The 144,179-nt window shown below is 43.3% G+C and overlaps 2 protein-coding genes and 1 long non-coding RNA gene across 3 annotated transcripts; 1 reads left to right on the top strand and 2 right to left on the bottom strand.

Moving 5' to 3' along the window:
- The first annotated feature begins 44,421 nt into the window (after window positions 1–44,421).
- LOC148525251 (4-galactosyl-N-acetylglucosaminide 3-alpha-L-fucosyltransferase FUT6-like) lies at window positions 44,422–142,527 on the top strand. The gene is made up of 3 exons (XM_088471056.1): window positions 44,422–44,447; window positions 105,102–105,167; window positions 141,184–142,527. Exon 3 carries the CDS (start codon window positions 141,248–141,250, stop codon window positions 142,292–142,294), a length of 1,047 nt encoding a protein of 348 aa, XP_088327182.1. The 5' UTR covers window positions 44,422–44,447; window positions 105,102–105,167; window positions 141,184–141,247; the 3' UTR covers window positions 142,295–142,527.
- LOC148525253 (uncharacterized) lies at window positions 64,770–69,736 on the bottom strand. The gene is made up of 2 exons (XM_088471057.1): window positions 67,580–69,736; window positions 64,770–67,195 (listed from the first exon to the last, which is right to left on the bottom strand). The coding sequence occupies exons 1-2, from the start codon at window positions 69,674–69,676 to the stop codon at window positions 67,121–67,123; spliced, it is 2,172 nt and encodes a 723-aa protein (XP_088327183.1). The 5' UTR covers window positions 69,677–69,736; the 3' UTR covers window positions 64,770–67,120.
- LOC148525252 (uncharacterized) lies at window positions 64,770–73,575 on the bottom strand. Its single transcript, XR_015878296.1, has 2 exons — window positions 73,195–73,575; window positions 64,770–65,453 (listed from the first exon to the last, which is right to left on the bottom strand). It is a non-coding gene; the product is annotated as an uncharacterized LOC148525252 (long non-coding RNA).
- Window positions 142,528–144,179: the final 1,652 nt, after the last annotated feature.

Raw genomic sequence — 144,179 nt, 5'->3', positions numbered from 1 at the left:
AAAAGGGCAGAGGGTTGGATCGCCGGGTCGAGTGACCCGGCAATCCAACCAAGGTAACTAGCAGGGTTTAACACGGGTGTAGCCCGTGAAACCCTGCTATGGGAACAGTGCACTCCGGGTCACGAAGACCTGGAGTGCGCTGCTAGCCGGCCGATTGGTCCGGCTTCAGTGGCGCTTGGAGATGACGTCATCTCCAAGCGTCCACTTTCACTCCGCAAAAGCCGGGTCTATGCAGACCCGACTGCGGTGTGAGTGGCGCTGACTCGGGAATATCCCGAGTCAGCGCCGGCAAAATTCCGGGTCTGATCCGGATAGGAACTTTGTTCCAACTCCGGGTCAGACCCAGAATTTAGGTGGAAAAGGGGTATAAGACAGCCGGGTCTGAGTCAGGCCCTCTGTCCCTTTCCACCAGTCACTTACTCCAGCTACTACTTATAAAACTATTTGTACTCCTGTCTACGTCTCTTATCTACCTCCAAAATTCATCTCAGCGCCTCCTACATCATAAGGAATTGGAAAAAAATAATAGTGCACGTAACTATCCTGCTGTACATGGAACATGAAAAAACATTACAGAAAAAAACATGTCATCACAATACAATAAACTCCCACACGCAACCATTAGTGCATAACAATGTAAATATGTTTCAGCTTGATTCATTCAAAAGAACTTCCTTTAACCCAAACTGTCAATACATTCAAAAGGAAAGTCTTAAATAACAGCTATACAAACAAACCTGTTATTCAACCAAACCTGTTATTCCTCTCTTGGGATGTGACATTCTTATGCTACTAGTGGCTTAAACATTTACCATTTCTAGAACATAATGATGTTAATATCTTGTTTAGGGATGACGATCGACTATCAACAATTACAAACCATCGATGGTCCTCTGCCCTCGATGGCACAGAGCCCCGCAATATTTTATTTTCCTGTCTGGCACTGGGAAATGGAGCATAACTCTGCCTCCCAATGCCACTCATGAAGCCCTGCCTCCAAATCTGATTGGCCCTTTGCCCAATAGAGCAGAGCTGACTAATACCCCTTTTACACCAGAGCAAAAACCTGGGTTTTTGCTGGGTCTACCTGGGTCGCAGCTCAGTGTAAAAGGGTCCCTGATAAATAACCCGGGTCAAGTGACCTGGCAATCCAACCCAGGGAGCTACCAGGGCCGGACCCAGGATGGACCCGGGTAATAGTGCAGTGTAAACGGTGCAACCCGGGTTATCCGACCGGGGTCATGACTAAAATTAGCTGATTGGCGGATGTGGAGCAGTCACCTCCCACTTTTTATGACCTCACAAGTTTAGCAGGGCAGATACAGGTTCAGTGTGAACAGGGCTGACCTGACAATAACCCAGATCGATGGTGCAGTGTAAACGGGGTCTGACCAGGGTTGGAACCATCTATGAAAACCCAGGTTGGACCTGGGTTTTTGGTGTAAAAGAGGTATAATAGAGTAGGGCCCGGCTGACCATCAGTGGTTGAAACCATCGATGGTTTCATGCCGATGGTTACACACTATCAATGTTAATCACTGATTGTACCATCAATGGTAACCATTGATGGTTAACCTACCAATGGCCATCACTAGTCCTGATAAACAAGTTTTATGTCTAGACATTAATAAGGAACTGGCTGTATAATAGTGTGTTGTGCTGCTGATTGTCACAGGTACAAAGACTTTTGATTGATGCTCTTTGCTTCCTACAGTCCCCTGCTAAATCAGATAATTGGCCATCAAAGTAAATTTATCCTCTGTGAAAATAAAAAATGTTGAACTCCATTTGAGACTGTAACATAATGAGTTAATTGCCAGAAAGTTTATCAGTTTATTTTTTCTAAATTATGTAGGTTATTAGAGATTCTTACTAGTGATGATTGGTTTTGCTGAAAACCAAACACACATGGGGGTAAATTTATCAAAGGTCGATTTGAATGTCGATTTGAAGTTCGATTTAGCTCACCTCAAACCGACTCAAATAGAATTTTGAAAGCCCTGTGAATTTGCCAGATTTACTATTGTTCTTTTTTGTGTTCGATTTGCAAATCAAATTCGATTTTGGTCAATTTGTTAAAGTGATTTGTTGTTCAGTTTTGCCTTGGAAAATGCAGATCAAATCCCAAAGCATTCATAAAATCGTTATTCAAATCGAAAATGTTAAACTAGGACTAATTTCAAATACTCTCAATAGGCTACTAGCCCTAGAATTACTAATTAGCAATTATTAAGGACCATGACACACATCCTTTAAAAGAGGTTCATGTTTAGAGTTTAGTTCCCCAATCTCCAGATATATAGCACAGAGAGGTCTTTGTGAGTAATACAGGATTTCAATAACCTTTCTGTAACTACATTATGGATCCAGGGTGAAAAAGGCAAAGAGAGAGGGTAGAAGAGGAGGAGAGCTGGGATTTAGACAGAAGTACTTCTGGATACGATACTGCAGCTGCATTTTCAGAATCAGTTATACCCCTTTTCCACCAAAAATCCGGGTCCGACCTGGGTTTTCAGACATGGTTCCAACCCAGGTCAGACCCAGGTCAGACACAGTTTACACAGCACCATCAATCTGGGTTATTCTCAGGTCAGCCCCATTCACACTGAACCCGGGTCTGCCCTACTAGACTTTTGAGGTCATAAAAAGTGGGAGTTGACTGCTCCACAGCCACCAATCTGCTCATTTTAGGCATGACCCAGGTCGGATAACCCGGTTGTGCTGTTTACACTGCACCATTACCCAGGTCCATCCTGGCTCCAACCCTGGTAGCTACCTGGGTTGGACTGCAGGGTCACTTGACCCGGGTTATTTTTCAGGGTCCCTTTTACACTGAGCTGCGAACTGGGTAGACCCAACAAAAACCCAGGTTTTTCCCTCTGGTGTAAAAGGGGTATTACAGACAATGGCCCTCATTCAGACCCGGACGCAAGTGGTCGTTCGTACGTTCGGCGTACGTACACACATATGTTAATTCAAGCACTCGCTCGTATTTTCGAACGCATCTAAACATCCTCCCCAAACTCTACCGACCCCTCCTCTAACTAACGAGAGTGCCAAATAGCGAGCGTACATCCCCAATGTGGCTTGAAGGGAACGCACGCACAAGTACAAACCGGAAGTAGGTCTGTCAGATTCCGATTACCTGCTCCTTTATTCTGCCTACCTCCCTCAATCGTATCATGCCAATCAATATATCAATTATCTTAATTTTTTTTTTTTTTTTTTTTTGGACAATGCAATAAACTTTACTCTTGTCCGTGTTTGTGTTTACCCGCAGAATACGTATGGCTTAAACATTCGCTTTTATTTGTCAAAATACATGTTTGAGCCAATTAAACATTTGTTTTATTTGTTTTTAACCACGCAAATTTTCCTGGGTTCATTTCTTTATTTAAATTTGCTTACGCATGTCACTGCATCAAGCCTATCATAACTCTCAAGAGATTTGTGGCCCTGTCGAACACATGACTCATACACTAACCAATATAATTGGTCCTGTTAATTACCCAAATACATTAGCCAATCAAATTTATTTTCGGGTCTTTATTAAAAATGATTTTTAGAAAATACACCATTGCCATCATGAGAGCCTCGGCATTCACCAGGCGCGAGCTGCTGGTGTTAACCGAGGTGATGGACAGGCGGATCACCAGCCAGCCTCCCCCCATCACCAATAGAGAAAAGCGTTCCGCATATGCGGAGGTACGTGGCCGCCAGCGTTCCTTCGGCTCATGCCGCCAGATCGGCCAGCTGGAGCGCAGGTGGTCCGACCTTTCGCATGCAGATCGCGGAAAGTAAGTTTTTGTGACTGTGGTTTTCATGTTTATCTTAGTACTCACATGTGCATGGCCATGTTTTCATGTATGTCCTCTTTATTCTTTGTATTCATATCTGCATGGCCATGTTTTCATGTATGTCCTATTTATTCTTTGTATTCATATCTGCATGGCCATGTTTTCATGTATGTCCTATTTATTCATTGTACTCATATCTGCATGGCCATGTTTACATATTTGTGTTATCAAAAATTAGTGTTTAACTAGGTCTAGGTTGAAAATAACCACAATTTGTTTCCCATCTTTTAGGGGCAGAGCGAAGACTACGGCGTCATCGGCGTCAAAGACGGCGCTCTCGGCCCCTCTCCCCAACCCCAAGCCAAACATCCACACCCCAAAATTCCCGTATTTCCTCCTCATCCCCAGCCCGCACAGACCCTGTTGAGGATGTTTCGGGGCTCCTTCCCCTCCATCCCAATTCCCCCTCTCCTCCAACCACCCCTCTCGTAACTACCCCCTCCCCTGAATCCCAAATCACCCCGCCAACCTCATTGGGGAATGTTGGCACCTCCGAGGAGGACGAGGGAGTGGCTTCTGTAGCGGGCGTTATTTTGAACAGTATGTTTTTTTGTTTTTTTTTAGTTTTTAGAAAAAACTGTATGTAATCCTGTGTCTGTGCCTTTTTTTGTGTGGTTTGTGAGAATTTGGTGTAGATTTCTGTTTGTCTTTACCTTTTACTGCTGATTTCCCCATACACATATCACACCTGTCAGAATCTGATTTTTTTTCTTGCAATTTTTGGGGGGTCCATTTTTGGGGCCTTGGTATTTTTGGGGTAATTCTGCTTTTGGTCACAATATTGTCATTTTTGGTTAGCTTTGTTTGGCTTGTTTTTGTGGCTTGTGGTTTCATTATTTATGTATTAAGCCTCACACTTTTCTAACCCACAGAGGAACAGAGGCGTATGGTGGACTTAGCCGGATGTGTCGAACGGATGCGTGCCTACGTCATCGGGCTGCTGGTGGTCCTTGACCATATGTCTGTCATGCTGTGTCCCTAATTTTTTGTTATCCTTTACAAATAGTTTTCTACAATAAAAAATTAATCTTAACGTTCTGTCTCATTCCTTGTCTCCAAATCTGAGATTGTTTACACTGACATAAGTAGACTCTTCCAGCAAGTATTTGCAATTATTGTCACTAAGAATGTGTGTTGTATTTTGTAGGAAAACAGGCACAAGAAACACCTAACAGTAACAATCTGATTGGGCTTTTTTTGTGTTTGACAATTTATATATTACTACATTTTAGTGGTTCCAATTTGGGGGGCAACCTGCTTAGGCCGAGATTAGAAAGCCAACTGATTGTACAGGATTCATTTTGGTGTTGGTTTTGACCCAGAAAACATCTTTAAATTTAGCTCAACTTGCGTCATTACAGGATTACCCCTTATTAAATTTTAACGTGGGTGAACCTGGTTACACTAGCTTGTAATGGGCAATAAAATGTCCAAAATTACACTCTCAAAACATTTATTCACAACATAACTAAAATAACAAAGTGTTCACTCACAAACAATACACACAGTGATAAACAAAAATACAACCCATAAAACAACATTTGATTTAAAAAATGAAAAATCAAGAACTGGTTGACGAAGGACCATGCCAACATGATTCCACAAATGTTGCGTTGCAATATGGGTTCCAGAATATATATCCAATGTGTTCCCATGAAGGATTTTTTAGGGTAGCAGGAAGTAGTCATCGTTGGAGTCCCAAAGATTATGAAATCAAACAGAAGATATGGAAAAAAAAGAAAATAATTAGATGTTCTCCAAAAATCCTTACCACATTGTGTCTAAACACTGTTGTGTTGCCAATAATTACCTAAAACTATCTGGCCACCACATCATCGCGTATGGCCCCCCCACATACTGACCTCCGACCAACCTCGGGGGGGGCCATCCTCAGGTAAGGCATCCTCTGGCTGCATTTGGACACCACTCCTTATGGCGATGTTGTGAAATATCCCACACAGGACCACAATTTTCGAAACCATATCCGGCAAATACATCAGCTCGCCACCAGAGCGGTGGAGGCATCTGAATCGGCCTTTTAAAAGGCCGATACAGCGCTCCACCACTTGCCTGGTGGCTGTAAGTGCGGCATTAAAATTACTTTGTGGCCCTGGTGTGGGAGCCAAATAAGGAGTGAGCAGCCAGGGCGTGCAAGGGTAGTCACTGTCTCCTGTGAAAAAGAAGTGACAACATCAGGATCACTGTGTATTAAGCTTAACATTGTTATGTACTAAAGGTCTCCACTTACCCAGAAGCCACGCATCACCAGCTTGTAGGTTGTTTAATTTGTGCCATATCCCTGATTGCCAGATGACGAATGAGTCATGTGCACTTCCGGGTAATTTTGCATTCAGGGACAGGATCTGGAGGGAAGCATCACATACCACCATTACATTCAGGGAGTGACAGTGTTTACAGTTGCAAAATATGGCCTCCAGCTGTGCTGGAGGCTGAAGTGGTATGTGAGTACCATCCACAACCCCTATGATGTGTGGGAAGCGAGCTATTTGGTAAAAATTGGCCTTGGCCACACTAAGGGCACCCATATCCAAAGGCATTTTAATAAAATGATGGATGTGCTTGAAAAGTGCCTCCATCACTGCCCTCAGGATCCGGGAAAAGGAGGATTGTGAGATTCCCGCCACTATTCCCACCGTTGTTTGAAACGATCCTGAGGCACAGAAATGTAACACCGCCATAAATTGCGTAAGTGGTGGTATTGCTGTAGGACTGTCAATTTGCCGCTCAAGATCACTCTCTATTAATGAGAGAGTGTCTATGATGATTTTGGGCGAAAGTCGGTAGCGTCTTAACACCTCATCATCGGGCATTCCAAAAAGGGTTACACGTGTTCGATATATCTGGGGCCTTGCACGCCTACGATGCCTACGCCTGGGACGAAATTGAGGTTAGTCGGCTTCCGGGAGCATGGCCAGAACAATCCGACCAAGATCAACCTGAAATGGCAAGAATTGAATGTAAGGCTTTTTTCCCCCCCAAAAATAGAAATTTTACTTAGCTTGATGATACAATCCAATGATGCTTACATGCCGGGGTATTGTCATGATTGGCCAAACCTATAAATAATCACAATTTAAAAATGCAACAATTTAGGGTGGGCATTTAGGAATCTAAATTGGGTGCAAGACAAAACATAAAAGGGGAGAAACACACATTTGGGCAAAGAGCAAAACGACAGTGCGCAGACTACCTCAATTTGGGCCCAAATGTATTAAACAAATGCTAAAGGGAAAACACAACCAATTTCACGGGTCTAAATAAGCATTTAAAAATGCGCTAATTAGTTCGCAAATACAAGTCACAATAGAAACAGATAAAAATGTGCTAATTAGTTCGCAAATACAAGTCACAATAGAAACAGATAAAAATGCGCTAATTAGTTCGCAAATACAAGTCACAATAGAAACAGATAAAAATGCGCTAATTAGTTCGCAAATACAAGTCACAATAGAAACATAAAAATGCGCTAATTAGTTCGCAAATACAAGTCACAATAGAAACAGATAAAAATGCGCTAATTAGTTCGCAAATACAAGTCACAATAGAAACAGATAAAAATGCGCTAATTAGTTCGCAAATACAAGTCCAAAAATACGCAGATATAAAAACACGAATTATTTCATACATTTCTGACTAACAAAACCAAAGGTTAAAAGTGTATGGTCAAATAAAGTTGCGTAAATAAAAACATGAACATTTAATAACCAAGTGAAAAAAAAAACTTACCAATAGAAAATATATAAGTCTCCGGATCAAAAGGTCATTGGGGCAGAGCCAAAAGAAACCTAACAAAGGCGAAAATTGGAAACATTAACGAGCCAAAATTCACGAAAAGAAGGAGACACAAATTGAACAAAAGTTAGACGGCCAAAAACTTACCAAGTAAATACACGCCAAAAAAAAAACCCACCAGATAAAAAGCGAACGGAAAAAAATTAAAGAAAAAGACAAACCAAAAACAACTCCCAACAACGCCAAATCCAAAACCCGCCAACAATCCACTCCGACCAACGTAACCTCCAACAACCAACAACCGCCACCTCGACTCGAGACGCCCCAAGCCATAAATAGTGTTTAGTTTCTCGCACAAATTAAGGAGGGATCATAGGAACGCACAATCAATGATGCGGCCGAAAAATAAGGACGCATGTATAAATACGTCACGAGCCAAAAAAAACGTTCTGGTGTATTTCTTGTTTGGAGATAAGACATGGCTACAGACCAGGAAAACAATGGCCAACAGTCTGCCGGTAAGTATTTCAGGCATTTCAAAACAATGATTAATTTGAAACATAATATAGTGCAAGTTGTGAAGCTTAAAATTCTCAACATTTAAACAAATAGGTGAGGAGGATGACATGGAAGAGGCTGTTGGGTCCAGTATTCCGGCCAAAGCTGGCAAAAAGAAAAAGGCAGCCACAATTCACAAGAAAGGAGATGGAGGTTTTGGTTCAGAAGTGTGTGGACATCCTGCCACAGGCAGACAGGAATATGAGTGCAAGCCAGAAGTGGAGAATGTGGGAGGAGGTAGCCAGTGCTGTCAATAGGGTGGGTGATTATGTCCGTCTAGCCCGGGATGTCAAACGGCGGTGAGTTAAAACTTGACCCCCCTAAAACCAAAACCCATTTAAAACAAAAGGATAATGGTTCCAAATTCACCCACAGATGGGCTGACTTCAAATATCGCCTAAAGCAAAAACTGGCGGACAGGGCTAGGCATGCAAGGGGTACAGGTGGGGGACCCACCCCTGTGTCATTGGAGTTGAATGATTTAGAAAAGCTGGCACAGGGGTGTGTGCAGGCTGTGGAGGTGTTTGGCGTGTCAAACATGGACACGGACATGCCAGACTTTGCGGCTCCTCATGTTGTCCAAGGTAAATATTGTGATGTCACCAACTCTGAAATGTTATTGTGCCAATATGTAGATTCTAACGTGACTCTTTTCTCATTTTTCCAACAGAGACACAGGCGGATGAGTCTGCTCCAGAGGGGAGCCTTGGCCGCAGAATTTATGCTGGCTCTGCAGGGGAGGAACCAGTACATCCAGCTGAGGACCCTGCAGAAGCCAGTCCAGGGCAATCCCCCTCGCAGGCTGTGTCCCTCCTCACAGAACTCAATTTTAAATCGGATTTCCATACGGAGATTCTGCAGAGGATGGACGCCAGTCTGGTACGGGTGGCTGAGGCCCTGGAGCAAAATGCTGCGGCCAACGTGACCATTGGTCAGGCCCTGGCGGAAAATACCAGGGCCAACATCCGCATCGCAAATGCCCTGGAGCAGCTCGTTCGCCAGCACATGGTGGAGCCAACCTCCCTTCCTGCCGGAACATCAGGATCCTCCACCTCTGGCACAACATCAGCCAATCCTCCAAATGTGCCTAGCCCTGTGCCTAGTCCAGAGGCCACAACATCTGCCTCTGGACGGGCCAGCCCGATGACATCCCGGACCCGGTCTGGCGCCCTCCCTCCCCCAGTCAAACGGGGGAAAAAACATTGACAGCACTGGCTACTTTTCCCACACTCCTTCTGTGCTTGCCCCATATTCCTTTCTGGCCAAAACTTCCCTCTCCTTTCTTGTGAATTGTTTTTAATTTTTAGCTTTAAGTTTCCATACCTTTTATGTTTGCACAATTAAAAAAATTTTTGGGAATAACACTGCCAAAAATGTGCATGAAAATGTTTTTATTTGCCAATACATTTTTAAAAAATGTTTGACATTGTATTCTGACATTATTGTAGAAATGGTTTACATTTAATCCGGGCCCACAAGACAAAAACGAGCTCCCCCAAAATGTAACCGAAAAAAAAAAAAAGGGCTCTTTAAGGAACATTTTAAAATTTACATAAGGATGCAAATTCTCCAGACAAAAGCAAAATGGATAAAAACACACAAACATGATGACATTATTGTTACAATAGCCCAAAAACCAAATATCAACCCAAAAAAAAAAAACAACAAATGTACGCTAATTGATTGTGTAATCCTGACATTAGCAGCTATGATTTCCACCTGCGTACGGTTTTGTGCTAACCAAAAAAACTGATTTCAACACACATTCCAAGCCGGATTTCAATACAACACTAATTGTTTTTCTGACAAGCCGTGATTAATCGATGCAAATCGTGGAGGGCCGGGACGGAGGAGAAGGCCATCGCCAATGTGGTCGAGTAATCCAGACCCTAAGCTGTGCAAGCATTTTGAACGGAAAAAGGATCATCCAGTGACGTATCAGTTGGTACGAACACATTTGACGTTCGCATCTGATAATGTATGTACGCCCCAAAAACGCCTCGCCACGCCTGCGTTTTTCCATCTCCACCCCCGTCAACGCCCAAAAACGCCCTGTTCTGTCAATCACATTTGACATGTCACTTCCTGTACGCTATTTGACGAACGAGACCAAAAAAGCTCGGAATATGCCGTACGCACATGCGCAGTGTTACACCGACGCATGCGCGCTTTCTCAACATCGGAACGCAACGAGCGGCTCTGAATCAGGCCCAATGCTGGTGGCCAGGAGTCAGATGCTATGCTTGTTCTGTAACCTGGCACAACGTGATCTGGCAGAAATGTTAGGTTTAGTTTCGCAGAAAATTGCGCATTTGTGGATGCTTTGCTTCCAAATTATAATTTTTTATTAGCGAGGAGTGCTAGAAAACCTTCTGCTGCACGGAAGTGTGCCATGTGGCAAGTGGTTGTTGATGCTATAAATGCAGTTGGCATTTTAAATCGAACAAAAATGAATTTTCTTAAAAGATATTTAGACAATAAACACTTAGTTAAGCAGAAAATGGCAGAAGAAAGGAATAATGCCAGTGCCGCTGGTGCTGGGTCACCACAAGATGTCACATTTAATGAGTATGAGGAGAAAGTGAAATCATTAATCCCTGTAGAACTTGTTGCAGGGGTGAATGTACATGACTCTGATGCACCACCATGTCGGCATGTGCCTGGTAAGTACCTTTAATTTTTACAGCATACACCGACATTTAGATTTTTTGCACATCCTTTTGTTTGGTCTAAAATGGTTTTGTTGATTTGTAACAGTTAAGCTTAAAAAATGTCACAACCATTTGTAATTGTATGTTATGTGTCAGTAATTAGTATATTGTTACTGTTTGATTGCAGCACAAAGGAAAAATGCACGTGTCCCTTCACCTGACCCACAACTTGATGATGAATTGCCTGGTAACTGTGGTTGTAATTATTGGTTTACGATTAACAAATCAACTAAAGGCCCCCATACATCAGAGATGGATTGCAGCAATCGTGCAATTTGCAATCGATTGTGTATAAAAATCTTTCCCTTTTTCAATCGATTGTGGCATCTCTGCAATTTACAATCAATTAAAAAAGGGAAAGATTTTTATACACAATCGATTGCAAATTGCACGATTGCTGCAATCCATCTCTGATGTATGGGGGCCTTAACACTCCTTTGTTAGCCACTTACAAAACTACAAATCTGAATTTAATTACCTATTATTATGTAATGATACACTCTCTGACATTGTTTCTGTTCAAGTATGTTTATTTGCCATGAACTTCAAATATTTAAGTTTGGAAAATGATGTACTAATTTGTTTAATTTGGTAATGCTACAAACATGTTGTTTTACATTTGTTGCGGTTATTTTAAATTGTTAAAAAGTGTTTTTCTAAAATAGTAAATCAGTTTTTCACAACTGATTAAAGGTCCATTTTCTGCATGGAGTCAGCTCTGCTCTGCTGAGGATTTGGGGCCTGATTCAGAGCTGGACGCAATTAGCGCTCGCTCGTCCAGAAAATAGGGGTGGCTATTCAAATGAACCGTTCGCTCTTTGCGGTCTGTTCACGCCTCTAGGTCTGAACGAGCGAACAAAACTTGCGGTCGTTTTTTGGAAAACTACGCCCCCTGGCCACTCGCATCCTACGTCATGTCCGCTATTTATTAGATTAATTGAGTACATCGACCAGCGTATGAACTGCTCACTATTCTTGTGGCTGGTTTTTGCTACCACAATTTTGCGAGCAGTTCTGGCTATAAAATAATCCAGTGACGTGGTCAATGACGCTGCTGTATTAATTATGCACACCCATAAAACGCCCGTTTTGACCTTTAAGCACGCCTGCGTTCGGATCTCCACTCCCCGTTTTTAAGCACCTTCCTCTGTTACCACCCACATACGCCTCCTCCTGTCACTCAAAATAGCAGGCATTCGCTATTTAGTGAACAAACGATTTTCGTCCGCACTGACTGGTTCGCGCATGCGTATTAAAATCCGTACGCATGCGCAGTTGGGCAAACATCGCTCGGAACGAACGAGCAGCTGCTTACGAGCGGCTCTGAATCAGGCCCCATGTTTCAAAGATCCAGTTGATATAGATCATTGCCCAACATCTCATTTGGAAGCATCTGAAGTTCCTGGACTTGATTGTGGTATGGCTCATTAAACCTACAATGAGATAAATGTTATTATTTGTGTGTTTTTTTGGGTAATATTTCATGCTTATTTAGTTTTTGTTTGCACTTGGCTAAATTTGTGCTTACTTTTACCTTTTTCAATTGTTTCTAGATTTGACATTTCACTGTTGGACAAATGCCCCACGGCACAGCCAAGTGCTGAAAATAATAATTTGGAAACGTTTACGCTGGATTTGCAGGCAATTTCACCAACAACACCACAAGATGAATCACAATTAACACAACCTGTGCAAACAACACCACCACCTGAAACATAAATTGGAAGAGAATTTCTAGAAGTCATTTCAGCATTTGAGCAAACACAAGTGGAATTTATGAGTACTCAAATGAGACAAAATGCAGTTACTAATAAACTCCTTCGCAAGGTATCTAATGCGTTAAACAATATTAATGGTACCTTAGCAAAAATAAACTCAAATATGCACAATATGGCCTCAGCCATATTCAAAGTCAAACTGCAGAAAACATCACACAACACCAGGAACTAGTGAGTGGGTTCCTCTCAACAAACCAATCATTAATTAGTAATATTAGTCACATTCAGAAGGCACACAATAATGATATTGTAGATTTAACCCAAAATATCAGTACACTAGCTGATCAAATTTTAAGTAAATTACCAGAATCATTACCTTCAACATCCATTAGCAGTACCCCAACAACAAGTCAAGAAACAAATTCCAAACATAGGTCTGGCCTCAGAACCTGAGGAGGGATAACAGGCAGGAATGTTGATATTCCACTCCCTGCTAAATATCCTAAAAGATAAAGATAATTTTTGAGTTTATTGTTGTTGTATTTATGTGTGAGAATAATTGCACACCAAGGAAGACTGCAATGTTTCGAACAGAACACTCTAGACTTGCGTATCCCATCGGGCCTATAAAAACGCCTTTTCTTTTTTAAGGCAATCAAAGGTGCCAATATAACATGCCTGCCCATTAGTGACTGGACTAGATATTACAGCCAGCCTACCCTATCACTGGCCAACTCTAGTAGACTAATTGCAGGTCCTTCCTAGTAGCAAGTATAAGTGCAATGCAATTGCAAGTACCCAGATAATTGCCCCTCAAATTTAGCACCAATCCAGGTCCCAAATCCGGCTTCTGCTGTCCATAAACCTGTAATAAAGGCCACCCCATGGCATGCCCCTAACCGAACCACTGAATCTTATTATTAAGGGGTTCACATACAAGGCGCAGGGTACCCCAAAAGAATCCAGCCAAGGATCATCCCCAGGACACACACGAAAAAGGGATAAATGGTGATAGTGAAATGAAAAGTATAGATGTGTACAGATAATCAATAAGTGTTAATATAATGAGAAAGAATTCCATAAATAATAAACAAACAAAGAGAAAGGTGATGAAAAAGTATCTATGTCAATTAAGTGGTGATGCCCTGAAAAGGCCAAGCCAGAGCCTTGACGCTGGCCAGGCGCTTATTCATATATTTGCAAATGTATGTAACCAATACCTCTGAATTTCTATTATCATGTAGGATTCAAGTTTTTTTGTTGGTATTGCTGCAGTGTGCTGGAGGGAATATCGACTTTATTTCTGTGGTTCAGTGTAATCCCCACCCTTTACAAGCACCTGTGCAATGTCATTAAGCTGATGTGAGCGACCACCATACTTTTTGTTTGTAGTTCTGATAGGCATGAAGGGAGCCAGCATTGGGAGGATATGCTGGTCCATATAGTTCCATTTGGAGGTTTCTGGGGTACCTCCTTGGTGAGTCAGCTCTCGGCTTATACATGTGCTGTTATTATGAAGTACATTAATTTGTAATTATATGACTCAGAGTGGGTGCTACTATTAGGTAGCAATAATTATTTTGGGGTGAGAGTTTGGGTGTGGTGCCCCAGGAGTTGCTCTGGCTGGGCCTTTTTCAGGGCATCACCACTTAATTCACATAGATACTTTTTCAACACCTTTCTATTTGTTTGTTTATTATTTATGTAATTTTAATTCTTTCTCATTATATTAACACTTATTGATTATCTGTACACATTTATACTTTACACTTCACTATCACCTTTTTTACCTTTTTAGTGTGATGCCCTGGGGATGGTCCTTGGCTGGATTCTTTTGGGGTACCCTGCGCCTCGGACGTGAACCCCTTAATGTTAGGGATGCTGGTAGAGAGGAGCCTTGATGCTGGCCTGGCGCTTATTCATATATTTGCAAATGTATGTAACCAATACCTCTGATTTCTATTATTATGTAGGATTCAAGTATTTTTGTTGGTATTGCTGCAGTGTGCTGGAGGGAATATCCCCTTTTTTTCTCTGGTCTTCCTGAAAACTGCATGTACTGCAGTATATCCATGTGTTCCCCACTGGGTGCTCCAATGAAACTCACCGCGAATACGAACAAGTCAATTAACCAAATCAGGTATGATCAATGGTAACTGACCCCAAAAAGCCAATGAGGCTGTCGCCTGGTTTAAGCCTTTTAGCATCCACCATACTGGCAACCATGCATACAAACTTGCCTTTCCTAATCCGCTCCCTGAAACCAGCATACATGGGAGCATAAACAAACTCCACACAGTTGGGGCCAATGATGGAATTGAACCCTCAAAGTCTGCGCTGAGAGGCAGTAACGTTAAGCACTACCCTCTGTGCTGCCATAACTTTAGAACTCCAAACTCCTAAGTAGAGCTGCATTTGCACAATGTAGCCCATCCCCTGTTGCAACCAGGACCCTAGCTGTTAATATAGTACTAGGTCTCTTTGGGCTTTTATGCTTACCCCTAATCTTTGCACCAAACCTCTAATGAACTTACTGGGCCTATCGTTGCATGTGGAAGAATCGCTATAACATGCAAAGGAAAGGGGGAAATGCTGTTCAAAAGGGGAACAATATGCTCACCAGATCCAGCAGAGGAAGGCCCAACCATGACTGATTGCCTGCGAACGCTTGTCCCTTGATGCACGGTACACCCACCATGACTTGATTCCCTTCTGATCAACCTGGACAGCCAAAGTTGCTTCCTGCAGAACCCTGGATGACTCCGAGATGGCAACTTGAGGACTTAAAATAATAACACGTGAGGTGGAAGCATGGGTTGTGACCTCCTTCAGCTGATCAGGATGGTGAAAATGGGGGTGGTGGGCCCAGGGGCAGGTGGGGTGATTTGTGTACCAGTGTTGCCATGCAGTGTTGGCTCTAAATGCTGGTAAAACCAGGGCTATTTGTGGAATGGGGACAGGCAGTGAAAAAACCTGCGGATGTGATGTATTGCAGGGGGGGTGGCAAAGTTAGAAGGGGGGGTAGATGCTGCGTGGCTGCTGTGAAATGGGGAGCGACCGGCCTGATGATGGGTGAGGGCTTGGAGCAGTCTGCGGGCATGAGTTCAGCACCGAGTTGTAATACATTGCCTGAGAAGGAAGAGGGAGGGGTGGGACTGCTTAAAGGTGAGGGGGGTACTGGGTATTGAAGCCCTGGAGCCAATTCTATGTTGTAGAGAAGGTACTTGGGGGTGGCAGTGCTTAATGCAGTGGGGGATGGTGGGTTAACAGCAGAGGCCAACATGGCACTATCTGCTGCTGGCCAGGGCTAAAATGGCTGCTGGAATTTTGTGGGTGGGGCCAGGCTGTAGGGTAGATGGCACCCCCCCGCTAGAACAGGGGGAGATGGTGACTTGTGAAGCCCCCCGTGAGCCGATGCAGTGAAGGGGTTGACAGCTCTGGTGCTGGGATCCCGGGCGTGCGTGCATGGGGAGGAGGCAAGTGCGGCATAGCGTCCTGCTGCTAGCCACTCACCACACCAGCAGGAAGCCGCAGCTGCAATGTTAAGGGGTCTGACCTTTCATTGAGCATTGCACTGGTTGGGGGTGCATGGTGAAGTGGGGGCTGTGGGGGTTGGAAGCAGGGGATAAAAGCCTGCTTGCTAAATGCATGGGGTGTAAGGACACAGGGGAGATGAGATGGATGCATAAAAGGGAGAAGTAGAGGGACAACTACTGAATTACAGTGGGAGCAGAGCACAGCAACATGTATTGTAAAAGGTGATACTCAGCCCAGCCTGGTTCCAGAACTGGACAAAAGGAAGATGTCTCCTCTTCCAGGCTATTTATAGTGAACAGTAGGAGCCCTGCCCTCTATTGCTGCCATAGGCTATTATTTTGATGGAGACATTCCTGGCTACGCCCCCTCCTCTCATTTAACCCCTGGTGAACTAGCGATATTCCATCACTAAACAGGGTGCTTGTCTTTCTTCAAACTTATTCAAGTGTTCAGATCTATTTAAATTGCTCTAAAGTGATACATGTGCCTCATTATGCTTATGCTCAGCAGGAGTATGCGGATACGACAGTGGAGTCAGAAGCCATAAAGTACAGGGATAGCCTAAATCACCTGTAATAAAAAACATAATATAAAAAAAGTTTAGCAGAGTGTATACTTTTAAAATAAAATAAAAATCTAAGCTTACCCAGCAACCAACCCTTGGCCATTTCCCCATACTCAAATTTGGCATAGATGGATGACATTCTGAGGATATAGGCATCATGACAGGAACCAGGATAGCCAGTTGCAACTAGAGATGAGTGGGTTCGGAGCTCAGAGATCCAAACAAACCCAAATTTTGAGATCCGAGGTGAGAACCGAACGTGCGTTCGGTTCTCACACCAGCCCCGGATCTCAAACCAAGGCAAAACCATAGAGTCGAAATCTCACGGCTCGTGAGCTTTCATCACTATATATAAGGGACCATGCGGCAGCCACCATTTCACTCCAGCTGTGGAGACTTAACGGGGAGGGTGGGTTGTATAGGGCTGGGAGGTACTTACCTGTGCTGGTGCTGTGCTGTAGCTGTGCTGTCTGCTGTGTCCTTGGCTGGTGCACTGCTGATCCATCTGGTGCTGTCACTGCTGTGCTGTCTGCTGTGTCTATCTGGGCTGGTGCTGTTGCTGATCCATCAGGGCTGGTGCTGTGCTGTCTGCTGTGTCCATCTGGGCTGGTGCTGATCTGCTGTCTGCTGTGCCCATCTGGGCTGGTGCTGTTGCTAATCCATCAGGGCTGGTGCTGTGCTGTCTGCTGCATCCATCTGGGATGGTGCTGATCCATCTGGGCTGGTGCTGTGCTGTCTGCTGTGTCAATCTGGGCTGGTGCTGTTGCTGATCCATCTGGGCTGGTGCTGTGGTGTCTGCTGCGTCCATCTGGGCCCAAGTTCTGGACCCCCCCCCCAAAAAAAAAAAAAAAATATATATATATATATATATGTATATATATATACAGTATATTGCCTTTTTATTTTTTTTCTGTATGTGCGTGTTAGGCTTAGCCGCACAAGATACAGCTATGCAACCTAGTGCTGCCCGATTCCAGTCATCATCAATCTGTGCCCTGGGCCAAAGTTTTGGATGCTAAATTTTTTTTTTTCAAAAAGTGTCTTTTTTTGGCTAATATTTTTCTGTGTGTGTGCGTGTTAGGCTTAGCTGCACAAGATACAGCAAGTCAGCAACGCAACCTAGTGTTGCCCGACTCCAGTCATCATCAATCTGTGCTCTGGGCCCAAGTTCTGGCCGTGAAAAAAAAATAAAAAAGTGTCTTTTTTTGTTTACTATTTGTCTGTCTGTGTGTGCATGTTAGGCTTAGCCACACAAGATACAGCAAGTCAGCAATGCAACATAGTGCTGCCCGACTCCAGTTGTCATCAATCTGTGCTCTGGGCCCAAGTTCTGGACCTTAAAAAAAAAGTGTCTTTTTTTGTCTAATATTTGTCTGTGTGTGTGTGTGCGTGTTAGGTTTAGCCGCATAAGATACAGCCAGCAAGTTGCAACCAAGTGCTGCCCGACTCCAGTTGTCATCAATCGGTGCTCCAGGCTCTAGTTGTGGACCGGCAAAAGAAATAAAATATAGTGTATTTTTTTGTCAATTGTTTTTCTGTGTGCGCAAGACTGCACATGTGTGAATTTTATAACCGCACCTTGGCTACACTATTGGTGCTTGTGACACTGCTTCAAGACCGCAGAAAATATGGAGGGCTGTCACATGACAGAAGAGCAAGGCGAACAACCACATGTTGTAGCTGCCACAGCAGTGCAAGGCCATCAACTTCCTCGTCCTCTATGAAGGCCCATGCCCCAGGGCTTAAGTCACACCATCGATATGGTAAAGCTACTTTTACTGAAGTTAAGAAAAAAAAAATTAAAGGAAATTTGCCTTTAGATAAACCAAAAATTGGCAATATGCCATTCACTACACAAAGTGGCAAGGAAAGGATAAGGCCTTGGCCTTTATTTGTGATGACTGCTGGTTCTGATTCTGATAGCCCTTCTGCTTGTAGTAGTAGTGGAGGTTGTACCATAAAAAAATTGAAAGTTGTTAAGATGAGTAAGACCGCTTCAGAAAACCAACTGTGTGCCCTGAGAAATCGAAATCACAAATCCCTGAGGAGAGTACAAGTGTGTCCGTGGTTGCCATGTGTGAAACAGACCAAAAAACTAGTGTACCAGAGGATCCTCCAAGTTCCAACATTTGTGTACCCTCTGTAAATGTGGGGAAGGGCAGTCAACATCTTGCAGACGTATTCAGTAAGGATGCTTCTATGGAATTGCACATGGAGGAGGAGGAGGAGGATTTTTTGGTAGTTTAAGGCACTAAGGATGATGAGGATGTTAATGATAAAGATGTTGGTGATAAGGATGTTGATGATGAAGATGTTGGTGATGAGGATGTTGATGCCGAGGATGTCCTGTGTGTAAGTAAGGCAACAGCTGTTGCCATTGTTGTCATGCCGGGGCAAAAGGCAAAAAAATCCACTTCACACATGTGGAATTATTTCCACCCCCAAAACAACAGTTGTCAAGCCATATGTAACCGTTGCAAAGCAAGAGTGAGTAGAGGGAGGAACCTAAACCACCTAAGAACCTCCTCCTTGTTACATCACTTGGAGTGCATTCATCAAATATCAAAGTGTATGTTGCCAAGTTCCAAAACTCAAAATGTAACAAGTCCAGTGTCACCTACCTGCTCCCTCTCTGTGGGATCCAAGCGCCTTTGATCTCTGCATCCAATATTGTTATTCAAAGCATGACTGACTCCTCTCCTATTCGTGATTCCTTAGAAGGATCCTTGAGGGCTACGCCTGTTGCTGCTGCTGTTGCTGTGAGTGGATCTTCATCCCAGAAAGGGACCAGGAGGAAGACTACTTGTAGTGTAACCTCCAAAAACAATTGACTGTTAAACAATCATTTGCAAGGGCAAACAAGTATGACAGCAATCACCCAGTTGCACAGCAGATTACTGACGCCATAGCAGCTATGCTGGTATTAGATGTGCATCCAGTATCTGCCATTACTGCAGTGGGTTTTCAACAGTTGATTAAGGTCCTGTGTCCTCGCTACCAGATCCCTTCTAGATTCCACTTCGCTAGAACAGCAATTCCAAGTCTGTACAAGGAAATTAAAAAAAACCTTATTAATGTCCTCAGAAATGCCATTGTCCACTTGACCACTGCTATGTGGACAAGTGGGACAGGGCAAACTAAGAATTATATGACTGTGACAGCCAAATGGGTAGATGTATTGCCTACAACAGCAACAGAAGCAGTAACATCTACCAAAAAACAGCTGATACAGAGGCAGGCTACTTTTTGTATAACTAGTTTCACTAAGAGGCATACCGCTGATAGCTTACCCCACTTGGACTCTCCTCAGGATTTGTGATTTCGGACAATGCCACCAATATTGTGAGTACATTACATGTGGGTGAATGCCAACATGTTCCATGTTTTGCTCACACAATTAATTTGGTGGTACAACATTTTATTAGAAAATGACAAGGGCATGCAGGAGATGCTCTCGGTGGCCCGCAAATTATCCAGATATTTTAGACATTCAGCAAACGCTTGTTGAAGATTGCATGACCAGCAGGTACAGTTAAATTTGCCCTGCCATCAGCTGAAGCAAGAGGTAGTAACACAATGGAATTCTACCCTCTATATGCTTTAGCGGATGGAGGAACAGCAAAAGGCTATACAATGGCCTATGACATAGGCCGTGGAGGGGGAATGCACCTTATTCAAGTGCAGTGGAGAATAATTTCCATGTTGTGCAAGGTTCTCAAACACTTTGAACTTATCACACGTGAAGTTAGTTCAGACACTGCCAGCTTGAGTCAAGTCATTCCCCTCATCAAACTTTTGCAAAAACAGCTGTAGAAACTGAGGGAGGAGCTGAAACAGAGAGATTGCACAAATTATGTTTGACTGGTGGATCAAAACCTTAATTCACTTCACCAGGATCCAAGAGTCATCAATCAATTGAAATCTGTAAAATATATTTTGGCGACCATTCTGGATCCTAGGTTTAAGTCCCACCTTTTGAGTTTTTTTCCAATAGACCAAAATCTAAAACAATGCAAAGAGCTGTTGGTAAAAAAATTGTCAGCTGCAGCCGCATGTGAAACGCTATCATCTCCTCCTTCAGTTTCTGCAGCTGCCAGGAAAAAACTAAATTTTCCTTAAAATTACATCTGGTCAGGCCAGAGAGAACTGTATACTAGTGAAATGTCTTCTACCATGACTAGGGAGCTGATTCAGGGCTGCTCACAAGCACTGTGCACTCGCAAGTGGGCCAATATTTGCACACTGCTTTATGAGTGGCCGGAGACCAAAAAAAAAAACCACGCCCACATTCAGAGCGAGCGGCCACCAGCAGCGAGCGACTCTGAATGAGCTCCTATGTGTGATACAGTTTCCAGTCACAGAATGGTGGAGGACTATTTCAGAGATAACAGCCTAATAGGCATGTCAGACAGTCCCTTTCAGTACTGGCAGGAAAAAGAGGCAATTTGGAGTACCATACACAAACTGGCTTTGCATTACTAAAGTTGCCCACCTTCCAGTGTGTACACTGAAACAGTTTTCAGTGCAGCAGACAACCTTGTCAGTGATCGGCGTAGAAGGTTACTTCCTCAAAATGTGAAAAAGATGATGTTCATTAAAATGAATTACAAATTCCACGAGGAAGACCTCTACCAACAATTATATAAAAAAATTACAGAGGTACCTATGGTGGATTCCAGCGGGGACAAATTAATATTGTGTGAAGAAGAGGATGTACACACTGATGGGGAGGATGAGGATGATGACAACTTATAATGTAAAGCCAGTTTGCATACGGGATCATTTTCATTTCCATGTCCAATGCACATTGGCAGCTTGTTTTATGGGGGTCCAAGTAAACCAATAATTTCAGCCACAAATGGCAGTCCTTATCACTGAAATTATTTGTTTGTTAAACTGTGAATGTCCTGTTTTGTATACAACATTATGTGCTGGTTGGGGCATTGCTGCCTGACATTTTACATTAATTTTATGGTTGGTTTAGGAACCAATGATTTGTTTTTAAATAAATTTATTATCAATTATACAGCCAGAGGCTGCACCAATGAATTTATTTTTATTAATTATTCAGCCAGGGGCTGCACCCAATGAATTGTTTTTTAATTAATTTATTATCAATTTTACAGTAAGGAGATGCACCAATTAATTTCTTTTTATTATTAATTATTCAGCCTGGGGCTGCACCAATGAATTGTTTTTTAATTAATTTATTATCAATTTTACAGCCAGGGGCTGCACCAAATAATTGTTTTTTAATTAATTTTATATAAATTTTACAGCCAGGGGCTGCACCTACTATCAAATATCAATTCTTCAATCCTCAAGGGTATCCCAGCTATCATCTTTGCACAGTCCTCAACTCTATTAATAATTATATCAATCAGTTTTGAGCCAACAAGCTGGATGCAAACTTTTGGCCCTTTAACTAGATGAAAAAATCAATATTGTGATCTGTGAGGTGATAAAAATTGACTGGAAACAAGTGGAAATAAATGTTATTGAGGTTATTAATACTGTAGGAAGAAAAAAATGCCAATTTTATATGATTTCGGCTGTTTTTTTATTTTTTAAGAAAAAATCCAGATCCAAAACTAAAACATGAAAACAAAACATGGAGGTGAGGTTTTGGTAAAACCAATCCAGATACAAAACCAGGGGAGATCCAGATCCAAAACCAATACCACAACATGAGGGTCGGCGCACATCTCTAGTTAGAACACTCATGATTTTAAGTTTTGCATGACAGACCACCTGCACATTCATAGATTAGGTATGATGCCGATTGATGTAGAGGTGTACAGTATTCCTGGGTGGTCTCAGCCCAATGTGTGTGCAATCTATAGCTCCAAGGACATTAGTCATGCCTGCAAAAGTATAGAAGGCTACCCTAAGTTCATGCCACTGTGATTCATGGCTAGGAAAACAGATGTAGGTTGAACAGAGGGGGATCATTGCTGCCATGACTTGTCCAAGTTGCCCTCTAAATGTAGGCTGTGAAATACCTAGCACTCGCTCAGACACTGACTGCTAGTAGCAAAAAATGCAGAGCACATAGCTTGTGCAGGCCTGATACGGCATGAGACCGTGCAGTGTCTGGCTCAAGCTGAGACTTGACGAGGTCATAAAGCATCATAATGTTTGAACATGTCAGGTGAAACATCTGCATAACCTCACCAGCAGACAATGCATTGAGATTTAACCGCTCATGGAAGTACCTAGGCCTGCGTAGGCTCTGTGGTACCTCAATAAGCTGCTGTGGTTCCTCTGTTTCAGGCTCCTGTGTCTTCTGAATCAGGTGGTGATTGGCATACCGCAGGTAAGCTCCCAAAACTGCATAGCCAGGATTCACCATTATAAGAACTGCCAAAGTTTAGCAGATGCTTGTGTACACTTTTATAAAGAGGCCAATTAAAAAACAACCAATACAATGAGGTTTTCAAACTCTAATCAACACTATGGAGTGAGTCTATTATTTTGGTGGTTTGTACTTCGATTTCTTATTCGATTTGGTGTGCGAATTGAAATTGAATAATAGTAAATAAGGTTGTTCTGTGTTGTTCAATGAAAAAGTACCAATGTTTTGCAGATGTTCGATATAGAGTCGGTTTGTTGAGAAATTTGGTTTAGTGCTCAAATTACGATTCAAATTAGGCTTTAGTAAATACTCAAAAGCAAAATCGCATGCAAATCGCATGCAAATCAAATGCCAAATCACTCAAAATGCCAAATCGACCCTTAGTAAATTTACCCAAAGGTCTTTTGGGTTTCAAGTCAAGCGAAGTCCTGGCTAGGATCACTTTTGGAGTTCTGGGTAGGAAGGGAGTCTACCTGTAAGTTCAGATCTTGGATCTAAAAACAGGTTTTGGATTTCATGGAAAAAGGTCAAAATTACATGATTTAAGCTGTTTTTTTATAAATTTGAAAGAAAGCCAAGACTGAACCAAAACTAAAGATGAGTGGGTCTGGTTCCCAGAGAACCGGACCCACCCGTCGGATCTCTCCTCCTGCCCCGGACCCCTAATTGAGGCAAGACCTTGCGATCCTCTGTCGGATCTTGAGGTTTTGCCTCGAGCGGCCATTTTTAAAAATCCCTTTGCCTTCAATGGGCAAAGCACTGATTGGGTGACAGACCCGTCTGTCATGGCTCTCAGCCAATCAGCATTAAGCCCATTGAATGCAGGGAAAAAGAAGTTGGAGCTGGTTCCTGCGGCAAACACAAACCAGCTGTCGGCACCCCCACTGCTGACACTGCCGGCAGCCCCACTGCTGACACCACTGGCTCCCCCAATCAGCGTTAAGCCCATTGAATGCAGGGAAAAAGAAGTTGGAGCTGGTTCCCACAGCAAACACAAACCAGCTGTCGGCACCCCCACTGCTGACACTGCTGGCAGCCCCACTACTGACACCACTGGCTCCCCCATGCTGCCAACACTGCCGACTCCCTGCATTGAGAACAGCCCTGCACTGCCGACAAAGTCAGCAAACCTGCACTGAGGACACCGCTGGCATCACCGCTCTGCTGACACCACCGGTTCCCTGCACTGAGGACACTGCCAGTACTCCCACACTGCTATTCCATGCACTGAGGACACCGTAATCAACCCCTGCATTGTCAACACAGCCAGAAAACCTGCACTAAAGACACCACTGGCCCCTCTGCACTGCCGACACCACCGGTACCCTTCACTGAGGACACTGCCAGCACCGCAGCACTGCCATTCCATGTACTGAGGACACCATCAGCTACCCCACACTGACGACACTGCCAGCATTCCCAAACTGAGGACACCACTGGCACCCCTGCACTGCGACCACTGTCAGCACACATGCACTGAGGATACCACTGGTACCCCTGCTTTGCTTTCATCACCAGCCCCCTGCACTAAGGACAGTGCTAGCATCCCTGCACTACTGCCAAAACATATTGAGGACTCCATCAGTGACCCTGCACTTCCACTACTCCCACACTGAAGGGATTCCTGCACAGCCCACACTGTTAACACTACTGCACTAAAGACACTGCTGGCACCCCCGCTCTGCTGACATTGCCAATACTATGCTCTCAGGACACTGCCAGGGCCCCAACTCTGCCAACACCACCACACTACCAACACTGGTGACACTTCCGCATTGAGGACACCACTGGCACTCTTGCATTGGGGACACCACCAGCACCCCACAATGCCGACACTGCTGTCACAGTAAGTGCACTATTGGATCCAAACCACACTGTATAACAAACTGTATCTGTGTTGGAACTTGGAAGCTGAACTGTCACATGTTAGAACCACTCACTGTGTCACTTAGCTTAGTCAGCCAGCTAGCTGGATGCAACCTTTTGGCTTTAACTAGAAGAAAAAAATAATATTGTGAGCTGGTCAAAATTGATTGGAAATGACTGGAAATAAATGTTATTGAGGTTAATAATACTGTAGGAACAGAAATAGGCCCATTTTATGTGATTTTATTTGTTTTTATGATATTTTAAGAAAAAATCCAGATCCAAAACCGCAAAAACAAAACACCAAGCTAACATATCCAAAACCAGATCCAGATCCAAAACCAGGGAAGATCCAGATCCAAAAACAAAAACAAAACAAGGGGGTCGGCGCACATCTCTAGCCATAGCACTTGAGAGAGGTTTTGTCGAAGCCAAAACATGGGGGGTGCACGCAAATCTTCTTAGTAAGGGAACAGCAAAGTAGGCACAAACATATTAAGGTAGATGTACTAAGCTCTGGAAAGTGATACATTGGAGAGTGATAAACTACCAACCAATCAGCTCCTGTCATGTGACATGGCAGTTAATAGCTGATTGGCTGGTACTTTGGCCCTGATTCAGAGCCGGACGCTCTGACCAGAGCGCTCGCTCTGAATCAGGGCCCACCTCCATTAATATGGAGCATCCTCCTGGACGCTCGTATAGCTGTGGGTCACCACCCACAGCATATACGAGCGTGCAGGATGATGGTCGCGATGGTCTTGACCATCGCGACCATCACCACTGCGAGCAACAGCCTGCAGTTTAGTTTTTCAACCGCAAGGCCAGGAGTGATTTTGGCTCTATCAGAGCCAAAATCACTCCCACTGACATCACTAGTGATGTCAGTGGGGCCGGCTTCAGACGATAGGCATTCCCTTGGGAATGCCTCCGTCTGGCATGCATGCCCACGGCACGCCCACCAAAGGGGGCGTGCTGTCAGTCAACATCGACAGCACGCCCCCTTTGATGAGACACTACGAGCGAAGGAAAGTCCTTCGCTCGTCGCGTCTCGCGCATGCGCATGACGGAGCTCCCTCCGTCGTGCGCATGCGCAGTGCAGACCATCGACCCACTTGCGAGCGGACAGCCGCTCGCGAGTGGGTCTAAATGAGGGCCTTTATCTCTTTTCACTTTATCTCCATCCAAGGCTTAGTAAATAGACCCCACAGTCTGTAACATGACATTTATGAGCTGAGTGGCTGATCCAAAACACAAAACCCAGAACCCAAAACACGGAATGGTGGTTTTGGCAAAACTAGGGGTGTGCACCGGCCACTTTTCGTGTTTTGTGTTTTGGTTTTGGATCTGGATCTTTCTTCGTGTTTTGGATCTGGATTGGTTTTGCCAAAACCACCCTTCCGTGTTTTGGGTTCTGGGTTTTGTGTTTTGGATCTGTATTTTTTTTTTAAAAAGCATAAAAACAGCTAAAATCACAGAATTTGTTGGTTTCTCTGCTCCTATGCTATTATTAACCTCAATAACCTTAATTTCCACTCATTTCCAGTCTATTCTGAACACCTCACACCTCACAATAGTGTTTTCATGTCCAAAAGGTTGCACCGAGGTAGCTGGATGACTATGCTAAGCGACACGAGTGGGCGGCACAAACACGTGACCTATCTAGGAGTGACACTGCAGTGGCAGACAGGATGGCAGTTAGAAAAACTAGGCCCCAAACTGTACATAATGCAAAGAAAAAAAAGAAGTGCAAGATGGAATTGTCCTTGGGCCCTCCCACCCACCCTTATGTTGTATAAACAGGACATGCACACTTTAACAAATCAATCATTTCAGCGCCAGGGTCTGCCACACAACTGTGGCTGAAATGATTGGTTCGTTTGGGCCCCCACAAAACAAGCTGGCAATTAATGTGTCCCTGCACAAACTGGCTCTACGGAGGCAAGATGTCATCCTCATCCTCCTCATCCACCGATTCCTCACCCTCTTCAGTGTGTACATCCTCATCCTCACAAAGTATTAACTCGTCCCCACTTGAATCCACCACCACAGGTCCCTCTGTACCTTCTGGAGGCTGGTCTCCCTGGAAGAGCTGATAATTCATTTTGATGAACATCATCTTCTCCACATTCTGTGGAAGCAACCTCCTACGCCTTTCGCTGACAAGGTTCCCGGCTGCACTAAACACTCTTTCGGAGTACACACTGGAGGGGGGGCAACTCAGGTAAAATAGAGCCAGCTTGTACAGGGGCCTCCAAATTGCCTCTTTTTCCTGCCAGTACAGGTATGGACTGTCTGACATGCCTACTTGGATGCTGTCACCGATGTAATCCTCCACCATTCTGTCAATGGTGACAGTATCATATGCAGTGACAGTAGACATGTCAGAAATTGTTGCCAGGTCCTTCAGTCCGGACCAGATGTCCAAACTTGGTCCTGCCTGCCCTGCATCACCGCCAGCAGGTTGCTTAGGATACCTAAGTTTTTTCCTGGCAGCCCCAGTTGCGGGAGAAAATGAAGAAGGAGCCGTTGACGTGTCACGTTCCGCTTCAGCTGACAGTGTGTTCACCAGCAGGTCTTTGCACCTCTGCAGGCTTGTGTCGGCCGGAAAGAGAGACACCACATAGGCTTTAAACCTAGGATCAAGCACGGTGGCCAAAATGTAGTGGTCTGATTTCAACAGATTGACCACCCTGGAATCCTGGCAAAGCGAATGAAGGGCTTCATCCACAAGTCCCACATGCCGAGCGGAATCGCTCCGTCTTAGCTCCTCCTTCACTTTCTCCAGCTGCTTCTGCAAAAGCCTGATGAGGGGAATGACCTGACTCAAGCTGGCTGTGTCTGAACTGACTTCACGTGTGGCAAGTTCGAAGGGCTGGAGAACCTTGCACAACACGGAAATCATTCTCCACTGCGCTTGAGTCAGGTGCATACCCCCTCCTTTGCCTATGTCATAGGTGGATGTATAGGCTTGTATGGCCTTTTGCTGCTCCTCCATCCTCTGAAGCATATAGAGGGTTGAGTTCCACCGCGTCACAACCTCTTGCTTCAGGTGATGGCGTGGCAGGTTCAAGAGTGTTTGCTGGTGCTCCAGTCTTCGGCACGCAGTCGCTGAATGGCGAAAGTGGCCAGAAATTTTTCGGGCCACCCAAAGCGTCTCCTGCACGCCCCTGTCGCTTTTCAGAAAATTCTGCACCACCAAGTTTATTGTGTGAGCAAAACATGGGACGTGCTGGAATTTGCCCAGATGTAATGCCCGCACAATATTGGTGGCGTTGTCAGATATCACAAATCTCCAGGAGAGTCTAAGTGGGGTAAGCCACTGGGCGATGATTTCCCTCAGTTTCTCTAAGAGGTTGTCGGCGGTGTGCCTCTTACTGAAACCGGTGATACACAGCGTAGCCTGCCTTGTAACGAGCTGGCGTTTCTGAGATGCTGCTACTGGTGAAGCTGCTGCTGTTGCTGCATAAGGTGATACATCTACCCAGTGGGCTGTCACAGTCATATAGTCCTTAGTCTGCCCTGTTCCACTTGTCCACATGTCCGTGGTTAAGTGGACATTGTGTACAACGGCATTTTTCAGGACACTGAGGACACTTTTTCTGACGTTTCTGTACAGTCTCGGTATCGCCTGCCTAGTGAAGTGGAATCTAGACGGGATTTGGAACCGGGGACACACTACCTCCATCAATTGTCAAAATCCCACTGCACTAATGGCGGATACCGGACGCACGTCTAACACCAACATAGCAGTCAAGGCCTCAGTTATAAGTTTTGCTTCAGGATGACTGCTGTCGTACTTCATCCTCCTCGCTAAGGACTGTTGGAGGGTCAATTGTTTAGTAAAAGTAGTGGTGTTCCTACTTCCTCTCTGGGATGATGAACGACTCCCAGCAGCAGCAACAGCAGCAGCGGCAGCAGTAGGCGTAGCAATGCAGGATCCTCCAGAGGAATCCCGGATAGGAGAGTCAGTCATGCCAGTGACATGGCCTGCAGGACTACTTCCGATCCTGACTAAGGAGGAAATTGACGAGGAGGGAGTTGACGGTGTGGTTTGCAGGCACTTGGATACCACAGGACAACGGGATTTAGGTGTCCCTGGACTGCTTACGGTCTTAGCCAAAGTTTCTGAACTTGACAGTAACTTTTTATGAACGCGCTGCAGGTGCCGTATAAGGGAGGATGTTCCTAGGTGGTTGACGTCCCTACCCCTACTTATTTCACCTTTACAAATGGTACATATGGCAAGACAGTTGTTGTCCGGATTTGGATAGAAATATTGCCAGACCAAAGAGGTGGAATGTTTGGTCTTCTGCCCAGGCATGACCGTGATGGGCTTTTTCATCCCACGGACAACAACTGTCTCCCCCGGAGCCTGATTTAAACAAACCACATCACCATCAGAATCCTCCTCGCCAACTTCCTCCTCAGCGCCAGCTACACCAGTATCCTCATCCTGTTGTACTTCAACAGTGACATCTTCAATTTGCATATCAGCAAGTGGACTGTGGGTGCTCCTTTCAGCACTTGCAGGGGGCGTGCAAATGGTGGAAAGAGCCACCTCTTCCCGTCCAGTGCTGGGAAGGTCAGGCATCGCAACCACCACCACACTTGGACTCTCCTTGGGGATTTGTGATATCTTCTTAGAAAGCACAGTTCTTCGCTGTGCTTTTGCCAGCTTAACTCTTTTGATTTTTTTAGTGGGAGGAGGGCTTCCATCGTCATGTGAAGCTGAACCACTAGTCATGAACATACTAGGGATCGACCTTAGCCGTTCCTTGCCACTCCGTGTCGTAAATGGCATATTGGCAAGTTTACGTTTCTCTTCAGCTGATTTAAATGTCTTTTTCAAGGTCATTTTCCTGAACTTTGCCATTTGGGATTGTATGTGCCCTCTACTATGACATTGGGCATCGGCCTTGGCAGACGACGTTGATGGCATGTTATCGTCTATGTCATGACTAGTGGCAGCAGCTTCAGCACTAGGAGGAAGTGGTTCTTGATCTTTCTCTATTTTATTTTTATCGGAGAAAGTTTGGTCCTCCATTTATGTTATATCGATTTGATATATACGTGCGGCTAAACACAGAAAATAATTTTTTATTTGGTTTGGACTGGAGTGTACTCTCGGGGGTTACAGCACCCTTAAGGGTCAAGCCAGCCGGCCCTTTACTGATGACACAGGCGCACGCTTGGCACTACTTTGTTGATGCACGTGCGGCTACTGCGCACACAATTCACAAACACAGAAAATAATTTTTTTTTTGGTTTGGACTGGAGTGTACTCTCGGGGGTTACAGCACCCTTAACGGTCAAGCCAGCCGGCCCTTTACTTATGACACAGGCGCACGCTTGGCACTACTTTGTTGATGCACATGTGGCTACTGCGCACACAATTCACAAACACAGAAAATAATTTTTTTTTGGTTTGGACTGGAGTGTACTTTCGGGGGTTACAGCACCCTTTAACGGTCAAGCCAGCCGGCCCTTTACTTATGACACAGGCGCACGCTTGGCACTACTTTGTTGATGCACGTGCGGCTACTGCGCACACAATTCACAAACACAGAAAATAATTTTTTTTTTGGTTTGGACTGGAGTGTACTTTGGGGGTTACAGCACCCTTTAACGGTCAAGCCAGCCGGCCCTTTACTTATGACACAGGCGCACGCTTGGCACTACTTTGTTGATGCACGTGCGGCTACTGCGCACACAATTCACAAACACAGAAAATAATTTTTTTTTTGGTTTGGACTGGAGTGTACTCTCGGGGGTTTCAGCACCCTTAACGGTCAAGCCAGCCGGCCCTTTACTTATGACACAGGCGCACGCTTGGCACTACTTTGTTGATGCACGTGCGGCTACTGCGCACACAATTCACAAACACAGAAAATAATTTTTTTTTGGTTTGGACTGGAGTGTACTTTCGGGGGTTACAGCACCCTTTAACGGTCAAGCCAGCCGGCCCTTTACTTATGACACAGGCGCACGCTTGGCACTACTTTGTTGATGCACGTGCGGCTACTGCGCACACAATTCACAAACACAGAAAATAATTTTTTTTTTGGTTTGGACTGGAGTGTACTTTGGGGGTTACAGCACCCTTTAACGGTCAAGCCAGCCGGCCCTTTACTTATGACACAGGCGCACGCTTGGCACTACTTTGTTGATGCACGTGCGGCTACTGCGCACACAATTCACAAACACAGAAAATAATTTTTTTTTGGTTTGGACTGGAGTGTACTTTCGGGGGTTACAGCACCCTTTAACGGTCAAGCCAGCCGGCCCTTTACTTATGACACAGGCGCACGCTTGGCACTACTTTGTTGATGCACGTGCGGCTACTGCGCACACAATTCACAAACACAGAAAATAATTTTTTTTTTGGTTTGGACTGGAGTGTACTTTGGGGGTTACAGCACCCTTTAACGGTCAAGCCAGCCGGCCCTTTACTTATGACACAGGCGCACGCTTGGCACTACTTTGTTGATGCACGTGCGGCTACTGCGCACACAATTCACAAACACAGAAAATAATTTTTTTTTGGTTTGGACTGGAGTGTACTTTCGGGGGTTACAGCACCCTTTAACGGTCAAGCCAGCCGGCCCTTTACTTATGACACAGGCGCACGCTTGGCACTACTTTGTTGATGCACGTGCGGCTACTGCGCACACAATTCACAAACACAGAAAATAATTTTTTTTTTGGTTTGGACTGGAGTGTACTTTGGGGGTTACAGCACCCTTTAACGGTCAAGCCAGCCGGCCCTTTACTTATGACACAGGCGCACGCTTGGCACTACTTTGTTGATGCACGTGCGGCTACTGCGCACACAATTCACAAACACAGAAAATAATTTTTTTTTTGGTTTGGACTGGAGTGTACTTTCGGGGGTTACAGCACCCTTAACGGTCAAGCCAGCCGGCCCTTTACTTATGACACAGGTGCACGCTTGCCACTACTTTGTTGATGCACGTGCGGCTACTGCGCACACAATTCACAAACACAGAAAATAATTTTTTTTTGGGTTTGGACTGGAGTGTACTTTCGGGGGTTACAGCACCCTTAACGGTCAAGCCAGCCGGCCCTTTACTTATGACACAGGCGCACGTTTGGCACTACTTTGTTGATGCACGTGCGGCTACTGCGCACACAATTCACAAACACAGAAAATAATTTTTTTTTTGGTTTGGACTGGAGTGTACTTTGGGGGTTACAGCACCCTTTAACGGTCAAGCCAGCCGGCCCTTTACTTATGACACAGGCGCACGCTTGGCACTACTTTGTTGATGCACGTGCGGCTACTGCGCACACAATTCACAAACACAGAAAATAATTTTTTTTTTGGTTTGGACTGGAGTGTACTCTCGGGGGTTACAGCACCCTTAACGGTCAAGCCAGCCGGCCCTTTACTTATGACACAGGCGCACGCTTGGCACTACTTTGTTGATGCACGTGCGGCTACTGCGCACACAATTCACAAACAGAAAATAATTTTTTTTGGGTTTGGACTGGAGTGTACTTTCGGGGGTTACAGCACCCTTTAACGGTCAAGCCAGCCGGCCCTTTACTTATGACACAGGCGCACGCTTGGCACTACTTTGTTGATGCACGTGCGGCTACTGCGCACACAATTCACAAACACAGAAAATATATTATTTTTTTAGCACTTGGGGGGAGCACCCCTGATGGACAGAGCACCCCCTGGACAACACTACAGCACTCCTTTAGGACTGGGACACTGCACAGGACTTTGGAGTGGACACAGCCCCTATGGAGAACTGACTGCACAACACAGTCCAGCCAGCCCCTATGGACTTTGAAGTAGTGGACACAGCCCCTATTAACAACAGCAGCACAGCACAACACAGCCAGCCCCTATGGACTTTGAAGTAGTGGACAACAGCAGCACTACACTACACTACACTACACAGCCCTAACTCCCACCCTCCCTCTTCACTGTCCACAGCCGAGTGAGAAAATGGCGCCGACGCGGGTACCTTATATAGGATCCAAAACCCGCGAGACTCGGAAGGCGGGATGATGACGTTTTGCCTCGATTTCAGATCCGAGTCAGGCGGGAAAAGTCGAGCCTGACTCGGATCAGACTCGGATCGGGGGGGCTCGGGGGGGTTCGGATTTCAGAAATCCGAACCCGCTCACCCCTAGGCAAAACCAATCCAGATCCAAAACACGTAGAAATATCCAGATCCAAAACCAAAACACAAAACACGAAAAGTGGCTGGTGCACACCCCTACTTTATACTAATCATGTTCTTGCAGCATATCACCACATTTGCTGCAGTACGGAACAATATGTTCGGGGCAAATAAACTTGTTACAGTTTGTGTATGTGTAGGTGGTCTTGCAATCTTTTAAAGCAGGACAAACTTGATATATTATATTTTCCAGCCGAGTACTTACATTCTGCCGAAAAGGTTGCATTTGCCACTTAGGCCCTCATTCAGAGCCGCTCACTAGCGGCAGTACGCTTGTTCCGAACGATGTTCGCACATCTGCGCATGCGTACAGTTTTTAGTACGCATGCGTGAACCAGTCAGTGCGGCCGAAAATTGTTTGTACGCTATATAGCGAGTGCCTGCTATTTTGAGTGACAGAATGAGGCGTATGTGTGTGGTAACAGGGGAAGGTGCTGGAAAACGGGGGAGTGGAATTCGCACGCAGGCGTGCTTAAAGGTCAAAACGGGCGTTTTAAGGGAGTGCATAATTAATACAGCAGCGTCATTGACCACGTCACTGGGTTTTTTTTAACTGAGAACTGCTCGCAAAATAGCGGTTGAAAAAACCAACCACAAGAATAGCGAGCAGTTCATACGCTGTACGATGTACTCGATTAATCTAATAAATAGCGGACATGACGTATGGTGCGAGCGGCCAGGGGGCATTTTTATTAAATAAACGAGCGTATGTTTTGCTCGCTCGTTCAGACTTAGAGGTGTGAACAAACTGCAATTTGCAAACGGATCATTTGAATAGCCACCCCTTGTTTTTGAACGAACGACCGCAAATAGCGAACGGCTCTGAATGAGGGCCTTAGTCCGGTCTTTGCCAACATATTGTGATGTTCATACCTGGATTTCTGAAGTCTGGCGGGTGTTTGTGCTTGAAGAATCTTGCTGAGGATGACTAGATACTGAGGAACGTATTTGATGCTATAGTGCGCTCAGAGGTATATTATCATCATCACTGTCAGAAACCTCCTGCTCTGTGTAACTCTGCTGGCTGCATATACTAACGTGATCTTCATTTACTGTACCTGACTTTCTGTCGAATGGTCACTTTATTCTGAATCGGATTCCTCTAAATAAGATAAAATACGTTGCCTTTCAGAAGAAAAACCTATAAATAACAAAAAACATAAACAATAAACACTACACTTATTTGACACAAAATTGTAACATCGACTGTAAGGTTGGGTCATAATTACCTTTTTGACGTTTGCACGCGTCTATCTCCCTGTGCAGTCACACGTCAACTAAGCTGTGGCGAAAAACAAGTGAGGGATCTTAACTCCAGCTACTGAGAAGTTTGGCAACATCGCATTACATCAAAAACAGGTTTGTCCTTAATCTGCGCAAGTGAAACTGCAGCCAGTGATAGACTAAGGGAACTCCTTACTTATTCCTAAATGTAAATAGAATAGAAATAAAGTCTCACTACGGCGCTGTCCACAATCAAAAAGGAGTAGCTTAGGAAAATTGCTTTGCACCCAATTTGGTGGAGATTAATATTTTTTGATACCACTGGATCTGTGGTGGTGGTGAGTGGTTTGGTGTCCGGAAGCCTCTACTTTTTATCCCAGTGAAAGATTTGGTGTCACTACTTTATGTTTGCATCAATATGGCGATGCGATATGCTGATGTTTAACATTTCTAATTTTACTGGAAGATTTTATTGTGAAGGAGACTGAATATTTAACAGGAGTTCATTGCTGTATATCAGTGAGGTGATGTGAGAGGCCTGATTAGTTTTATGAAATGTGAGTGTCCCATTGTAAGTCAGATTTATTTCTGTGTCACCACAGTATTACACTATCACCTTTTTCCCCTGTTCTTTTTCTTTTTGGGGGTGATAAAGAAACCTAGTGAAAGGAGAGGTGACATTAACAAAGGAAGAATAGACCGTGACCTTGGGTGCAACGCAACATTGCATTACATTACAAAAAAATACACACAAGTGAAAACTGCCCGGGTCATAATGACCCAACCTGACTGACGCCAGGTTAATCAATTTTCAGACAAAACAAATGCATTATTTTTTTACATAATGTGACACCCACCTTTGTTATCCAGTATTTTGGGTAACTTCCTACAAATGCAACAGATTCTTTCTTCCTTGACATAGAGGTGAAGGTAACCTGACCCCAGACCCAAGAATCACACAGGTTAATAAAAAACATACAGTTGTGTTTGACTGGATCGCTTCCTCCTTAGTAATAAAAGCTTTAGCTTTAAACACAGTTAGGTAAGTATCAATGTAATATATTTGTTAAACATTAAAACACATTCTAGGTGATACCAAAATATGCACAACAAATGGCAGGAAATTTAATTTAATGTCACAAAGTTAAGCAGTAAAATACTTCTACACATATTCTCAATATTACTACCATCGAAAGCTTCCCATAATGGCTCACACTACACGGCCCTGAGTAGAGGTTTAGGACACTGCAATATGCATGAAGCAACTATTTACTTTAAAGCTTTACCGTTTTAATTTATCTACCCACACATTCTAATTACCCATTATGAGTGTCTCTATGTGCATGGCCCTGCTGCGATGGTGCATTTATTAATTACTATGGCGTTTATTGAATAGTAGCATCCAGTTAGCTCATTAGGTAGTAATTCAGTATAAGATAACTGTATTTGTCAGGTGAAGGTATTCCTGGAGTTACTGGTTAGAGCTGTATATGCTGCCTGTCAGAGTTCATAGCCTGTCAGCCATTATTGTCTGTCCTCAGTGTTGTCACAGATCTCCAGTACTTAGTTTATTAAGATTAATAAGTTAAGTTCCATCAAATTTGGGGTACATGAAAATGGGTGCAAGCGTATTTTAAAGTTGCTAAAGTAAAACATTAAAAAGCGCCAAAAACGCACCTTCAGCAAACACCTGCAATTTAAAAAACACCTCCCCCATACTTGCAGACCCCCCCAAAGGCTATTTCGCTAGTTTTTTATTTTGTACCCCCACTTTTTTTGCCCAGTTTTCAAAGTGTTTTTTTGGGGTGTCTTTTGTGGGTTTTTTTAGCGTTTTTTGATGCAATTAGCATCAAGGGGGTGTAAAAAGGGTATAGGAAAGTTGCCACAATTTTGCACTCCAAAACCCCGATTCTGCACTTTTTCTGCCAGGTATTCATAGGCGAAACGTTTCCGCTGGTTACAAGGTGCAAATTTTTCACACCAGCGAAAAGTCAGGCACATTGAATACGGGATAAATGGAATCAGTGAAAATTACGTCATCGGAAAAAATATTGCGGAAACTAACTTTTCGCTTCTAATTGAATTCGGCCCTGAATCTCTATTACTATCTGTGAGGGGAGCAGGGCATTATTATCATCACAGACCTGATCCTCCAAGATCTGTCAGATCCTGCTCCCAATCCTGGGACCCTTCATCCTCTGACTTCTCTGACAGCTCAGAGCTCTCTGGCTGTCCCCTCTCAGGGCTTAGGTAGTTCCCTCCACTTCCTCTCTCAGCCTTCAATCTACAACCATGGGCGGCTCTTGAGTGGATCTCTGAGCCCTTTCCAGATACTGTACACAATGGGAGACTCTCAGATACCTGTCCAGCATCAATGAGCTGACAGTCTGCCAGGGCCCGGAAGTAAAAATGCACATGGACACTCCAATAAACAGCCCAGTCACCGCAGTGGCAGAACGAATGAGAGTGGTGAGCCCAGGTGCAACAATATGCTTTGGGGCTCCCATCCCGCTGCAAGCAAGTGGCTATCTGCACGCCGAAGGTGCACAACCGAAAAAGGGGTGTAGTCTTGTGGGAAAGTCTCATATAATGCAGAGAGCATCACAATGAGCGCCATATAATGCAGAGAGCATCGCAGTAAATACCATATAATGCAGAGAGCGTCGCAGTAAGCACCATATAATGCAGAGAGCATTGCCGTGAGCGCCATATAATGCAGAGAGCATTGCAGTAAGTACCATATAAGGCAGAGAGCGACGCAGTGAGCACCATATAATGCAGAGTGTCACAGTGAGCGCCATATAATGCAGAGAGCGTTGCAGTAAGTACCATATAATGCAGAGAGCGTCACTGTAAGCACCATATAATGCAGAGATCATCACAGTAAGTACCATATAATGCAGAGAGCATGGCAGTGAGCGCCATATAATGCAGAGAGCTTTGCAGTGAGCACCATATAACGCAGAGAGCATCGCAGTAAGCGCCATATAATGCAGATAGCATCTCAGTGAGCGACATATAAAGCAGAGAGTGTTGCAGTGAGCACCATATAATGCAGATAGTGTCGCAGTGTGCGCCATATAATGCAGATAGCGTCGCAGTGAGCACCATATAATGTAGTTTGCGTCGCAGTGAGCACCATATAATGCAGATAGCATCTCAGTGAGCGCCATATAAAGCAGAGAGTGTCGCAGTGAGCACCATATAATACAAATAGCGTTGCAGTGAGCGCCAAATAATGCAGAGTGTCACAGTGAGCACCATATAAAGCAGAAAGTGTCGCAGTGAGTGCCATACAGGGGTTAAAGTGGTTCAGAATGTGACGGAACTGCATTCAGTCACTTCTATTTGAAGACGGAACCAGTTCCACCTTCTCCAACCCACCTCAGCCCGGCGCCATGGGGAGGCTCCATTTGCCTGCTGAGATTTTGTTACCAGCAGGTGTCCGGTTCCCTCCCCGCAGTGCCAGCCAGAGGCTGGAGCTCACTCTTGAGCTCTGGCTTCCGGCTCCCCTCATGGGCACGATGGGAGAGACGTCATGACGTCTCTCCCATAGATCTGCGGAGCAGCCAGGAGGACCTGAGGCAGCAGAAGCAGGAGCGGGGCTTAAGGTATTGTTTTTTTTTGTGTAAGTGGCTTCATATTGGGAGCATAACTTCTGGGTGCATTAACTTGGGGGCATTACTATTGGGGCACTACTACTGGGGGCATTTACTTAGGGCATTACTATTGGGGGCACTACTACTAGCGGCATTTGCTCGGGGGCATTACTATTGGGGACATTTACTAGGGGGCACTACTACTAGGGGCATTTACTTGGGGGCATTACTGTTGGGGGCACTACTACTAGGGGCATTTACTCAGGGGCATTACTATTGGGGGCATTTACTTGGGGGCAGTACTATTGGGGGCACTACTACTGGGGGTATTACTATTGGCACTACTACAGGGGGCATTCATACTGCGGGCATTACTTCTACAGGGGGAACCACTCCTGGAAAAACTGCATAAGGGGCACCACTACTGGGGCACTGAATAAAGGGCACCACTACTGGGGTCACTGAATAAGGGACACTAGCACTATGGGCACTGCATAAGGGGCACTAAAACTACTGGGGGCACTGCATAACGGGCATTACCACTATGGACACTGTATAAGGGGCACTACCATTACTGGGGGAACTGCATAAGGGGCACCACTCCTGGGGTCACTGCATAAGGGGCACTACCATTACTGTGGGCACTGCATAAGGGGCACTACCACTACTGGAGGCACTGCATAAGGGGCATTACCACTGTGGGCACTGTTTTAGGGGCACTACCACTACTGGGGGAACTGCATAAGGGGCACCACGACTGGGGGCACTGCATAAGTGGCACCACTACTGGGATCACTACATAAGGGGCACTACCACTACTGGGGGCCCTGCATAAGGGGCATTACCACTGTGGGCACTGCATAAGGGGCACTACCACTACTGGGAAAACTGCATAAGGGGCACCACTACTGGGGATACTGCATAAGGGGCACCACTACTGGGGTCACTGCATAAGGGGCCCTACCACTACTGTTGGCACTGATTAAGTGGCACTACCACTACTGTGGGACTCATTATTAGTACTGCCTAGCTGCCAGCTCCTTCATTGACACGGGTCCTGATGTAAGCACCACCGATGCTGCGGGTCCCCAGGGACCCGCCGGGCCCTAAGCGCCCACTTTGTTAGCCTAGCAGGGGTATAACACAACTGGCGTATCTACAATTGGTGCAGTGTGTGCTATGCACAAGGGTCCATGAGGAGGATCTGGATGCCCACCCTGCACCAATAGCAAGGTCTGACCAGAAATATGTTGCCAGAAATATATTTTCTAAGAAACTGGCAAAAATATGGCACATGCACAGAAAATAGCAAAGGCTCTGACACAGTGCCAGCGTCGGTGCTGGATTGTATGCAGATGTCAACACCATATGTGAGGGAGCTCATGCTAAATATTTGCACACTATCCCCTCACTTGTTAAAACAGAATCGGTATGAAATACCGATGGACGGGATGCCGGCTGTCAGTACACTGACAGCGGCATCCCGATGGTTCAAATCTGACAGTGGAATGGTAAGTAATGTTCCCCTGTCCTATCTACCCCCTAACCCTTTTTTCCTGCAGCCTTATACTAACCCTCCCTTCCCTGCACCCTAACCCTCCCTGTAAGTGCCTAATCCTAACCCTACCCCCTTAGTGCCTAACCCTATCCCCCCAGGTGGTGCCTAAACCTAACCCCCCTGCCTGGAGCCTAACCCTAACTTCCCCCTCCAGCAGCATAACCTTAAGTCCCCCGGGCTGCCTAAACCTAACTCGCCTCCCCCGCGCAGCTGATACCTACATTTCCCCGGTGTCCTTATGAACAGGATGCCGTCTGCCGGCGTCGGCATCCCGAGTATTTCAGGATTTCGGCACTGGTGTTGTCTCGGCGATCGGGATTCCGATGCCGAGGTTCCGGCAGATGGCATCCCAGTTGTCAGGATCTTAAACGCATCCCGTTAAAACACCCCTATATAAAACTGTTTTTTTATACATTAGTATTTTATTGAAAAAAATCATGCACAAGTTAAAAAAGGGCATACAGAAAAGAAAAAAGGAAACAGAGGTAAACATTGCAGAACACAAGTTGGGCCGGAGCCCATAAAGGGAATACGCAGCATATACAGTAACATAAATAAAACAGTATTATTATTATAATTTGTTTATATGTTGCCACAAGAGTTCCATAGCACCTCACGTAGGGGTAAAATATACAACGCATTGCATAAGTGCAAAATAGCATAGACATCATCATAATAATTCACATCATAATTGCCCATTCTCACAGAAGTTGCTGGAGACTCCCAAATTTGGGGGAGTGTGTCCCAGCTCCCGGTAAAGTGGGCAAATCCCCCAAATCCCCCTGCCCAGCTGTGAAGTTGGCGGGGTGCGGGTGATGATGACGTGAATTGCATTATTGCGGCCCCGTCCTCATCTTTGAAAATATATTAATGATGGCTAACCATCACAGGGGCGGGGCGCCGATGACGTGATTCACATTGCTCCTCCCCATTCTGTCTATAATGGGTGCAAGCTGTGCCGTGCACATGTAGCCACACACACTGCACCCATATAGAAATACTTACCGCTCCATCTGCCCAGTGCTGGCTGCAAAAATCACCGGGAAAATAGCCACCGCGGCCATTTTCTTGTAAATTGCACATACACAGTAGACATGTCCTGGGAACGCGGTGTGGGCACCATGTTTCCGGAGACCTGCACTTGCACAGTAGACTCTGCAACAATGCCTGAGTCTACTGCACCGCAGGAGAGGAGGGGCCCAGATCGGAGCCTGCACACGGGCCCACTCCTCTCTTGAACTGCCTCTGCATGGGAGGGTGTTCAAGAGGTTGGGAGCAGAGTAGGAGAAATCCTGAAGGCAGGAGCAGGAACAGATGTTCAGGAGGAGGAGAGGCGCAGTCACTGGCAGAGTGAAATTGGCAGTAGAAAGTATGCACGAAAATAAGTCTGGAGATCTAGGGAGGAGAAGGGTGTTGAAGTGTTTGTAGGGGAGTGTTTAGAAGTTTAGATTTTAGTCTATGGGGGACAATTTAGTAACTGTAACAAGTTGGTAGCAGAGTTAGAGCGACGCAAGAGGAAAATGGGGTGGGCAGCAGCATTATGGAAAGAAGGGTGAAAAAGGACAAGATTTGACTTTTGCCATGCTCCGTTGACAGTACAAATAAGCAAACAAACATAACAAGTCACAAACATGTTACACATAAAGTGAGTGTCTGAAAGGTTACACTTCAAGTTAGAAGTCCGAATTTGCGATTTACGAAGAAGTCAGAACATTCCTCCTACAGGGCAAGATGCATACACTGGTGTGATGCTATTACAGTACACCTATTTCAACAAATAAAATGATAATCATTATAAATGTAAATAACCGAACTAATATTCTTTATTCAAGTTATTCATACATCATTGTGATGTTTTAATATTTCAGCCTATTTTGAGTGTAACTTATTTTAATGCATATTAATAAAATAATGAATTTTTTTTAACACACACAATTCATTCAACTCCATGAGTGCCTCCACTTAGAATATTTTTTTTGTGGAGTTCTTACTTGCCGATCTTGTCCTTTTCCGAGACGTGTCATCCTAATTAAAAGGAAATGACCAATGCAGATCGTTGTAAGGAATTACTGTAGCTACAAATAAAGTGATATTCATGAAGTCATTGCTCAGCAGAATCTTACTATTGAACCAAAACCAGCTGATGAAGTCTCAGGTACATGTTTTATTAATTGCCCTTTTGGAAAGGACAGTGAACTATTGTGATGTATAGAGGGATGCAGTGCCCATTACTGGACATGGAGTAGTTTGAACCAATGAGCATCCATCTTGCAGATAACTAATTCCATGGTTTAGCTTTATTTATCCTTGTACATCACGAGGTTTGGTCTCATTAAATGAAATGAAGATACCACCCTAAGGACTAATTCCCACTGGGCCAGTCGCCAGTCGCCCTCCCTGCACCCTTCAATGACTATCCCCCCTCCGGCTCTCCCCCATCATGCTAAAGCAATCAGCTCTGGTCGGGCAGCTGCACGGCGGCCGTCCGGCCTTTCATCAGTCTGACCCCTACCCCTCCTCACCTCACCTCACATCACACACGGCCTTCTCTACCCCTCACCCCGGCTGTCCCACTGCCGTGGGCTGCACTGTGCAGTTTCAGTTCTGCGTAAGTGCAGAAGCCAGTGATTAGGTTAAAAAGAAAAGAAAACTAAAAAATATGGCCGACGGGGGAGCTGCTGCGCATGCCCAGCCACAGCAGCTCCTCCCACAAGCCTTTGTAGAGCCTGTCAGCCACTGCTGACTACTCCTACATGGCGACGCCAAGACAAGCAACCAGCGTCTGGGTAGCCAAACAGAGGAGCTGCATGTAAGTGGCTGTGGCAGAGACGGCACAGGGGGATGAAGGGCAAGGCTGAGACACATGCTAGGGCTGGAGGAGAGGGAGGCTGACACACGCTGAGACTGGGAGGAGAGTGAGGCTGACACACAGGGGCTGGGGGAAAATGAGGATGACACAAGCTGGGACTGGGGGGAGAATAAGGCTGACATGAACTGGGGCTGGGGGGATGAGGCTGACACATGCTGGGGGGAATGAGGCTGACATGAACTGGGGCTGAGAAATGCTGGGGGGAAAATGAGGCTGACACACGCTGGGCCTGGGGGGGATGAGGCTGACACATGCTGGGGGGAATGAGGCTGACTCGTTGGGGCTGAGACACATGCTGGGGCTGGGGGGGAGAATGAGGCTGACATGCTGGGGCTGGGGGGAATGAGGCTGGGACACACAATGGGGCTGGGGGGGATGAGGCTGACACACACTGGGGCAGGGGGAATGAGGCTGACATGCACTGGGGATGGGGCGATGAGACTGACACACACTGGGGCTGAGACACACACTGGGGGTGAGGAATGGAGTTAAGACATACACTTGGGCTGGGGGGAATAAGGGGGTATATGAGGCTTACACACACTGTGGCTGGGGAATGAGGTTGAGACACACACACTGTGGCTGGGGGGATTGAGGCTGACAAACACTGGGGCTGAGACACACACCTGGGCTGGGGCTGTGAAATGGGGTTGAGACACACACTGGGGCTATGGGGAATGAGGCTGACACACACTGGGTCTGGGGGAATGGGTCTGAGACACACTGGAGCTGAGGGAATGAGGCTGAGAGCTACAGGTGGGTCTGGGGAAGGAGAGACATATGAGGACCTGGAGACAGACAAGGGGGCCTGGAGATGGAGAAACATGGAACCCATGAGATGAAGAGACATAGGGAGCCTGGAGAACCACAGGGGTGCTTTAGGATGGCGAGATGTAAGAGGGTCTGGAGTAAGCCGGAGGCCTATAGAGACACCTAAATAGTTTGATCAGGGAAATTCACATTTTGCCCTGCACAAAAACTTCTGTTACTATACATTATCTGGTTATGATGATGACATTGGTTATATTTCTACGTAAACAGGCATCTTCCAGACAGTATGATCTACATGAATAGTGAATACCAGCTGAAGACTCTGCTCAGTGAGGCTCAATTCTTCAGAGGTTCCCCATGGCAGAGAAACCACCATATAGATAAGAAAAGACTTCCAAACTGACTGGCCTGTACCTAGTGCAGAGGGATGGATGGTGTGTCATTCACCAAGATTTCTGTTGCTGACCCTGCTCCGCTCAGCGGCTTGCAAAAGCATGTCCAGGCCCTAAAAGGAGGGAATATACTGCCCTCATCTACACACTCACCCCCTCAACAGACCGGCCCCCATTTGTTTAAGGCTATAACAAGTGTGTGCACACTGTATTGTTTATTTTGCAGTGCTGAGCTAAAGAAAGGGGGGCTATTGTAGTATTTTGTACGTTTGCCCCTGAAATTTCTGTATTTATGCTTTGCTTGGTAATTGAAAGCTCTATAACTGTGGGCCTGATTCAGAGCCGGACGCTCTGACGAGAGCGCTCGCTCTGAATCAGGGCCGTCCTAGCTGAAATTGGAGCGGCCTCCTGGTCGCTCGCATAGCTGTGGGTGACGACCCACAGCTTATGCGAGCGTCCTAAAAGATGGTCGCGATGTGGTAGGGTTTCGTCTGCCGCAAGCCTGGAGTGCTTTTGGCTCTATCAGAGCCAAAAACACTCCCACTGACATCACTAGTGATGTCAGTGTGGTCGGCCCCAGACGGTAGGCGTTCCCATGGGAACGCCTCCGTCTGACCAGCCACGCCCCGGCACGCCCACCAAATGGGGCGTGCTGTCACTCACCATTGACAGCACGCCCCCTTTGGTGCGAGACCTGGAGCGACGGCTTCCCCGTCGCTATACGAGTCTCGCGCATGCGCACGATGGAGCAGCCTCTGAATGAGGCCCTGTATTCCTAATTTAGTCATTAGATACAAAAGAAGTACTGTCTTTAGACTTTCCAGTTTGATTAGGTAAATGCTGGTGAACCTGTTCTTGCCCAGTCTTCACAGCAGCTTCAGGAACACACACGCTGGTAGGTGCTCCTAAATGTTTCCGAAAACAATTTGCACAATAATTTGTTTAATCTGACTTTAAAGGGGAAAAATCACTTAGTTCATCTAAAAATGTTTGCTACTATTATATTATATATCTATTCTATAACTACTGTTCAGAAATGATTGTGAAAGTATTCTGTGTGTTGAATATGTGTCACTGCTATGGTAATTGTAATTTCAGTTGCAGTTCTGATACAGCTCTATGAGATTTATGTTTCCTAATCTTTGTTCTCTGCGTGTCTCTTTGTGTGGACTTTTTCTTTATTTTACTAAATTGTGAATTAATACAAGAGATAGCTCAACAATTATTCTTGAGACTGTAATGATATAGTATTGTTATATATAATATAGTAGTGATATGCATATGTGTGTGTATATATATATATATATATATAATATATATATATATAATATATACTGTATATATATATATAATATATATATATATATATATATATATACTGTATTAACAAATAGTAACAGTATATATAATATATATAAGATAGATAGATAGACAGACAGACAGTCAGACAGACAGACAGACAGACAGACAGACAGACAGACAGACAGACAGATAGATAGATAGATAGATAGATAGATAGATAGATAGATAGATAGATAGATAGATAGATAGATAGATAGATAGATAGATAGATAGATAGATAGATAGATAGATGCAATAGGTCCGGCACTCACTTGAATAGAAATACAACTGCCTGCGTGCCCTTGGTAAAAGTAATACAAAATGACCATGAAATGCCATAGGCAAAACTCAACACGGCACTGCAGGATTTTCAATCAGATGAAAAAAGTTTTATTTAACATATCTGGGCTAACAAGCCCCGTCGTCATCAATATAGATAATGTATATAGTCGCAAATAGTAATGCTATATATGTATAATTTAGGGGTGAGCGGGTTCGGATTTCTGAAATCCGAACCCCCCCGAGCCCCCCCGATCCGAGTCCGATCCGAGTCAGGCTCGACTTTTCCCGCCTGACTCGGATCTGAAATCGAGGCAAAACGTCATCATCCCGCCTTCCGAGTCTCGCGGGTTTTGGATCCTATATAAGGTACCCGCGTCGGCGCCATTTTCTCACTCGGCTGTGGACAGTGAAGAGGGAGGGTGGGAGTTAGGGCTGTGTAGTGTAGTGTAGTGTAGTGCTGCTGTTGTCCACTACTTCAAAGTCCATAGGGGCTGGCTGTGTTGTGCTGCTGTTGTTAATAGGGGCTGTGTCCACTACTTCAAAGTCCATAGGGGCTGGCTGGACTGTGTTGTGCAGTCAGTTCTCCATAGGGGCTGTGTCCACTCCAAAGTCCTGTGCAGTGTCCCAGTCCTAAAGGAGTGCTGTAGTGTTGTCCAGGGGGTGCTCTGTCCATCAGGGGTGCTCCCCCCAAGTGCTAAAAAAATAATATATTTTCTGTGTTTGTGAATTGTGTGCGCAGTAGCCGCACGTGCATCAACAAAGTAGTGCCAAGCGTGCGCCTGTGTCATAAGTAAAGGGCCGGCTGGCTTGACCGTTAAAGGGTGCTGTAACCCCCGAAAGTACACTCCAGTCCAAACCAAAAAAAAATTATTTTCTGTGTTTGTGAATTGTGTGCGCAGTAGCCGCACGTGCATCAACAAAGTAGTGCCAAGCGTGCGCCTGTGTCATAAGTAAAGGGCCGGCTGGCTTGACTGTTAAGGGTGCTGTAACCCCCGAAAGTACACTCCAGTCCAAACCAAAAAAAAAATTATTTTCTGTGTTTGTGAATTGTGTGCGCAGTAGCCGCACGTGCATCAACAAAGTAGTGCCAAGCGTGCGCCTGTGTCATAAGTAAAGGGCCGGCTGGCTTGACCGTTAAGGGTGCTGTAACCCCCGAAAGTACACTCCAGTCCAAACCAAAAAAAAAATTATTTTCTGTGTTTGTGAATTGTGTGCGCAGTAGCCGCACGTGCATCAACAAAGTAGTGCCAAGCGTGCACCTGTGTCATAAGTAAAGGGCCGGCTGGCTTGACCGTTAAGGGTGCTGTAACCCCCGAAAGTACACTCCAGTCCAAACCAAAAAAAAAATTATTTTCTGTGTTTGTGAATTGTGTGCGCAGTAGCCGCACGTGCATCAACAAAGTAGTGCCAAGCGTGCGCCTGTGTCATAAATAAAGGGCCGGCTGGCTGGACCGTTAAAGGGTGCTGTAACCCCCGAAAGTACACTCCAGTCCAAACCAAAAAAAAATTATTTTCTGTGTTTGTGAATTGTGTGCGCAGTAGCCGCACGTGCATCAACAAAGTAGTGCCAAGCGTGCGCCTGTGTCATAAGTAAAGGGCCGGCTGGCTTGACCGTTAAGGGTGCTGTAACCCCCGAAAGTACACTCCAGTCCAAACCAAAAAAAAAATTATTTTCTGTGTTTGTGAATTGTGTGCGCAGTAGCCGCACGTGCATCAACAAAGTAGTGCCAAGCGTGCGCCTGTGTCATAAGTAAAGGGCCGGCTGGCTTGACCATTAAAGGGTGCTGTAACCCCCAAAGTACACTCCAGTCCAAACCAAAAAAAAAATTATTTTCTGTGTTTGTGAATTGTGTGCGCAGTAGCCGCACGTGCATCAACAAAGTAGTGCCAAGCGTGCGCCTGTGTCATAAGTAAAGGGCCGGCTGGCTTGACCGTTAAAGGGTGCTGTAACCCCCGAAAGTACACTCCAGTCCAAACCAAAAAAAAATTATTTTCTGTGTTTGTGAATTGTGTGCGCAGTAGCCGCACGTGCATCAACAAAGTAGTGCCAAGCGTGCGCCTGTGTCATAAGTAAAGGGCCGGCTGGCTTGACCGTTAAAGGGTGCTGTAACCCCCGAAAGTACACTCCAGTCCAAACCAAAAAAAAATTATTTTCTGTGTTTGTGAATTGTGTGCGCAGTAGCCGCACGTGCATCAACAAAGTAGTGCCAAACGTGCGCCCGTGTCATAAGTAAAGGGCCGGCTGGCTTGACCGTTAAAGGGTGCTGTAACCCCCGAAAGTACACTCCAGTCCAAACCCAAAAAAAATTATTTTCTGTGTTTGTGAATTGTGTGCGCAGTAGCCGCACGTGCATCAACAAAGTAGTGCCAAGCGTGCGCCTGTGTCATAAGTAAAGGGCCGGCTGGCTTGACCGTTAAAGGGTGCTGTAACCCCCTAAGTACACTCCAGTCCAAACCAAAAAAAAAATTATTTTCTGTGTTTGTGAATTGTGTGCGCAGTAGCCGCACGTGCATCAACAAAGTAGTGCCAAGCGTGCGCCTGTGTCATAAGTAAAGGGCCGGCTGGCTTGACCGTTAAAGGGTGCTGTAACCCCCGAAAGTACACTCCAGTCCAAACCAAAAAAAAATTATTTTCTGTGTTTGTGAATTGTGTGCGCAGTAGCCGCACGTGCATCAACAAAGTAGTGCCAAGCGTGCGCCTGTGTCATAAGTAAAGGGCCGGCTGGCTTGACCGTTAAAGGGTGCTGTAACCCCCGAAAGTACACTCCAGTCCAAACCAAAAAAAAATTATTTTCTGTGTTTGTGAATTGTGTGCGCAGTAGCCGCACGTGCATCAACAAAGTAGTGCCAAGCGTGCGCCCGTGTCATAAGTAAAGGGCCGGCTGGCTTGACCGTTAAAGGGTGCTGTAACCCCCGAAAGTACACTCCAGTCCAAAACAAAAAAAAATTATTTTCTGTGTTTGTGAATTGTGTGCGCAGTAGCCGCACGTGCATCAACAAAGTAGTGCCAAGCGTGCGCCTGTGTCATAAGTAAAGGGCCGGCTGGCTTGACCGTTAAAGGGTGCTGTAACCCCCGAAAGTACACTCCAGTCCAAACCAAAAAAAAATTATTTTCTGTGTTTGTGAATTGTGTGCGCAGTAGCCGCACGTGCATCAACAAAGTAGTGCCAAGCGTGCGCCTGTGTCATAAGTAAAGGGCCGGCTGGCTTGACCGTTAAAGGGTGCTGTAACCCACAAAGTACACTCCAGTCCAAACCAAAAAAAAAATTATTTTCTGTGTTTAGCCGCACGTATATATCAAATCGATATAACATAAATGGAGGACCAAACTTTCTCCGATAAAAATAAAATAGAGAAAGATCAAGAACCACTTCCTCCTAGTGCTGAAGCTGCTGCCACTAGTCATGACATAGACGATAACATGCCATCAACGTCGTCTGCCAAGGCCGATGCCCAATGTCATAGTAGAGGGCACATACAATCCCAAATGGCAAAGTTCAGGAAAATGACCTTGAAAAAGACATTTAAATCAGCTGAAGAGAAACGTAAACTTGCCAATATGCCATTTACGACACGGAGTGGCAAGGAACGGCTAAGGTCGATCCCTAGTATGTTCATGACTAGTGGTTCAGCTTCACATGACGATGGAAGCCCTCCTCCCACTAAAAAAATCAAAAGAGTTAAGCTGGCAAAAGCACAGCGAAGAACTGTGCTTTCTAAGAAGATATCACAAATCCCCAAGGAGAGTCCAAGTGTGGTGGTGGTTGCGATGCCTGACCTTCCCAGCACTGGACGGGAAGAGGTGGCTCTTTCCACCATTTGCACGCCCCCTGCAAGTGCTGAAAGGAGCACCCACAGTCCACTTGCTGATATGCAAATTGAAGATGTCACTGTTGAAGTACAACAGGATGAGGATACTGGTGTAGCTGGCGCTGAGGAGGAAGTTGGCGAGGAGGATTCTGATGGTGATGTGGTTTGTTTAAATCAGGCTCCGGGGGAGACAGTTGTTGTCCGTGGGATGAAAAAGCCCATCACGGTCATGCCTGGGCAGAAGACCAAACATTCCACCTCTTTGGTCTGGCAATATTTCTATCCAAATCCGGACAACAACTGTCTTGCCATATGTACCATATGTAAAGGTGAAATAAGTAGGGGTAGGGACGTCAACCACCTAGGAACATCCTCCCTTATACGGCACCTGCAGCGCGTTCATAAAAAGTTACTGTCAAGTTCAGAAACTTTGGCTAAGACCGTAAGCAGTCCAGGGACACCTAAATCCCGTTGTCCTGTTGTATCCAAGCGCCTGCAAACCACACCATCAACTCCCTCCTCGTCAATTTCCTCCTTAGTCAGGATCGGAAGTAGTCCTGCAGGCCATGTCACTGGCATGACTGACTCTCCTATCCGGGATTCCTCTGGAGGATCCTGCATTGCTACGCCTACTGCTGCCGCTGCTGCTGTTGCTGCTGCTGGGAGTCGTTCATCATCCCAGAGAGGAAGTAGGAACACCACTACTTTTACTAAACAATTGACCCTCCAACAGTCCTTAGCGAGGAGGATGAAGTACGACAGCAGTCATCCTGAAGCAAAACGTATAACTGAGGCCTTGACTGCTATGTTGGTGTTAGACGTGCGTCCGGTATCCGCCATTAGTGCAGTGGGATTTAGACAATTGATGGAGGTAGTGTGTCCCCGGTTCCAAATCCCGTCTAGATTCCACTTCACTAGGCAGGCGATACCGAGACTGTACAGAAACGTCAGAAAAAGTGTCCTCAGTGTCCTGAAAAATGCCGTTGTACACAATGTCCACTTAACCACGGACATGTGGACAAGTGGAACAGGGCAGACTAAGGACTATATGACTGTGACAGCCCACTGGGTAGATGTATCACCTTACGCAGCAACAGCAGCAGCGTCACCAGTAGCAGCATCTCAGAAACGCCAGCTCGTTACAAGGCAGGCTACGCTGTGTATCACCGGTTTCAGTAAGAGGCACACCGCCGACAACCTCTTAGAGAAACTGAGGGAAATCATCGCCCAGTGGCTTACCCCACTTAGACTCTCCTGGGGATTTGTGATATCTGACAACGCCACCAATATTGTGCGGGCATTACATCTGGGCAAATTCCAGCACGTCCCATGTTTTGCTCACACAATAAACTTGGTGGTGCAGAATTTTCTGAAAAGCGACAGGGGCGTGCAGGAGACGCTTTGGGTGGCCCGAAAAATTTCTGGCCACTTTCGCCATTCAGCGACTGCGTGCCGAAGACTGGAGCGCCAGCAAACACTCTTGAACCTGCCCCGCCATCACCTGAAGCAAGAGGTTGTGACGCGGTGGAACTCAACCCTCTATATGCTTCAGAGGATGGAGGAGCAGCAAAAGGCCATACAAGCCTATACATCCACCTATGACATAGGCAAAGGAGGGGGTATGCACCTGACTCAAGCGCAGTGGAGAATGATTTCCGTGTTGTGCAAGGTTCTCCAGCCCTTCGAACTTGCCACACGTGAAGTCAGTTCAGACACAGCCAGCTTGAGTCAGGTCATTCCCCTCATCAGGCTTTTGCAGAAGCAGCTGGAGAAAGTGAAGGAGGAGCTAAGACGGAGCGATTCCGCTCGGCATGTGGGACTTGTGGATGAAGCCCTTCATTCGCTTTGCCAGGATTCCAGGGTGGTCAATCTGTTGAAATCAGACCACTACATTTTGGCCACCGTGCTTGATCCTAGGTTTAAAGCCTATGTGGTGTCTCTCTTTCCGGCCGACACAAGCCTGCAGAGGTGCAAAGACCTGCTGGTGAACACACTGTCAGCTGAAGCGGAACGTGACACGTCAACGGCTCCTTCTTCATTTTCTCCCGCAACTGGGGCTGCCAGGAAAAAACTTAGGTATCCTAAGCAACCCGCTGGCGGTGATGCAGGGCAGGCAGGACCAAGTTTGGACATCTGGTCTGGACTGAAGGACCTGGCAACAATTTCTGACATGTCTACTGTCACTGCATATGATACTGTCACCATTGACAGAATGGTGGAGGATTACATCGGTGACAGCATCCAAGTAGGCATGTCAGACAGTCCATACCTGTACTGGCAGGAAAAAGAGGCAATTTGGAGGCCCCTGTACAAGCTGGCTCTATTTTACCTGAGTTGCCCCCCCTCCAGTGTGTACTCCGAAAGAGTGTTTAGTGCAGCCGGGAACCTTGTCAGCGAAAGGCGTAGGAGGTTGCTTCCACAGAATGTGGAGAAGATGATGTTCATCAAAATGAATTATCAGCTCTTCCAGGGAGACCAGCCTCCAGAAGGTACAGAGGGACCTGTGGTGGTGGATTCAAGTGGGGACGAGTTAATACTTTGTGAGGATGAGGATGTACACACTGAAGAGGGTGAGGAATCGGTGGATGAGGAGGATGAGGATGACATCTTGCCTCCGTAGAGCCAGTTTGTGCAGGGACACATTAATTTCCAGCTTGTTTTGTGGGGGCCCAAACGAACCAATCATTTCAGCCACAGTTGTGTGGCAGACCCTGGCGCTGAAATGATTGATTTGTTAAAGTGTGCATGTCCTGTTTATACAACATAAGGGTGGGTGGGAGGGCCCAAGGACAATTCCATCTTGCACTTCTTTTTTTTCTTTGCATTATGTACAGTTTGGGGCCTAGTTTTTCTAACTGCCATCCTGTCTGCCACTGCAGTGTCACTCCTAGATGGGTCACGTGTTTGTGCCGCCCACTCGTGTCGCTTAGCATAGTCATCCAGCTACCTCGGTGCAACCTTTTGGACATGAAAACACTATTGTGAGGTGTGAGGTGTTCAGAATAGACTGGAAATGAGTGGAAATTAAGGTTATTGAGGTTAATAATAGCATAGGAGCAGAGAAACCAACAAATTCTGTGATTTTAGCTGTTTTTATGCTTTTTAAAAAAAAAATACAGATCCAAAACACAAAACCCAGAACCCAAAACACGGAAGGGTGGTTTTGGCAAAACCAATCCAGATCCAAAACACGAAGAAAGATCCAGATCCAAAACCAAAACACAAAACACGAAAAGTGGCCGGTGCACACCCCTAGTATAATTAAGTTGGAATTTATAAATTATATCACCTAGTTCTCCACGTTTGAAAGAAATTCCCTGGGACAATTAGCAGCTTGGCGGGTGTACCTAATGCTGCTCGTCCACAGGTATTATTGTCCTTTTCTACACATTGTACTGCAAACTGTACTAGGGCATGTTTACTTATCATACTGTAGTTGTCATTTAATTTAAAATTTTTTATACTCATCTATAATAAATCTTTATAAACAGAACCCAATTCAAAAAAATTGTTTCTTATTTGTGAAGCTCACTGGATGTACAGTACAGTGCATTCTAACTTTATTTTATAAGGAAGCATAGATATAATACTGGGTTATAAAGATAAATATGTACAGTTTTGAAATCGTAGAAATTAGTGTGTGATTAATGTACATTAAAATTAACTAGTTTAAAGGATCTAAGGGGCAATGGAATTTGTTTCTCTCTTTGGGGTATATTTACTAAAGTACAAGTTTATAGATTTGGTGATGTTGTCCATAGCAACTAGTCAGATTCTAGCTATTATCTTCTAGAATAGGGGTGGGCAATAAGCGGCCCCCCAGATGTTGCAGTACTACACATCCCAGCATGCCCTGCAATAGTTTTGCTATTTGGTCATGCTAAAACTTTTGCAAGCCATGCTGGGATTTGTAGTTCAACAACAGCTGAAAAGCCGCTTATTTACCACCACTATCTAGAATGTGCTAGATAAATGATAAGTAGAATCTGATGCTATAGGCAACAACTGAATTTCTTTAACCCTGCACTTTAGAAAATAGAGTATACCCCTTTGTGTCAGAGTTTGTAAGTTTAACGGATCTTTTCATTTATGGTTTTTTAGATCTGCCATTGGTACAGGACTTGGGTGCGGGGTCTTGGGCAACAGTCATTGGCATCATAAACTCTGGAGTTATAGTGATTTTACATGCTACAGTATATTCAGGGTGACTTTAGTGTTACTTGTTGTATGCATGGACATCCGGAAAAATGCAAGTTTCTGACTTGAGTCGGTTTCTTTCCCTCCCCTATTACTTGTCCACATTGTGTGTTGTTGACAACATGCAAAGCTACAAAGATCAAATTCAGGTTATTCACAGCAAGGAAATGTGCCATTATTTGGCCATTATTGAATCTCTCCCTCAATATCTACGATCGGTACATTACTACATTTTCTGATCTGACAAGAAATATATATTGTATTATTATTATTTTATTTATTAACAGTTTATAATATAGCTCAGCATATTCTGTTGCACTTTACAATTGGAAATAACTTTAATAGAACAAAATTGGGTAGTAACAGACAGAAATAAAGGTAAGAGGGTCGCAAGCTTACAATCTATACAATTGGGTTTGCGTTTATACTCCTTAGTATTTTATCAGGATCCAGAGTTTCTTAGGTTTTAGACTTTTAGTCTTGAAGAATTCAGGAAGCTGAAAAGTATTTTGTGGGAGGGGAGCTGATTAAACTCTGCAAAATATTTCTGTAGTCTCAAGGTCTTTCTGACTTTCATGACTTGCCATAAATGGGTTAGAACTGCAAAGCACATGCTCATTTTCTTGTAAGTGATCTATTTGATTTATTGGCAACCAAATATCAAATAACTATTTTGTGAGCTTAGCATTCAAAGGGGCATATTCAATTAGCCGGTGACGTCATTTCGCCAGTCAAAAACTTATCCCCGTATTCAATTCCAAAGACTTTTCGTCGTTGCGGAAAGTCAATGCATTGGAATAGGTGAAAAAGATTTCACTATGAAACTAGGCGGAAAAAGTGCAGAATTGGGGTTTTGGGGTGCAAACTTGCAGAAACCACCCTGCACCATTGGGACAGCCCCCCAAAGGTAAACAGTGTCACAAACAGTTTTAAAAAAAAGTTAAGAAGACTCAAAAAAAAATATTTTCATTTTGGGGAAAAAAAGTTGGGGGCCAAACTTAAAAACTAGCGTAATAGACTCCAGGGGGGTCCCCAAGTATGCCCCCGGTGATTTTAAGATTACAGGTGTTTGCAGCATGTGGACATCTTCATAATAAAGCCACTGAAATATTTACAGTCCTCTAACTTCTGATTATTTGGCTATTATTTATTTATTCATTTGGGTGTGGTATAAAAAGTAGATAGTATAAAGATCGACACCAGAAGGTCGACTGGGTCTGAATGTCGCCAGTAAAACGGTTGACATGGTCATGAGGTCTACCATCTTTCTGAAGACATGTACTATTTTGGTTGACAGGATTTTTTTGTTATTTCAGCCTAACTTTAACCCTAACCACGTATATGTGCAATGCTGAATGCAGATTCCTGATTGCGATGTGCAAAACGGGTCCTGTGTAATGCCTCTTCCTGATTGACAGGCAGAGGCATTTAAGGGGCGGTGCGGGGGTGGGGACGGCAAGCATTCCCGGAAACAGGAGGCATGTCAGCCCAATTTTTCGGGAGTGGCAAGGTGAAAAAACTGCGTCTACGGGCGCAGTTTCCTGGCATCGCAAGCCAGCCAGCCTGAGTAAGCCATAGCTTACTCAGCTGGCCGGCGACCCGGTGCCATCCACCATTGCGACCAATGGTCACAATGGTGATTCCAGCTTGCGACCTTGTTCGCAGTCCTCGGATCGTGACATTGACCTCGGATCGCAAATGCAGCAGGGGGTGTTATACACCTGCTGCATTTGAATATTAGCAAGGAGGGAATTGCAGAGCTGCTTGCTGCAGCTTTGTAATTCCATCCAAAACTGAATCACCCCCATAGTTACCTTTTAGTGCCAGGACAGACCAAGGGGTATTGGTCTGTCTAGGTGGGGTTGGGTATGAAATGCCTAAACTTAACCTTACCCCCCGCACCCTAAACCTAACCCTCCCAGGGTGGTGCCTAACCCTAACCTCCCCCCAGGGGTGCCTAAACCTAACCCCCCTCCCTGCACCCTAGGGCCGGCCCTAGCCCATTTGGTACCTTAGGCAAAATTTTGACTGGTGCCCCCTAACACCTTCCCATACCGAGCTGAACAGCCCCTCAGGAAAAAAACAGGTGGCCCTCTTCTGTAGGTGCTGTCGACGTTTTAAGACCCATCTGTCTTTTCATCAGGACATGTCCTGAGGAAAAAAAAAATGGATCTTGAAACATCAACATAACCTATGTGATATGTGACAATATATCACTTTGTTACAACTACTGAGGAGTGCCGCCAGTTTATTTCCTGAGGGGCTGTTCTGCTGGAATCGGTATGATTCACCGCCGGACCCATGCCCAGTGGTTGGAATCCCAACAGCGGCATCTCGGCAGAGGAGTAAATCCCGATCGTCCAAGGTAAGCATTCTACCCCCAAACCCTCACTTAGGGGTCTCTAACCCTAACCTTCCCCCCAGTGCCTAACCCTAATACCCCTTCTAAGTGCCTAAACCTAACCCCCCATTTCAAGCTGCCTAAACCTAAGTCCCCGGGAGGGTGCCTAACCCGAAGTCCCACCCGGGGTGCCTATCCCTAATTCCCCCTTCCCCTAGCCTAACCCTAACCTCCTAGGGGGTGCCTAACCCTAAATCCCCCCCCCGGGAACCCTAAACCTAACCCTCCCCCCCGCGGCTATCAGAGTCTTTAAAACGACAGGCATCTAGATTTAGACGACCATCATTTAACCCTCGCCAGGATTAAGCAGTTCGGGAAGCCGTCTGTCGGGATTAGGTCCGCCGGCTTCCCGACTGCATACCGTTCTGCTCGGTATAGGAATTTGTTTATTATCCTAGGAGGGCACCCTTGAGATTACCAGTTTATTTATCCAGAGTGCTGGGCTGAATGTATATATTTATATATATATATATATATATACACACATACATATATATATGTATATATACATACACCCATATATATATATATATATATATATATATATACATATACACATACACACATATATATATATATGTACATATATATATCTGTGTGTATGTATATATATATATATATATATATATATATATTGTGGCAATATCACGAGAGATGGCGCTGGGAAGCAGCAGATTCTGTGTGGGGCAGGACAGATCGGCCCACACAGAGTAGAAAATCATTGTGGGAAGATGCCTAATTGCTGCCTTGTGGAGAGAGCTCAGGTGTTGCCTGATAAGAAGGCAGACCAGTCAGGCTGCTGTTGGAAACAGTCTATGTGGGACTGTGGCAGCCAGAGAGCCCAATGAAGCTAAGCGAGCCATTGGGGGCCAGAAGGCCTTGCAGGAGCCAAGGGGGGACCACAAAACTCTCAGACTTTGTGACAATAAAGCAGTGAAGCTGCAGGCTGGGGAAGCCAGTGCCTACTATATACTTGGAGGATACAGGGAAGGTACAAAGACTGACTGTGTTTGTATAGCTGTGGCAGCCAAGCCAGGCTGGAGCCGGCGACAGACCTGCAGAGAAGCAGGCAGAGACTTTGTTGGCAGATTAGCTGCACCCTTATAGAGATGGTTCAAGAAGTGAGCTAGTGCCCTAAGAGAGGGCTAGGTTGTTTGTTATTTTCTATTTTTGTTTCCTGATTACCATGCTGAAGTAAAGCACCATTATCTTTATTTTACTGGAATGCCATGTGTGGACTCTAATTCTGCACTTAATCACTGCACCACTGACCCCAATCTACCGAGCTAATTAGCCCAAGTTATCACAACATATGTATATATATATATATGTACACACACACACATATATATATATATATATATATATATATATATATATAGAGGGAAGAAAGTCGGGAAGCCGACAGACGTAATCCCAACCGCCGGCTTCCCGACTGTTTAATCCTGGCAAGGCACTAATGACAGGCATTGAAATCCTGACGCCTGTCATCAGACCTTCGTCGGGAGTCCGACACCTGGTTTACCGATCGAAGGTAAGCTGGGCGCCGGGTACGGACAGCCATGGGGGGTGCTAGGGTCAGGTTTAGGGCTCCCAGGGGAGACTTAGGGTTAGGCACCCCCCCAGGAGGTTTAGGGTTTAGGGTTAGTCAAGGGGGAGGGAAGGTTACGGTTAGGCACCCCTGGGGGAGGTTAGGGTTAGGCACCCCCACGGGGGACTTAGGTTTAGGCAGCGGGGAAGGGGGGGTTAGGTTTAGGCACTTGGAGGGGGGTTAGGGCTAGGCCAGGCACTTGGGGGGGAGGTTAGGGTTAGGCACCCCTAAGGGAGGGTAAGGGTTAGGGGGGTAATTAGGTTAGTTAGTACTTACCTTAGGGACTATTGGGATTTCCTCCTATGTCGGGCAGCTGCTGTAGGGATTTGAACCATACTGATTCCTATATATACACATATATATATATATATATACATATATGTATACATATATATAATATATATATATATCATCTTGATAAAAGTTCTGCCAAGAACTGAAACATTGACTATATCAGCCGTGAGTTGTGTGCTTATTTATGCCTGTAGTGCCGCACTTTGCTACATCGTATACATATATATATAATAGGGGTGTGCACCGGCCACTTTTCGTGTTTTGTGTTTTGGTTTTGGATCTGGATCTTTCTTCGTGTTTTGGATCTTAATTGATTTTGCCAAAACCACCCTTCCGTGTTTTGGGTTCAGGGTTTTGTGTTTTGGATCTGGATTTTTTCTTAAAAAATAAAAAAAACCGCTAAAATCACATAAAATGGGCCTTTTTTTGTTCCTACGCTATTAATAACCCCAAAAACATTAATTTCCACTCATTTCCACTCTATTCTGAACACCTCACACCTCACAATATTGTTTTTAGGCCAAAAGGTTGCACCGAGGTAGCTGGATGACTATGCTAAGCGACACAAGTGGGTGGCACAAACACGTGGCCCATCTAGGAGTGGCACTGCAGTGGCAGACAGGAAGCCAATCAGCGTTATGGTGCCCATTTGCATGTAGCACGAACCCGGGAGATCCGTGCTACATGCATCTGTGTGATTGGCACAGAGCAATGACAGGTCCGTGAGACCCGTCTGTGCTGCTGTGGTAAAAAAAAAAACCTGTGTAAAAAAAGAAAAAAATGGCGTGCACCCCCCCAAAAAAGAGCAACCAGCCCCGGGCATTAGTGACCCAGTGCTGGGTGTGCTTAAATACAGGGGACAAATGACGTAGGGGTCCCCTGTACTTAAGCACAACCAGCACCGGGCTAGTCAGAACCAGCGCTGGTTGCCAAAATACGGGGGACAAACGACGTAGGGGTCCCCCGTATTCTGCGCAACCAGCTCTGGGCTCTGATCCGGACCTGGTTCTGGAAATACAGGGGAAAAAAATTAGTAGGGTTCCCCTGTATGTTCCAGAACCAGCACTGGACTTTTTCTAGCGGGGGGCTGATGCCACAGCCAGGGGAGCCCTTTCACCGGGCCCCCCAGCCGCAGCATCAGCCCTGACCGCTAGTCAGCCCAGGCCGGGGATCCCTGGAGAGCTGGGGACCCCCCCAATAAAGGGGTCACCCTCTCCAGGGCACCACAGGCCCAGGCTGATAGCCGGGCTATCCCCGCCACCCCTGGTGGCGGTGGGTGGCGGGTTGATTGTGTGGTGTGGTGTAAATAAAGAATATCAAACATTGTCTTTACAAGTAGAACTGCAAGTCCCAGCTAGCCTGCCCTGCATGCTGGTACTTGGAGAACCACAAGTACCAGCATGCAGGGCATTAAGGGCCCACTAGTACTTGTAGTTCACCTGTAAAAAAATGTTTAAAAAAAACACAGGACACACACACCGTGACAGTATAAGTTTATTAAACATACATACACAAACACACACATGTACACATACTCACCTATGTAACCTATAGCATCGGTCCACTTGTCCGGTAAAGTATCCATAGGGGACCTGTGAAAAAAAACATACTCTCTCCTATGCGAGGTTCTGTCCTCTTCGTTCCAAAGTAGGCATCCCCGGACTTGGCAAAATATATATATAGAACGGTACTTCCCGAATGAGAGCTTAGCGGCGGGGTATCACCATGGAAACCCCGCAGGGTACCGCAGGGTAAACTTTAATAACCTTGCAGCTCCCACCATTGACTACAATGGAGGGAGCCATTCATTGGCTGAGAGATGGGAGATGACCTCTCTCAGCCAATGAACGCTTAGCAGCGGGGTTTCCATGGTGATACCCCACCGCTAAGCTCTCATTCGGGAAGTACCGTTCTATAGAACGGTACTAAGTTCGTGGATCGCGTTTTCGTTTTTTTTTTTTGCCAAGTCTGGGGATGCCTACTTTGGAACGAAGAGGACAGAACCTCGCATAGGAGATGGTGAGAATGTTTTTTTCACAGGTCCCCTATGGATACTTTACCGGACAAGTGGACCGATGCTACAGAATACATAGGTGAGTATGTGTACATGTGTGTGTGTGTGTGTATGTATGTTTAATAAACTTATACTGTCACGGTGTGTGTGTCCTGTGTTTTTTTTAAACATTTTTTTACAAGTGAACTACAGGTACTAGTGGGCCCTTAATGCCCTGCATGCTGGTACTTGTGGTTCTCCAAGTACCAGCATGCGGGGCAGGCTTTCTGGGACTTGCAGTTCTACTTGTAAAGACAATGTTTGATATTCTTTATTTACACCACACCACACAATCAACCCGCCACCCACCGCCACCAGGGGTGGCGGGGATAGCCCGGCTATCAGCCTGGGCCTGGGGTGCCCTGGAGAGGGTGACCCCTTTGTTGGGGGGGTCCCCAGCTCTCTAGGGATCCCCGGCCTGGGCTGACTAGCGGACAGGGCTGATGCTGCGGCTGGGGGGCCCGGTGAAAGGGCTCCCCTGGCTGTGGCATCAGCCCCCCACTAGAAAAAGTCCAGTGCTGGTTCTGGAACATACAGGGGAACCCTACTAATTTTTTTCCCCTGTATTTCCAGAACCAGGACCGGATCAGAGCCCAGAGCTGGTTGCGCAGAATACGGGGGACCCCTACGTCGTTTGTCCCTCGTATTTTATCAACCAGCGCTGGTTCTGACTAGCACGCTGCTGGTTGTGCTTAAGTACAGGGGAACCCTACGTCGTTTGTCCCCTGTATTTAAGCACACCCAGCACTGGGTCACTAATGCCCGGGGCTGGTTGCTCTTTTTTTGGGGGGGCACGACATTTTTTCTTTTTTTACACAGGTTTTTTTTTTTTTTTTTTACCACAGCAGCACAGCCGGGTCTCACTGACCCATCTGTGCTCTGTGTCACTGTCAATCACACAGATGCATGTAGCACAGATCTCACGAGTCTGTGCTACATGCAAATGAGCACCATAATGCTGATTGGCTGAGAGCCGTGACAGACGGCTCTGTCAGCCAATCAGCACTTTGCCCATTAAAGGCAAAAGCATTTTTTTTTAAATGGCCGCTCGAGGCAAAACCTCGAGATCCGACAGCAGATCTCGAGGTTTTGCCTCGGGAGAGGGATCCGGGGCAGAAAGGGAGATCCGAGCTTGGGCTCGGATTGCCCCGGATCCCCGAAGTTCGGGTGGGTTCGGTTCTCAGGGAACCGAACCCGCTCATCCCTAATATATATATATATATATATATATATATATATATATATATATACATATATGTATACATATACATACACAGATGTCACAAGCCCTCAGAGCCAGCTGCAGCACTGGCCAACACCTCTCATTGCCCCCAGTTAGTGCCCAGTGGGTGCCCGCTCCACCGTCCCACTCCTACCCAGAGATAGCTAATGGACCGACTCACTAACCTAGCTGGTGGCCAACTTCTTAATTTAAATAATGCGGCGCAGCTAGTGCTGCTGCTGAAGTGCCGCCGGGTCCGAGGGAAGCAATGGGTGACTAAAATGAAGGCGGAGGCGGAACCGTGTCAGTCACAGCTCTGCTCTGCAAAGGCCCATGGGAGGAGTGGACGCGGATGGGCATACGCAGCATACCCTCCTGCGGCCATCTTGTTTCCTCCAGTAGCCAGAATGAGCTTCTGGACAGAAGCTCATTCTGATCTGGGCAGCTAAACTGACCACCGCGCTGCCTGATCGGAGCTGAGCTCCGATTGTGGCAGCAGCAGGGCAGGGGGGAGGGGCAAGCAGCACTCCAATCACAACAGCAGCACGGCAGGGGGAGGGGCATGCAGCACCAGTGTGGGGGGGAACCAAGGCAGAGCCCTGGAATGGCCCTAGGCATTCCAGTCACCCCTAGGCATTGCCTAGGGCCGGCTCTGCTGCACCCTAAACCTAACCCTCCCGGGGTGGTGCCTAACCCTAAGTCCCACCAGGGTCCCTAAACCTAAACCCCCAGCAGATAAACACTAACACTGCTCGGCTTATCTTTGGAAGCCGTCTATCTAGATTTCGGCATTGGGATTTAAATGGGCATTGGGATTTTAACACCTGTCCTTAGTCCTGCATCAGTGTTTCGACATCGGGATTTAGACAGACGACCTCCCGGCAGTCTGCATTTTGACTGTATCCCATTTAGGTGACATGAAAGGAAAAGTCTTTCGCAACAGCATAAGGTTACTCCGCTCTCAATGAGAGAGCTGTACATAGGCAAGCTTTCGCCCTAGGCAAATATTCATCTTACCACCCTCCACCTTCCAATGCCACCATCAATGCCACCCTCACACAAACAGGTGTTTTCAGGGAGTACTCAAAATAGTAAGGATCCCCTAAATGTCACAAGGAGGGTCGCAGCTGATACCTCCGATATTTGCTGCAGCCCTTCCATTTCCGACAGCACATTCAGCGGGACAGTCACGTTTTTCAGGGACTGTCCCGCTGTCCCACCCGTGGGCCGCAGTGTCCCGCTGTGTGGGGGGAGTTGGGGAGAGCACAGACCACTGCTCTGCTTAGCAGAGCATCGGGTGTGCAGAAGGTGAACAGATGCCGTGCGTGTAGGGAGAGCCCGGGGGCTGCCCAGCATCTCAGATAGTGCGGGTCATTCCCCCTATAGTGACGTAAATGGGGGTTGTCGAGAGTCTCTGCCCCATTTCCATGAGGCCTCGTCCATTCCCATGAAGCCACGCCACCTTTTTGGCCTCCGACACGGGAAGTGTCCCTGTTCTTGGTCCACAAAAGTTAGAAGGTATGGGTTATGCTTGCCTCTCTCACTGCGCTGTCCAGGGGAAATGTACATAGGAGTGAAAGGTAACTCTGCTCATGTTTTCTGTTGTGTTTTTTTTTTCTCTTCTCTCTTTCGCTCTCTGGCCGGGATGTACTAACATTGGCGCTACTTACCGCCAGTCACCGCATCCCTACTGATCGCATATGTACTAACATATGCGATCAGTACAGCAAAGAACAGCTCTTCCGATAAGAGCTGTCTTTTGCGACCCACTCTTCGACCCGAGACCCGAGAGTTCATCTGTGCATGCGCAGACTGACGCAGCGGCCGTGGGGCATGCTGGGAGGGATCGGATCCCTCATAGTAGTGCGATGTGGTAGAAACCCATAGACTTCTACAGGGTACCCTCCGCATCGAACCCATGGCAGCCAGCAGTTGATACATATGGAAAATGCAGTAAAACCCCGAAAACTGTTTTTTTACTGCATTTTCCCTTTAGTACATCCCAGACTCTTTTTCTCTCTCTCTCTCTCTCTCTCTCTCTCTCTCTCTCTCTCTCTCTCTCTCTCCTCCCCCCCTCCTAAAGGGCCCTCACTTACCCCCTACCTCTCACCCTTACACTGTCACCACACTCTGTTTCTCTGTTTCTCACCCTTTTTCTCTACCTCTCTGCCCTCTCCCTGTCACCTTCTGCTTCACCCGGGGATGGGGGGGGCTAAAAAAATGTGTATACCGGCCTCGTGATTTCTGTTGCTGGCCCTGCCTGTCACCACAGACTCTTTCACCCTGTCCCCATAGACTCTCTCTAACTGTCACCAACCACACCTGTCGCTGAAGACTATTTCACCCTGTGACTTACCACATCTGTCCCCGCAGACTATATCACCCTGTCACCTACCACACCTGTCTCCACAGACTCTCTCACCTTGTCACCTACCAGACCTGTCCCTGCAGAATCTCACCCTGTCACCCACCACACCTGTCCCCAGACTCTCTCACCCTGCTAAACACCAGACTTGTCTCCGCAGATTCTCAACCTATTACCCATCACATCTGTCCACGCAGACTCTCTCAAATTGTCACCCACCACAACTTTCACCCACTAGTCCTGTCCCCGCAGACTCTCTCACTCTGCCAAACTCCAGAACTGTCCCCGCAGACACTGAGGCTGTAGCCGCTGCTGGTGCCTGTGCTGCCCGCAGCTGATGGCGAGGGAGGGGGTACTGGGGTCATTCATTTTTGTTTTCTTTTTTTTCTGTAGGGGCCAATGTGTTTTATTTATTCCTGTGGGGCCCAATGTATGTGTGTTTCCTGTGGGTGCCAATTTGTGTGTTTTTCCTGTGGTGGCCAATGTGTTTTATTTTACATGAAAATATAGCCAACAGCTAGAATCTGCAAACATTGGTCACTTATGTGCTAGCACAGAGCATGTGTGTGTGTGTGTGTATATGTGTGTACAATTGCTTTGAATTGAATGTACTGTAAAAGGGAGTGCAGTGTAAAGAGCTGACAATTTCACTTACCAGACACTGGATAGTTCAACAGCTCCTCATCGTCTTGTCTGGGAGGCGGAGCTTCATCTATGAATGGCCAGCTGGTAGGAGAGGGAAGTGGAGGGGAGGAGTCTGGAGAGGGAAACAGCTGGGTGGTGCACCGTGCAATCACTCCTCATTGCTGCCTTGTTCTAAATTCAACACCTGCATCTGCATGTCAGAGGACTCGGATAGTGTCAGAGCAGGGGAGAAGTGCGTCAGTGGCTGTAGCTTACAAGGTCCACAGCCACCGCCATAATGAAGCAGCATAAGGATGTGTCTTTCAGAGACATCCTTTCCTTTGCTTGGAAGTGGAAGTGCTCTAGGCAGCTGCCTAAAGGTAGCACTGGCCTTGGCTCTGCAAACGACATGTGCACTGCGGACTTGTAACTGAGACATGAGTGCCTGCTATGTCTCCGCCAGCTCCCCCAGCACTCTGCTGCTGCCTGCCATCATCCTTCTTACTGCCATTACATATATGTCAACCACCATATCTGCCCCTGCAGGTTCTCACCCTTTCACCTGCCACACTTGTCCACATAGACTCTCTTAATCTGTCACCCTCACACCTGTCCCCGTAGACTCTCACAATCTGTCACCCAACATACCTGTCCCTGTAAACACTCTCATCCTTTCATCTGCCACACCTGTCCCCACAGACTCTCTCACCCGGTCACCCACAACTGTCCCCGCAGACTTGCAGCCTGTTATCTTCCACATTTGTCCTTGCAGACATTCTCACCAGGCCTGGCGACAGGGGGAGACTAGAGTCATAGTCATACCGGGCCCTGACATTCTAAGATCCCGGAGGGGCCCAGAGTCAGGCGTCATGTCCGGCAGTGCATTGCTCCTGGGGCCTGTGGCAATAAGGGGGCACGCAGCAGTATTGATAGCAATACTGTGTAGGAGATATATCACTACCAAGTCCCTTCGATTGTCAGTTCTGTGTTTCCCCCTTACCAGTCGACTTTGGAGACTCAATAATCAAACAATCAGGTTGTGTTTAACAGATTGAGACTGACACTCGTTTATTGCACTAGGGTTAATATAGCAATTTCTTTAAAACACACAGCATCTCATTTGTTACAAAAACAGGATGTGGTTCGGAGAAGTAAGACATGCTAGTCTAGATACGAGGGTATTTCCAGAGTCTGGTGCACTTCCTCTATTGTATTAAGGCAGTTTCACACATTAAGCATATATAAATTTCTAGACGAGACAGCAGGGGAAATAACCCACACATGCACTCAGCTGATCCTAGACCAAGGGGAACATGGGGAAACACACATTCCCAGCAAAGGTTATTAGTTCATAAGATATTAAAGCAATTATCAGAGATCAGTATTATTTATAATTATATATGCTTGATTACATAGGGGGAAATACATTTATCTCTCTCAATTTCCCTCCTTTTTATAATTAATCTGATCTAGCAGTTGAGCTTCTGGCAGTACAATTTGTCTACCTATCATACAGTTAAGCAAACAGTTTAGGAAGAATGGTGCTAATGGCTATGGCCCCACTGAGATGATGCTAATCATACTGTCCGAGCGGGGGGCTTAAAGTTGCGAATCACACATATCCATTCTCGTAAGTTGTTCACGACTTTTCTTTGCCCAGCTCTTCTGCAGTTCTTTGTATTTGGAGGAGTCCAATGCGTTAGTCACACGTTTCTTACAAACTGAAAAACAACAGAAAAACACTTTAAGACATACATATATCAATAATCCTAGGCTCACTATTTTCAGAAGGAACATCAAAATTCCCACAATCCATCCTTATATACCACTAAACCAGTTAGCTGGATTGAGCCAGGAAAACCATCCATCTGTGGAAATGTCATATTCAGGGTCATTGTGTTTTTTTCTGAATTCTTCCTTTAATTCCTGTATTTTATCTAAATGTTCCTCTATAGCTTCTTCTATAGAGTCAGTTCTATTGAGGTAATTACAACAGGATTCTGCTACTACCATGCACATTCCTCCTTCTTTTGCTGTCAAGTAATCCAATACCATTCTATGTGCCTGCGCTTCCCTCTTAATCATTTTTACATCATCTAGTACCAATCTAAATGTCTCATCATATATTTGGGTTACATTGTCTAGCAGTTTTGCTAGGGCTTTTATGTTATGTGCATTCTGTACTGTACCTCCTGCTAGTGCTAAGCCCATTTTCTTATACCATGGAATGAATATTAAGTCATGTGCATGTGTATTACTTTTCTTTATACTACGGCGGGCTAGTTGGTGAGTATGTTGGGCAGCTTGCACCTGTTCTACAGTATATTCCTTCTGAACTCGCACTGCAGGAATGACTCGTCCAATAGTGCACATGCCTGAAGCCCCATAAGGTATCCACTTATAAGCACGTCTCCCACACAGAAAATACAACCCTTGTTCTAGGATATATGTATATCCCAGAACCACTCCGTATGCCACTTGAAGCACACTTGAATCTCTGCTGTGTCAGGTTATTCTGGAAGTATGGGCCTAGTATGTCTCGATTATATATACATGAATCGTTTGCTTTGAACCACTCCTGTATAATTGTATTGGTTTGATTAATCTGTACTTTGATTTCTCGGTGTACTGCCAGTTGTCCTTTGTCACACCATCCTAGATAATATCCTTTGTTATGAGTGGAATTTGTTGTGAAATTTACTTGGGCCTGTGAACATTTTACCTGTCCTACTCGTGCCTGAGTAGGAGTTAATATGAACCCATCTGGAAAGATTCGTTTCGTTGTCACTGGAGGTGCTTCTATGCAGAATTGTGGATATCCGATGGTATATGCTGTCATAAATAAGACAGGAGTCTCTGCCATCGTTTTTTTATATGAGCTGCCCAGACTATAATTAAGTTCCTTAAGCTCTGATAAAGTCAGTGGTACTGCTACCCAATGCATGGACCTAGCACTAACTGGGGCATGTGTGCTTATCCAACAATCAGTCAAATTCAATGCTTGAGCTACCATCATATGGGACTGTATAACTGAGTTGGGCCACACTGCAATGTCCCTTTTTCCTCTTGTCAAGGTATGACTAGTTTGAGTAAAATTCTTTTGTTCCTCAGCCTCTATTATCATTATTCCAAAGAAATATGTATAGGTGAGCACTATAAAGAGGCTTATACACATAATGCATCCCCACACACCTCTATCTGGATTAGGACCCATTAATTCCTTCCACATGATCATATTTTTAAAAATCAAACTTAACTTTAGCGAGTTTGCAATGTGACGCATGAATCCAAGTCTCTCTCCCTTTAACTTTCACCGATGTTGGAGTAGTCAGTAACACTTGGTATGGCCCATCATATCTGGGTTCCAGCGATTTCCTGACATGTCTTTTCAGATAGACCCAGTCACCTGGTTGCAGCTGATGTGGACTGAGATCTGCCTTAGAATCTGGGAGAGAGGCGAAAGCTAGAGAATGCAGAGAGGTGAGTTTTCAGTTAAGGCTTTTACATATGCAGTTAAGTCAGCATGTTTATGTTGCATTTCTTGTGGATAATAACATCCTATCTTAGGGATAGTCCCAAACAAAATTTCATATGGAGACAGCCCTGTGGCTTTAGATGGGGTGGTTCTTATACTAAACAGAGCTATTGGTAAACATTCTAACCAATTTTTCCCTGTCTCTTGTGCTGCTTTTAATCTCTTAAGTTTAAGAGTTCCATTGAATTTCTCTACTAGGGCACTGGCCTGTGGCCTGTAGGGTGTATGAAAGGTCTGTTGAATCCCCAAATCTTCCATGATATGAGTCATTACTTCTCCTGTGAAGTGTGTGCCTCTATCTGATTCAATTACCTCTGGTACTCCATACCTACAGACGATTTCTGAGAGGAGTTTTTTTGCTGTGTTCCTTGCAGTGGCTTTGGCTACTGGCGAGGCCTCAATCCATTTTGTGAAGATGTCTAAACAGACCAATGCATATTCATAAATCCCAACTTTGGGCATCCGGATATAGTCAATTTGCAGTCTCTGGAAAGGAAAATTACTTTTTGGAATGGCTCCCATGGTAGTCTTTACCTTTTGTCCTGGGTTGGAGATCCCACAGATCCAGCAGGCCTGTACAAACCGTGCAGCTGCTGGGAAGAATCCTGGAGCTATCCACCTTTCCTTTACCAGGTTTCCAATTTGGTCTTTTCCTATATGCGTGAGACCATGAGTAACTTGACACATGGGTGGGTACAATGCCCTTGGTAGGCATAATAGGTTACCTGCTTTCCATAGTCCTGTGAATTCCTCCTTGCAGGATCCTTTCCTTTCCCATGATGATTTTTCTTCTGGTCCTGCTTGTTCTTGGAGTTTTTGTAGTTCTTGAAAATCTGGCATTGTTGTTATACATTCAATTTGTGTGACATATGCTGTTATGTCTTTGTAAGGCTGTTTAGCTGCTTGTTTTGCTGCTCTGTCTGCTGTGCAATTCCCTTTGGTTATGCTGGTCTGATTTCTGGTATGTGCTTGATCTTTAATAATAGCTACTTTATGGGGTAGTTCAAGTGCTTGAAAAAGTTGTTTTATAAGTTCTGCATGCTGTATTTGTTTGCCTGTCACTGTTTTAAAGTCTCTGCTTTTCCATATGTTTCCGTAATCCTGTGTAACCCCCCAAGCATATCTTGAATCTGTATAGATGTTGGCTGTAGCTTTTTCTGCATATTCTAGAGCCTTTGTGAGAGCTACTATTTCTGCTGCTTGTGCTGATAGATGTGAGGGTAGTGGTCCTGCTTCTATTATGTCATCTTGTGTGGTTACAGCATATCCTGTGTAAGGTGTCCCATTGTCATAATATCTAGAGCCATCTACAAACAGTTCGTAGTGTGCATTTGGGAGAGCAGTGTCTGTAACATGTGGTAAAGGTGAGGTTTCTTGATCCATAAGGGCCAGACAATCATGACAGTCAAAATTTTTTGAATTGTATATTTTATCGTCCCTTACTTGATCATTCTGCTCCTCATCACTTGTGGTGCATGCATGTAAGTCTGGATAGACCATATTTCTCCCTCCTTTTGAATCTAGTGATTCAGGATCTTCTTGTTGCTCGAGTAAACTTGGAAGGAGAGTGGCTGGGTTGAGGGTAGTACATCTTCTTATAGTTACGTTAGTTGCACTGAGTAATGCCACTTCATATTTGGTTAGCCTTGCTGCTGAAAGGTGTCTAGTTCTGGCTTGTTGAAGTATTTCTGTTACTGCATGGGGTACTTGAATAGTTAACGGATGATCAAGTACGATGTCTGTGCTTTTGTCTTTTAAGACTGCTGCTGCTGCTACCGCTCTGATGCAAGTAGGTGCCCCTTGGATAATGTTGTCTAGCTTGCTGGAGTAGTAGGCTACTGGTCGTTGCTTCAGTCCATGTTTTTGGGTGATCACTCCTAGTGCATGGCCTTTTTCTTCGTGGCAGTAGAGGGTGAAGGGTTTGCTGTAATCAGGTAAGCCTAGGGCCGGGGAAGTGGTGATAGCTACTTTGAGTTGCGTCACTGCTTCTTCCATCTGCTGGGGAGTGGGATATGGGCCCTCCTTTTTGGTGCTGTCATACAGTGTCTGCATGAATACCGAGGCTAGGGGAACCCATTCCCGGCAATATCTCAGGAGACCCAAAAAAGAACGGACTTGTTTTATAGTCTTTGGTACCTTGGCTTGTAATATCAGCTTCTTCCTTTCCTCTGTTAGATGCCTTGTGCCATGTGAGATGCAATGTCCTAGAAAGATCACTTTCTGTTTTGCTAGTTGTAGTTTTTCTTTGGAAACTCTGCAGTTTTGTTCCTCCAGGAACTTTAACAAGGATACAGTCTCTTCTTGGCACTTGCTTTCAGATGTGGTAGCTAGCAGTAAATCATCAACATACTGGATGAGTTGAGTTTCATCTGGAAATAAAGGTCTCCATGCTTGAAGTATTGTGGACATAGCTTCAGAAAAATCACTTGGTGAAGTGGCGCCCCCTTGTGGCAAGCATGTCCAGCAATACTGTTTTCCTTTATGTGTAAATGCTAGTAGACGCTGGGAATCTTTTGTAATAGGGACCGAGAAAAAAGCATTTGCAAGGTCTGCTACGGTGAACCATCTTGCTGAGGGTGGTATCTGATTTAGGAGAGTATGTGGGTTTGGTACTATTGGGGTGTTGACTACAAGTCTCTTGTTTATTTCTCTCAAATCATGAACCAGTCTGTATTGTACTTCTCCTTGTTTTCCTGTACCCCGCTTCTTTACAGGGAAGAGAGGGGTGTTGAAAGGGGACCTGCATTGTATTATGACCCCTATGTCCAAGTATGTTTGCAGCTGTTGTGAAATAGCATTTTCTTGTGCTGGTGTGAGTGGGTACTGTTTAACAGAGACTGGTATAGTACCTGGTTTGAGGGATAGTTGTACTGGCTGCACCTGTAGAAGTCCCATATCAGTCTTTCCTTTTGACCACAGTCTGTTAGGTACAGTTAAAATCCATTGTGGCAGCGAGTCAGTTGCTGGATGTTCCTGAAATAGATAAACTTGTATGGCTGCCTCAATACTATTGCTCACCTCATTTGGAATATTGCAGGTGTACTTGACTCCTTTTGGTGTGTATTGTATTGAGGCTTGCATAAGTGCGAGTATGTCTGCTCCCAATAGGTTCACCGGACAGGTGGTAGAGGTAAGGAATGCCACTGGAACTGGAGTAGGTTCATCATTGATAAGCAGACATAGTTGTTTACTTTCTTTGAGAGGCATTGCTTGACCTCCCAGACCTGTGCCTTGTATTGTCTCTATAGTAAGAAGTTGAGGGGAGATCTGATCATGCATAAAAACTGATTTTTGAGCTCCTGTATCGATCACACAGTCGAGTTCTTGTCCTGTGGGTAAAGTAACAGTGACAGTACCTGTGGGTGTGGTGTTATCCTGAAGTGAAGCAAAGACAGGCACTGATGACACGGGAGCTGTATTTCTTCATGCTTGTGGGTGCTGCATTCCTGCAGTGTACGGATGTTCAGACATCTGTCGCTGTGATAACAAATATTTCTGATGCTTTCTGCAATCCTTTTTTTGGTGTCCTGGTAGTTTACAAAAGAAACACTTGCCTGTCATATCATTACCTTGGGAGTCATACTGCTTCCTCTGTGTATAACCTTTAGTTGGTTGCTTTGCAGTAGTTCTCTGCCGCGGTGGCTGACTCTGAACCAGATTCACCGTCACTACCTGTGCTTTTGTAGCTTTACGGTCTTTTTTATCCTGTTCAACGTCCTCTATCCCTTCCAATACTTGTAAAGTTCCTTCAATATCCATTACCATGGCTTCCGGTCTGATCTGAAATAACTGAGTTCTCAAGTCATTTCTAAGTCCATTCAAAAACTTCGTTTTACACAGCCTAGCTCCTGCTACTTCTGTAACAGGATAACCTTCTTCTTCCTGTCTAGTAATTAGTTTATCATAATATGCCCGTACTGTGTCTGTTTTTTTAACTAAATCTGGTGCATCTGGAGCAGTTTGTTGAATCTCTGCACATCTCCATTGTATTCTATTTAATAACAAGTTCCACTATGTTGGGTATATCTTGCTTCTACTGCGGGAGCTGCCACTATTTCTGGTCTGCCCTGTTGAACTCCCTGAATAATGATTGCAATCATTTTATCATATTCTCCATGTCCTGCTGATGCTTTTACAATTTGTTCCAGATCTACCCAACATGGTCTGTAAATAGTTTTAACCTGTTCCATTTTTTGATAAAACGTATGTGGATGTCGTCTGATATCAGGAAAATCATTAACAATTCTCAACATATCAGATTGAAACTAGGGATGTGCAGGCTCGGATAGGTTCGAGTTTGCACGTGGAGTTCGGATTTTTCCCTCCAAAAAAACGGAACTCAGAACGAGGCAAAACGTCATCTTGCATGGACGAACATCATCATTCCTGGACAAAAGACCAGGAATGATGATGTTCGTCCATGCAAGATGACGTTTTGCCTCGTTCTGAGTTCCGTTTTTTTGGAGGGAAAAATCCGAACTCCACGTGCAAACTCGAACCTATCCGAGCCTGCACATCCCTAATTGAAACCATGGGTTATATACCTCTTGTTCAATGTATTCAGGACCGTTTGCAGCATCTACTTGCTCTGCATTAAACCTGGGATTTGGAGATGTTTGGACCCGCTCTTGTACTCCTACAAGGACTCATGTTATGGGGTGCCAGTCTTTTTAGTACATATGACATTTTTTGTTTATTTGTAAGGGAAGTATTAGTTACATTACTACCTGATTACATGGTGGGGCATCAGGTGATACCCAGTTATCACAGGTGGGACATTTTTCTGAACCCTCTGGGACACAAAAATGACAAACCGCACATTCTCTTCCTCTAGTTATATCTAAATTAACTTTATCTTGTGATTCTATACCACACCCTTGAATGGTATTTAAGTCAATTGTGGGATACAGGTTCTGGGATGTTAATGTGGGTACTTCATTTTGTATTGCAGTTGATGGAGCTGTCAGTCTAATTGGTATATATGGTGGTGGGTTATCTATAACATCATTTAAATCTGACCTTTTCCTATGTTCATCCTCTATTTCTTGTGTAACTGTTTGCCATATTATGACAGTGTCCAAATAACTCTTTTTTGTCAACCAGTCTTTATTATTATTTCTGAACCGTTTTCATTTGTCAGGGTCTAGTGTACCTTCAGGTGGAAATCCTGCTCTTTTGAAAATAACAGAAATATCTTTGAGAGCTTTCGCGCCCTCTCTCTGACAAATTATTTCTAGGGGACTCAATTCCCTAGTCCTACTAACTTGTGCACCCATATCCATGTGAGGGATCAGGTCACGGGACAATACTGTAGTGGGCTACTCAACTGTATCACACTGCTTAGATTACTGTAATAATTAGTCTAAAATCTGTTATTTTCGGAGCTTTCTATGTATATTGTTCGTTTTCTTTTGCCACTGACTGATACGTTCAGAATAAACACTGGGACTTCCTTGTTCAATAATTCTCTGTACTGACAGGGGTAATTTTCTACTATCACTATAACACAGTATTTCAAATTGCAGAGGTACAAAATTAATAGGTAAACTAAAGCAAACAATCAGGAAACCCTTGTCCTACAAATCTGTCAATTATGCCTTTATCAACATGACAACCAATACTGACCACAAAAGAAATATCCTTGTTTTGTAAAACACCAGAATGTACAATAGAACTTACAGATTGCAATTGACAGTTGTATTCATTAATATGTTTCTTATACCAGAGAGTAACAGTACACAAACAGTTATTACATGGCATTCATATAACATTAATTTCTACTGTATCATTAAAATAATTCAGAAACAGACAATCGGGTTCAAAATATACCAGGTATACTTACTACATATAGATAGACTGTCTCACAGGCAGTAAACAAACACTGATGGAGTAATTTAAGTTGAAATCATAACTTTGGAATTACTCACCCGGGATTGTCAGTAGTTGTGTACAGCAGGCGGACGTGGTGTCATCTATTCTGTAGCAGCGGCACTGGTCCCAGAAATCCTGGATTGATGTCAATCCCTCCTTCGACCCCCCATGAAATGTAGGAGATATATCACTACCAAGTCCCTTCGATTGTCAGTTCTGTGTTTCCCCCTTACCAGTCGACTTTGGAGACTCAATTATCAAACAATCAGGTTGTGTTTAACAGATTGAGACTGACACTCGTTTATTGCACTAGGGTTAATATAGCAATTTCTTTAAAACACACAGCATCTCATTTGTTACAAAAACAGGATGTGGTTCGGAGAAGTAAGACATGCTAGTCTAGATACGAGGGTATTTCCAGAGTCTGGTGCACTTCCTCTATTGTGTTAAGGCAGTTTCACACATTAAGCATATATAAATTTCTAGACGAGACAGCAGGGGAAATAACCCACACATGTACTCAGCTGATCCTAGACCAAGGGGAACATGGGGAAACACACATTCCCAGCAAAGGTTATTAGTTCATAAGATATTAAAGCAATTATCAGAGATCAGTATTATTTATAACTATATATGCTTGATTACATAGGGGGAAATACATTTATCTCTCTCAACTGTAATGAGTCAGACTGACTCATTACAGTACACTACCACGGGCCATAATCTTCCCTCCTGGCTTCTACCCTCCTCTCTGATCGTGCTGTTGCCAGGGGCCTGATGTCACCAGCCCTGGCTCCTCCCCTCTCCTATGCTCTGAAGCTGCTGTTGCCAGTGACCTGACATCACAATATAGTGACCGACCCCGGCGCAAAGGTTATCATACCTCCCAACTGTCCCGCATTCAGCGGGAAAGTAAAATTTTTCTGGGACTGTCCCGCTGTCCCACCCATGGGCCACAGTGTCCCACAGTGGGGAGAGCACAGAAGGTGTGCAGAAGGTGAACAGATGCCGTATCTCAGATAGTGCTGGGCACGCCCCCTATAGTGATGTGAATGGGGTTTGTCGAGATGCTTTGCCCTGTTTCCATGAGGCCCTGCCCCTTCCCACAAAACCAGGCCTCCGGTGCAGGAAATGTCACTGACTCTCTCAAAATATCACCCACCACAGCTTTCACCCACTAGACCTGTCCCCCCAGACTCTCTCACTCTGCCAAACTCCAGAACTGTCCCCGCAGACACTGAGACTGTAGCTGCTGCTGGTGCCTGTGCTGCCCGCAGCTGATAGCAAGGGAGGGGGGGACTGGGGTCATTCATTTTTGTTTTATTTTTTTTGTAGGGGCCATTGTGTTATATTTTTTTCTGTGGGGTCAAATGTATGTGTTTTTCCTGTGGGTGCCAATTTGTTTTTATTTATTTATTGTCATGGTCAATGTGAGTGTTTTTTTTAATTTTCTGTGGGGGTCAATGTTTGTGTTTTTTTCCCCATGGGGCCAATGTGTTTTATTTTTCTGTGTTTTACAGTATATTTTCCTCTTGGCAGGTCCTATGTGTTTTATTTTTTCGTGTGCGGGGCCAATGTGTTTTATTATTTCCTGTGGGGGTCAATGTGTTTTTTCTTTTTCCTATCAGGGCAAATGTATTTGTGTTTTTTCCTGTGGGGGCCAATGTGTTTGTATTTTTTTCTATCAGGGCCAATGTGTTTTCCTTTTTTTATTTTTTTTGTGGGGACCAATGTATGTTTTTTTCCATGGAGGCTAATGTGTTTTATTTTTTCTTCTGCGGGGCAATGGATTTGTTTGTGTTTTCCTGTGAGGGCCAATGTGTTTTATTGGGGTTTTTTTCTTGTTGGGCCAATGTGTTTGTTTTTTACCTTTCAGGGCCAATGTGTTTTTTTTCCTGTGGGGGCCAATATGTGTGTCTGTTTTTTTCTAGTTGGGGCCAATGTGTCTTATTTTTTTCCTGTGCTGTGCACTATGGGCCTGATTCAGAGCCGAATGCTATTTGCGGATGGACGTTCTGAAAAGGGGGCCGGATATTTAAATGAAGTGCTCACTCTTTGCGGTCTGTTGACGCCTCTATGTCTGAACGAGCGAACAAAACATGCGGTTGCTATTTTGAAAAAAACACCCCCTGGCCGCTCGCACCATACGTCATCTACGCTATTTATGTGATTAATCGAGTACATCGAACGGCGTCTGAACTGCTCGCTATTCTTGTGGTAGCATTTTCCTACCGCAATCATGCGAGCAGTTCAGGCTAAAATACAACCAAGTGACGTTGTCAATGACGCTGCTTTGTTAATTATGCACACCCTTAAAACGCCCGTTTTGACCGTTTGGCACGCCTGCGTTCGGATCTCCACTCCCCGTTTTCAAGCACCTTCCCCTGTTACCACCCACAAACGCCTCACACTGTCACTCAAATTAGCAGGCATTCGCTATATTGCGAGCACACGATTTGTGACAGCACTGACTGGTTCGCGCATGCGTACTAAAACTCAGACGCATGCGCAGATGTGCGAACATCGCTCCGAATGAACGAGCGGCCGCTTACGAGCGGCTCTGAATCAGACCCTATGTTTGTTTGTTTTTGCTTGTGGTGGCAATGTGTTTGTATTTTTTCTGTGTGGGCCAATATGTTTTCCTGTGGGGGGCAATGTGTGTTTTTTATTAATGGGTACCAATGTGTTGTATTTTTTCATGTTGGTCCAATATGTCTTTTTGTCGGTGGAAATGTGTTTTTTTTCTGTGGGAGCCAGTGTGTTTTTTTTCCTGTTGGTGCCAATGTGTATTTTTTTTTCCGTTGGCACCAATGAGTTTTATTTTTTCTTGTGAGGGCCAATGTGTGTATATTTTTCCTGTGGGGAGCAATGTGTTTTGTTTCCTCCGGAGGACAATGTGTTTTGGTTCCTGCGGAGGCCAATGTATTTTATTTTTTCCTTTAGGGGCCAATGTGTTTTAATTTTTTGCTGTCAGGGCAATGTGGGTTTTTTTCCAGCGGGGACCAATGTGTATGTTTTTTTTTCTTATGGGGGACAATGTGTGTATTTTTTTTCCTGTGGAAGCCAATGTGTTTGTTTTTTATTAATAATAATAATAATAATAATAATAATAAAAGTATTAATTATAGATATCATATAGTTTAAAGGGGGAAGGCATTCCAAATTTCCTTGCACATGCTGCAATAGAACCTATAACAGGGGGTGCTGAGAGGTGGTTATTAAAGGGGCTGGGGGGTGCTGTGAGGTTAACATTGAAGAAGGAGGGAGTGCTGCCTGGTGGATAGTGAAGGGGGAAGTGCTATGTGGAGGACAGTGAATGGGAAAGTGAGTGCTGTCAGTGAGTGCTGTGAGGTGGACAGTGAGTGCTGTTAGGGGGCAGTGAGGGGGAAAGTGTGAGCTGTGATGGGGGCAGTAAGGGGGTTACAGAGTGAATTGCGATAGGGTCAGTGTGTGCTTAGTGTGTTATATATGCAGGGAGGACTCGATGAGACAACTATGAAGGGGGCAATCAAGGTTTTATGCATTGAGGGCTTGATGAGACAGCCATGGAGGGGCATTAATATAACTACTGTAAGCAGGGGCAATGGAGAGGGCAATCAGAAAGTTATGCAAGGGCAATGAGATGCAATGGAGGGGGTAATCAGATAAACCATGCCTGCAGTTTTTTTCCAACATCCATTTTGCTGTCCGCAAACACCGGTCAGCCATAACATTAAAACCACCTGCCTAATATTGTGTAAGTCCCCCTTGTGCCACCAAAACAGCTCTGACCCATCCAGACATGGACCACTGAAGGTGTCTTGTGGCATCTGGCACCAGTCTTGTTAGTAGTAGATGTTTTAAGTCCTATAATATGCGAGGACTTGTATTTCAAACACATCCCACAGATGTTCGATCGGATTGAGATCTAGGGAATTTGGAGGCCAAACACCTTGAAATCTTTGTCATGTTCCTCAAACAATTCCTATACATTTTTTTGCAGAGCATCACACTGCATCTGCAAGATAGGGCATCCTGGTGCCATCTCTTCCCCAGGTAAACTACGCACATGCACCTAGCCGTCCACATAATGTAAAAGAAAGCATTATTCATCAGACCAGGCCACCTTCTTCCATTGCTCCATGGTCCAGTTCCCATTGTAGGCACTTTTACCAGTCCATGACTATGCATCCCCATAACCACGCACTGTGTTGATACCTTTCTATTATAGACAGCATAGACATTCTCAGCAATTTGTGTCACAGTAGCTCTTCTGTGGGGTAGGACCAGATGGTCTAGTTTTTGCTCCCTACATGCATCAGGGAGCCTTGGGTGCCCATGACCTTTTTGCCAGATCACCGGTTGTCCTTTCTTGGACCACTTTTGGTAGGTACTAACTACTGCATACCTGGAACACCCCACAACACTTGCAGTTTTGGAGATGCTCTGACCCAGTCATCTCGCCATCACAATTTGACTCTTGTTAAGGATGCTCAGATCTTTATGCTTGCCAATATTGCCAAGAAAATGGGTGATCAATTGCTGCCTAATATTTCCCACACCTTGACAGGTACCATTGTAAGATAATCAATGATACTCACTTCACCTGTCAATGGTTATAATATCATAGCTGAGCAGTATATATACACACAGTCGAGTCACGTTATTATGACCACCAGCTAATAGCCAGAGTAACTGCCGTGTGCAGCACGGACAACAGCTAGATGGGCTGGGAGTGACTCAATAAGGTTCTGGTAGGTTGGTACAGGTATCTTGAGCCATGCAGACTGAAGTGCATCCCACAACTGCTGGAGTGTACATGGTGCAGTATCCATAGACCGAACCAAACACAACGATCAAGGTGGTCCCACAGATGCTCAATTGGGTTGGGATTTAGAGGACCACGGAAGTAAAGTCTTGGTTGTGCTCGTCCAACCACTGTCAGACATTTCTGCCATGTGACATGTCGCATTGTCTTGCTGGAAGATCCCATCCGCCTCAGGGAAGACAATCAGCATGTATGGATGTACGTGCTCTGCAAGGATGGATTCATAAACAAATCAGTTGAGGGTGCTTTCCACATGGAGGAGTGAGCCCAGAGAATGCCATGAAAACTTTCCCCAGACCATAACACTGCCACCACCAGCTTGTGTTCTTCTAGCAGTGGTTGCAGGGTTTTTGTTCACTGATGTTTCTCGTCTGACATGCCAACGTCCATCTGTTCTATGAAGCAGAAAATGTGACTCTTTGGAGAAGGCAACCCTTCGCCAATCAGCAGAGGTTCAATTCCGATACAGGCGTGAAAACTGAAGCCTTTTCCGACGATGCACCTTCTTTAGCATAGGTGCAGTGACCATCCATTTGCTTCTGAGCCCCATACACAGCAGGGTTCACTGAACTATCATTTTAGACACACGTCTGGTGGTCCCACAGGTTCATTTTGATGGTAAGCTGCTCCACTGTAGCCTGTTGGTCGACCCTCACGTACCTTCGTAGCCAACGTTCACCTCTTACATCAATGGCACGTGGTGCTCCACAGTTTCCACGATGGTTATTTGCAATGGTGCCATTTGTCCAGTCACGATACAACAGCATGCAAACAGTTCACAAACTGAGCTGTTTCAGAAATACTGCCAACCTTGGCCTTTTTGCAACTCAGATAAATCGCCACTTGTACCCATGACGTATTTCATGAGCTACGCGCTGCTGACATCAAATGTAGGAGGTGGTCATAATAATGTGACTCGACTGTGTGTATATACATATATATATATATATATATATATAAAGTCAGAAATCCACTGCACTCGCCACTCCCAGATTTGGGGTGCAGACCTGCACTCGCCATTCCCAGGACTGGGGTGCAAGTGGCCTGTGACCACATTGCTTAAATAAATAAAATCAGAAAACCCAGCACTCACCATGTTTAAACACTCACAATGATGTATAAATAAATAAATAATGGGGATTTGGTTCATGGATTGATCAATGCATTTAAGCCCGCAGCTCACATCAAGGGACCCCACTTCTCTGCAGGTCCTACACTATCCGTCACACTGATGGAAACCTGGTAGCTGCTATCACATAGTTTAGACTGAATAAATGTTACCTGGTTTAAAGCTCACCTGCCATCTAATGGCTTTTAAAGGTAAGGCAGTCACGATACAACAGCATGCAAACAGTTCACAAACTGAGCTGTTTCAGAAATATTGCCAACCTTGGCCTTTTTGCAACTCGGATAAATCGCCACTTGTACCCATGACGTATTTCATGAGCTACGCGCTCCTGACATCAAATGTAGGAGGTGGTCATAATAATGTGACTCGACTGTGTGTATATATATATATATATATATATAAAAGCATTTTTATGTTTACTGAATAGAGCCCTCAATATTAAAACATAATATTATGTGCAGACGTGTAATTATGCCTATCTTTCATTTCACTTGTGTACTCTCCTGTACTCTCCTTAACATCTTGTTATGACTCACATAACACAACCCTCCCTGTTAACCTGCCTCGCCTATATATCTGCTTTCTTGTGTATTATTTAATTTTTTCTCTAAATTGACCAACCCAAGTGACATAAGACATAAAACATAGATCTCAATTACAGAGGCTTTATAAATATGCAGTACTGTAGGTATGAAATGATGGATTGGCATTTCAAGCTATATGTATAATTTTATATTTTTTAAATTGACCAACCCAAGTGTGACACCCCGACAGGTAATGTATTGATTAGGGTATTGTGCAGGATGGGGTTTCCCAGTCATACCAGAACTGAATGAGTCTTTTGGTTCTTCTTACTGAATCAAAGAGGTAAGAAGCAGGGGACAGGCATAGATGATAACCGCTTTTGGTTCAAATAAGAGATTCAATTTATTGAAAAGATGTTTTTCAAGCAATTAGGAAAAACTAGTAAATGATATACAATATCACGACCATCTATTTTATTTTTCTGGAAATAGCTGGTAACTGAAATCTCATCCTACAGCGCCATACTATTCCAGAAGGACTATTAACACCAATTTACCTGTTTAAAACTAAGGGCCTGATTCAGACACGTTCGCTACCAAGCGAATGTTTGGAGCGAGCGATGTTTTGCAAAGTGCACATGCATATGCATCGCAGTGCGTGTGCGCGAACTAGTCCGAGCGATTGGGAAGCCTAGCTGAATGAGTGACAGGTCAAGCCATTTGTGGGTGGTAACAAGGGCAGGCGACTGGAAAAGGGGGAGTGGAGGTGCGAATGCAGGCGTGCCTGAGCATCTTAACGCCGTTTCAGAGGCATGCATAATTAATAGCCAGCATCATAGTACACATCACCTGGTTGAATTATACAGTGCTTGCAGTACTTGTGGTAGGGTACAGTCAACCTCAAGCGCTGCGTTCACTTCCGATGGAACCCGATGTACCGATGGTTGCATACAATTCCTGGAGATGACGTGCGCTAGTGGGCGGCTAAAGACAGGCTGGTGGGCATCTGCAAACACAAAGTGATCCCTCGCCAAGACACAGTGGGCCTTGCCGTGTAATCGCCTGCCTTAACGTCACTTAGCCGAATTTGCATACGCTGGGAGCGTGTGTCCGCATCTTGCGTCCGGGTCTGAATCTATTTTCTTACCATAGGTATCTTACGAATAGTTCCCTAAAACAGTAAATAAGATCCTACAATACAAAATACTTTAAACTAAGATGCATGTTAAATTATCACAATAAGATTAAAAGTTAAAACCATAACATCAGTGAATGACATCACAATGTACATTTGATATGTATCTCTAACTAAATCCAATTACCAAGACATAAATATATGTATTGCATGATATTGTCAGAAATCCAGCACTTTCTTTACAGGTGGTGTACTTCCAGGGATTGCCTTGGTTTGTTTCCACTAGTGGATAATACAAGGTGAGGAATTGCAGTTCACAAGCACTAAAATCCTTTGTTATATAAGAACAGCTTGCTGGATCCTTAAAACAAAATACTTTGTAGTTGCTTTCCTTTATCAACATTGAATTTAGGGCCTGATTCATTACGGATCGCAACTGCATTGCAATAGTGATTACACACACAGCACCTTATTCAGGGTCGGTCGCGAGCGCTGAGCGCTCGCAACCGACTCGATGTTGGTCCACTGGGCATGCGCACGATGGAGACGGCTCCGTCATGCGAATGAGCGAGCCCCTGCTAACGATGGGTGATCCGTCGTTAGCGGGGTCGAAGCAGACGGAGCGAGCTGTCGATGTTGATTGACTGCTCGCTCCATTTGCTGGGCGGGCCGGGGGCATGCCTTGCCAAACGGAGGCGTTCCAGTAGGAACACTTGCCGTTTGGGGGCGGCCCCACTGACATCATCTGCTTGATCAGAGCAGGAAGCTCCCTGGGGCTTAAGGTTGACGAGACCCTACCCTAGGGTCTCGTCATAAGCGCCGATGGTCGCGATGGTCTTGACCATCGCAACCATCTCCCTTAGCGGTCGTTAGAGCTGTGGGTGTTAACCCACATCCTAACGACCGACATGGAGGCGGTCGTTCAGGATGCAAGCTGCCGCCCTGTTTCTGAGTGACCGTTTTCATCCTACGACCACCTCTGAATGAGGCCCACAGTCTCATTGTGATAGTATGCTAATCTAATGCGATCGCTATGCCATCGCTGCATAACATAAGGATGCCCACTTTACCTTACACACATCCGTAATGTTTAGCAAGAATTGGGAAACCATCAGTACTGTCGAATACCATTGCAGCCTCACGTGCACTTGCAGAAGCTCTGACCTTACACATGAATTGCTAACTTCATCACACGCTGTGAGTACTCAGGCTGCATATGGCATTGCAGTGTATGATTTATGCATGCCCCTGCAACAGCATTCAAACGCACTGGCACACTTGTGTTCCGCTTACCACCCCCTTCACCTCCCACAAATGACACTTCCTGTCAATCACGCTGCGATGGACCTGCGTAGTCACTGCCATTGCATTGGCCAGTTCATGCATGTGCACTGCGCTGCATACGCATGCACAGAACGCAACAATCAGCCGATTGCGTGCGTAATAGCAGTTGTGATCGGTAGTGAATCAGGCCCTCAGCTAATTACAGCTACTTGAGGGACTTGGCAATATAGTAACTTTGGACATTATTCAATTGTTTTAATGGGCCCAATCTCCCATCTAAAGTGACGGGAGATCATGGGGCGCTGTTCAATTGATGCAAATTATCATGCTGATTGCACCCATAGAGGTCAGGTTTAGCCGCATAAACCAACTATACCCGACCAAAGTGCTTGGCACAATCGTGAAAAGTGCCATTTGGGCGCACAAACGGGTAACTTTTCATGCATTTCAGCTCGCCACACCAGGAGGCTGTGATACAGTGTGTAAGCCTAACACTAATGGTCAGTAGGTCAAGGGCCACTGCATTAATTAATATATGTGCAGTGCCTCACAGTTGGGGGGCAGTTGTTGCTTTTATTAAAAAAAAAAAAAAAACTTTTTTCGTTGTGTGTGTATTCGAAAAAGTTCAGACCGTGATACAGTGTGTAAGACTAAAACTAATGGTCAGTAGGTCAAGGGCCACTGCCTTAATTAATATCTGTGCAGTGCCTCACAGTTGTTGGGCAGTTGTTGCTTTTATAAAAAATAATCAAACTTTTTTGTTGTTTGTTCAAAAAAGTTTCAGGCCATGATACAGTGTGTAAGTCTAACACTAACAGTCAGTAAGTCAAGGGTCAGTGCCTTAATTAATATCTGTGCAGTTCCTCGCAGTTGGTGGGCAGTTTAGAATCTACCAGCCTGAGTCAGGTAAATCCCCCAATTACACTTTTGGAAAAGCAGCTTTAGAAACTGAAGGAAGAGATTAAACAAAGTGATTATGCTAAGTATGTTGGACTTGTATGTCAAGGCCTTTATTTTTCTTTCGCCAGGATCCAAGGGTTATTGACAATTTAAAATTGGATCACTACATTTTGACGACTGTGCTTGTTCCCAGGTTTAAGTCATACATAATGTCTTTCTTTCCAAATGACAGATCTTAAGAGATGCAAAAAGCTCCTGGTGAGCAAGTTGTCAGCTCAAGCGTCACATGACATGACGATGTCTCCTCCTTTAGTTTCTCCAGCAACTGCTGCTGCCAGTAAAAAACTAAGCTTTCCCAAGAGACCCACATGTGGATGAGTTAACACAATTTTTTGACTTCTGGTCAGCTCTAAAAGTGTTGCCCAAAATTAGTGACACCTTTACCTTAAGAAAATTTGTTATGGTCACCATCCATAGAATGGTGGAGGATTATTTTAATGACAGTGTACAAATAGACATGTCAGATAGTCCCTTTGACTACTGAAATGAAAAAAGGCAATTTGGAGGGCCTAGTACAAACTGGCTGTGCTTTACTTAAGCTGCCCACCCTCCAGTGTGTACTCGGAAAGATTTTTCAGCACAGCCAGGAACATTGTCAGCAATCAGTGTAGGAGTCTACTTCCTCAAAATGTAAAAAATATGATTTTCATCAAAATGAACTATACATTTGATGATGAAGACCTTTACTGGCACTTACGTCAAAGTACAGAGACTTCTGTAATGGTGGAATCCAGTGGGTATGAATTAATATTGTGTGAAGATGATGTAAACACAGTATGAGGATGTTAATAATGATGACATCTTGCCACTGTAAATATCATTGACAGCACTATTAGCTTAGCTGCCTTAAACCCATCATTAACAATAACACTGTTAGCTGCCATAATCCCATTATTAACAACACTATTAGCTGCCCACTGGTAGCTTGTTTTGTTGGGGCCTTGATAAGAAATACTTATGTTCCCTTTAATTCCTTATACTGTTCCTCGCTTTATAAATCCTAGTCCCCACTATACAAGTCCTATCACCACATGAAATAATGTAAAACACCCACAGTTCTCTGTATAGTATTAGTTTTTCAAAGTAGGATTACACAGTACATATATATATATATATATATATATATATATATATATATACCTGCTACAATTAACAACAAAACAATATATTCAATTACACACATAAAAACAATATAATATAATGAAATGATACATATGTTCTTGGAGATCACAGGCTTGGCTTAGATGTTGTTCGGGCAGCAGTCTAAACACATTTGTCCTCACAGCCTTTGTTCATCACATATAAGAGTCTGGCTGTAACTTGACCCAGGAAATGGGGGAAGCAGTCTGTATTCTTTGATCAAGTGTGTGTGTGTATGTGAGAACTGGTGTTTACTGGTTTTTCAGATGGCAGAGCAGAGAGAGGAGGGGGGAGAGATAGAAGGGTGAAGTTTCAAGACAGGAGATCTTTGGGGAATTTTCATATAACAAGTCCCCCTGATGGCAGTTGCCTGTTCCCAACAGATAAACTGACATATGTGTATTATGTCACCATTTTAGTGCTTATATCAGGGATGGGGAACCTCAGGCCCGTGGGCTGTATAAGGCCCCCGGAATCATTTGGTCTGGCCCTCAGATCTTTTTCTGCTAGCCTCACCTGGATAGCAGGGTGCCTATAATGGCACCCTGCAGCCAGAATCTATGCAGCAGTGCCACCTGAAGTGTCCTTAGGATGCTTGAGATGGTCACAGCGCTGCCTTTACAGCTCCCTGGAGCATCAGGATGCTCCAGGCATTGCTATAATCAGTGGTGATTGTGGCCCTGTCCCCATGTGACATCACACAGAGGGGGTATGGCCTACACCAGGCCTGCGAATAATGTTATATATATATATATATATCAAATTGGCCCTTGGCAGGAAAAAGGTTCCCCACCCCTGGTTTATATGAACATATGATCAAAGAAGTTGAATTATGGCAATGTCATTTTTACAGGTCAAAGTAAGAAGTAATGAAAGAGTTAAGAAGCAGCATTTCCTCCTACAACAATGTTTGATGGAAAAAAAAACCTTGTTTTTTGTATTTAAGCAAGGACAAAAAAAATCTTCCTTTGTAAACAGCAGGCCCTTTCCTAATGTCCATCAACATTTTAAACTAGAAGTCTCTAGTTGTTTCTTTGATGTCATCTTCTTTGCCAAATGAGGTGAGGGGCATTTATGGGGTGTAGTCATCTTGGAAATTTGTTTTGGATCATCTGTGTCCCAGTCCTTCCTATCTGTGTTCCGTCCGATCATCTTAGGGTCCATGCAGTCATCTGCCAAAAATATCATCTGTCTACAGCTGGGCCTCATCAGCTTCTAAATAAGAAATTAAGAGATATCAGTATTTTTTTATGTCTCCACCTTTCCTACCAAATCCGACTTCCTCTCTTCTAACCGATCTGCCTGCAGTCTTCAGATATCCTGTTGTTGACTTGATTTCCCTATGTGGATGAAAAACAGATTCTCCAAACATTAGCTATCCCTCCCCACACACTGTTCCAAATATCATACATCATTAGCTTTGGTGAGTGTTACAGACTGAACTTTACATTGTTTCCTCCACTAGGTGGCATTCAAGTTCTTACAATGCCTTTGCTTTTCTCATTTCCAATAAAAAATCTCCAAAAATATCCCTAATCTGGGAAATCCTAAATTTTCATCCTTGAAATACCCATATAACACCCCCTTTTTCTCCTGACAGTAATCTGTGTCTTAATTGTTGAGGAGAATCAGAGAAGAGCACTTTGATCCACTTTAGCCAGCTTTTCGATGTACTGCAAACATAGAAAGAAATGTTAGTATAGATAATATAGGTGTGTCAATATGTAACTTCTTATCCATTTCCAAACACACAAACTATGTGTACCCAATCAATGAATCATCCTGTGGAACCTTTTTAAATATTAGACCATTTTTAACCTGCTCTCATTGGCCTGTAGGAGAGAAAAAAACTAAAAACTATGATTATACAGATTTTTTCTCAAAACTAATTTACAAATTATTATATACAAAATAGTCAATAAAATGTTTCCTTGGTTTTTTTCAATATGGTGTGTGAACTCTATTGAGTGGAAACAGCACATGTGGTTTTTACCTGATCAATATGTACCCAGAATACCTTGCACCTCCTTCGAGATTCTTTTTTAGTTTTCAATGGTCTTTGTACTTTTAGAATAGTATCACCCATGACTTCCAAAACTTGGTATGGCCCTTCCCAGTTTGCATTCCAAGGACCTGCTCTATGGAAAACTTTAACCATTACTAAATCACCTACAGAGGGCATATGTGTCTCCCCCTGTAGATAGGGTTTATGCAGCCGCATAGCTGCATAAGGCAAAAGTCCCTTGAGATTATCTTGCACCTGTTGCAGGAACATATCTCTCACGACAGCATCTTTAATGGGATTTCACAATAGTGGCTCATTAGGGAAACAAAGTGGCATTTTGCGACCTGTCATGAGCTCAAGTGGAGTGATCCCTGTTGTGGATGCTTCCGTAGCCCTAACACCCATGAGTATTGTGGGTAAGGCTGTTACCCAAGAAGTGCCCTTCTTTAACAGTGCCTTGGCTAGCCAGGCCTTGATGGTCCGATTAATTCGTTCCACAATACCTGCCAATTGGGGATGTCCAAAAGTTCACATAGGGCTTTCATGACCGTGCCAGTGAAATGAGTCCCTTGATCAGATTCTATGATCCTAGGGATACCCCAGCATGACAAAATCTGTTCCCATAGAACCTGTTCTGTAGTGGCTGCTGAGTCATTTGCTGCAGGAATGGCTTCTACCCACTTTGAGAACACGTCAACTACTACCAAGGCATAGTGACAATTTTGGCTGCCAGCTGGTAGTGGTCCTATGAAGTCTATTTGTAAGGTTGACCAGAGCCCCTCTGCAGGTTAATTTGGGCACACGCCAAACACTTTTGGGTTACATTTTCTACTGTTTTGAACATTCCTGACCAGTATAATTTGCTCTTTAAAAGAGAGAAAAGTTTATCTCGGCCAGGATGTCCAAGGAGCTGATGATTGAGCCTTGTCAGTTCCACTTGAAAATGTGAGGGTACTGCAGAGAGAGGTTCTAATCCTTCTCCTGGTGAGTGGCACAGTATACCCTTTCTGATAGACCAGGGATCTTGTGGTGAGTCATAAGAATAGAGTGTTTTGTCTACTCCTCTTCAAATGACACCGGTCCTTCTTCAAGGACTTTTCTACGTACTGCCATCTGGACTGAGGGTAAAGTTTCAGCATCTGGATCCTAAAAGATCCCAGATACTGCTGCCATTTTTGCTGCTTCATCTGCTGCATTGTAACCCAAGATTAGAGGATCACTCCCTTTTTGGTGTGCAGGCACTTTGATTATAGCTGCATCATCAGGATAGGTCTTACCCCATTCCTAAAGTTCCTTTAAAACTGAAAGATGCTGTCCATGAATCCATGCTTTTGCCAAGTCTCAAGATGTAATGTGAGAGACTACACTACATATGAGCTGTCACTATATATAGTGCATCTCCCTGGGGGATGGAGGAAGAGTGCTTCCTTCACTTCCTCCAACTCAGCACATTGGAATGACAGGTGACATGAGAGTCTAACCAGACTCTGAGTTCCTCTGGTCTTATCCAAGACCGCATATCCTGTTACATATGACCCATCCAGATGAAAGCTTGACCCATCAGCAAAGATGATTCTGTCATCAAGATGCACTACCTGTCTAAAGAATGGTATTGTAAAGGAATGTATTACCTGACCACAATCATGCTGTGTTCCAGTTGTGTTTAACAACTGGGAAAGGACATACTTAGACTTGTGACAGATTTTGATATTCCATCCAGTGAGGTACATTATCCACCTTCCAAACCTCTGTTGAGAGACTCCAGGAAGCATGTCCCGGAATAGGAGGGTTAATGGAGAGTATGGTGTTTGCACTTTGAGCTGCCTGAACCCTACAATATGCTCAGTCACTTTGACAGCATAATGAATGGCTGCAAGTTGCTTTGCACACTCTTTGAAACCTCTTTCAACTGGTGAAAGAAGTCTTGAAAAATACCCTAGTGGTCTACTCACAGATCCTATTTTTTGTAACAGGACCGCTGACATAGACTCTTTGCCAGCATGGGCCTGAATGGCCATTTCACCTTCTGGGTGTGAAGTGGTTAGCACTGGGGCAGAGTTGCTAGCACTGGGGCAGAGGAAAGATCTCTTTTCAGGGTAGAAAATGCCACTACCTGTGTTTCTGCCCAGTCTTTTAATGAAGGTTCCTCACCTCTTAGCAGTTCATAAAGGTGCTTTGCTTTTGTTGCAAAATCCTCTATGAACTCCCTCATGAAGTTTGCAACCCCCAAGAACTTGCATAAGTCTTGTAGAGTGCCAGGCCTGGGATACTTGACCATTGCTTCAATACGGGCTGCCATTATACCTTTTGTCCCATGAGAAATCGTAACTCCTAGGAATGTGACCTCTGACCTAGCCAGGTTTGCTTTATGAGGACTCAATTTGAGCCCTGCATAAAAAAGGAGGCCTAACAATTCCTGTAGAAGAGTTAAGTGCTCCTCCATTTCTGTATGGAGGAGTAAATCATCCACATATTGCAACAGGCAATCTGGTTGTGAAAACACACTCAACACTTTTGCTAGTGCCTGATGAAAATATGTGGGGCTGCTGTGTAATCCCTGGGGTAATGCACAAAACATGTATTGTGTATCTTGCACAGTGAATGCAAATTTGTAACTGCAGTTTTCTGTCAATTATATTGAGCAGAAACCATTGGCTATATCAATGGTAGAGAGTACTTGGCTTTTGCCATTTATTCTTGCCATTATGTCTGGTGTTTCTGCAACCACTTGTGCTGACATTGAGGTGTACTTATTTAAAACTCTGAGATCAATGGTAAGTCTCCAGGTATTTGTCTCTTTATTTTTAACAGGCCATAGAGGATTATTGCACTTGGATTTCCCCTTTATCGCCACCCCCTTGACTCTAAATCAGTCCATGGCTTCAGGGGGAAAACTATATTGGTGTTGAGGTGGTAGATCTGGACCTTGTATGTCTACTTGGACAGCAACCATCTTTCCACAGTCATTTTTTTCTTGGGCCCATAGTTCTGGGTATTGGTATACAATTGGTTCAAGGTCTCTATTGTGAGAGATCTCTGGCCATTTGTGTAAAACCATATTAGCAGTGTCATCAATTGCATGTATGTGTGGTCCTAGATGATGTTGCTTTATCACACAGACCTTTGAGTTTCTCGGGCCTCTCCACAACATGCAATTAACTAAATCTGTGATCCACCCATTCTGTGTCATTATATTAGTTCCAATGATGTCAGAACCAGAGTAATACCACATTAGGATTTTTAATGTGAGGTTATTGCTGATTTCTAAAGTGACTTTGTCAATTCTATGGGCTCTCACTCCCCTTTGTTGGGGATCAAATCCAATCACCACACACTGAGGGCTGTCTGGATGTAAATCATGTTCAACATTGGTGATTGAAATTTCTGCTCCAGTGTCAAGCATGAATTTTAATAATATATATTTTTTTTTTGGCCATTATATGGGGTCTCCCTGACGAATCCAATATGAGATCACATATCATAGTCAGATCATTAGGGACCCCTAACCGTCAATCTAGTTGCACCAGACTTCCAGTAGGGACATCTGATTTGCGAACTGCTATCGCTGCCTTTTGTACTGTGCAGTTATTCACATGCTCTAGGCATTTCTGTGTTTGTTTTTGTAGAGGTCCCGATGTATGTGGCTGCACATGGGTCAGTTCTTCTACTTGTCCTGTGTGCGTACCCACCAGTGCAATGCATTTTTGCATCTGGTCTATGGGCTGCACCTGTGTTTGAGTATGTGGGTTAACATAAGTTGCATCTTCTACCTGTCTATTATAATTAGGGGTGAGCGGGTTCGGATTTCTGAAATCCGAACCCCCCCGAGCCCCCCCGATCCGAGTCCGATCCGAGTCAGGCTCGACTTTTCCCGCCTGACTCGGATCTGAAATCGAGGCAAAACGTCATCATCCCGCCTTCCGAGTCTCGCGGGTTTTGGATCCTATATAAGGTACCCGCGTCGGCGCCATTTTCTCACTCGGCTGTGGACAGTGAAGAGGGAGGGTGGGAGTTAGGGCTGTGTAGTGTAGTGTAGTGTAGTGTAGTGTAGTGCTGCTGTTGTCCACTACTTCAAAGTCCATAGGGGCTGGCTGTGTTGTGCTGTGCTGCTGTTGTTAATAGGGGCTGTGTCCACTACTTCAAAGTCCATAGGGGCTGGCTGGACTGTGTTGTGCAGTCAGTTCTCCATAGGGGCTGTGTCCACTCCAAAGTCCTGTGCAGTGTCCCAGTCCTAAAGGAGTGCTGTAGTGTTGTCCAGGGGGTGCTCTGTCCATCAGGGGTGCTCCCCCCAAGTGCTAAAAAAATAATATATTTTCTGTGTTTGTGAATTGTGTGCGCAGTAGCCGCACGTGCATCAACAAAGTAGTGCCAAGCGTGCGCCTGTGTCATAAGTAAAGGGCCGGCTGGCTTGACCGTTAAGGGTGCTGTAACCCCCGAAAGTACACTCCAGTCCAAACCAAAAAAAAATTATTTTCTGTGTTTGTGAATTGTGTGCGCAGTAGCCGCACGTGCATCAACAAAGTAGTGCCAAGCGTGCGCCTGTGTCATAAGTAAAGGGCCGGCTGGCTTGACCGTTAAGGGTGCTGTTACCCCCGAAAGTACACTCCAGTCCAAACCAAAAAAAAAATTATTTTCTGTGTTTGTGAATTGTGTGCGCAGTAGCCGCACGTGCATCAACAAAGTAGTGCCAAGCGTGCGCCTGTGTCATAAGTAAAGGGCCGACTGGCTTGACCGTTAAGGGTGCTGTAACCCCCGAAAGTACACTCCAGTCCAAACCAAGAAAAAAATTATTTTCTGTGTTTGTGAATTGTGTGCGCAGTAGCCGCACGTGCATCAACAAAGTAGTGCCAAGCGTGCACCTGTGTCATAAGTAAAGGGCCGGCTGGCTTGACCGTTAAGGGTGCTGTAACCCCCGAAAGTACACTCCAGTCCAAACCCCCCAAAAAATTATTTTCTGTGTTTGTGAATTGTGTGCGCAGTAGCCGCACGTGCATCAACAAAGTAGTGCCAAGCGTGCGCCTGTGTCATAAGTAAAGGGCCGGCTGGCTTGACCGTTAAGGGTGCTGTAACCCCCGAAAGTACACTCCAGTCCAAACCAAAAAAAAATTATTTTCTGTGTTTGTGAATTGTGTGCGCAGTAGCCGCACGTGCATCAACAAAGTAGTGCCAAGCGTGCGCCTGTGTCATAAGTAAAGGGCCAGCTGGCTTGACCGTTAAGGGTGCTGTAACCCCCGAAAGTACACTCCAGTCCAAACCAAAAAAAAAATTATTTTCTGTGTTTGTGAATTGTGTGCGCAGTAGCCGCACGTGCATCAACAAAGTAGTGCCAAGCGTGCACCTGTGTCATAAGTAAAGGGCCGGCTGGCTTGACCGTTAAGGGTGCTGTAACCCCCGAAAGTACACTCCAGTCCAAACCAAAAAAAAAATTATTTTCTGTGTTTGTGAATTGTGTGCGCAGTAGCCGCACGTGCATCAACAAAGTAGTGCCAAGCGTGCGCCTGTGTCATAAGTAAAGGGCCGGCTGGCTTGACCGTTAAAGGGTGCTGTAACCCCCAAAGTACACTCCAGTCCAAACCAAAAAAAAAATTATTTTCTGTGTTTGTGAATTGTGTGCGCAGTAGCCGCACGTGCATCAACAAAGTAGTGCCAAGCGTGCGCCTGTGTCATAAGTAAAGGGCCGGCTGGCTTGACCGTTAAGGGTGCTGTAACCCCCGAAAGTACACTCCAGTCCAAACCAAAAAAAAAATTATTTTCTGTGTTTGTGAATTGTGTGCGCAGTAGCCGCACGTGCATCAACAAAGTAGTGCCAAGCGTGCGCCTGTGTCATAAGTAAAGGGCCGGCTGGCTTGACCGTTAAGGGTGCTGTAACCCCCGAAAGTACACTCCAGTCCAAACCAAAAAAAAAATTATTTTCTGTGTTTGTGAATTGTGTGCGCAGTAGCCGCACGTGCATCAACAAAGTAGTGCCAAGCGTGCGCCTGTGTCATAAGTAAAGGGCCGGCTGGCTTGACCGTTAAAGGGTGCTGTAACCCCCAAAGTACACTCCAGTCCAAACCAAAAAAAAAATTATTTTCTGTGTTTGTGAATTGTGTGCGCAGTAGCCGCACGTGCATCAACAAAGTAGTGCCAAGCGTGTGCCTGTGTCATAAGTAAAGGGCCGGCTGGCTTGACCGTTAAAGGGTGCTGTAACCCCCGAAAGTACACTCCAGTCCAAACCAAAAAAAAAATTATTTTCTGTGTTTGTGAATTGTGTGCGCAGTAGCCGCACGTGCATCAACAAAGTAGTGCCAAGCGTGCGCCTGTGTCATAAGTAAAGGGCCGGCTGGCTTGACCGTTAAAGGGTGCTGTAACCCACAAAGTACACTCCAGTCCAAACCCAAAAAAAAATTATTTTCTGTGTTTAGCCGCACGTATATATCAAATCGATATAACATAAATGGAGGACCAAACTTTCTCCGATAAAAAATAAAATAGAGAAAGATCAAGAACCACTTCCTCCTAGTGCTGAAGCTGCTGCCACTAGTCATGACATAGACGATAACATGCCATCAACGTCGTCTGCCAAGGCCGATGCCCAATGTCATAGTAGAGGGCACATACAATCCCAAATGGCAAAGTTCAGGAAAATGACCTTGAAAAAGACATTTAAATCAGCTGAAGAGAAACGTAAACTTGCCAATATGCCATTTACGACACGGAGTGGCAAGGAACGGCTAAGGTCGATCCCTAGTATGTTCATGACTAGTGGTTCAGCTTCACATGACGATGGAAGCCCTCCTCCCACTAAAAAAATCAAAAGAGTTAAGCTGGCAAAAGCACAGCGAAGAACTGTGCTTTCTAAGAAGATATCACAAATCCCCAAGGAGAGTCCAAGTGTGGTGGTGGTTGCGATGCCTGACCTTCCCAGCACTGGACGGGAAGAGGTGGCTCTTTCCACCATTTGCACGCCCCCTGCAAGTGCTGAAAGGAGCACCCACAGTCCACTTGCTGATATGCAAATTGAAGATGTCACTGTTGAAGTACAACAGGATGAGGATACTGGTGTAGCTGGCGCTGAGGAGGAAGTTGGCGAGGAGGATTCTGATGGTGATGTGGTTTGTTTAAATCAGGCTCCGGGGGAGACAGTTGTTGTCCGTGGGATGAAAAAGCCCATCACGGTCATGCCTGGGCAGAAGACCAAACATTCCACCTCTTTGGTCTGGCAATATTTCTATCCAAATCCGGACAACAACTGTCTTGCCATATGTACCATATGTAAAGGTGAAATAAGTAGGGGTAGGGACGTCAACCACCTAGGAACATCCTCCCTTATACGGCACCTGCAGCGCGTTCATAAAAAGTTACTGTCAAGTTCAGAAACTTTGGCTAAGACCATAAGCAGTCCAGGGACACCTAAATCCCGTTGTCCTGTTGTATCCAAGCGCCTGCAAACCACACCGTCAACTCCCTCCTCGTCAATTTCCTCCTTAGTTAGGATCGGAAGTAGTCCTGCAGGCCATGTCACTGGCATGACTGACTCTCCTATCCGGGATTCCTCCGGAGGATCCTGCATTGCTACGCCTACTGCTGCCGCTGCTGCTGTTGCTGCTGCTGGGAGTCGTTCATCATCCCAGAGAGGAAGTAGGAACACCACTACTTTTACTAAACAATTGACCCTCCAACAGTCCTTAGCGAGGAGGATGAAGTACGACAGCAGTCATCCTGAAGCAAAACGTATAACTGAGGCCTTGACTGCTATGTTGGTGTTAGACGTGCGTCCGGTATCCGCCATTAGTGCAGTGGGATTTAGACAATTGATGGAGGTAGTGTGTCCCCGGTTCCAAATCCCGTCTAGATTCCACTTCACTAGGCAGGCGATACCGAGACTGTACAGAAACGTCAGAAAAAGTGTCCTCAGTGTCCTGAAAAATGCCGTTGTACACAATGTCCACTTAACCACGGACATGTGGACAAGTGGAACAGGGCAGACTAAGGACTATATGACTGTGACAGCCCACTGGGTAGATGTATCACCTTACGCAGCAACAGCAGCAGCGTCACCAGTAGCAGCATCTCAGAAATGCCAGCTCGTTACAAGGCAGGCTACGCTGTGTATCACCGGTTTCAGTAAGAGGCACACCGCCGACAACCTCTTAGAGAAACTGAGGGAAATCATCGCCCAGTGGCTTACCCCACTTAGACTCTCCTGGGGATTTGTGATATCTGACAACGCCACCAATATTGTGCGGGCATTACATCTGGGCAAATTCCAGCACGTCCCATGTTTTGCTCACACAATAAACTTGGTGGTGCAGAATTTTCTGAAAAGCGACAGGGGCGTGCAGGAGACGCTTTGGGTGGCCCGAAAAATTTCTGGCCACTTTCGCCATTCAGCGACTGCGTGCCGAAGACTGGAGCGCCAGCAAACACTCTTGAACCTGCCCCGCCATCACCTGAAGCAAGAGGTTGTGACGCTGTGGAACTCAACCCTCTATATGCTTCAGAGGATGGAGGAGCAGCAAAAGGCCATACAAGCCTATACATCCACCTATGACATAGGCAAAGGAGGGGGTATGCACCTGACTCAAGCGCAGTGGAGAATGATTTCCGTGTTGTGCAAGGTTCTCCAGCCCTTCGAACTTGCCACACGTGAAGTCAGTTCAGACACTGCCAGCTTGAGTCAGGTCATTCCCCTCATCAGGCTTTTGCAGAAGCAGCTGGAGAAAGTGAAGGAGGAGCTAAGACGGAGCGATTCCGCTCGGCATGTGGGACTTGTGGATGAAGCCCTTCATTCGCTTTGCCAGGATTCCAGGGTGGTCAATCTGTTGAAATCAGACCACTACGTTTTGGCCACCGTGCTCGATCCTAGGTTTAAAGCCTATGTGGTGTCTCTCTTTCCGGCCGACACAAGCCTGCAGAGGTGCAAAGACCTGCTGGTGAACACACTGTCAGCTGAAGCGGAACGTGACACGTCAACGGCTCCTTCTTCATTTTCTCCTGCAACTGGGGCTGCCAGGAAAAAACTTAGGTATCCTAAGCAACCCGCTGGCGGTGATGCAGGGCAGGCAGGACCAAGTTTGGACATCTGGTCCGGACTGAAGGACCTGGCAACAATTTCTGACATGTCTACTGTCACTGCATATGATACTGTCACCATTGACAGAATGGTGGAGGATTACATCGGTGACAGCATCCAAGTAGGCATGGCAGACAGTCCATACCTGTACTGGCAGGAAAAAGAGGCAATTTGGAGGCCCCTGTACAAACTGGCTCTATTTTACCTGAGTTGCCCCCCCTCCAGTGTGTACTCCGAAAGAGTGTTTAGTGCAGCCGGGAACCTTGTCAGCGAAAGGCGTAGGAGGTTGCTTCCACAGAATGTGGAGAAGATGATGTTCATCAAAATGAATTATCAGCTCTTCCAGGGAGACCAGCCTCCAGAAGGTACAGAGGGACCTGTGGTGGTGGATTCAAGTGGGGACGAGTTAATACTTTGTGAGGATGAGGATGTACACACTGAAGAGGGTGAGGAATCGGTGGATGAGGAGGATGAGGATGACATCTTGCCTCCATAGAGCCAGTTTGTGCAGGGACACATTAATTGCCAGCTTGTTTTGTGGGGGCCCAAACGAACCAATCATTTCAGCCACAGTTGTGTGGCAGACCCTGGCGCTGAAATGATTGGTTTGTTAAAGTGTGCATGTCCTGTTTATACAACATAAGGGTGGGTGGGAGGGCCCAAGGACAATTCCATCTTGCACCTCTTTTTTTTCTTTGCATTATGTACAGTTTGGGGCCTAGTTTTTCAAACTGCCATCCTGTCTGCCACTGCAGTTTCACGCCTAGATGGGTCACGTGTTTGTGCCGCCCACTCGTGTCGCTTAGCATAGTCATCCAGCTACCTCGGTGCAACGTTTTGGACATAAAAACACTATTGTGAGGTGTGAGGTGTTCAGAATAGACTGGAAATGAGTGGAAATTAAGGTTATTGAGGTTAATAATAGCATAGGAGCAGAAAAACCTACAAATTCTGTGATTTTAGCTGTTTTTATGCTTTTTTTAAAAAAAATACAGATCCAAAACACAAAACCCAGAACCCAAAACACGGAAGGGTGGTTTTGGCAAAACCAATCCAGATCCAAAACACGAAGAAAGATCCAGATCCAAAACCAAAACACAAAACACGAAAAGTGGCCGGTGCACACCCCTAATTATAATAAGGCTTCTTTTTGAATCCATTATTATTGCCCAGGTTGTTTACATACTCTCTGTGTGCCCCTTGTGGACAATTACATTGTTGGACTTCCGTACTGTAGGGCTTCTGTACTGTGATCGTTTGTCACCCTAGCATACATGGCTTCAAACCTACACACATAGAGACAAAGGCTCATCATGTATGATGGGTTTAAAGTTAGATAGAATATCTGGGGTTACTTCCCAATGACCTGTTGCCAATTTCATGAGAGCAGAAAGTCTCTCTACTTTATCATGAAATATACCATTTTTGGGAGTAGTCTTCCCAGTTGTGGCATACCTCTGGTTAAGGTGAGTGGGTAACCATTTTTTAAACAACTCCATGCGATATTCTGGGGTAACGTTAAATGTGTCGCAGTGTCCCTCAATAATATCATAAGAGGTAAAAGGGTCTATGCTGGGGTCGCACTTTCGGATTTCCTTATGAATTTTTAACAGGAATTGTGTCTTCTCCATGCTATAATTTCTATAGGGAGTATGCAATCCAGTTCTGTTACTGTGACCTGTTTGGAGAATAGGAGCAGACTGTACCATTTGCCATCTATTGCTGAGTCCAAAAACAGAGTCATCAATATGTGCATGAACATTAGATCCATTCCCAATGGGTGATGGGGAATAATTTAATGTATGTGCTACAGGGTACCTAGGGTCACCCACTGGGGGTGGTACACCCTCAGGGGTAAGTATGGGCACAGTATATCTCATGCTTCTCATCTCACTGCCTCTATTTTCAGTTACACAGACTTTTTTAAAAGACACCATATTTGATAAATCATTTATAGTTGTGTGTATTTGTTATCATTTGGGTTTTGTTGCCTAAATTATTATGTAACTCCACAATTAAAGCTTCATTGGATACTGCTTTATCTTTGAATTCATTACTCTCGGTATATAGTACTGCGAACTCTTTATCAACAACCGTATTATATCTCTCTTTTTCTAACAATTGAGATTCGAGCATACAAATTTGCCTTCCTCTATCCATATTGCTCAAATCTTTCTCTTGTAATTGTGATTCTAGGGTACACACCTTTTTCTCTTTTTCAATACAGCACTGGCAATGGGAATTTGCATCACTTATCTTTTTGTTATTAGCCAACATCTCAGCATGTTCTGGTGTCCAAATTGTATCCTCAAATGTTTGTCTAACATCTACAAACGTTTTTTTTTTTTATTGAACACACTGCGCTTATTTATACATAATGTATCATGTGTAAAAGCATGCTCTAGCAGTGTGTTCCATAGCATCTCAGCTGAGATGTATTTGTTGGGAATTACAGGGTTAAATGTACTATTTTTATATACTTTGCCAATACAGTAGTAAAATAATTCATACTTACCTGTTTATTTGTAGAACTCATTGTCTCACTGTGATCTGCGTTATTTCTCATCGTGATAAATCTGATCCCCTTAAGTCACCAAGACTTAACTTGCTGCATGTAGAAATCCTCTTAAAGTTTGGGAAGACAAACAAATAAGTATCCAGGAATTTTTAAATATTTCTAGGTTTGCTGTAATTAATTGTATTTTTTTTTGTATTCAGGCGAAAGCTTATCTGTCCAAATTTCTAGAAAAGACTTGCAATAATAACACACAAGTAACACTTCCTTATGTGTACTGTGTTACATATCCCTGGCTTTTCTAAAAATATTTGGCCTGCAGGTTAACCGTTTCACCACTGCATCCTAGTATAAAATTACAATTAAAACAGTAGGGCTGGTTCACCAATGATAAGGGATACTTAAATTCCCTTTAATTCCTTATACTGTTCCTTGCTTTATAAATCCTAGTCCCCACTATACAAGTCCTATCACCACATGAAATAATGTAAAACACCCACAGTTCTCTGTATAATATTAGTTTATCAAAGTAGGATTACACAGTACATATATATATATATATATATATATATCCCTGCTACAATTAACTACAAAACAATATATTCAATTACACACATAAAAACAATATAATATAATGAAATGATGCTTATGTTCTTGGAGAGCACTAGCCTGGCTTAGATGTTGTTTGGCCAGCAGTCTAAACACGTGTCTTCACAGCCTTTGTTCATCACATATAAGAGTCTGGCTGTAACTTGACCCAGTTAATGGTGGAAGCAATCTCTATTCTTTGATCAAGTGTGTGTGTGTGGTGTGAGAACTGGTGTTTACTGGTATTGCAGATGGCAGAGCAGAGAAAGGAGGGGGGAGAGATAGAAGGGTAAAGTTTCAAGACAGGTGATCTTTTGGGAGTTTTCCTATAACAGACCCATACATACAAACCAAGGACAATTCCATTTTTCTCATCATTTCTTTGCATTATGCTCTGCTTTGGGCATTGGTGACTGTCTTTTTGCATAGACCGCAAATATTATAGTTTATTAAACTGCCGCCCTGTCTGCCACTGCTGTGTGGCAATGTTTCATAGATGTCCTATATTCTTTTAGACTGCTTTGTGTTTGTGCCGCTGCTCTGTAGTTTAGTTTAGCCACTAGCCAGCCATCTCACTGCCACCTTTGACCTATATTGGTGAAAAGTGAAAACAATATTGTGAGCTATGATGTACTCAAAATTTACTGTACATGACTGGCAATTATTGCTATGAAGGTTAATAATACTGTAGGCCCAAATTATATGATAATCGATGTTTTTAAATAAAAAAAAAAATACAGATCCAAATCCAAAACACGTAAGGGTGGTTACCAAAGCCAAAACCAAATCATGATGATGAAATAGAACCAAACCCAAAACACGGCGTTCAGAGAACATCTTTAATCTGCATGGTGAATCTGCTGAAAGCCTTGTGGTAAGTATATGTGTATCTGTGTATTGAATAGGAAGTGTGATTTTATCAAACAGCTGAGGTGCGTGAGGCTTACATATGGAGGGCTGAGGTATGAAGCTTAAAAAAATGGAGGCAGGAGTCCTGTTGGATAAACAGCACAGGCAGAAGGTGTTGTGAGATAAAATTGAGAATGGAAGTGCAGAGGTTAAAAATAGAGGTCTCAGGAATGATAAATGAATGGCTTTTAAAAATGAACTTATAAGTATTAACTTTTAGACATAGCATTTTTAAAGATATTACACATGAATGCGTTTAGGCTTATTTATCTTAACAGCTCACTGGAGTCCAGAGAAGCAGGTTACAGTAGGTTAGTTACTAGCCATGGGCATGCACAGCACATCTTGTCATGGTGTGCACCCAGGGAAATTTACAGGGTCACACTCTGTGCCAAGGGGTGTGTCTAGTACCACCTTATTATTATCTTTTATTTATATGGTGCCACAAGTGTTCCGCATTGCATTACAAACTACACAGACAAATAAGTGCACAAGCAACCAGGTGATTTACAGTACAATACAGGACAAGCTTTATATACATTGCTGCATTAGTGATCATTAAACTCAAATAAGCAAAAGGGCATAAGCAACCACGTGTTAGGTGCCCGATTGAGGAGTAGATGATAGTATAAGTAAGGAGAAACACAAAAAGGTAGAGGGCCCTGCTCATGAGAGATTACATTCTAAAGGGGCAGCGTAGAAAAACAAGTGTGACACAGATGGGGTAGACAGGGAGGAAGAAGCAAGTAGCAGTGGGTTAGGATGAGAGCTGGAAAGCTTTGATGAAGTATTGGGTCTTGAGAGCCCATTTGATGATTTATAGAGAGGTGGATTTTCCCTCTCTCCTGTGCTCTTCAGAGTCTAATGGGAAGAGGGAGACAGTTCCAGTGGAAAGAAGCAGCACGGTCAAAATCTTGTTGGCGGGAGTCTAAAGCCAGTGTGGATTGACAGTGCCCGGTGCTATGGAGCAACCTCTCCCTCAGTAATGCCCCTTATTCACATTATGCCATACAGTAGTACCCACAATTCACATTATGCCAAACAGCATTACTTACAGTTCATGTTATGCCACACAGTAGCGCCTCTTATACACATTATGTCACAGAAGTGCCCCTTATACACATTATGCCATTATTTAAACATTTCTTTACAGGTGAACTACAGGTACCATGGGGCCCTTAAATGCCCTGCATGCCGGTACTTGTGATACCCCAGGTACCAGCATGCAGGGGAGGCTTGCTGGGACCTGCAGTTCTACTGTAAAGACAATGTTTATACACGTCTTTTTACTCAACACCTACACTATCAACTAGACACCGACCACCCAGGGGTGGTGGGGATAGCCCCGGGGTATCATTCTAGGATAGGGGTGCCCTGGAGAGGTGGACCCCTATATTGGGGGGCCAGAACTCCCCAGGCCTGGGTTGAGTAGCAGTCAGGGCTGATGCTGCAGCTGGGGGGCCCAGTGAAAGGGCTCCCACTGGCTATGGCATCAGCCCCCTGCTAGAAAGGGTCCGGTGCTGGTTCTGGAAATTACAAAACCATTACCATTACTAATTTTTTCCCCTGTAATTCCAGAACCAGGACAGGATCAGGGCCCAGTGCTTGTTGTTCTAAGTACAGGGAGAAGCTTACGCAATTTTTTTCCAATGAATTACACAACCAGGACTGGCTATGAAAAGTCTGGGCTAGTCCTGTTTTAGGGGGGGACCCCAAATAATTTTTTTTTCACTTTAACTCTTTCTAAGCTTGTTACAGTAAGATACATGCAGGCATCTTACTGATGTATGCATGTATCTGTCAAAACCAACTGCTCATACTGAAAATGAAAGCATGAAGCAGTTCTATTCAGTTGGGGATTTGCAGTTCATTTTGAAGTGGGATCTGCTGTTCGATTTGTACATGAACATGCCAAATCAAACAGCAAATCACTGATCCAAACCAAACCAAATCAAATTCAATTTAGAAAATGCTTCTGAAATCAATTTTAGTAAATGAGGGATTTGTACTTTCGATTTGATTCGATTTGAGGTGTGCTAAATCAAACATCAAATCGAAAGTAAAAATGAACTTTGATAAATATACCCCTAAATATCATAAAACACAGTAATTGCAGAAGTATACATAATTAAAAAACCCTAAAACGTGTATGACCAATATATCTTTGATCATTATAATAAAGTGCAGTGGTGTATGTTTTAAAATATAATCCTCACAAGTACTTATAAAACCATTTAATCTCAAACTCCACGGACAGACCTCTAGGTATCTGTGATTTCAATAAATATATAATTTCTTCTTCAGGGTCCATAGGGATCCACAAGGAACCATGCGGATATTATGGTTGGAGAGATCCAGTCACCAAACAGTCAAAGTTTCAGCTCCCAGGATGCCTCAGGTCCTCCTCCATATATACCCCTCCCCTAGCCTTTAGTTGTTCGTTTGATGCGGCAGGATCAAGACGCACCTTTATAACTGGGGACTGCTCAGGCAGTCCTAAGCTTTTATTTTATGTGTTATTTTATTTCTATGTTTTTTTGGGTTGTCAGTACTAAGCGTCTGAATAAAGACGCATGTACTGCGACTCCATCTACCTCCGCCTAGGCCGCAACACCAGTAACTAGGCTGGTGATTTTGGCGGGTCATGGCAGAGCTTGCTAGCAGCAATGCTGCAACCTGGACTGCAACCGGTTGCACAGAGATGTCAGGTAAGGCAATTCCTTGCTTACGGGGAATCATGCATTGCAGTCCTTGCTTCTGGTGTCAAAGATGCACCAGAAGCCGCTGCAGTCAGGGCCTAGGATTGTCCGCATCCTCACTACACCACCAGGGCCTTATAGTCTGATGCCAGGGATCGGCTTCAGATGCTTCTGCTGCCACAAGGCTAGCGTACCGGCTGGTTAACGCAGGTTAGGGGAGGTAGCTGCTCCCCCAGCAGCTCCTCCTCCCACTCAGATGCAGTCCCTATGAAGGGTTTCAAGTGTCTGGGTTGCTCTGCCTACTCTCCATGTGTATATGAGTCATGGTCCATTATCAGTGCACCTTGGTCTAAGGAGGGTTTGGCTCAGTATCCGTGTATACCTCTCCCATGGTTAAGGTATACAGGGCTCTATAGCCTACCATTCCTGGTGTTTGTGTAGTTGATTTAGAGTCCATTGAATTATATTATATATGCATTGTATGTGACTGTTTGCTAGCTGCTGTTGATACTGTCTTTTATTTCTGTCTGTCAATTATAACTATCACTATTTTATTCTTTCCATACTTTGGGGTGGAGGTTTTTCTTTGAGTAATTTGCATTCATTGGAGATTTTGTGAATGCTGTCACATAGCATTGCATATATTACCTTTCTAAACAAGTCTAAAGACAAAGAGAAACATGGGGGGGAGCCCCCTGTGCTGGTTTCATGTAAATCATGTATGGCCTATGTGTTCTCTAAAGGATGGTTTGTGTGTTGTCTGTTATAAAGAGACATCTCACCAGTCCAGTTTACCTGTCTCTGGACAAGAGCCATCTTGGGTATTCTCTTTGTCCCAGGTAAAGAAGCAGTTTGTGGATCTTATGGCTGCTCCCACAATGCCTTCTTGTATGGGGTGTACACAGCATGCCATGTTTGCACCTCCTATGCATCCTTCCTGGAAAGATGTTTATGGCCATTCTAATCAGAGTATGGCACAATCTAATGTTGAAAGCAGACCGGTGGTTACTAAGGCGCCTAAGCCCAAGTTATCTTTTTATCAGTCTGCTCAATATATGGATTCAGATGCATCAACAGAGGAATCAGATGATGTGCAGGGTTCTTCTCCAGGGTCTAGCTCGGGGGTTAAATCAATCTGAAATATTCAGGATTATGAACCAGGTCATAGTAAGAAGGCTCCAATGTTTGGTCAAGACGGAGTTTCCTGTATCTGAACAGCTCACTGAGTTTATGGATGAGGCATGGAGTAACCTGCATAAAAGTTTTTATGTGAATAAAAGAATATTATCATTGTACCCTTTTCCAGCTTCTATATGTACTAAGTGGGAGGTACCTACTGTGGATGCTCATGTAATGCATTTAATTAGGGATGCTACATTGCCTATTCTGTCAACATCTTCTCTGAAGGATTCCACAGTGAAGAAAATTGGAGTATGTCTAAAGGCAATATTTTCATCATTTGGAGCTGTTACTCGCCCAGCTATGGCTGGAGCCTGGGTAGCCAAAGCTGTTGAAGAATGGATGAGGGCATTTAAGACACTCTACCAGATGCTAGCAGAGAACAGATGATGTATATCTCCCACATATGGGAAGCAGATTCCTATCTGGGAGGAGCTGCAGTAGATGCTGGAATTTTAGCTTCTAAAGCATCAGCAGCTTCAATAGTTGCATGCAGGGCCATTTGGTTAAGATCCTGGAAAGCTGATACAGGATCAAAGAGGATGCTGGAAGTTTTACCTTTTTATGGAATGGTACTTTTTGGAGCAGAGTTGGATAAAATTATAGCTACTCTGGTGGCTTCAAAATCAGCAGGTCTGCCATCTACAGCTACAATAAAGTCTAGGCAGGTTTTTTTTGGTCCCTCCATCCTCAGGGACGAGCAAAGGAACAGTCCTCCTCTAGGTTGACTAGTTTTCGCAGACAACAAGGTGACAAACTGGTCTGGCCCAGCAAGAAGTCCAGATTCTAAACCGGATGACAAACATTTGGCCTGATAAGGTGGGCCTCCTCCTGGGGGATCCCAGGGTGGGAGGCCGGCTTCTTCAGTTTGCTGATTATTGGCATCAAACAACAACAGATGCCTGGATCCGAGAAGTGGTCTCTCAGGAGTATGCCCTCACTTTCAGAATGCATCCTCCCCAGAAGTTCTTTTGCACAGATCCTCCATCAGATGCGGACAACACCTTGACTTTTCAGGAAGCCATTCACTCCCTGCTGCAGGCGGGGGTAATAGTCCTGGATCCTGTGTCGCAACAGGGAAGGGGTTATTATTCCAATCTATTTCTGATTCAGAAACCGAATGGGGCTTATCACCCTATATTAAATCTAAAAACCCTCAACATAGAATAGTCAGAAATACATTGGTAATAAGGGGGGGTGATAAGTTACTATGAACTAACTGATAAATTATTTCCATCTGATGTATAGACTAAGGGCGGGATGTACTAAAGGGGAAAATGCAGTAAAACCCCCAAAAATGCAGTTTTCGGGGGTTTTACCACATTCCCTGAATGTACTAAGCACCAGAATGCGATGCATTCCGGTGCTTTGCATCCCTCAGGTGGTGTTACCCAATAGAAACCTATGGGCTTCTTATCGCGATGCTCCTGGATTGGAGGGATCCGAACGGATCCCTCCCATGAGCCTCGCAGCCCGCAACCTTCTGCGCATGTGAAGAAGGACTTCTGGGTGTTCAACTGGTAGTCCCTCTGCCCGGCCGCATCGCAAAGGACAACTCTTATTGGGAGAGCTGTCCTTTGCGAAATTCTTGGTACATATCACGGTAATGAACTGCGGCATGTACCTGAGGTCAGGGGAGATGTACCGCATCACGGAAGCTATGCTTAATACATCCCGCCCTTATTATGCATACCCATAAAACTCAGTTTTGACGGCCGGACATGCCTGTGTTCGTAGCACCACTCCCCCATTCACAAGGACCTTCCCCTGTTACCACCCACAAACGGTACTGTCAGCCACTCAAAGTAGCACTCAGTCTTTGTGCTATAAGCGCACGATTCCCGATCGCAGTGCCTGGTTTGCGCATGCACAGATGGGCAACAATTGCCCACAGCGAGCGATTGCGGCTTAGCGTCTGGGTCTGAATCAGGCCCTATGTTTTATATTTTTGTAAAAAAAATATTTTTTAACTGTTGGAAATAAATCTTTATGGAAAGCATCTTACTCTAATGACGGTTCTTCTTGCCTGCACAGGGTCAGCATATCGTATATTTGTGGACACAAGGAAATCTTTTGGTGAACATCTATACCTGGTCTCAGGTGAGTTTATTCCCAGAAGGGAACAAGCATTGAATTGTGACCAACCTATGTTTACCACTGTGGGAGGATTTAAAGTTATCTTTATAGGAATGCATCTCACTTAAGTTAGATGAGTGAAGTAAAATGACTACCGTCAACTACTCCAGAATATTTTTGAATGAAGTATAACCATATGTTACATCTTTTTCCTTCTTTGAGAGTATCGCATACGCAACATCAGTATAACAGAAGATGTATTTAATATTTCAGATTAGGGACATTGCTTTTGGACCACTCATATTTCTGTTTGTATATTTGGAGGAGTGGTGCTCCTGAGCATAGACTGTGCTGCAGTCCCGGGGAGCAGGTGGTTTTGACTATCATTTGTATCTATATCCACGCAAGTGAAGCTGCGGGCAAATGCTAGTATCTATATAAATCATTATATCTGACATCAGAGATAGGTTATAGGCATGGCAAGCTTCACACAACACAACAAACTAGAAAATGGCTTGTCCCCCTGTCACAAAACATTGAATCCTAAGAAGGGGTGGGGACAACTTGTGACTGTGTAGACCAATAGAAGTCTGCAAGCAAAGTGGTTACATTATGCTATAATCAGAGTGACAAACTGCCCTAGTTTGCCAGGGACTGGCCAGGTTTTGACACACTAAGGGGCATATTTATCAATATTATTTTTAGTAAACTAGTGTGAACCCGGGTGTTTTCACACCATTTTCATATTATTTTAGTATCACTTAAATGTAATAAAGGGCGTTTGGAGCCATTTTCATAAAAAACATCTCCATGCACTTAAATTCACATTATTTAAGAAAGCAGATAGCATTTACCATACTTGTAATGGGAAATGTGCTCTACTCAAATTGACTAAAATAATGGGGGGCCCTGCGATAATAACACCACCTGGAGATGGTGTTATTAGCGCTTTACCCTGTTTCACTTGCTCGTGTTCTGCTCTGGCAGGCAGAGCAGAGCTGGGAGCTGACACCTGTGATCAGCCTTGTATGTGTCTAAATCGTCCACAGGCTGTTCACTGTAAAAAATAAATATTTAAAGAAAAAAACACCTGCACCCAGGGCCAAGTGATCGGTGAACCTGTGAGCTCCTCTGTAATTCCGGTCCATAGGCAAATGCAGGGGGATTTCCAGTTGCCTGGAAACCTCCTCTCCTCACCATGACCACAATTGAAATAGTAAAATCATTAAATTTTACTAGTGCTGCATGTTCTTCTCAGTATCACAAATGAAATTAATCAGCTGCACCTGTGAATGTTTTGTTTTAACATGTATCAGCCAGTAATAAATGCACCTGTGCACCAACTAGGAGATCTGGAAAAACATGCACTGTTAGGGGTGCAGTTCATTAGACCATCAATAGAGTTAATAACTAATAGTGTATAATCATAGGTGTGCGCAGGTGCCAGCACAGGGGGTGCCACAAAGGCACTTCCCTCTCTGCCGGTTCATGGACTACCCTGCCCCCCTCCTTCAGGGACATACATTTCTCAGCTGGACTCACCTGGCCATCCAGGTGAGTAGTCTATGTCCCATTGGGAGGTTGTGGGTGGGGTTGTCCATGACCTGGTGGAGGGGGAAGAGCCGAAGCGGCACCCCCTGTGCTGGCCTCTTCGCACGCCTATTTGTATATTACACTATCCAGTGCATAAGGAGACCAATATGTACATATATGTCCAGGCCAGTTCTAGGTTCTTCTGCTGCTGCCCCAGACTCCCAGATGGGATAAGGTCAATATCCTGGCTTACGATACTGGCACCGGAATCCCAACACCTGTCATAATCCCAGCAAGGGCATCCTGAAGGTAAGTATCGGGATTAGGGGGGTTGTTAGGTGTAGGGCTTAGGGTTAGACACCAGGTGGAGAGGGTTAGGTTAAGGGTGTGGTGAGAGGGAGGTTAAGTTTAGGCACTAGAAGGGGAGGTTAGGTTTAGGCACCAGGTAGGGAGGGTTAGGGTAAGGTGAAGGATTGCTCTGCAATAGTGCCCACATCTGAAATAAAAGTATTCATCTCAGGCAGGATGGCCCTACTGCCACATTTAATGGCTTACTGTGATCACTGGTCCTGTATATGAAAACGCACAGAGGGCAAACCTCACAATGGTGCTAGTGTGTCAATTCTCACAGTTCTCCAAAGTCAAGAAAAACAAATGTGAACCTAAAATTCTTGTGATAATTCAATACAGTTGCTGATACTAGCAGATAAAGAGCTGGGCTTTATCTATAATAATCTCAACAGAAAAAAAATACTCAAATAGAAAGAGCGCTAATCATATACAGTATAGTCACAGTTTAATAATCTTAATAATTGCCATCAAATAAAACGATATAAAAAAATAAGAAAACAAACATTATTAGATATTCAATAGATCACAATATCCGATATACATATCTTGACTGTCGTATGTTAGTAATCCTCATTTAGATATGCACAGCCTCAAGCACGTGTATGGATTCCTGCAGTTTTTTCTCTACCTTGCGGCAGTACGTGAGTAGCAAGAAAAAAATTCTTAAGGTGAATTGTAACAAACCATCTGAAATGTCTCAATTCAATGGCAACAGAAGAACTTCAATTAGTCAGTCCTGAGGCTGATTTAACAGATAGCCGTCACTATCTGCTTTTTATGAAACCTATAAAATGCATACTGGTATACTCAATGGCCCACTTTTGCTATTATAACTTCACATGTCGTCTCTCTTTTTTCCTTCTCTCTCAATGTTATTGTCCTCCATTCTACGGTATGTCTCTTTCTTCATATACTATTAAGGAGAATGTTAGCAAATTAAGCTAACTATAGGTATCTTCAATGCAAAATTAGAAATAGATATATAGAAAAAGATTAAATAATTGTCAAATAAGAAATAAGAAAGAAATACAATTATTAAGGAAAAACAATAAACAAGATAATAATACAAAATATACAGAAATAATACAGGTAATATAAAACAAAAAAAATGAAGTAATGAATTTTCAATACTAAGAAATACCATATTATTTATATAAGTTTATTTCTACATGTATTTTGTCTTTTATCGTCCTTCGTTCTGATATATACTTTTCCATTTGTTTTTAGATAAATTTATTCATATCTTCTGGTTTGTGAATGCATAAATTAAGTTAGTTACAGGAACGTCTGCATATCAAACTTACTGATTGGGTCTAGTCTAAATTATATGTTGCATTGATTATCTATATCCAAGAAAAGTTTTTTATTGAATGGTATATGATGTGACCTTAAAAGGTTGTTCTCTTTGTATTTCTTTCTGTGTAAATTTCTTTTCCTTTAGTTTTATTTAACGGTCTAACGAAATATGAATTATCAAATCCAAATAAAGTGATGCAGCCCACATAATGATCTATATTACTATTTCCAGTTTAGAATTTAAATGTGATACTTGTCTGTTGTTACATTTTACTGAAAATAAAATTGCTAATAAATAGTGCGCTGTAAAGAAATAAGATCTGCTAGCAGCCAATATACAACGGGATGTACATCCACAGCCCAAAAAACATGCAAAATAGAAAATTATGTATATATAATTCTGCGCTTCTTATTTCCACATGTAAACCAATACATCTATGGAATCACTAAATAAAACCACTGAAACACATATTTATAGTCCAAAAGAAGTTCTTCTTTACAGGTTGATCCACATTATAAGTAAAAAGTTCCCATCGATCTTTGTATCCTGGATCTGAAACAATAGTAGTATCTCCCAAAAATGGGTGGATACAAGAACAGAAAAAAGAAAATAGTGCAAAACCTTATGATAAAAGGTAAATTTAATGAAAAAATGCACTTACAAGATCAAACGAATAAAACAGCATATAACATGAATCTGTTATTGGCTGAGCAGCACCGCTTCCACAATCCTCCTATAATCACCCAGATGGAAATCAGGCTGGAGTAATAGATACAGGTCCGGACTGTTTATCCCCAATTGAAGAAGTGGTGGAATAATGATGATCTCTTAATGCCACAGTGAGCCAAGCTTAACGCGTTTCTGACCATGTTGGGTCCTTCATCAGAAGCATGGCCATAATCAAGAAAAAAACTCCTTAAATACCCTCATAATTAAGTCAAGAACAGACTCACTTGGAGATTAATGATCCGCTGACTTCCGCTCCTGTCGCAGCCAAAATGACATCATAAAAGTGGATTGGGTCATGTGACCCTCTACTATGCATTCCAAGCTCAGCCTCTCTCCCAATATATCCCGAGAGGCGTCGCCATCGTGACTCAAGTGGTGTCACATGAGCGCTGCGGGTCACCGGACCCGCGACCATGCATTCCAAGCTTAGCCTCTCTCCTGATACGCAAGTATCCTCCCGAGAGGCATCGCCGTCATGACTCAAGAAATGTCACATGAACACTGCGGATCATATGATCTGCTTACTTGCATTCCACACCTTCCGTTTTACCAATGGTGTGTCATAATAGATACGGAAACACAACTTATGCGTTCCAAAAATCTAGAGATTCATTCTACTCCAGTGAGGGGAAGTCAGCTTCTCAGTACATATAAACAATAATACTTAATTGATATATCAAACAGGTAAACATGATCCAGGGTACAATAATAAAGTGCACAATGCATCATTTTTACAATCCAATAATGACAACAATGTTAAAAACACATACACAATAAAATTTAAAAATTAGTATTAATAAAATATAAATTCCATCAAGTTAAGAAACATTTTAATTCAAACTCACTGTTCAATCCCTTTGGTATTAATGTTTTTAGCTCATATATCCACCGCATCTCATTCCTAGAGAGTCTCCTTTCCAGATCTCTGGTTCTATTTCTAGGCAAGACTAACTGAATTCCCCAAAAATATTTTTAATGTAGCACTCTTTAGATTTATGAACCTTTTTGAAATGACCAGATACGGTATGTGTATCTAAGCCCTTTCTTATATTGTATATATGTTCCGCTAAACGGATTTTTGTACATCTTGTTGTTTTACCTACATATATAAGGCCACATGTACACTCCAGAGCATATACCACATTTCTTGAACTACATGTAATAAATTGGTCAATTTTATAATTTTTACCATTTACAGTGAATTCTTGAATTTTGCTAGTTTCACTTTTAACCGTCTTGCACATCAGACAAAAACCGCATCTGTGGAAACCTTTTGTGCGAATGCTTTGTCTGGTTTCAATATCCAGACTGCTTCGCACAAGATGGTTTTTAAGGGATGGAACTTTTTGTAAATAAAAACAGGATTAGTGGGTAATTCTTTAGATAAAATAGGGTCCCGTAACAGCAGTTTCCAATTGGTTCTAAAAATCCATTCCATCTCTCTATGGTTGTTGCTATACTGGCTAATAAAGGCCCACTGAAATTTATCACATGTATTATTTTCTTTTTCTTTGGCTTTCAGAAGTTCCATTTTATTTACATTATGTACTTTTGATCTTGCTTTCTCTATTATTGAGGATTTACACCCCTTTTTCCGAAAGCGATCTGATACTTCTTCCAGTTGTTCATTGCAAATTATTTCATCAGTGCAATTTCTCTTAACTCTAGCAAACTGTCCATATGGGATGCCATCTAGCCAATTGGCATGATGTAAACTTGATCGTTCAATAAAACCATTGGAGTCTGTTGACTTCCTATAATTTTTTGTTTTAAAGCACCCCTCTGACACATAAATACATAAATCTAAAAAGTTGACTTCAGTCTTAATTATAATTAAAAGTTAATTTAATAGCCATATTGTTGTCATTAAGAGATATAAAAAATTTATTGAGAGAATCCTCATCTCCTGTCCACACAAATAAAATATTGTCAATAAACCTCTACCAGGATACCAGGTTCGCCCCAGAACCACTATCACATCAAATCTGGTGGTCCTCCCAGTATGCCATGAACAAATTTGCATAACTGGGAGCGAATCTGGTACCCATGGTAGTGCCAACGATTTGCAAATAAAATGTACCATCAAAAAAGAAATAGTTATTTAAAAGAATAAATTTAATTCCTTCTAAAATAAAATTTTTAAGCTTATCACTCAATTCGCTATTATTTAAAAAGAAAGACACTGCCATTAAGCCTTTATCCATATTTATAATAGTATATAGTGTACTTACGTCTGCACTACATAAAAACATATCTGTCTCCCATTTAAAAGCAGCTGCCTTTTGTAAGACGTCATTCGTATCTTTCAGGTAGGCTTTAGTTTTTTGTACCAAAGGCTGTAAGTGATAATCAATAAAAGCAGACAAATTAGATGTCAAACTATTACATCCCGAAATTATGGGCCATCCGGGAGGATTATCAACATCCTTATGAATTTTTGGCAGTATATATATGGTGGGAACCGAGGGATTTTTAATGTTTAAAAATTCAAATTCTTTTTGTGTTATTACTCCATCTTCCAAAGTTTTATTTAAAAAAATAAACAAAGCCTGTTCTATTTTACATGTTGGGTCACTTTTTCATTTTTTATATGTGACCCCGTCATTTAGCTGTCTTTGGATCTCTCCTATGTATTTTTCTTTGTCCAATAAAACAACTCTGCCACCCTTATCAGCGGGCTTTATGATCACATTTGTGTCCTCCTTTAAAGATTTAATAGCCATAAATTCTTTTTTCGTGAGATTTGGTCTTTTTTTATTTTTATGATGTTTATTACTTATCATCTCATCCATTTCATTACAAACTGTTTTATTAAAACATTCTATAAAACTGCCCTTACATGGTGTAGGATAGATTTTTTGTCTGGACTATCTTTTCTGGAGTCCACTAAGGGGAAAAAGGGGTGGTGTAAAAAAGAAATTCACCCGTTTTAAAAAAAACCCTTTGGAGAAAGGGAATATGTCTATAAGTACAGATGATGTTAAAATATTTAACCTGAGTAAAAGGGTTCTAAATGAAAAGGAAGAATCCATTTTGAAAAAAGGTTTAAAATTTGCACCGTCGTTTCAACCAAATGCTTTTGATGTATTTCTGGATATTCAGAAATTTATAAGGAAATTGACAGTAAAACGTTTTTTTCTACATCAGGATGAAAAATTAATGGAGGCACCGACTAAAAATGATAAATCTAAATTTAAAGCTCCATCTACTTTTTATCGTACACAATGTTAGGGCAGTTTTATAGAATGTTTTAATAAAAACAGTTTGTAATGAAATGGAAAAGATGATAAGTAATAAACATCATAAAAATAAAAAAAGAACAAATCTCATGAAAAAAGAATTTATGGCTATTAAATCTTTAAATGAGGACACAAATGAGATCATAAAGCCCGCTGATAAGGGAGGCGGAGTTGTTTTATTGGACAAAGGAAAATACATAGGAGAGATCCAAATCCAGCTAAATGATGGGGTCACATATAAAGAAATAAAAAGTGACCCAACATGTAAAATAGAAAAGGCTTTGTTTGTTTTTTTAAATAAAGTTTTGGAAGATGGAGTAATAACACAAAAAGAATTAGAATTTTTAAACATTAAAAATCCCTCGGTTCCCACCATATATATACTGCCAAAAATTCATAAGGATGTTGATAATCCTCCCGGACGGCCCATAATTTCAGGATGTAATAGTTTGACATCTAATTTGTCTGCTTTTATTGATTATCACTTACAGCCTTTGGTACAAAAAACTAAAGCCTACCTGAAAGATACGAATGATGTCTTACAAAAAGTAGCTGCTTTTAAATGGGAGACATATGTTTTTATGTAGTGCAGACGTAAGTACACTATATACTATTATAAATATGGATAAAGGCTTAACGGCAGTGTATTTCTTTTTAAATAATAGCGAATTGAGTGAAAAGCTTAAAAATTTTACTTTAGGAGGAATTAAATTTATTCTTTTAAATAACTATTTCTTTTTTGATGGTACATTTTATTTGCAAATCGTTGGCACTGCCATGGGTACCAGGTTCGCTCCCAGTTATGCAAATTTGTTCATGGCATACTGGGAGGACCACCAGATTTGGTGTGATAGTGGTCCTGGGGCGAACCTGGTATCCTGGTAGAGGTTTATTGACGATATTTTATTTGTGTGGACAGGAGATGAGGATTCTCTCCAAAAAAAATTTATATCTCTTAATGACAACAATATGGCTATTAAATTAACTTTTAATTATAGTAAAACTAATGTCAACTTTTTAGATTTATGTATTTATGTGTCAGAGGGGTGCTTTAAAACAAAAAATTATAGGAAGTCAACAGACTCCAATGGTTTTATTGAACGATCAAGTTTACATCATGCCAATTGGCTAGATGGCATCCCATATGGACAGTTTGCTAGAGTTAAGAGAAATTGCACTGATGAAATAATTTGCAATGAACAACTGGAAGAAGTATCAGAGTGCTTTCGGAAAAAGCGGTATAAATCCTCAATAATAGATAAAGCAAGATCAAAAGTAGATAATGTAAATAGAATGGAACTTCTGAAAGCCAAAGAAAAAGAAAATAATACATGTGATAGATTTCAGTGGGCCTTTATTAGCCAGTATAGCAACAACCATAGAGAGATGGAATGGATTTTTAGAACCAATTGGAAACTGCTGTTACAGGACCCTATTTTATCTAAAGAATTACCCACTAATCCTGTTTTTATTTACAAAAAAGCTCCATCCCTTAAAAACCATCTTGTGCGAAGCAGTCTGGATATTGAAACCAGACAAAGCATTCGCACAAAAGGGTTCCACAGATGCGGTTTTTGTCTGATGTGCAAGACGGTTAAAAGTGAAACTAGCAAAATTCAAGAATTCACTGTAAATGGTAAAAATTATAAAATTGACCAATTTATTACATGTAGTTCAAGAAATGTGGTATATGCTCTGGAGTGTACATGTGGCCTTATATATGTAGGTAAAACAACAAGATGTACAAAAATCCGTTTAGCGGAACATATATACAATATAAGAAAGGGCTTAGATACACATACTGTATCTGGTCATTTCAAAAAGGTTCATAAATCTAAAGAGTGCTATATTAAAAAAAAAATTGGGGGGAATTCAGTTAGTCTTGCCTAGAAATAGAACCAGAGATCTGGAAAGGAGACTCTCTAGGAATGAGATGCGGTGGATATATGAGCTAAAAACATTTATACCAAAGGGATTGAACAGTGAGTTTGAATTAAAATGTTTCTTAACTTGATGGAATTTATATTTTATTAATACTAATTTTTAAATTTTATTGTGTATGTGTTTTTAACATTGTTGTCATTATTGGATTGTAAAAATGATGCATTGTGCACTTTATTATTGTACCCTGGATCATGTTTACCTGTTTGATATATCAATTAAGTATTATTGTTTATATGTACTGAGAAGCTGACTTCCCCTCACTGGAGTAGAATGAATCTCTAGATTTTTGGAACGCATAAGTTGTGTTTTCGTATCTATTATGACACACCATTGGTAAAACGGAAGGTGTGGAACGCAAGTAAGCGGATCATATGATCCGCAGTGTTCACGTGACATTACTTGAGTCATGACGGCGATGCCTCTCGGGAGGATACTTGCGTATCAGGAGAGAGGCTAAGCTTGGAACACATGGTCGCGGGTCAGGTGACCTGCAACGCTCACGTGACACCACTTGAGTCACGATGGCGACGCCTCTCGGGATATATTGGGAGAGAGGCTGAGCTTGGAATGCATAGTAGAGGGTCACATGACCCGATGCACTTTTATGATGTCATTTTGGCTGCGACAGGAGCGGAAGTCAGCGGATCATTAATGTCCAGGTGAGTGTGTTCTGGACTTAATTATGAGGGTATTTAAGGAGGTTTTTTCTTGATTATGGCCATGCTTCTGATGAAGGACCCAACAGGGTCGGAAACGCGTTAAGCTTGGCTCACTGTGGCATTAAGAGATCATCGTTATTCCACCACCTTCTTCAATTGGGGAGAAACAGTCCAGACCTGTATCTATTACTCCAGCCTGATTTCCATCTGGGTGATTATAGGAGGATTGTGGAAGCGGTGCTGCTCAGCCACTAACAGATTTATGTTATATGCTGTTTTATTCGTTTGATCTTGTAAGTGCATTTTTTCATTAAATTTACCTTTTATCATAAGGTTTTGCACTATTTTCTTTTTTCTGTTCTTGTATCCACCCATTATTGGGAGATACTACTATTGTTTCAGATCCAGGATACAAAGATCGATGGGAACTTTTTACTTATAAGGTGGATCAACCTGTAAAGAAGGACTTCTTTTGGACTATGAATATGTGTTTCAGTGGTTTTATTTAGTGATTCCATAGATGTATTGGTTTACATGTGGAAATAAGAAGCGCAGAATTATATATACATAATTTTCTATTTTGTTGTTACATTTTAGCCACAAAGTTGCTATGACATTAATATTTACTCCAAGCTTACATTCATATTCTGATATTATAAGGCAAATGTTAAAAAAATAGTAACTATATCAAATAATGACAAACCAGTCTGAATGAGTTAATTAAACAGCAGGATATAATTATCTCCTTGTTTGACACAAGGATCGAATAAAAGGACAGGAGTTTCTGAGGGGAAGCACTTCTGAGGAAACAGCCCCTTGTTCGTGGCTGAGAAACGCATCAAGCTCCACCCCTAATTCCTTTGTCAAGGACGTTACCTGAACAAGAGGTTCTCTCACAGATCGGGCAGCAGCCGTCGGGACCATAAAAGTGCGCCAACTAATACGGGGTACACCGCAGCACAGCAGCTTTAAGTCCGGACTAAGTATCCGAGGGAGTAGAAAAAAACTAACCTTCTGAGGTCCAGTACAAGGTATTGATAAGCAGCATCTGTATTGTGCTACTCAGCCCTAACTGTGTCTGACGGTCTCTCCCACATACATTGTGAGATTGAGCTGTACATGGAGGACAGACATAATTACTGTCAGTGAACACTATCCTGTGAATTACAGGCTGACAGTTATGCCTGACTGCTTGCAATGACCTATGAGGTGATTAAACTTGTTCAAAACACATTTACTTTGTTAAATCTGCCTCAGGACTGACTAATTCTTTTGTTGCCATTGAATTGAGATATTTCAGATGATTTGTTACTATTCATGTTAAGAATTTTTTCTTGCTACCACATACACATGCTTGAGACTGTGCATTTATAATTGAGGATTACTAACATATGACAGAGTCCAGATATGTTTTGTTTTTAATCACTTTCCAAATGAATGGGAGAACCATCGGATTATTTATACATGTGTAGTTACTGCACACACAATTAGGATGTTTTTGATTGTTTTTTACTGTGTTTAATTGATTGTACCTATCATTTTATATCTATATCAGATATTGTGATCTATTGAATATCTATTAATGTTTGTTTTCTTATTTTATTATATTGTTTTATTTTATGCTCATTATTATGATTATTAAACTGTGACTATATATGGTTAGTGCTCTTTCTATTTGGTCCTGTATATGCTGGAATTATGACACACACAATTTGTATGACGCATATTAAAGCTGGTTAAGTGCTAATTATGCCCTCTTCATAGATTGGGGACACTCACTCTAAAATCAAGCATAAGGAGACCCCCTCTAGAAATTCAGCTTTTTCCACTGCCAGTCAGCTGAGCATTGGGCTCCTGCTCTGTGATCCCAGTCTGCTGCTCTGTGTTGTAAACCAAGATGCCGGTATCTCAGTTTACAGCACAAAGCAGGTAACCGGGGTCACGGAGCATGAGTTCTGGAATCAGCTGACCAGATCAAGTAGGAGCTTACTAGCTCACTGGATCACCGATCCTGTTTTTTTTTCTTTAAATATTTTTTTTTACAGTGATCAGCCAGGGTATGCAGTTGGGATGCCGATGGTCTAAATCCTGACCGTCGGCATCCCGACAGTCTAATCCTGGCAAGGCTCTAATGACGGGCATAGAAATCCTGACGCCTGTCATTTTACCTACGCCGTGAGCCTGGCGCTTGCCATCCCGATCTAAGTGGGGGGAGGGTTAGGGTCTCCCAGGGGGGATTTAGGGTTAGGCAGACCCTCAGGAGGGTTAGACAAAGGGAAGGGGGGGTTAGGCACCCCTGGGGGTAGTTAGAGTTAGGCACTCCCCCAGGAGACTTAGGTTTAGGCAGCGGGGAAGGGGGGTTAGGTTTAGGCACTTAGAGGGGGGTTAGGGTTAGGCACTTGGGGGAGGTTAGGGTTGGGCACCCCTAAGGGAGGGTTAGGATTAGGGGGGGTTAGGTTAGTTTATACCTACCTTTAGCGCAGTCGGGATCTTCACCTCTGCCGGGCGTCCACTGTCGGGATTTGAACTGCTGGCCACTCCCTCAGCCAGTGACCCCCCTCCTGGATCCACCCCTGGTAGCTATTAACTAGCCTCTCTGTCTATACATCTAATGTCCCCCTTTCTGATATCTATTTAATGTTCATTAGCCTGCCTATATTTATTTGTCTATCTTTATAATATCTTGGGGTAACTGGTCACCAGAGATTGTAGAAGAGTTACAGAATGCTATACCTGGGAAAGCCTAATACATTAAAGGGCAAAGCATATGAATTCTACAGGCCACTGCATGCGCACAAAGAATTGTATTTGGGCAGCACAGTAGCACAGGAATTAGCATTGCTGGTTCACAGCAAAAGCCTATCTGACCCCTATGTTCTCTCATGGATGCTGTCCTCCACAACCCACTCCCCTCTCAGAGTAGCCTGTCTGACCCCCTCATTTAGTAAAAGCCAGAAAATAAAAATCGAAATGTGCATTGTATTATTATTTTATTATGTTACAGGAACCACAGCAGAAAACACATGTGATAACCTTTTAACACGAGATTGGGCAGTCTCCAATAACAATTACTATGCACCCCTATAGTAGCAGCTTCAGGACATCACTAGTTGACTTCCACTACACCTAAAGGAACAGAGAGCAGGGCTGGGCTAAATCCCTGGACAGGTATAGGATTGCAGTGTGGGGCTGGGGGTCCCCTTTGCTGCAGCCTGATCAGCTTATTGGTTGATCTGGCCTTGCTGCTCTGTCAAAGTTGCATGTTTTATTTTCTTTTGTTTTATAGCAATTTCAGAGCCTGATTCAGATATGTGTGCAATGCCTATATTTACGCAGTTGAGCAATTATTGGCTGACTGCGCATGCATCACTGTCGTACTGTGTATGCGCCAGGGAACCAAAGCAATGCCGCTCAATGTGAGGATTTCTTTGCAAAATGATTTGCATTCAGTGACCATTTGGGGGCAGTTACAGGGAGTGTTTTTAAAAACACAGATGTGTCACAACCATTTTTGGGGCGTATTTAATCCTACAACTGCAATCCTGCACGCAGATAAAGTAGTTCCGACGTCTCAGTACAGAGGACCATTCTGTGTGACTAAGGTATTATTCAGATGGACGATTATGGCATGATCTGTGATAACGGCTGCTCAACGGCTGCTTAACACAGTTGCTAGGATTTGTGCTGGCCCCGGTGGAGGTATAAATATATTTCCAGCCAGCTCCAGCATTAGCATATTTTCACACAGTAGCTGCATACAGGATTGTAGCTGCGATTGTATCAGCATAATATCTGGCCATCAGTCTGTCTGTAAAATAAAATGAGTAATCAGTCAATAAACGAGATGTTTGTTTTAGACACAGTTATTATTATGATTTTACTAATCACAAAAGTGATCATTAGGGTGTATTTACTAAAGTGTGGTTTATAGAAGTGGAGGTGTTGCCTATAGCAACCAATCAGATTCTAGCTATTATCTTCTAGAAGGTGTTAGATAAATGATAAGTAGAATCTGATTGGTTGCTGTAGGCAACACCTCCACTTCTATAACCCAAAATCTTTTTAGGATCCATTTCTGAGTCAGCCAGTAAGTACAGTACGCACATGTGAGGTCACTGGCTGAACACCCTGCTCCAGTCTCACGTTGAGTAGCTTTGTATGGTTGAATTGCTAAAATATCAAAAACGTGTTTTAAAAAAGATGGACACTGCTGCGGATCATCGACAAGTTGGCGGTCAAAAACCACTGAATTTATTAAAGGTTGTTATCAGGGGCGTTGCTAGACCTAGGGGGCACAATAGCAAAATTTTCACGGGCCCCCCTAGGTCCCCGGGCCGCACCTTTCTCACTCCCCTCTCCTTGACTTACCTGCTCCGTGGTCGCACTGCTCTGGGCATGCACATCTCATCTCAAGGTCAGCTCCATCTCTCCTCCTCACTGATGCTGGGAGGATGTGTGTCATGCTGGGAGGAGGTGGACAAGACTGTAGATATGTTCAAACGGTATGTATTTATTTACAATAAAAAATGAAAATGAGTCACAATGCTCCTTGAAATCTTGTGAGTGATCTTAGATAGGTGCTTATCTCCTAATAATATGAGCACTAGTCAATATTATATTATAATAAGCAGTATTGTCATTGATATATTAGATGATGGAAAAATAAATAAACATCCTGTACCCCATTGTGCCAAATTTCTTCACCAAAGTCTCAACCAACTACACATAGTTTTCAGCCTTGTGATTGCTCAGGAAGCCCCGAACCACTGCTGGTCCAATGATATAGAGTGTTTTGTGTGTCTAAGCGCTCAAAGACCTAGTTCTCTTGCAGCGGAAGCAGCTGTAGGTACGTGAGGTAACCAACCTCGGTATAAAGTATTATTAGAGATATTGTTGTACCTCTGCGCTCAACCTTATGATGTATGTCTATATGCAGAATAACTACTTGTAGTCAGTTTTTATTCATACAGTATTAAGTTTATTCAAATATAGGTTTTAACAAGAATATTAACATTTGATGCACTTTGCAATAATTGTAGGCACGTAGTGGTCAAGTGCGTGTTTTTTATTGTTGCCGGCCGGCTGATGATCTTTGGATGTAAACCCACATAACAGGACATGTATTGTAAGCACAAAGTTAACAACAGAGGGAGGGAGTGATTGGATATGTGTGATGGACAGGAACGATGAGATATACAGTGGGGGAATAGGAAGGGGGGTATTGAAAAAAACCAATAGTAAATTGGCGAAAAATTCCTGGTAATATAGAGATCATATATGTATGATCTCTGTTATGACAGAGTTTGTACTTGTCCTGTAAGTTCTTGGTGATAGAGCATGGTTATTGTCTGGTGGGGAGCTCCCTAATGTTTAGCCGTGCTGCAGTTTTAAATTATGTCAGGCTGCCTGTGCCCGTCGGCACTTACCCTTCCTTGCCGGGCGGGATGATGGTCTCTCTGTGTCAGGGTCTTCCAGGCGGCTACTTGCTGGTGCTGTGCCGATGGTATTGTGGCACAGTCTTCCGGCACTACGTCCGTGCACTCGGTTCAAGGGTGGTGTCCCGAGACTGCGGCAGCTCCTGGTTATTTGCTGTGATCGTGGGTTGCTTCAGCTTGCAGGTCCTGTGCTGCCTCTGTACACCCTTGTCCTCCATGTGTCTGGCTTCGTGGGTTAAGGTGGTTTGAATCCGGGTGATGAAATGTCCGTGTACTATGTACCAACGCATTTCGGCTTTGTAAAGCCTTTTTCAAGGAGTGTGGTCTGCTGCTGTCATGGTCTCTTCTAAGTACTCTGGTTTCTAATTGTTGCAATTTTCTCATTGGATTAGCTATGGGAGGGTTTAATTGGAATAATTGACATGTGTGCTTTCACATTAAGGGTGAGTGGTGAGGATAACACAGTAGGAATAAGGGAATGTAGGATGAATATAATAGTGCTAGTAAGTGGATCGATTTATGGACCATTTCATTTGAATATTTAGTGTATGCATGAATCATTCCTTTTGATATAGATGGTGCTTGTTAATAACCCTTTTCCAGCAAAATTCCGGGTCTGACCCGAAGTTGGAACAGAGTTCCTATCCGGATCAGACCAGGAGTGCGGTGTTCTCACAGCAGGGTTTCACGGGCTATGCCCATGAAAATGGCATTAATTATTCATGTAATGAGTATAATGTTTTAATGTTCTGTATATTAACTCCTTATTTTCTGAGTGTTGCATATATGATGTAACAAAGTATGTTGTAGTGATTCTTTGACCCTTGCTATTTTTAAGGGTATGTGTCTAGCTGTAATTTATTTGGACTGGGAATTGTTTTGTTAGAATAATAGAATTGTTTATTTTGTCATGAGATAAAAGGACACGTTTATTGTATTGTTATTTTAACAACACCTTGGATGCCTACTAGGCAAGGGAACCACTCGAGGTAATATAGGTGAGTATGTGTGAGTGTGTATGTATAGTATGTATGTATTAAACTTATACTGTGTAAGATGTGTGTGTGTTTCTTTCAACATTTCTTTACAGGTGAACTACAGATCCCAATGGGCCCTTAATGCCCCGCATGATGGTACTTGTGGTTCTCCAAGTACCAGCATGCGGGGGAGGCTTGCTGGGACCTGCAGTTCTACTGTAAAGACAATATTTTTATTCTTCTATTTTTACACTACACTAACACAATCAACCCGCCACCCACTGCCAGGTGTGGCGGGGATATCCCCAGGCTATCAGCCTAGGCTAGGGGTGCACTGGAGAGGGACCCCTTTTTTGGTGGGGTCTCCAACTCCCCAGGGATCCCTGGCCTGGGCTGACTAGCGGTCAGGGCTGATGCTGCGGCTGGGGGGCCCGGTGAAAGGGCTCCCCTGGCTGTGGCATTAGTCCCCCAGTTGAAAGGGTCCAGGGCTGGTTCTGTGAATTACGCAAATGTTTCCCTGTAATTCCAGAACCAGCCCTGCTTCCCATAGTCCAATGCTGGTTGTACTGAGTACAGGGAAACCCTACGTAATTTTTTCCCTCTATTTAGTCAACCAGACCTGGGTTTGAACAGTCCGGGGCTGGTTCTGTTTTTTGGGGGGCTTACATCATTTTTTTTTTTACTTTTGACTATTTACTTTTTACAGTCAGATACATGCAGGCATCTCACTGATGTCTGCATGTATCTGTGTGAGAACAACCTGTTCATGTTGAAAGTGAAAGCATGAAGCAGTTCTATGCTGTCGGGGATTTGCAGTTCATTTTGAAGTGTGATTTGCCATTCGATTTGTACATGAACATACCAAATCCAACAGCAAATCACTGCTCAAAACTGACTCAAATCGAATTTGTTTTGCAAATCGCAAAACAAATTGAATAATAGTAAATCTGCAAAATCACTGGTTTTGCAACATTCGATTTGAGTCGGTTTGAGAAGAGCTAAATCACTCTTCAAAACGACCTGCACATCGACCATTGATAAATTTACCCCTAAATGTCGTATTTGTGAGGGATCGCAATTTAGCCACAATAATTATAATTTCTTATTGCCGCATAATGCAGCAATATATTATTACTGGGGCTATGTATCAACATTTTAATGCAGGGACACAGGCTCTGAAAAAGTAAAGTGATTACTAACTTCCGGGTTCGGACTTTACTTCTGGATTCAGAGCTACTGCAAGCCCATTATGTGATATTGTACCCTATAGGCTAGAAAGAAGGTGTTTGATAAGCTTTTCAGAGCTTGATACATTTGGCCTTATCACAGTCCACATTAGAAACCTATATATTATTTGGTGTAATATATTAACATAATGTTATTGAACTGAATTACCAGTATTGAATCAATCAACACCCAATAAAAACAGATGCTGCTAATGTGCAACACAGTGGGTCAATCTGTTTTTTAATCATTTGAGTCACTTTTTTATACACTTACCATTGTTTTTAATATTCCACTGATTTAGCTTACATATTTTAATTTTACTCAATAAAGGCTACATTTTATTAATTAGTGCACCAAACAGGACAACACTTTTTTCTTCTTTAGCGTTCTCTCTCTCTCAGTCCTGGACCCCTTCTCTCTGCCATGGCACCTTCCCTTCTTTCCACTCTCTCATAGGACCCCTTACCACTAGTAGCACCTGACTAGGATTGTGGTGGGCGGCCGGTGTTCTGTCCTCAGGGCTGTTGACTCTGTATGTTGGCACTGGCCACACCACCCTAATTAGGCCCTGCCTCCTGGTACCGCTGGATGATGGATATCAGTCTCTGGGTGGGATGTACTAAGCATCGCAGCCACAATGCGGTACATCCCCCCTGACTTCGGGTACATACCCTGGTTCATTACCGCAGTATGTACCAAGAATAGCGCAAAGGACAGCTATCCCGATAGCTGTCCTTTGTGATGGCCCCGGACAGAGTGACTTCCGGGATTAACACCCAGAAGTCCCTCTGGCATAACCCTCTGGCATCACCCACGGGTGGTGATGGAAGGGATCCCTCCCAGCCTGGAACATCCCGATAAGAAGCCTACTGGCTTTTATTGGGTAACGCCACCTGAAGGTGGCATGACCCATTGGGAAGAAGATGCATTCCGATGCTTAGTACATTTGGGGAATGCAGTAAAACCCCCAAAAACTGCATTTTCAAGGGTTTTACTGTATTTTCCCTGTTAGTACATTTCGGCCTAAGGGGGAGATGTACTAAGCTCTGTAAAGTGATAAACTGCCAGCCACTTAGCTCCTAACTGTCATGTTAAAGGCTGTGTTTGAATAATGACAGTTAGGAGCTGATTGGTTGGTATTTTATCAGTTTCCAATTCATCACTTTCCAGAGCTTAGTATATCTGCCCCTATAAGCTTTAAAATATGTTGTAATCACTTGTGGTTCTACAAGTGCAAAATGCATGCTGGGGCTGGTAGAACTAATTTGACTTGTATTGTCCCTTGCCTATCTATAGAAAGAAATACTACCAGGTCCTCATGTTTAAGGAGGGAACGGAGAACACTCATGCTGAATGTTCCCAGGTCTGAATGCAGGAGATAGATTTTAGGATCCTCCAGGGAATAGTGGGACCACACTGTAGGCCTCATGCTAAGCTGGGGGCAGCATATACAAAATGTATGCTGATAAAAGGCACATATATGAATGCAAACCCATATGATGAGGCATAGTACGGCTAGTGGTGCAGACCTGTATACATCTTATGATACATATGCTGCACACGTATCATAAGATGTAAAAAAAAAATCCTAAAATGTAAAAATTCCTAAAATACGAACACATGGATGTATATGCACCTGTGTGCGGGTCTGGCTCTATTTGCAATTACACTTTTATTGTATTTACTGTTCCAGTCACAAGTAAGTGCAAGTGTTATACATTTATGCATACGTGCACTTACCTGCGGCTGGATTCTGGGCATACACAGGAACATTTTGCATATTTTACGATATGCAAACTGGGATAAGTCAAACTGAATCAGCCACTCTGAGAATATATATAATGGACCACAGAAGAAAACGGTATTCCCTCCACCACACTGCAACAGTATCAGCAAAAAATACTTGAACCGTACATGATAATAGAAATTCAGAGGTATTAGTTGCATACATTTGCAAATATATGATTAAGTGCCGGGCCAGCATCAAGGCTCCTCTATACCGGCATCCCTAACATTCAGGGGTTCACGTCAGAGGCACAGGGCCAGTGGCAAACGCAGGATTTCCAGAGGGGGGTTTCCAAATGCTTAATTTTAGAGCAAGTGTGGCCTGTCAATGAACAGGGCAGAATTGGTGCTTAACCAGCTTTAATAAGCATCATACAAAGTGTATTGTGTGTAATAATTTCAGCATATAGAGGACCAGTGATCACAGTAAGCCATTAGATGCGCCAGTAGGGCCATCCTGCTTGAGCAGAATTTATTTATTTTAGATGTGGGCACCATTCCAGGGCATGGGAGCAAGTCTGGGAGCCTGAGGGAGCAGCAGAAGAACCTAGCACTGCACTGGACATACTGTATATGTACATATTGGGCTCTATAGCAGTGCATCTCTAACAGTGCATGCTTTCCAGATCTCCTAGTTGGTGCACAGGTTATTTATTACTGGCTGATACATGGTAAAAGATCCACAGGTGGTGCTAATTATTTCATTTGTGATACTGAGAAGAACATGTAGCACTAGTAACATTCTATTATATTACTATTTCTATTGTGGTAATGGTGTGTTCTGGGGAGGGGGGTTTCCAGGCACGAAAAAGGGAAAGAAGGTGATAGTGAGGTGTAAAGTATAGTTGTATAAAGATAATCAATAAGTTTTAATATAATAAGAAAGAATTAAAATACATAAATAATAAACAAACAAATAAAAAGGTGATGAAAAAGTATCTATGTGAATTAAGTGGTGATTAACGTCTGATGGTTAATTAAGTGGTGGTTCACGTCTGAGGCGCAGGGCACCCCAAAAGAATCCAGCCAAGGACCATCCCCAGGGCATCACATGAAAAAGAGAAAGAAGGTGATAGTGAAATGTAAAGTATAGTTGTATAAAGATAATCAATAAGTGTTAATATAATAAGAAAGAATTAAAATACATAAATAATAAACAAACAAATAGATAGAAAGTTGATGAAAAAGTATCTATGTGAATTAAGTGGTGATGCCCTGAAAAAGGCCCATCCAGAGCAACTCCGGGGGCCCCATGCCCAAACGCTCACCCCAAAATAATTAATGCTACCTAATAGTAGCACCCACTACTATAGATGTGATATGCAAAATCGGGAGTAATTTTTGTGTTCAGAAGCCAAAAAATCTATAAGTATCACATAAATTTGTTAAAAAAGCTTTATCATTAATTAGTTATTTTGTTTAAAAAAAAAAGTGAAGATTACGCTCTCTGGTGTTGGGAATGTATAATAAAGTAACATTGAAGATAATTCCATTTAGACCAGTTGTCCAGGATACATTATGAAAAGAAAAACATTGAGTATAGCTTGTTTAAAAACCATTGGCACCCTAATTACAAGGCGGAAACAGAGAGGCTGTAATTAACTGTCTGAATTAAAATAATTGATTTCTCAGCTACAGCCAAGTGGGAAAAGCTACGATAGCAAACAAAGTGAGTAAAGGAACATAATACAGGACTATGAAGATTTACTTATTTGATGCAGAAAGCTGGGACACTTCAACCTAGTGTGGGAATTATTTCTGCTGGCAAGATATCTATAAAGTAGAATAACTGTTATACCATTTAATGAGAGGATAAATCACAGCAAGAATATAGATCAGGAAGATTTTCTTAATTGGAATATAAAGAAAATATCTTAAATCAATACCAAAATTAACGTTAAGGGTAACATCTGCGGTAAATGGAAAAAGTGCAACATCATAGAACCGCAATATTAGAACTTAGGGATTAATATACAAGGCGGTAAAGTAGCAAGACCAGAAGAAAAAAGGGACAGAAATCTGACTATGGGCCGTATTCAATTTGAGGTGAAAAGTCCGTTTCCGCATGTTTTTGGCGGAAACTTTTCACTGATAACGTCATTTTCGCCTGTTTGACTTTTACCCCATATTCAATTTGAAAGACTTTCCACCTAGACAGACAGTCAATGCAATGTAATAGGAGGAAAAGTTTCGCCTATGAATGGGAGGTGGAAAAAAGTGCAGAATTGGGGTTTTGGGGTGCAATGTTGCGGGAACCCCAGTGCAGCCTTCAGACAGTTCCCCAAAGGTTATCTGTGTAAAAATTTTTTAAAAAACTCTTAAGGACACCCAAAAAAATGACTTTGAAAAAGGGGGCAAAAAAAAAATATGTTGGAGTACAATCTTAAAAACTAGCGAGCTTAACTCTGGGGGGTCCCCAAGTATGCCACAAGTGTTGATTGCAGGTGTTTGCGACAGGTGGATTTTTCATGATTTTTTCAACTTCACTTTAGCAACTTTTAAATATGCTGACCCCCATATTCAAGTACCCCAAATTTGCTTGGATAACTTATTTTCTTGAAAAAAAACCTCCTAAGTACTATTCTGCTTCACGTATAGAAAAATGCTATTTAGCAGCTATTGAGCCCGTTTAAAAACACCAAATACCTTCAGCAAGCCAAATAAGGGGGTACCATAGCTAACCCCCATGTCAGAGCATCTTTTGGGGGGTGTCAGGCTGATTTCCCCAAAACTTACAGTACTTTCCTCCTGTTTCAGTTTCGCCGGGTCCCGTTTTCGCTTACTTCCATATTGAGAACTGGGTAAAACAGGGATGTCCGCGACACTTTTCCGCCTGCAGAACAGGCGAAGTAGGTGGAAAGTCCGGGCCGCAAAAAAGTATCACGGCTTGGCTCATATTGAATACGGCTCTATGTTGGGTAATATTTCAAATAGAAAAGGACTTGCGATTTGAAGTACTAAAGCGTGGTAATCGGTCGAATATTGTGACTGGAATATATAAACCACTAGCAAATATGTGCTAACATGTGTTAACTGTATTCTGGAGGCTTGTTTTGGTAATTAATTTGGTATATGTGGATGTGATAAAAAACAAGAGGGTTGGAATAAGTAGGGGTGAGCCCTTTTTTAGCTCCCTCAAGTTATAGGGCATGCAGAAATATCTTGAACAGCGAACGGTCAAGAATATGGGGAGAACTAAGCTGGCAGGGTTTAAAAACCCAAAAGCTAAATCTAACTCTCCCCCAAATCCACGTAGTAGCATAGGCTCAATACCTACCTCCCCTCTCAACATGGTCCATCCCCCCCAGAGAGGACACTTCAGGCCTCCCTAAATGCCCCTTCTGTGACAGAAGCAGCCCAAGAAATGCTGATTGTAACAATTTCAGGAATTTAGCTCAGCTTGAATCTAATACCAAGAGAATCGGAATATTAGAACAAAGGGTAAGTGATATGGAGGATTAGTAGTGACAATACAATCTGTAGTAGATACACATTAAAGTGTGATTAAAAAACTTTTAGAGAAAATTGATGACCTAGAGAACAGAAACCATAGAAGTAATTTGAGATTTATAGGGATACCACAGGGGGTTAAAGGCCCAGAATTTATTTATTATCTCCAGACAGATCTCAATCAAGCATTAGGGATTCCAATAAAAGAATCTCCTATAATAAATTAATAATAGACACCAAGGAGCTACCCAGATTAACCTTGCAATAACCCGGGATTTAGCTCTGGTGTAAAATGGATATTAGTTTCATGGAATGTACTGTACATGGTTTAAACTCCCCAATAAAGTGGAGTAGAGTAGCCACTCTCTTGAAGTCACTATCCCCAGATATTATATTTGTACTGGAGACACACTGGGCTAAAGCCCAAATCATAACAATACATGACTCCTGGATACAGGAATGTGTCTCATCTCCATATGTAACAAAGAAAAGAGGGGTAGCTAGTCTTTTAAATAAACGCTTGCAGTATTCAATTATAAATACCGTGATAGATGTAAATGGCAGATATATTTTACTGGATGTACTTATTAGAGGTGAGCCCTATACCCTTTTAAACCTATATGCACTCAACAGCAACAATTTGGGATTTTTCAAACATATCTCGTACGAATAATGAGTTGATAGTTGGAGGAGACTTCAAGATTTCAATGGCGTGGCTGACTATAAAATGGATTGGTCTAAATTTAATTAATCTCATACTAATTTAGTAGATGGGGGTATACATATCTATTGATGAACATACACGGTTTACATGATGTTTGGCGTATTTTTAATCTGGGTAATAGGACATACACTTTCCACTCACATGTGCATAGATCCTTCTAAAGGATTGATTATTTGTTGTTATCTGGTCAAGTACTGGCAAAGACATCTATAGTAAAGATATTTGATGTTCTCATTTCAGACCATGCTCCTATATCCATACAATTTTGGCATTTTCCATCGATAACGATAATGAATCATACTGAACATTTTCGCCAGTACTTAACCACTAAATGGCAAGAATTTACAAGGGACAATTTAGAACATGAAAATAATCCAGCCCTGTTTTGGGCAACATCGAAGGTAGTAATTAGAGGACATATTATAGGTTATCAAGCCCAAAGAAAACGGGAGTACCAAATAAAGTATGACTCTATAGATAAAAACATGAAAGAAGCGTATCATAGATATATCACAAATCCAACTGAGGAGAGTTTTATAGGCTAATTAATGGAGGGTCTTCCTATTGACAAAAGTACAAGCAAAGGCGGACTATGGGGTTGATTCAGACCCGGACGCTAAGCTGCGCTCTCTCCCAGCCAAAAGGGGCCGGGTATGCAAATTCCGCGATCGCACTGTTTAGTGTAAGGACACCCTCTATGTTTTAGAGAGCAATGGCAGAGCGAACGTAAGCCAGTCTAAAGATGCCCACTTTTCTTTCTTAACACACGTAATCTCCAGGAAGTGTATGAATAATCAGAACCATCGAGAGCCATTGGAGCAGCACGCAGTGCTTGAGGTAGACCCTACCCCACCGCAAGCACTGTGATCACTGCAGGCTGAAATACAACCAAGTGACGTGTTCAATGACGCATCTTTGCTAATCATGTACACCCATAAAACTCCATTTTGACGCCAAGACATGCCTGCGTTTGCAGTACCACCCCCAAGTTCACAAGCACCTTCCCCTGTTACCACCCACAAATGGCACATTCTGTCACTCAAAGTAGCGCTCAGTCTTTGTACTACAAGTGCACAATTCCCAATCGCAGTGACTGGTTCATGCATGCGTATTTTGCTGCATACGCATGCGCAGACGGGCGACAGTCGCCCATAGCGTTCGTCCGCGGCTTAGCGAATGGGTCTGAATCAGGCCCTATGTGACAAATCGATACTACAGGTGGAGAAATAAGGCAGAGAAATTACTGGCCAAAATGACTAGAAAACAGAAAACGATACAACATATTACAGGTATAAAAGATTTGAGGGGAAATATAAAGTGTATTCTACAACAGATATTTTGGTGCAATTTCATTTTTATTATATAAAACTACTCGACAAATAATGTGGATTCCTTATTACAAACTAGGTGATAAAAGGAGGCAAATTTGCCAAAATTATCTTCAAATCAGAGAGAATTCTTAAATAGAAATATTGAAGTAATGTAGATATCCACATATATAGCCCAGTTACAAAATAATAAATCACCAGGGCCACATGGATATGTAGGGGAATATTATGAAATCTTAAAACCCCATATTGTGCCTATTCTGACCTCACTGTATAGAGCGATTCATAAGGAAAATATTCCTTTTCCTCATTTTAATGAGGCTCATACAATAATGTTGCCTAAGGCAGGGAAATATCCAGAACTAGTTGCGTCATATCAACCTATAATATTATTTAATCAATATTTTAATATATTGTCAAAGGTAATTGCAAATTGCCTCCAGACTCTTATACCTCGAAGGGGATCCGTACTGCATTAGCCGCAATTATGTCGGTGGCGCACAGACCAAAACCTGATCCGGGTATGCTTCTCAGCTTAGAGAAATAATTTAATACCATGTTATGGAATCATCTGTTACAGATATTTGAAATCAGAGAATTTGGGGAGATATTCTCTAGATTTTTTAGATATATGTTTCAGAATCCAAATACATATATAATAATAAATGGGGAGCGGGGGTCTTCCCTGTCTATGACAAGGGGAACAAGACAGGAGTGTCCCCTCTCCCCATTGTTGTTTAATATAGCATTGGATCCTATGCTGAGGATTCTGCAATTGTGGAAAGTGTTCAAAAGGTATACAAATGGGAAAATAAAAATAAAGGCATTTGCAGATGATTTGCTGCTATATATTTCCTCCCCAGAATTTACATTAAGATCAATTCTATCAAAATTTGGGGAATATGGTAAATTCTGGGAGTTTGTGATTAACAGAAGTAAAGCACAAGCTATGCTTTTGGATCCCCAAATATGTCCCAGACGGAGTCATACATTACAGATGTCATGGGTGAAAAAATCCTTAAAATATCTTGGTATACTGTTACCCAAAAATATTAAAGATATACAGTATATTAAGTAAGTATGTCAGTGGTCCTTCGGGAAACACTGAGTGAGTTGGATAATTGGAAACACTTAACATTATCATACCTGGGTAATGACATCCCGCAAAATACTTTACCCTTTACAAATGTTACCTATTTTGTTATGGACAAAGGATGAAAAGTTAATCTATTCCACCTTTTTCGAAAATTTATATGGCAAAATAAGAGACCTAGGACAAGCCTAATTAAACTATAGCAACATATAGAGAATGGAGGGGTGAATTTCCCAGACTTAAAAACCTATAGCCATGCTGGAACGTTAAGATTTATTTGTGATTGGACACATCACACAGATACGTGTACAGATAAAGAGATTGATCAATATTTTTTGCCTAATCAAAATTTTATATCCTTTTTGCATAGTCACAAGTCTGAAATCTCTAACATCTCTTTTCAAAACCCTATTCTTATGACTGCATGGAGAGTATGGCATTGTATTAGGAAACATCGAGGGTTGATAAGCTATTTTTCCTTGTTTTTACCATTAGAACAGAAAAAAGATATCCACAAAATCATTATTAGATACACAAGCGATTATACAGAGTAAAATATTCTATTTTACAGATACATATATTTGCAATATATCAGGCACAGCATTATGCTAATACAGTGATTAAGAAATTGTCACTGGAGGATTGGTTTAATTCTTTCTTTTGGATTGGATGAAATCCCCAAGGGGAATACCATCTTGGATACAGATTTTTCCTCAAAAACCATTAGATTCATTATTAAATACACTTAATTACTCTACACATACTATGTCATCTTCAATGTATAAAAAGAGGCTTTATAATATATACAGTATCATAAAGGATACTTCTCTTTGAATCGAAGGTTCCTGATGGGTTTGGCTGACTGAGAATTTTGCCTAAAGTGTGGGATGGAAAGGGCAACGTTTATGCACTGTGGACCTCATTCAGAGGCGATCGCTCGGGAGCGATCGGTAGCACCCAAAGTGATCGAGAATATGCAAAACGAGCGCTCAGTCGCAATGCACATCGTAAGCGCAGAAACACCCACAACAATGAAAGCACACCTCCTATCTCTACGGCCTAATTCAGAGTCAGTCGCAGGCGGCAACCTACGACAGCACGATTAACACCTGTTCCAGTGTTAATTGCCTGCAAACATCGGTTGAGGCAGAAACCATTGCCTGCACTCGCAATGCTAAAGGTAGACCCTGGGCTACCTTTAGCACTACGAGCAGTAGCATCGTTATTGCAACAAGATGATGTGTGTGATGACTCGCTCAGTAATATATGCACACCCTTAAAATGCCCTTTTTAAGGTCAACCACACCTGCATCCGCACCACCAAACCCCCGTTCACAAGCACCTACCCCTGTAACCACCCACAAATGGCACAAAATGTCAATCTTAGCCACGACCTCGTAGTGACTAACGAGCAAGAGGATTGCGGTCGGACAGACAGGCTTGCGCACGTGCACTGCCATGTACATGCATGCACAGTAGAAAAAAAAAAAAAACATCGCTCGCTATGAGCAATCGCTCCGTGCGACCGCCTCTGAATGAGGTCCTGCATGTGGTATTGTCCTTGCATAGCTTATTTTTGGGGTCAGGTTAGACAATTTTCGATGACATGTCTTTTGAATTACTTGCCACTTTCACCTGAATGGGCAGTTCACCTAACAAATTAACAGTTAGTAGTAAAAAGTTCTTATTGATTATATCGCCAGTGGCCAGAAAAAGTATATTACAATTGTGGACACAAACAGCATTACCGAATATTTAAATATTTTATGCTAAATTATACTATGTTTTATTTATTTATTTATTAACAGTTTCTTATATATCGCAGCATATTCAGTTGCGCTTTACAATTTGACATTAACATTAATAGAACAAGACTGGGTTGTAAAAGACAGACATAGAGGTAAGAGGGCCCTGCTCGCATGCTTACAATCTATAGGGAATTAAGTGTTGATAGGTATTACAAATTGCAACTTGATCCAGCCCGATTGCAGAGGTTCTTGGTGAGCTGTATGATCCAGTCCCACTGGAAAGCTGGCCTAGGGTCAGGAGTATGTGAAATTGTTGAGAGAGAAAATGTGATATGTGTAAAATATATGAAGGGAGTTAGATAGGGAAGCTATAAAGGTTATGTGGGCAGTTCTGGAATCTGATAAGCTTGTCTGAAGAGGTGAGTTTTCAGAGAACGCTTGAATGTTTGGAGACTAGTGGGAAAGTCTTATTGTGCATGGGAGGACATGCCACAGGGTGGGTGCAGCCCGAAAAAAGTCCTGTAACCTTGCATGGGAACAAGTAATGCGTAAGGAGTAGAGACGCAGGTCTTGTGCAGAGCGGAGATATCGGGTTGGAAGATATTTTGAGATAAGTGAAGAGATGTATGTTGGTGTGGTTTGGTTAATAGCTTTATGTGTGAGTGTAATTATTTTATATTGAATATGGTAGAAGACCGGCAGCCAATGGATCAGCAGACACTGAACATTTGGCGAGACAGATCAGCCTCACAGCTGCATTCATTATGGATTGTAGAGGTGAGAGCCTGTTTTTGGGAAGACCAGTTAGGAGACTATTGCAATAGTCAATGCGGGAAATAATGAGTGCATGTATTAGAGTTTTTGCATTGTCTTGTGTAAGATATGTTGAATTCGTAAATAAACCTTTTAATACATTCCTGCCTATAAACCTCAAAGATTCACCTGCCTAGAACCTCTAAGACAAAACCTGCCTGTACCTTCTAAAACCACAAGATGTCGCTATTTTGATTATACCATTAATGAAATACTGAGACAGTTGAATAGCGGTCCAAAGCGCTAAAGATTATTATTCAGGTAAAAGTACAGATGTTACAACGCTATGATCTAATAATGAGCGCAAATAAATTGTACAAACATTAGGTCATAAGGTACAGTTAAAATACATGAAACGGTTATTAAAGATCAAAATACAATGAGAAATATGAGACAGAGAGACAGAGAGAGAGAGAGAGAAAAAGAGACACATTAAAATACAATGAGAGATATATCAATGTCTGCTGAGAGCACATGTTCAAGATGGCTGGTGATGGTGTGCGTGTGTGTGTGTTTGTGTGTGAGGGGGAGGGGTTGGGAATGCTTCCTGCCCTATTGTCCAAACCGCATGGTCTACAAACAAACTCCATTATGAAGCTACCTCATTGAAATCTCCCATAATGCCATAGTTAATTAAATATGCACGCTGGATATCATATGCCAACACATCAGGCAAACACTGCACCATTTAATATTCCAACATGTACAACACAAGCTGATTCCAATATACAACAATACCATCCTACAACAGACCTCATCCAGTAGTCACTAGACCGTGGGGAGGGGGAAGGGCCGAAGCACATGTTTTTCCTTTGTTTGCAAGCCTCATGATCCCTAGGCAAACTTCACCCTGCACCAAGCTGCAACTCCGCAAATCATACATCCATCAATGACCACAACCACAACAAAGACAATATACCTATCTGACCCACACAACACCACAACTGGGCAGAATCACAATTTCCCTTGTTCACCCCACATGGAGGCAAGCCATCTCCAACAAACCGCAGACAACATACCCATCTGACCCACACAACACCACACGGCAACCACCCACGACCATTCAAAGCTGCCATCAATTCAACCTCCACGATACAACACTGACACCACCCTTTGATCACATTCATGAGTATACAGCACACACCAAGCCCATCTCTCCCAAGCAGAGATACCGTTCAAGCACATGGCAAGGCCCTAACACAGAACACATGGGAAGGCCCTAACACAGAACACATGGCAAGGCCCTAACACAGAACACATGGCAAGGCCCTAACACAGAACACATGGCAAGGCCCTAACACAGAACACATGGGAAGGCCCTAACACAGAACACATGGCATCTCAATCAACCAGCATCAGTCATTTACAAATATTACAACAACTCCATAATCAATCCCTTTCCTGCATGCTGATAACAGACTATTGTACCCTACAGTGTAGATGAAGAGTACAGATTAGATAACATATCATCCACTGTATGCTAACACAGACTCATGAATATCCTTAGAAAACTACAAACCACACACCATGCTAAGCTAATAACAGATTAACACCAAACATAGCTACAGACACCCAAATAGGCTAAATATTGCACATTTTATACTTAGCTATAACCCAGAGCAACTGAGAACCATTTTTCCGTTGTCTTGTGAGGGAGCGAACCTCTCTCTTCCTTCCAAAATCTGCAAGTGTCTCTGCTAAGCTGTGTGTTCTTAGGATGTGCATGCTATGTTCCCGCCCCCTTTTACCTGTGAGGTCATCAGAAAGGGAGAATCCTTTTGATTACCTGAAACTACTGTTAATTAGGTTCTACTCCAGTTAGCTAGCTCTATTGATTAGACTGGAATAACCAGTCCTTTGGACAAAAATGTAAACAGGCCTACACTATGTTATTGTCTTTTGGTAAAGATTAGAAATCTGTTGCAGGGCATTTATTGGACAATTTCAAATGGATACAAAAGGTCTCCAACCTCCTTTTGTATCCCCCACATGCAAATCTAAGCTGCTATGGAAAACAACATTTCAAATAGATATTCTCTCTAACATTCATATTTCATAGCCGCATGTTCTGATCTTCATATTGATGTCACCGGAATGCTGTGGAAACAGAGTAGATCAGTACGGCTCCACACACAGTCCAATTGTCATTTACTAAGCCATAGTTACAGAAAACATTCATTTCTTTATATACTGACATTGCGTTTAAATTATCCTTTTTGCGTTACGGGACCATTGCTTTTAAATGTATGTATGCGGGGAAAACACCACTGAATTGCGTTGTGCGTCTGAGGGTCGGTGGGGCACTCAGCGAGCAGCACTAAGCTGGAAGGGCATCTATGTGTGTGTGTGTGGCCATGCCAGTATGATTTTGGGAAGGATCACTAAAAAACTGACTGTATTCTGTTTAACATTGTGTGTATGAGTTGCAGGGAATTTTGCTACTTTTCAAATATAAGTCTGTGTGATATTATAAAGTCCACGCATGATGGGCCACATGTACACACACATATATATATATATATATATATATTTTTTTTTTTATATATATATATATATATATATATATATACACACACAAGCACACATGTATTTTTCTGATGTTTTTAAACTGCAATTGCAAAATGTGTTTATACAGTGAATTTAATTCTCATACAGGAAGGAGGCTTCCAGCTGTGCTGTCAGAGCCTCCCTGTTTAGTCTGCCTGTTTTGGGTTGAAGATGGGCTTTGTATAGGGTTCCAAATGCTAATAAGTTAGTGTTTTTGTTAAACACTGTCTGCCTGTGTTTGAGGAAGGCTGACTATGTACCTTTTGTTTACAAAATAGTGCTGTGAGATTTTATTTCTAAGATGGAGTCTTGGCCCTTTACAAGACAGCATTGCGCAGATTCCAATTGCAAACAGATTCTGTCTTCGCCAATTATCCGGTTTTGACAGTTATGGTCGAATTTTTTTTAGATGTATGTAAAAGGGTTTAGAGACAGATTGAATGTGGGGAAGAAAAGACAGTTCAGAGTCAAAGATGACACCTAGGCAGAGAGCTTATGGGGTTGGGGTTGGGGTTGATTGTCCAGTTGTCAACAGTAATTGAGATATCAGGTTGGTAACTACTATTGACCGGTGGAAATATAATTAATATAATTAATTAGCATTTTTTGCATGTATTAGTTGGAAACCATGATACATAAGGAAAAGGAAACAAAAATTATTTTCAATATGGGTAAGGATATATAGATTCACTAACAGCGGATTTGAAAAGACAGATATGTAAGTATTTCCAACTGACCCAATGATACAAAATGAGATCATTAATGGGTGAGGTTTCAAGTGGTATAACTGAAAGTATGTAGTAGAAAATGTAAGATAATGATATACTCCGGCCATGTTCCTATCTTTCTTGTATTTGTGTTTGATATAATTGAAGTTCCTATTTTTGTATATGTTATCCTGATTTGGGTAACAATATTAGGAGAAGCAAAAAAAAACCACATTGGGCTCTATTTATTAACATTATTTTTACTAAAATAAAGTGAAAAATAGTGTTTTCACACCCTTTTCACATTATTTTAGTTTCACCTGTAGTTATTACAGGGCAATTGGAGTAGAATTAGTAAAATTCTACTCCAACCCCCAGTATCACTTATTTTTAGTAAAGCAGATCGCATTTCCCATAATTGTAATGGGAAATGTGATCCGACCATAGTTACTAAAAATAAATTGTAAAAAAATACCGGGGGAAGCCCTGTGATAATAACGCCACCTGGAGGTGGCATTATCCAGGGTCTCCCCCGGTTACTGGGCTCCCACTCTGCTCTAACGGGGAGAGCAGAGGCGGGAGCCGGTACCAGTAATCAGCTGTGTGGTCTAAGCAGACCGCAAGCTGATTGCTGTAAAAAAAAGAAAAAAAAAATTAAACATTTTTTTTTTACTTACCTGAATCCAGGGACCGGTGATCGGGCCTCTGGTGAAGGCTCCTCTCCGGTCAGCTGGTCTCCCATAGTACACTGGGGCCCGGTCATCAGGTGATCGGGCCCCAGTGCAGTATGGGAGATCACCTGATCGGGAAGCCCGGAGAAGATCACCGGAGGCCAGGAGGTGCAGGTAAGTGTAATGAAGGGAGGGGGGGGTCACGGGGGTCCGCAATTGCGGGGCAGGGCTTAGCACAAGGGGGGCGGGGCTTAGCGTCGGTGGGGGTAGTAGCGGTGGTCGGTCAGCGTATGCGCGGACTCTTAGTCGCGGTATTTTTTCCGAAAATACCGCAACTAGAGTGCGGATGGGATCCGCAGGGACAGAGTTTTATCGCAAGCTCTGTCCCTGCAAGGGATTTATAGTAAATCCCTGTGATATTGCCTGAATTCGCAATGCGAATTCACTCGGTAATATCACACTACAATCCGCATTCAATATGCGGATTGTAGTAAATAGAGCCCTTAATGAGCAAAAATTCTGTGCACCTTTTCACAGTAATGCAAGCTGCTGCCTCTCCATATGCTATTAAGCCTTAGTGGGTTGTGAGCGGTGCAGAACTAGTGGTGACAGGAGAGTGTAGTCCAGTAACATGAAGTGTGTGTATCCTAAGGTGGTGGGGGGACTCTGATATCTGCAGACATCTCAGGGTCCACACCCACCTCAACTACCTGGAAAACACAGAATTCACTGTAAAAGAGAAAGAAAGTGTACCAGCTACCATATAGGGATTACTGCAGATCGCAAGTGCCTGGATGCAGTCTCAGTATACTGGTGTCCTTCAGCTACGTGTGCTGTGTTGCCGTTCTCACAGGATAGCCTGCATGTGCACTGCAGGTGCCTGTCTAACAGACGGCCATTTCGCTGTTAGCTTCGTCAGATGCTCTTACACTTATTCACATCCCAGAGCAGACTGTGAGGTACTCTCACTCCCTGTATTAATGCTTTGCACACAGGGAGAAGCAGCTGCACCAGAGTATGCCAGAGAGGGATCTGTCCTGTGTCTATCTATCTCCTCTGCTCTTATTCATATATGCAGAACATTTATTATCCTATCACCGTAACACCTCTGGTATGTGCAATCTCTATGCTAATAGGAGATAAATTCTCATGTACATCAGGTACCAGATAGTGGGGTCTATTTACTAAGCAGTGTTAGGAGACAGAGTGAAAAGTGATCAGGTGCCAGCCAATCAGCTCCCAACTGTAATTTTTCAAACACAGCCTGTGACATGGCAGTTGGGACCAGATTGGCTGGCACCTTATCACTTTTCACTCTGTCTCCTAACACTGCTTAGTAAATAGACCCCAGAATGTGAAACCTGCACATATACTCTATGTCAAAGATAAAGAAATCTACATATGTTATATGCTGCTGATGTAATATTTATAACTTAATTTCCTTACAACACAGGTTATAGTTACTTAAGATCATATCCAATAAGATTCTACGTATTGTATACCATTACATGATTAGTGAGATTTTCTGTGACGGTCTGAGCAACTACATACTACTATATAAATTTAAGTTTTTGAACCTCTGTAATGGTATTACATGGTTCACTCCATTTTGGTTGTCCATTGCATTTACCTGTTTAAACCTTGTGCAGTGGGAACAGCAGCTATATCAGCACACAATATAGATGGGATTTCCAGATGTCATTTTTCTTCATTCATTTCAATGTATGAATAAATACTTATTATCTAGTTAACGCAATACCTGTAGTGTGTGGTCCTTATATATGGAATAACCACATTTGTTACCATCTACCAAATAAAATGTGATATTTGTATGTACTGTGTGCCAGGACAAGGAATCCACATTCACTATACTTACTGATTGAGTAATTGTATCCAGAGACCTAGGATATAGGTATCTAAGAACCAATTTACAGACTCAGTATACTGTACAATTTGTATAGATCAGCGCAGATTTCTGCTATATTTCGTGTGTTTGTGATCGCCGTTACATTACTGAAGTATTTGAACTTCTTATATTGAAGTATTACTAATAATATTTTGTTGCTTTTTGTATAGCCAGTGATTTAGCCTTACAAAAATATTTTATTCTTATATGTTGGTTTGAATAGTTCATAAGTCTTTTAAATGGATTCAAAAAAGTTATTTTTTAATACGATATTTGAGTGCATTTAATAAAGTGAAAGTAATTTCTCAATGCTTTATGAATTGCATTAAACGTTTTGGGACACAGTAAAACAATGTTTTGCTACTGCACCAAAGGCGTACCGCGCATGCACCCCGAATGTGTCTGTACAGAGTCGCAGTTGTGATTTCAGTTGCATGATCAGAATAGTAATGAAAATGTAGTGGGTATTCCTGCGTGGTGGCTCAGCGCACACACAGCTGTGTTCATTCTTGTAGGCATGTTATGGGAGCGTTGTGGGTTTGTTGGTGAAAGTGGTTATGTACACAAACGTTCAACTGCTCACATACAAGGCCATACTAGGATGGAAAAACTTCACCTGCCAAAGGGCGTCTTCAATAGCTGAAAGTGGGCATTTCAGTCTTTACACATTCATACGCATGGATGTAATGCATGGAAGGGCTTTGTAGTGCCATTTGCGTAAAGCCACAGTCGGGTGATCGTCAATAGACTCAGACACCGATGTAGCTGCGTCCAACTCAGAATTGGCTCCTTTCTTTTTATAATAATAGTTAGCAGGGAGATCTGGTAAATACCAACCTAGTTTTGGTTTTAGCTGCACACCTAAATGTTACCTCTAAGGGGCATATTCAATTAGCCGCGATAAGTCGTTTTCAGTGAAAAGTTTTCGCCGGTGACGTCATTTTGCCTGGCGAAAACTGTTCCCCGTATTCAATTCCAATGACTTTTTGGCTATGCAGAAAATCATTGGTAAGAACCTGGTGAAAAAGATTTGCCTATGAATAGGGGTCGAATTGCATTTTTTGGGGTGCACACTTCTGAAAAGCCCCCTGCAACCTTGGGACAGTCCCCCAAAGGTAAACTGCATAAAAAATGAAAAAAAAAATACTTTAGAACACCTCAAAAAAGTACTTGGGCGTGATAACAACCAAAGTTGGTGGACAAAATTAAAAACTAGCGAAGTAGACTCCAGGGGGGTCCCCAAGTATTCCCCAGGTGTTATATTTATTGCATGTGCTTGCGAAAGGTGGATTTTTTAATTTTATAAAACTTCATTTTATCAACTTAAAAATATGCTAACACCAATTTTGATGTACTCCAATTTTGCTGGGGCTACTTATTTTCACCCAAAAATAATGCAAAATGCTATTCTTCACCACTTGTGCAAAGATGCTAAATAGCAGCTATTGAGATAATTTAAGTACCCAAATACCTTCAGCAGGGCTATTCGGGGGTATCCATAGTGAAACCCCATGTCAGTGCATCTTTTGGGGGGTGTCAGGCTGATTTCCCCAAATCTGACAACACTTTTTACTTATTTGAGTTTCATCGTGTCCCGTTTTCGCGTCCTTTGGAATTGAATAGGGTGAAAAGCGGCGGCGAGCAAGAAAACTGTTTTCTCCAAAATCCCACGATGTAGGCGGAAAGTCTGGGAGGTGAAACTTTGCCGACTTTTAGTGGTTAATTGAATATGACCCTTACCATGGGGTCATAAAAACCATCTTATAATATTCATTAATGAAATGTCTTCAAAATAAGAGCACATTTTTTATGCAGGCACTAATTGTATTGCAATTTCATTATTAAATATATGTTCTCTATATTTGTTTTTCCAACAGTGAAGAAAATTGTGACAAGGATCCAGTAATTGACAATACTGTTCCAGTGCTTCTTCTTAATTAAATGGAGGTTTTAGGGAAAAAATTGTCTATGCAAAAGTCTTTTATGATATGTATTGCACAGTTGTGCCTATCAGCCATTTTGTTTACACTCTATAACAATTTAGGTCGCTCAGCAATAATTGATGGCGTTGAATATGTGGAAACTATGCTGGAACCTACTCGAATAATCATGTTATGGACTTGGCCATTTGGTCAAAAATTTCCACTTAATGAATGTCCATCATTCCTTAATATTAGTGGATGCATCTATACAAATAACAGAACATTGTTTTCTTCTGCTGATGCGGTTGTAATCCATCACAGGGACTCTTGCTACTCTCAAAAACAACTTCCCCAAATGCCAAGACCACCAAATCAGTACTGGGTATGGTATAACTTGGAGTCTCCAACTCATAGCCCAAACTTACACTTTATGGACAATCTCATCAATCTAACCATGTCCTACAGGGCTGACTCTGATATTTTCTCACCTTATGGCTGGTTGGAGGAGAATAAAGAAGAAGTGAACTTCACTATCCCTACAAAGACTAAGCTGGTGGCCTGGGCTGTCAGTAACTGGAACCCAAACTCTAGGAGGGTGCGCTATTATCAGCAGCTTAAGAATTTTTTATCTGTGGACATATATGGAAGACAGCATAAACCTCTACCAAGAAGTGAACAAGAACAAACACTTTCTAAGTACAAATTTTATCTGGCGTTTGAGAACTCAATTCATGAAGACTACATTACAGAGAAACTGTGGAGTAATGCCCTCACATGTGGTAATGTACCAGTTGTTATGGGCCCCTCTCGTGAAAACTATGAACGCTACATTCCCAATGACTCGTTTATTCATGTAGAGGACTTCTCCACTGCCCAGGAACTGGCTACATATATCTTAAAGTTAGACAATGATGACAAAGCCTACCAGCAATATTTCCGCTGGAGGTCAAGACTTCATCCTGTTTTAGGTACTGGTTGGCAGACTTCTTACTGTAGAGTATGCAGAGCAATAAAAGAAGCTCCTAAACATAAGACTATTGCACGACTTGGAGACTGGTACAAATGAGGTAAAGCCTTAAAGTATTAACCATGGAAATGTGAATTTTATATAACTAAAAACAAATTGATAAAGGAAATAATATATTATTTGTTATAGCCTCTATGTTATTACTAATTATTTTCTAATTATATTCTCTAGTGACTAGCTTTTTAGCTGTAATCCTATCTTCAATGAACAAGAAAAAACAATGATTAAATGTTTGGAATATCTAAATAAATAAAATATTAATTTAAAATAAATGATGTGCCAAATAACTTTCTAAATCACTTAGTTTCTTTATCCAAAACTTTACTTGTGATTTTGTAAAAAGTTTTCTGTAAAACAGCCTATTTAGTTCCAAATAAAGGGCCTGATGCAGATCAATCATGGGGTGCACTCACTTCTAGAGCACCCACAGACTGAAAACATCCAAGATATGATCCGCACACAGACGTACGTTCAACTCAGAATCAAAAAAATTGTTTACAAAAATTATAATAGATAACAGCTAAACATGTATCATGTTTTAAACAATCTAATATAATAAGTAGTGACATTTATTTGTATGTTTCATGAAGAGAGAAGTAAATGGCTGACTGTCACTTTTTACGGGAAAATTTAACTGTGTGTGAGGGTCTAATGATCGAAGAACACAAATAACAGGTGATCTGAAAGCTTTATTAAGCACCGACCGGGTACTACAAGGTGAAGTGGGTTTTAAGCAGGCTAAAAACAGGTAAACATTGGGAAATAGCATATAACTCACACTAGTAATATCAATAAATCAGTGAAGTGATAAAAATGGTAAACACTGGGAAATAGCAGGTAACTCACACTAGTAATGTCCATGAATCATTAAAGTGTTCCACATGGCAAACACTGGGAAATAGCAGGTAACTAAAACTAGTAATGTCCTTGACTCAATGAAGTGCTGCAAATGGAAAACACTGGGAAATAGCAGTTAACTAACATTAGTAATAGCCATGACACAATGAAGTACTGTAAATGGAAAACACTGGGAAAAAGCAGGTAACTAAGACTAGTATTGTCCATGAATCAATGAAGTGCTGCACATGGGAAACACTGGGAAATAGCAGGTAACTACAACTAGTAATGTCCATGACTTAATGAAGTGCTGCACATGGGATGCACTGGGAAATAGCAGGTAACTAAAACTAGTAATGCCCATGACTCAATGAAGTGCTGCACATGGAAAATACTGGGAAATAGCAGTTAACTAAGACTAATAATGTCCATAAATCAATGAAATGCTGCACATGGAAAACATTGGGAAAAAGAAGGTAACTAAAACGTGTATTGTCAATGCATCAATGAAGTGGTGAACATGCAAAACCCTGGAAATAGCAGGTAACTCACTCTAGTAATGTCTATAAATCAATGAAGTGCTGCACATGGGAAACACTGGGAAAGAGCAGGTAACTAAGACTAGTAATGTGCATGAATCAATGCAGTGCTGCAAATGGAAAACACTGGGAAATAGCAGGGAACTAAAACTAGAAATGTCCATGAATAAATGAAGTACTTCAAATGGTAAACACTGGGAAATAGCAGGTAACTCACATAAGTAATGTCCATGAATCAATGTAGTGCTGCACATGTGAAACCATGGGAAATAGCAGGTAATTAAAACTAGTAATAATGTCAATGAATCTATGAAGTGCTGCACATGGCAACCATTGGGAAATAGCAGGTAACTAAGATGAGTAATGTACATGAATCAATGAAGTGCTGCACATGGAAAACACTGGGAAACAGCAGGTGCCTTTACCTAGTAATGTCCATGATTAAATGAAGTGCTTCACTTGGAAACACTGGGAAATAGCAGGAAACTAAGACTTGTAATGTCCATGAATCAATGAAGTGCTGCACATGGGAAACACTAGGAAATAGC

This window comes from Taudactylus pleione, unplaced genomic scaffold, assembly GCF_031769625.1.
Source record: "Taudactylus pleione unplaced genomic scaffold, aTauple2 ptg000109l, whole genome shotgun sequence".
NCBI classification, from domain to species: domain Eukaryota; kingdom Metazoa; phylum Chordata; class Amphibia; order Anura; family Myobatrachidae; genus Taudactylus; species Taudactylus pleione.
The sequence above is the reverse complement of the archived record's forward strand: the minus strand, read 5'-3'. Positions and strand labels throughout refer to the sequence as shown.

What these genes read in the sequence shown, in the direction of transcription:
- LOC148525253 (XM_088471057.1), bottom strand. Translation starts at nt 69,676, where the DNA reads ATGTCCACAATACTTCAAGCATGGAGACCTTTATTTCCAGATGAAACT. An exon ending in GTAGGTATGGAGTACCAGAG is followed by an intron (nt 67,196 to 67,579) that starts GTAATTGAATCA and finishes TGCATTCTCTAG; the next exon opens with CTTTCGCCTCTCTCCCAGAT.
- LOC148525251 (XM_088471056.1), top strand. Translation starts at nt 141,248, where the DNA reads ATGGAGGTTTTAGGGAAAAAATTGTCTATGCAAAAGTCTTTTATGATA.